Source organism: Oncorhynchus kisutch, linkage group LG22, assembly GCF_002021735.2.
Source record: "Oncorhynchus kisutch isolate 150728-3 linkage group LG22, Okis_V2, whole genome shotgun sequence".
Classification (NCBI taxonomy): Eukaryota; Metazoa; Chordata; class Actinopteri; order Salmoniformes; family Salmonidae; genus Oncorhynchus; species Oncorhynchus kisutch.
In genome coordinates this window covers 26,025,926-26,146,730 of record NC_034195.2, presented here as the reverse complement: position 1 = coordinate 26,146,730, position 120,805 = coordinate 26,025,926, and the positions used below count along the sequence as shown (strand labels likewise).

Genomic DNA, 120,805 nt, shown 5'->3' with positions numbered 1-120,805 from the left:
GGTAATAACAAATTGCTCAATATAGTGTGATAGCCAGTCAGTGCTTGCCAAATAGTGAGCCACTATTTACCTCCAGCAATTAAATGAGCATAATATTGAACCGTTATGTATCATCATGCAACCTTATTTTCAATCGCTGCACAGTTAAACAATAGTTATTTTCTCACTTTGGGTGTGATGCATTGTTGCTCTGTCCCAGAAATGGTTCGTTTTCAGACCAATGGTCAACTCCCATGATGTGTGTTGCCCCCCGTTTGAAAGCCTGATGATACATTTGTACACTGATTTATTCCAGAATTAAGGACTCGTCTGAAGAACTCAATCCATATTATTAGTGTGGTTCGCTGGGTTCTGAGAAATTTCCACGATTTTGTGAAATCTGCCCATCTGTGAAACAAGCTTGAAATACAGACGACCTGGAACATGTCCAGAATGTTCATGTGACACTGTGTCGTGAAGAATCAGGATGGACATTGCTATGAAAAGTGTGCAAGCGCCAGACAGAAGAGACTGAGCGAAATAAACGTTGTTCACAAGGTACACATGTTGACAGAGTCGAGAGGGTAAATTCTCGATACAATTTGTTTCACTTTTGGATACAGAAATTCTGCTGGAGGATTTAGCACTCAGCTCGTATAGCTAAGTTGCTAGCTAGCTAACGTTTTCTAGGCCCCCTTCCTACCCAGCTAATAGGAAAGGTTAGCTAGCTAGCATTAGGTAAAACCTCAAATGTATTTTTGAATATAGAAATTATGCTAGACGATTTGGCACTAGTTAATATTTAGCATGATATAGTTAGCTAGTTTGATGGCTAGTTAGCTTTGCTAGCTAGGTAGCAAACGTTAGGTGCCAGCTAGATAGCCAACATCAACATGACAGAATTTCCATGCAATTTGTTTAGCTAGCGTTTTTGGATTAGTACGCTAGCTAGCTAGTTATCTAACCTTTAAACTCAAGTAGGTTTGTCTAGGTAGGTAGCTGATAAGTTAGGTAGTTAGCATCCTTTGTCAGCAAACTAGTGGTTCCATTTTTAAGAATAAAGTACTATCTAGCTAGATAGTGTATAAGCAAAATTGTGATAACTAGCAAACCCCTTTAATCTGTGATAGCTAACGTTAGCTATTAGTGTTCGCAAGTAACGTTGAACACTAGTAACGAAAGCTAGCAATTATTGTTATTATTAGCTAGCAGTGGATAACATAAGTAGCTAAGCCTAAATTGTATAAATCATGATAATGATGATACTAGAGTTGTGTTGCTGGAGTGTCTATGCTAAATTGTCATAAATTCCTTTTCTCTCCCACAGATCCCTCAGACTCCAGGATGGGAAATGCTTAACAAGAAATAAAAAGATGGAGACACAGAAGGAGACCATGAGACCCTCTGTTTTATTTTAAATAGTTAATCTGTTGACATTTTATATTCTGACTTGTAACGTTAATGTTAAAAATAGGTAGAAAAAGACACCCCCTGTTTATTTAAATTAGCTAGGCTACTCACTATACCAATGATAGGCTACAGATTTGAGTCACTGCGGTTAAAATTGTTTTCCCAATGTATCTTTCTATTACATTATATTTTGTTCTTACTATTTATTACATGTTTGAGGAGAGAGTGTGCTATAAATGTTTGCAACTCGTTAATAAATAGGCAGAATGTTTCCACTTTTTAAGGTATATTTTTCAGCAGTTATAAATGTTGGTAACTCATTTGTTAATGGTCAGATGATTGTCACTTTAAAATAGGGTATCATTTTAGCAGTTATAAATGTTGATGACTCAGTTATAAATGTTCATAGGTCTGCCACTTTAAAACAAGGTATACGTGTAACAGTTTACATGATGGTAAATCATTTATAGATGATTTGAGAGTTCACTCAGAGCTTAGACATACTTATAGGCGGTAGTGGGTACTTATCACTACATTCATGAGAGTGTCTGCCAAATTAATAAAATGTCAAATGTAAAAAATAAATAAAAAATACAAATGGTGGGTATGAAGAACAAAACATTCAACGCTGTGAGAGAATACCTCCACTGTTTTACCAACCAAAGGTATTACAGTTACCATTTCACATCAGAGACTTCACCATACTTGGACTGTCACAGAGAAGTGGTAAGTGTGTTGAAAATATCTGGTAAGGGTATGTTAGGAATGATGATTGAATAATGTTCCGTATGTACATTTGGCCAGGGTCTCAAAGGTGGATCAAGACACATGAAAAACAACATTTCCTGTTCCTGGGACAGAGCACCAATTTATCACACCTACAAGTGTTAAAATAATTGGTTCAGTGTGCAGCTATTGAAATTAAGGTCGCATGATGATACATATGGGTTAATCTTATAAGCATTTGTACGTGCATTTATAAATTGTTAATAACTAGGTAAATATTGGCTCCGTTTTTGGCAAACACTGACCCGTTTTTGCACTATTTTGACGCGATATAACCCGTTTATTTACATATGATTAAATCATCGTTAATAGCGTAATTAAACCCCTTACTAATGGAACCTTATTGTAATGTGTTGGGTATTAGCCTGCATAGAGATCAAATGAACTAAAATGTATTTTTTACTTAGGCGGCATTAGGCTTGGGTCGGGCCCTACCTTGACCTTTGTTTCAATGTGGACAGACCTACCTTGGTTGTTATTTGAAAATGCTAGTGAGACAGGAGTGGTGTAACTGGTGTTGCTTGTTTTAACAAGCGGGCGCGGCGTCTGCCACTGGATCCCATAAATCCATGCATCGAATGATGATCACCCAAGGATATTTATTTAGACTAAACTATGTTATAAAAAAGCTCAATCTGCTCCCTTCCTCTCAACCTAACTTTCCCTCACAGTCCCCTTAGTTCCCCCCAGTCCTGTTATGGTGATATCGCACTCACTCAGCTGTCCATCACAGCGCTTTGGTTTCAGCCAATCAGTGTTCCCAAAAAGCAACCTTTATTATTAAACCTTTATTTAAAAACAAATTCTTATTTACAATGGCAGCCTAGGAACAGTGGGTTAACTGCCTTGTTCAGGGGCAGAACGACAGATTTTTACATTGTCAGCTCGGGGATTTGATCTTTCAACCTTCCGGTTACAAGTTCTAACCACTAGGCTACCTGCCGCCCTTAACTAGTGTTTATTGCCGTGTTCAAAACCATTGGGAACTCGGAACTCTCTGACATCCGACTTCAGTGCGTTCAAAACAACTGGGATATCTGGGAAAAAAACGAGCTTCGATTGCGAAAAATCGATTTGGATTCCACCTCGCGAACTCAGCTTTCCATCCTGAAAAACACTGACGTCATGATTTGACCTCGTATTTTTCCAAGTTCCTAGTTGTTTTAAATGTGACAGTAGTCATCGGAAGAAGACAAGTATTGGATGGTAACCAAGTGTTTACTAGGAAGATTGTGCGTGCACGTAGAAAGTGAGTTATGGGGCCAACTGTTGGGTTTTTTATGCTGCTAAACGATGCTTAGTTACTAATAGTACTTGTTTATTATTTATGTAACTAGGCAAGTCAGTTAAGAACACATTATTATTTACAATGATGGCCTACCAGGGACAGGGGCAGAACGACAGATTTTTACCTTGTCAGCTTGGTTACTGGCCCAACGCTCTAACCACTAGGCTACCTGCCGCCCAAGCATAGTACAATAGTACAATAACAATAACACCAACTGTGCAAATACTCATGCAATTAAGGCAATGCTGGCACTTAGACAATGTAAACAACATGCACAATCTAAAATACACTAACCTTAGCTGCAAGATAACAGTACTGTTACAATACAGTTACACATAAGTCATTTAGAGCTGGTTATTTGTATAGCCTGTATGCGCACGCTACCGCTGCACTTTCATAGTTATTCCTACTGTTATTCCATGGTGAATTCTAGAACCTGCTGGAAGTCTCAGAGATGGTACTTTGGTCTCATAGACTAGATGTAACATAGTAAACGTCAAACCCGGACACTCATATCAGTATGATATGTTAAGTTTGGTATGGTTACATAAGACAGAAGGTTACTTAAGGCAAAAACGAAAGGAGGGTTGTATGTCTAGCAACCCAAAGGTTGCGTGTTCAAATCTCATCATGGACAACTTTAGCAACTTTGCAACTACTTACTACTTGTTACAGTAGGTACTTTGCAACTACTTAGTTAGCTAACCTGCGCGGCAGCGTAGCTTAGTGGTTAGAGCATTGGGCTAGTAACCGGAAGGTTGTGAGTTCAAACCCCCGAGCTGACAAGGTACAAATCTGTCGTTCTGCCCCTGAACAGGCAGTTAACCCACTGTTCCCAGGCCGTCATTGAAAATAAGAATGTGTTCTTAACTGACTTTCCTGGTTAAATAAAGGTAAAATAAAAAAATAAAAAAACTTAACCCTTCCCCTAACCTTAACCCCTAGCCTAGCTAACGTTAGCATTAGCCACAACTTAGTGGAATTTGTACCATATCATGCGTTTTGCAAACTCGTAATCTAAATCTTTCCAATTGTAATTAGTAACATATCATACAAAATGAATGATGGACATCCACATATTAATATATAACAATGAAATGTAACATACCATACTAAATGAAAACGTGAATAAAACTGTAAATACATAATGCTCCATGCATACATGCTGTATGCTACAGTAGAAACGACAACATGATATACCGAAAATAAGGCACGTACTTTGATAGGAACGCACACATTATTATTGTTATTATTTGTTAGGATAACAACAATGAAGGCAATGCGAGCGCCAGCCAGAAAATGTATTAGGGGAAAAATGTTTGTGCAAGACTACAGAAATGTCTGCTTACTTGATCTACGGAAACACTGGGAAAGTGCTTGGGCTCTCCTTGAAGAGGCAAGTTTGTCCGACTCAGTAATGCCTCAAACATAAATTGCCTGCAACAGCGAATTGGGATACTTCTATGTGAATTAATGAGGAGGCCGGAACACACCTCAATTCAAACTGTTGTTAGAAAATAAAACGTGTTAGAAAATAATTAAAAATGTACAGGTTGAAATATAACCTGCCCTGCCTGCTAATTATCTGTAGGCTAACTGTCCTGTTGTGTAACAATCACATTTTGTAACAGTGAGTGCATTCTGACATCACTTGCATAAAAAAACTCAGGCTGGGGCAACCTTTAGAGATATTTGGAGCGTGAAATACCAACAAACGGGTGTGATTGTTCTATAGTGGTTCCTGTTGTGTACGATCAAACTGGTGTGATTAGAACGCTTGATTAGAATGCTTATATAGAACGTCCATTTTTTGATTGACACAACATTCAGCATTTGAGCTGGCCACACTTTTTTTTTCATAGAAACATTTTGCACAAATCCACTGGCTACAGGTTATCTACAAGTCTCTGCTAGGTAAAGCCCCGCCTTATCTCAGCTCACTGGTCACCATAGCTGCACCCACTTGTAGCACGCGCTCCAGCAGGTATATCTCACTGGTCACCCCCAAAGCCAATTCCTCCTTTGGTCGTCTTTACTTCCAGTTCTCTGCTGCCAATGACTGGAACGAACTGCAAAAAGCTGGACTCATATCTCCCTCACTAAGCTTTAAGCACCAGCTGTCAGATCACTGCACCTGTACATAGCCCATCTGTAAACAGCCCATCAATCTACCTACCACATCCCCATATTTTATTTATTTATTTATCTTGCTCCTTTGCCCCCCAGTATCTACTTGCACATTCATCTTCTGCACATCTACCATTCCAGTGTTTAATTGCTATATTGTAATTACTTTGCCACCATGGCCTTTTTATTGCCTTAACTCCCTTATCTTACCTCATTTGCACTCACTGTATATAGATTTGTTTTATTTTTTCTACAGTATTATTGACTATGTTTTGTTTATTCCATGTGTAACTCCGTGTTGTTGTATGTGTCGAATTGCTATGCTTTATCTTGGCCAGGTCGCAGTTGCAAATGAGAACTTGTTCTCAACTAGCTTACCTGGTTAAATAAAGGTGAAATAAAAATAATAAAAAATAAATAAAAAACACAGTCCTTACAAAGTTATGTCCAGACTGTGACCAGTTTATTTTTGGATGCAATGTAAAGACATTCACAGAAGTAGCTGCAGCATAACACAATCATCCAAACCCGGAAAATGTAGGCTACGTTTGTCCGAGCGCTAAGAGATTGACTTAACACAAGCGGTCATATTTTTATAACTCTCAGCTGACAGAAACTACAATATGAATTAGCTAATAGCAACTACTATATATAATTAATCACATCACGGGTGAGCTCACCATTGATTGAAATAATTGAGTAAAACACTTTCTAGAAAGAAATCCGAGGATGGGTAGCTTGTATGCATGTTGAAGGGGGTGTGTAGTCTACGATTATCCACTTCCTGTCACGACTCCTACCGAAGGTGGCTCCCTCCCCGTTTGGGTGGTGCTCGGCGGTTGTCGTCACCGGCTTACTAGCTGGCACTGATCCCCCCCCCCCCCCCCCCCCCCCCCGCCCTTGTCTGTTTATTGGTTACACCTGTTGTGTATTTGCTGATTAGTTGGGCTTTAGTAGCCAGCCGGCCCGCCTGCTCTTTGTGCGGGATTGTCTGTGGATTACGTGTTTCCCATTTCATGGGTTTTGCTGGACAGTTTAAATCCCCGTGTTTGGGGCGTTTGCTTTGTTGTACGCCCTGTGTTTTCGTGGGGTTAGTTTATGTTCGCCGTTTTGTGCATTCAATTAGCACTACCCTGAACTCTCTGCTTCCTGCGCCTGACTTCTCACCCACTACAACCAGAACGTTACACTTCCCTTCATTCACTTCCAGAAGTTTACCCGAAAGATGACTGAACCATTCCTTCACCTTATTAAAACATCTTTGGTCTGACAGATTACGTGACACCCAGAATGCATTGTATAATGTCATCAAACATGTGCCACACATAACTAGCCACACATAACTTGCCACACATAACTAGCAAATATCATTATTCAGTACAACCTTCAAAGTATTTTACCCACATCATAGGTGTACATTACAATAGATGCAATAATCGGAATGCATTATTTGGCACAACTACTTGAAAACTGTAAATACATTATGCTACATACATACATGCATACATACTGTATGCGCCTACACTAGAAATGACAACACAATATACAGAAAATAAGGAGCTTACTTTGATAGGAACACACACATGTCCAAAGTTATTATGTGTAAGGAAAACAACAAGGAAGGCAAAGCGAGCGCCAGCAACAAAATGTTCCAATTCTTGCAAGACTGCGCAAATATATGCATACTTGATCTGCACAAACATGAGTGAAGTGCAGTGGGTTTGCGATTACCAGCACATAACCTGTTGATAGATATGCCCCCGGTTATTATGCGATTACCAGCACATATTCCTGTTGATAGACATGCCCCCGGTTTTCACACAATGAGACGCAAAGAAAAGTTACGTTGTATCAACAACCTGCGGCCTACTCAAGTTCTTCACTACTGCAGATTGTTTGTAGACTGAGAGTGATTTGGAAAGCATACGCTGGTCACCTTAGATATTATCCAGCAGGTGCGTGCTGTGTTATATGCTGAGGGTTGTTTTCCTAATATCTTTATCCATTGAATATTTGTGATTTTAGGCTATGACCGGTTAGTGTGAAATGTATAATGTATTTGTTATTGGTATATTGGCTTTTGAGAAGTAATGATTATCGATTAAATTCCTGTTCAGTTAGGCGCTATGCCTAGTTTGGAGTCAGTGGTATGTATTCATGGATGCCAAGGGAAGCCAGGCTTCTCCAAATATTTGACCAATAAAAAATGTCAATGATAAAATAATGTATCTTTCGTCTCTCTGTGTTTTCATAATTTCCCTTCAATTTGCAAGTGGCTGAATCTCACCTGAGAAATCATCCGAATGAGGGAAACAGTGCCCCTCTGTCTCAGTATGTGTAGCCCATGTTTCTGACACTGTCTGAACCAAAAGAGTATGACATGTTGCCACTGTAGCATTTGATTGATTGATGCCAGAAAGCATTTGGCCTACCTTGATAAAAAAACGTCTGAAAAAATTAGTCAATCAGTATTGAGCTGAGCTCAACTGTGGGTTGTCCTGGCACAGCAAAACACCCCCTCAAAGGGGAGGCCAGTTTGGATTTGGCTTCCAGCCAATCAAATCACATCCATCGCAAAATGTAATTCTCAGAAAAACGTGCCGTTCTCTGGTCTACTTATGTTGTTATCCTGCAGAAGCTATCTTTCTAAATCGTCCTTTTCCTAATCCATGGATGGAGATGGGGATTTGGAGTTGTTGTTTTGACTTAGATGTAGACTATGCTCACGTTAACTATACTGAACAAAAATATAAACGCAACATATAAAGTGTTGGTCCCATGTTTCATGAGCTGAAGTAAAATATCCCAGAAATGTTTCATACAAACAAAAAGCTTATTTCTGTCAAATTTTGTGCACGAGGTTGTTTACATCCCTGTTAGTACGTATCCTTTGCCAAAATAATACATCCACCTGACAGGTGTGGCATATTAAGAAGCTGATTAAACAGCATGATCATTACACAGGTGCACCTTGTGATAGGGACAGTAAAAGGCCACTCTAAAATGTGCAGTTTTGTCACACAACACAATGCCACAGATGTCTCAAGTTTTGAGGGAGCGTGCATTTGGCATGCTGACTGCAGGAATGACCACCAGAGCTGTGACCAGATAATTTAATGTTAATTTCTCTACGTAGTTTTAGAGAATTTGGCAGTACGTCCAACCGCAGACCACGTTTATCCATGCCAGCCCAGGACTTCCACATCCAGCTTCTTCACCTGCGGGATCGTCTGAGGCCAGCCACCTGGACAGCTGATGAAACTGTGGGTTTGCACAACAGAAGAATTTCTGCACAAACTGTCAGAAACCGCCTCAGGGAAGCTGTGTGCTCGTCGTCCTTACCAAGTTATTGTCCTGACTGTTGTTTGGCGTTGTAACCCAACTTCAGTGGGCAAATGCTCATCTTCGATGGCCACTGGCACGCTGGAGAAGTGTGCTCTTTACGGATTAATCCCGGTTTCAACTGTAGCGGGCAAATGGCGTCGTGTGGGCGAGCGGTTTGCTGATGTCAACGTTGTGAACAGAGAGCCCCTTGGTGGGATTATGGTATGGACAGGCATAAACTGCAGACAACAACCACAATTGCATTTTATCGATGGGAATTTGAATGCACAGAGATAACGTGACGAGATCCTGAGGACCAGAAATGTCCCCCATTGAGCATGTTTGGGATGTTCTGGACGTGTACAACAGCGTGTTATAATTCCTGGCAATATCCAGCAACTTCGCATAGCCATTGAAGAGGAGTGGGACAACATTCCACAATCAACAGCCTGATCAACTCTATGTGAAGGAGATGTGTCGCGCTGCATGAGACAAATGGTGGTCACACCAGATACTGACTGGTTTTCTTAACCACGCCCCTACCTTTTTTTAAAGTATCTGTGACCAACAGATGCATATCTGTATTCCCAGTCATGTGAAATCCATATAATAGGGCCCAATTAATTTATTTCAATTGACTGATTTCCTTGAACTGTAACTCAATAAAATCTTTGAAATTGTTGCATGCTGCGTTTTATATTTTTGTTCAATGTAGCTAGCTAACTTAACTGGTTCATTGTTGCTCATGTGAGGAAGTTAGGGTAGCAAGCATTTCAGCCTATGACAACAAAAACTAAAAGCATACTGTATGACAGAGCCAAAGCCAACACTTCCTTTGGCTGCTTTTCCTTCCAGTTCTCTGCTGCCAAAAAATTGCAAAAATCACTGAAGCTGGAGTCTTATATCTCCCTCTCTAACTTTAAGCATCAGCTGTCAGAGCAGCTTACCGATCACTGTACCTGTACACAGCCAATCTGTAAATAGCACACCCAACTACATCATCCCCATATTATTACTTAACCTCTTGCTCTTTTGCACCGCAGTATCTCTACTTGCACATCATCATCTGCACATCTATCACTCCAGTGTTAATGCTAAATTGTAATTATTTCGCCTTCATGGCCTTTTTATTGCCTACCTCCCTACTCTTCTACATTTGCACACACTGTACATAGATCTTTCTGTTGTGTTATTGACCATACGTTTGTTTATATTTAACTCTGTGTTGTTGTTTTTGCCGCACTGCTTTGCTTTGTTCTCAACTGTCCTACCTGGCTAAATAAAGGTGAAATAAAATAAATACAATTTTAAAAAGAGCCATATACTGTTTTGCCAACATGAAAGAGAGGAGGATGGCATTGGGCGTTCAACTAACTAGTCTACACGTAGGTTGAGTCCCAAAAATCGTTTTTACTACACACACACACACAGAGAATTCAATACCGTGGACAGCCGCATGATATTTAGCAACATTGATTTAGCAACATTGATTTGACTAAATTGTTTCAGGTATCAGGAATGCCATACAACACTCCTTCCGTGGCCTCCAACTGCTCTTAAACGCTAGTAAAACCAAATGCATGCTTTTCAACCGGTCGCTGCCTGCACCCGCATGCCCGACTAGCATCACCACCCTGGATGGTTCCGACCTAGAATATGTGGACGTCTATAAGTACCTAGGTGTCTGGCTAGACTGCAAACTCTCCTTCCAGACTCATATCAAACATCTCCAATCGAAAATCAAATCAAGAGTCGGCTTTCTATTCCGCAACAAAGCCTCCTTCACTCACGCCGCCAAGCTTACCCTAGTAAAACTGACTATCCTACCGATCCTCGACTTCGGCGATGTCATCTACAAAATGGCTTCCAACACTCTACTCAGCAAACTGGATGCAGTCTATCACAGTGCCATCCGTTTCGTCACTAAAGCACCTTATACCACCCACCACTGCGACTTGTATGCTCTAGTCGGCTGGCCCTCGCTACATATTCGTCGCCAGACCCACTGGCTCCAGGTCATCTACAAGTCCATGCTAGGTAAAGCTCCGCCTTATCTCAGCTCACTGGTCACGATGGCAACACCCATCCGTAGCACGCGCTCCAGCAGGTGTATCTCACTGATCATCCCTAAAGCCAACACCTCATTTGGCCGCCTTTCGTTCCAGTACTCTGCTGCCTGTGACTGGAACGAATTGCAAAAATCGCTGAAGTTGGAGACTTTTATCTCCCTCACCAACTTCAAACATCAGCTATCTGAGCGGCTAACCGATCGCTGCAGCTGTACATAGTCTATTGGTAAATAGCCCACCCTTTCTCACCTACCTCATCCCCATACTGTTTTTATTTATTTACTTTTCTGCTCTTTTGCACACCAATATCTCTACCTGTACATGACCATCTGATCATTCATCACTCCAGTGTTAATCTGCAAAATTGTAATTATTTGCCTACCTCCTCATGCCTTTTGCACACATTGTATATAGACTCCCCCTTTGGTTTCTACTGTGTTATTGACTTGTTAATTGTTTACTCCATGTGTAACTCTTTGTTGTCTGCTCACACTGCTATGCTTTATCTTGGCCAGGTCGCAGTTGCAAATGAGAACTTGTTCTCAACTAGCCTACCTGGTTAAATAAAGGTGAAAAAAAAACAAATATATATATATATATATATCTTCAAGTTTGTTTTCACTGTATTAAACAAAGCATATAGCCTTGTTGATATGATGATTTAAATGTTTAACTTGAAATGGTGCTGGAATAGCTGAGGCAGTGCTGCTGTTATCTTTCTGCTGATTGCGGTAACTCCGTGGTTCTAAATCAGTAGTTGACCATGCTGCAGGTCATAACTGTTTGTTACATGCAATATTTACGTTGTGGACTTTGTGATGAAACCAACGTATGTGTAGTTGAATTTATTCCGCCACTGTGTGACTGTAGTGTTTTTGTTGTCTCTGCCTTATTGTATATCACGGTGGCGTATGAAGAAATGGGTTATAAAGCAAACAACACAATTATGACAACAGGTTGTAATTCTGGCTTTTTCACTGACTTGGCTTGGCTTCCCAACTGATATTTACCCATGCACCGCCACTGTTTGGAGGCGATCTGCAGAAGCCAGTCATAGCTTCAGTTATTGGCTATTTAGTTTAGGCCTATTGTCTGTTATTTTAGTCTTCATTCTAGGACAGAGTTCGTAAACATTTTGTAAATAGGCCTACTCATGGATCCAGCTCACCTTCTAGCCCAAAACCTGTAAATAAACAGCATTTTGCACCTGATTCCATCTGACTCCTTATGATTCACACACCCCTGACAGTAGGGTCCACTATTTACTGGTTGTAATAATGTTAGCATATTCATGGTGGTAAATAAATTGAATGAATATGGTCAGGCTATGCAGGAGTTCCAGTGTTAGATATGGATGTGAATAGATTGGTTTTACACCACCTGCTGGTCAGTATTGGTGCTGCACTCTTCCACACTAGTTCAACATTCTTGCCTGTCTACATCATAGTTTTCCCAAAATATCAGTGAAAGTTATACTAAATCAGTAATAGCAATGTGAACTATTCAGTTTCAAAATGCACTTACTGCACTTATGTATTATGAGAGCCAACTTGGGCTGATCTATATAAAATGATGCATGTGAATAATTATGACACTCCTCTCCATCACTCCCTTATGAAGGCACATGGCGTTAGTGTTTGAGCACACATTGAGGTGTTTAATAATGCTGACAGTCTCTATTGTTTGGGACATCACAGGTGGACAAAATCTAGGTAAGAAAGTTGTTCACTTAATTTACAGAATAAGTGAGAGAACCTAAAATAGACAGTAGAAGCCAATAGTTTTACTTTAGTGAATGTAGAATACACATTTTTACAACAATCTCTAGCATGGTATCTTAGTCATTCAATAAAAAGTTCACTAGAATATTTATTGTATAATGAAGATAAAACAACACATTCAAGGGAAATAAAATGCAGATCAACTTAAAATTCTCTCTTGATTTTGTTTCATTCATGGCAACAAAGTCCAGCTTGTGCCGCCAAACGGTTTGAGCATCCAAACCGCAAACAGCTTCTTGAAGTGAACTATTAACTACAAACAATTACCAAATACATAGTTCTGTTTATAAAAGCCATACAGCAAAGCAGTGTACTCTTGCACAGCAAAGTGAAGAACGCTCTTTCAACAAAGTTCCGTTGTCTGATATAATCCTGTTCTTTCACATTCAATAGTTGTGCAGGTTTTTACACAGCACATAGACCAAAAGAGCAAGTGTATCACTTTACGTTCTCTATACATTCCTTGTGTGAATCTTACTTCACGGGAGGGCAGAGTGGGAAAGACGAACCAGTCTCTATGTTCTGTAATGTATGTCAGCTGCATTAGCGGCGTTAGTTTGGAGCTATGTGAGGCTTTTCTTGATTTATAACATGAGTCATTCTTTGGGATAAGGCTATTTTCTAACCGTGCATATAAAGAGTGAAGCTAGAAAAATTCCCTGATGTCCTATCAAGTGCTAAAGTGTGCATGTCATTTGTAATGAAGCTATGAAAAAAAGACTGCTAAAGTCTTGTTGGAATAGTGTAATGGTATTATTGCTGTTCTGTAACCTGACATGTGTTCAAATGGATATTAAATCAGTTATGCTGTGTTTCTTATGCATGTCTAAAATAATTCAGAATTGATCAAGACTGAGGAAAATAATTTGTTCAAAAAGGTAGACATTGATAAAAATGTTATGTGCAACTGGCTATCCAGCTCCCTGACTCTATGGGACATGCAATAACATTTAATAGTAGATTGGACCCTTTAAGTGACGTTTTTTAAGGGTCCGCATCTGGGCAGAGTATGAGTTGGAAACTGCATAGATCACTCTTGGCTTATTGCCAACTGCTTTGGATCAAATGAAGGGGTGGAGACAGGCGTGGAGGAGAAACACACAAGGGAAAATATAGCAAATGTAAAGAGATACTCCTTTTGTACAGCAAACTTCTCATACAAATGTGTGCAATCCACCAGTGTCGTATCAAGTCTATTCTGTTGCATTGTCTCTAGTATGTATTAGCTGCTGAGTTGTCTGACACTTTACCACTGAGGGGATGGGGTATAATGCAAGCCAAGGCCACATGTAACAGACAATGACGTACATGCTTGCATGGTCTGAAATGCCCACACAGGCAAATATACAACAGTGAAACAGAAAATGGCTGCTGCCACTCACCAGTACTACACACTTAGGGGATCATGATTTCAGGGTTGTTCATTTCCTACTAGTGATGGGCCTCAAACAGGGTATTTTGCTGTGCCAATTTATAAAACGGATTAAATGATACATAATCATGACTGAGGATTATATTTAGGCTATGCTATTTACAATGTTTGCAACTTAATTTACTCATAAGTGTGAAATTTTCACCAGAGAGTGATCCATCAATGGATCATTTAATTAACCATAAATGGGTCGTTCCACCATTTCAGTGCCTTTTGAGAAGTATTAACTTGGTAAAAAAAAAATGATTCCACCTACTTTTTACATTCTGTCATAAAGAGCATATGTTCAACTTCATAAACTAGTTTTCCCATCTCAAGATGTTAAATTTAAAAAATGAAGTGTGGGAAATACGGGTGCTGAGGGTGCTGCAGCTACCCTGAACAATCTGAATAAAACTAAAAACGAATCAGCCATAAATCCCCTCGTGACAGGGGGAATGGAAGCTTGTTGTGTGCAACAGAGAGTGGCAATTGAATGCAAGCTTCACACATTTAAAAAATAAAATAATAATTCTAGCCCGTCTATCTATGAGTAACAAGGTTGACGTATAATGCTCAACCCACTCAGTTTTCCACCACAAAACACCAGATAATTGCCAAAAAGAGTAGAACCCTGCTCACCTGCTTTTACTGTATGATTTGACCATTAGATGTTCAAGATTTATTTTGAAAAAATATATATTTAAAAAAAGAATAGTTTCACCATATTAAAACAAGAGTTCAGTTCCGTAACTGGGTTGACCTTAAATTAATGTAAATGAATCATTATCACATGAAATAAATCATCTCCAGGAATGACTTTGTCAAAGCAATGAAATAACTAGGGCTTTACAATGATGGTGAAACTTGGAGAGATTTTGCGATGAAGTGGGTTAAAATCTTCCTTGAAGTGACACGGGACATGCAGATTTTGGGATTAAGTGGGTTAAAATCTTCCTTGAAGTGACACGGGACATGCAGATTTTGGGATTAAGTGGGTTAAAATCTTCCTTGAAGTGACACGGGACATGCAGATTTTGGGATTAAGTGGGTTAAAATCTTCCTTGAAGTGACACGGGACATGCAGATTTTGGGATTAAGTGGGTTAAAATCTTCCTTGAAGTGACACGGGACATGCAGATTTTGGGATTAAGTGGGTTAAAATCTTCCTTGAAGTGACACGGGACATGCAGATTTTGGGATTAAGTGGGTTAAAATCTTCCTTGAAGTGACACGGGACATGCAGATTTTGGGATTAAGTGGGTTAAAATCTTCCTTGAAGTGACACGGGACATGCAGATTTTGGGATTAAGTGGGTTAAAATCTTCCTTGAAGTGACACGGGACATGCAGATTTTGGGCACATTAGAAAGCCTTTATTCATATTAAAAAGTTTATTAGTGTACAAAACGCTTTCCATGACAGACTGACCAGTTTAATACAGGTGAAAGATATGATCCCTTATTGATTTCACTTGTTAAATCCACTTCAATCAGTGTAGATGAAGGGGAGGAGACATGTTATTAACTAATGATTTTTAAGCCTTGAGACAATTGAGACATGGATTGTGTATTATTGCCATTCAGCGGGTGAATGGGTAAGACAAAAGATTTAAGTGCCTTTAAACGGGGTATGGTAGTATGTGCCAGGCGCACCGGTTTGTGTCAAGAACTGCAACTCTGCTGGGTTTTTCACGCTCAACAGTTTTCTGTGTGTATCAAGAATGGTCCACCACTCAAAGGACATCCAGCCAACTTGACACAAATGTGGGAAGCATTGGAGTCAACATGGGCCAGCATCCCTCTGGAGTCCATGCCCTGACAAATTGAGGCAGTTCTGAGGGCAAAAGGGGAGAGGGGGTGTGACTCAATATTATGAAGGTGTTCTTAATGTTTTGTACACTCAGTGTATATTAAAGTGCACTTAATTTAACATAGCAGGCTTTTAAAATGCAATATTGGTGCACAATTTCTACTTCAAATATCAAAGTGACGCAAAAGGTACTCTTTTCGTGGAGCGACCCAAATAGGTTTATTGGCATGGTTCATGAAATGGCATGTCTTTCAATCGAGCAAAGCACAATCACAATGGATGGTTTTTCAATGCTGAGATGGGACCTTGGGTTTGAAAGTTGGCAGTGTATTCAGCAGCTACAGGTAAATAGCCTAACCCTAAACCATATTTTCCTCAGCGTTGAGATTATCCTTCACAACATAAGATATAGTGGAACTTTAACCTTACATCACTGTTATTACAATTTCTTAAGGACAGACATTCACCACTATTAAAGGGAAAACAACCCAAAAAACTACTCTCTGGAAAGAAAATCACTGACTATATTGGTAGTAATTCAATTTTGAAGAAAGTACAGTATAATTAACAAAATAGTAAATATTAACCAGTGAATAATCTACTTAATAAGGATCTCGCCCTGTAAACATGGCAGTAATCCACAAAAATATACCTTTTTCTTGAATCTGGTGATGGTACAATACATACGTACTTACACCAAGGTGATATATATATATATATATTAAAGTTGCTATTTACATAACAAAAGAAAGTGTTTGGCTCAAATGTTTAATTTAACAAACAGAACAGCAAGTGTTCATGGCTTGAGATATTGATTCAAGATCTGGCTTGCATGTCTTTATAATGTTTGTAACAAAGCACAGTAAAAACTAAACTAAAATGAACAATTGTTTTTTGAGAGAATTGCTAGGAAACCATAGCTACAAATAACAGAAAGAAACGTACAGTACAGCTTTGGCTTACATTACCAATGAATTGTTGGAGCAATGAGAAGATGCCTTGCTATTACCATGTTACCAGTTCAACTGGACAATTTCCCATAATGTTAATGTCCCATATATCAGATTATAAAATGAATGTTATTATTGCAATATACTTTTTCCTATTTATTTTAGAACTAAACACATGACTCTGAGCCATGTCCTTCCCATACAGGATAGCTTTTCCTGTCTAAAACCACACAAGGGAAACCTCTTTCAAATGAAAAACAACTCTTTTTAGTCTCTGAGGTCGAAAATGTTTTAAAATTTGATTCCACATCTATTGATTTAATACATTCAAATTGAGACAAAGTTGTATGAGATTAAAGTCGTATGAGGTTACACCATGTAGTGAAACATGAGCTCTAACAGTGGACGCCACAAGCAGGGGCCCTCAGCCAGCAGGCAACACTCTTGACTTTTTGGATTGTTTGTAACTTGCAACCACAACAGCAAAAACAGCAACTACAAGTGCCAGACTAGACCAGTGACTACAATCATCTAGATTAGTTTTTTTCTTCTTTTTTTTCTTTGAACATCAGACTCCTGCAAACATCTAATTCGCACCCAGTACCTGATAACATCTGTTTGTGTACATAATTCAGTCCAACTACTTGATTGTTTTTCTTATTAATGTGAGACGTATTTAATTTATTTGCCATTCTCCTTCTTACAAAATGAAATGGAGTTAAATAATAATATTATAATGATAACTATAAGGACCTTTCCTACCCCATCCATCTCTCCCCCAAGTCTACCCCCTCCCTCCCTCCGTCTGACTAGCTGGTGACTGGAGGCCTGACTGAGTGACTCTATGTCACCCAGGTGTCCATGCGCATGCGCTTGACAGAGGGGCTCTCCCTGTTGTCCTCGGTTCCGGCTGGGGGTCTGCCCAGCCCCATGGACGAGGAGTGGAAGTCCGGCCGGTGGTCTTCGCGGTCGCTGCCATCGTACGAGCTGCAGGAGGAGCTGAGGCTGTCCACAGGCGAGCGGCCCAGGTCCTGCCGGCTGGACGCCTGCTGCTGCTGCTGCTGCTGCTGTTGCTGCTGTTGCTGCTGGGGGAAGCCAGAGGAGGTGACGCGCTCCCGCGGTGGGGAGATGGGCTCTGACTTGATGTTGATGTTCTGGCTGGTGTTGATAGAGAGGTTGGAGCCCTGAGGTAGGTGACCACCACCCCTGTAGAGAGGAACAGCACGAGGTCAGTGGCCATTTGGATAGTAACATAGATCAGGTGCTTGGAGTGGTGGTTGGAAAATGGACATTTGAAAGAGTCCAAGCTATGTACTTTGAACGTGTATATAATGTATGCACTGAATATTCTATTAATGTGTGGGTGTCTATGTGTTTGTGTGTGTGTTTGCTAGTGTGTTACTCACACCAAAGAGCTGAGAGCTGCCTGGCCCAGTTGATGTTGTTGCCATGCCGACATGGAGCCCAAAGAGAGCCCTGGAGAGCCGAAGCCCTGTAGGGAGGAGATCTCTGCACTGCTCAGGGAGTACTCTGCAACAACAACAGCACCAGAGAACAGTGAGTTACACACACTCCCCCTCCCACTGCTACTGCAGCGGCACCTCTCACCACAGGAGACCAGACCAATCAGTAACAGCCAGACAGGCAGCGCCGTGGCAGGGGACAGAGGGGTAGACTCACCGGTGTTGTAACCGGTGGGCATGCCTGAGTAGACCAGGCCTTGGGGGGGCAGACTGGGGGTGGTGACAGACACTACTGGGGTGGCGAGTAGCTGGGACTGGGAGCTGCTTATCCTGTGGGTGTTCTGTAAACAGTACAAAGAAAACAGGTTTAATGAACAAAACAACCCTGTAGGGTGCTGTAAAGGCATACTGTAGTGAACCCAAAGTGCAAGATGGTAAATTGATATAGCTAAAAACATGTTACAGATGTGTTGTGTATAAATTAGCTGTACCTCATTTTTTAAAAGTCATAATATGATAAGACTATAATAACTTAGCAATGAAAAATGCAATACTACTTCCCACCAAGAGGAAGCACTGTAGCTTCATGTCACATGTAGCTACAATCCAGATAACATATTGAGCCATGTTTGTATTATATGATGACTGTTTGACAATATGTGTAATAAGAAAAAAACGATATCCCATAAAGACTTAAAGACTGTTTTTGTCCAATATCGATCAATTGAATGTTGTTTGTGGGTAAATCTGTAAACAGATTATCAAGAAACAGGAATAATGTTTTGAAATAGAAAACTGTTTTACACAATAGTGGGGTTTTGTGCTGACATGCACTCGTTGTTGTATTCAGATTTCCTTACAAGCTAAGGCAAATGCTCTTCAGCACTCAAATTGTTTATAGACTGTGAATAAAGAAAACGGTCAATTCAATGACTACCAAAGATGTCTAAAAAAAACCAGATCTCTTACAACTACTACCAGAAAGAGAGACAGGTCCTTAATTTTTCATAACATATAGTAGCTACTACATATCTCCTATAAAAAAAAACGCAATCCTGGGTGCAGTGGCTGCATGCTGTCCCAAGCACACAGTCACAAAACACAGTGCCTTCATGCAGCAGCAACAGGATCACACACGCTCTGAGAAGGCCAATCATGGTAGTCACTCATTAGGACCACAAACTTACTGGTCAAATGTTGGGTCATTTATAGATCTATGGATTCTTTAGTCAAATCTTCTGAGAATATAGTATTCTGTTCATTATGTACCCTCTAATATAAATAAATAAATACAAAATAAATAAATAAATAATAATAAGTAAATAAAAAAATATAAACGTTTAATGCTACACTTGTTTGTTCTGATGTGAAAGTGAGACTATTTTGCTAGCACCTAACAGAGGCAAAATGGCAGAGTTAGCATGAGCTGCAGGGCTGTTTGTGATCTGGGGGGTATTAACATCAAGAGACCTTTTACTGCATCAATCTAGGAAACACATACAGCATGTCATATCATATGATTGCTCTGTGATCTGAGCAGCTCTGGTATGGCAATTTGTAATATAGTGCAGTTGAGGGTTTCATTTGAGGCAATATTGCATCATGACAGTTTGATAACTTCCTTGGAAATATCCGCTGCTCCTACTCTCTCCAAACAGATGACATCATCCAAAAACAAGCTTCTCTAAGAATTACATAATCCACAATGAAGTAATCTGCCCCTCTCCATGAAGAACAATCCAAGATTTGAAATCTGTTCTTTGGAAATGACTTTGTAATTTTATACATATTACAAAACCTTTTGTTTAAAATAATTCTACTGTTGAAGTCAGAAGTTTACATACACTTTAGTCCAATACATTTAAACTCCGTTTTTCACAATTCCTGACATTTAATCCTCGGTTGGGATGGTGTTCTTCAGCTTGCAAGCCTACCCCTTTTTCTTCCAAACATAATGATGGTCATTATGGCCAAACAGTTCTATTTTTTCATCATACCAGAGGACATTTCTCCAAAAAGTATGATCTTTGTCCCAATGTGCAGTTGCAAACCGTAGTCTGACTTTTTTATGGTGGTTTTGGAGCAGTGGCTTCTTCCTTGCCGAGCAGCCTTTCAGGTTCTGTCGATATAGGACTCGTTTTACTGTGGATATAGATACTTTTGTACCTGTTTCCTCCAGCATTTTCACAAGGTCCTTTGCTGTTGTTCTGGGATTGATTTGCACTTTTCACACCAAAGTACATTCATCTCTAGGAGACAGAACGTGTCTCCTTCCTGAGCGGTATGACGGCTGCGTGGTCCCATGGTGTTTATACTTGCGTGCAATTGTTTGTACAGATGAACGTGGTACCTTCAGGCGTTTGGAAATTGCTCCCAAGGATGAAGCAGACTTGTGGAGGTCTACAATCTTTTTCTGAGGTCTTGGCTGATTTCTTTTGATTTTTCCATGATGTCAAGCAAAGAGGCACTGAGTTTGAAGGTAGGCCTTGAAATACACATTCACAGGTACACCTCCAATTGACTCAAATTATGTCAATTAGCCTATCAGAAGCTTCTAAAGCTATGAAATAATTTTCTGGAATTTTTCAAGCTGTTTAAAAGGCACAGTCGACTTAGTGTTACGTCCGTCGTTAGAAGGAGACCAAGGTGCAGCGTGGTAGGCGTACATTTTACTTTATTTTCAAATGACACCAAAAAACAACAAAATACAAACGAACGTAAAGTACTGCAGGCTCCACAGCAACTATGCCAAAACAAGATCCCACAAACTAAGGTGGAAAACAGGCTGCCTAAGTATGATTCCCAATTAGAGACAACGATAGACAGCTGCCTCTGATTGGGAACCATACCTGGCCAACAAAGAAATAGAAAACTAGAATGCCCACCCAAATCACACCCTGACCTAACCAAATAGAGACATAAAAAGGCTCTCTAAGGTCAGGGCGTGACACTTAGTGTATGTAAACTTCTGACCCACTGGAATTGTGATACAGTGAATTATAAGTAAAATAGATCTGTCTGTAAACAATTGTTGGATAAATTACTTGTGTCATGCACAAAGTAGATGTCCTAACCGACTTGCGAAAAAAACTATAGTTTGACATTTGTGGAGTGGTTGAAAAACGAGTTTTAATGACTCCAACCTAAGTGTATGTAAACTTCCGACTTCACCTGTATGTAACGATGTGTGTCCAAACTACTTTCTTGAAGTAACAAGACGCAGGAGTGATAATGATCTGGCTAATAGTTCTAGTGAATGTGTGCATCGTGTGCTCACTCACAAACAAACAGAAACATTAAAGCATTCCCTGAACAACACATGGGAGTGGCGGTGCACAGGGAGTGGCGGTGTTGTGGGGCACAGGACATTAGACAGGTTGAGGCATCTTGCCAGGTTCATAACATGCAGTGAAACACTGACGCTGCTCTTCAATTCTCAATTTAGTCTTTATAAAAAGAAAATCCATTCAATCAAATAAATTCAATAAACTCAAGGTATTCAAATCTACAGTTCAAGAACAGCCTTCACTCCTGAACATGTTATTACTGATCTATTTGCCTCTTGTTGTTGTTACGATGAAATTGAAAGTGTGTTCATTCAGCCATTTTTCTCAAAACTCACCAAATCTATTTCCTCCTCCTCCGACTGCTCTCAACAGAAGAGAAGAAGAGAGGCAGGGTTACAAGAGAAGGTCAGGATGGCTTCTACAGTCACCCTTTTGATGTTGAAAACCAACGTCTTAATTGCCTGATTGTATTCCACGAGTAAAAGTCATCTAGACGTGCCTGCCCTCTAGACTTAAATATTCACTCTGTCCTCTAGACTTAAATATTCACTCTGTCCTCTAGACTGAAATATTCACTCTGCCCTCTACTATTCATGTTACCTTGCAAAACCTTCTTTGTCAAAGGCAATACTGTACACTGCTTTGGATAAAAGTGAATACTAAATGACCATGTTATAACACTTTAGCTTGGGTTTGTGACCATTTCAGAGTAAGACCTATCGTTTTTGAACCCATAACTATTTGCTACTCAGAAGGTTAATGGTGTAAAACCAAAATGGGTCAACTTTAGAGTCAATTATTAAAGACACTCCAGCAAGAATGGTTTAAGTCAGCAAACACACTTAATGACTTGGACTCACATTGAATAAGTGCTTAACCTCTCATGCATCCATCTAATTACATCATCAATCCTGAGGCTATAGCTTGACTCATTTGGAAGGCTCTCCACTTACTTTAAATAAAACTGAGTTCAAGAAACTAAAACTGACTAGTTAGGTCAACTCAATGCAAACTGTAATGTCATCAAATATTTGTAGCTATCTATAAAGTAGAGTAGTCAATGAGGTACAATGAATAAAGTAGAGTAGTCAATGAGGTACCTGCATATTGTGCATTTTTGTTTCACCTAGTAGATTATAGTAGTCTCTGTTTTTATTTTATTTTATTTCACCTTTATTTAACCAGGTAGGCTAGTTGAGAACAAGTTCTCATTTGCAACTGCGACCTGGCCAAGATAAAGCATAGCAGTGTGAGCATACAACAAAGAGTTACACATGGAGTAAACAATTAACAAGTCAATAACACAGTAGAAAACGAAGGGGGGGTCTATATACAATGTGTGCAAAAGGCATGAGGAGGTAGGCAAATGTGAGGCCTCTACTGTTCTGCTAGACAAGAGGCTAACTGGAAGCCCATCTTCCTTCTTCCCTGTGCTGAGGGACTGACTGTGCCCTGGCCAGGACTGTCTTAATAATACCCACACTCAATCAATAGCGACAGGAAGACACGACAAGGGCGACAAGATATTATCTGGCTCACACTCTGGGCCCCTGATTAAGCCTTCATCCCCACTCTGTCACACTGAGATGTGATTAATTTAATACCATTATGGCCTAATGACAGGCTGTCTGAAGACCTGCCAGCCCACAACGCTGCCTTAACCCATCTGGAACGCTGCGTTTACACTGACAGAGCAGAGCCGAGCAGGCCCTCCCTTTTGTCTCAATACTACTGACACATTCAGGACTTCTAGAATCTCTCTGTCTGAAACATTGTAATCCTGCTCAATAGTTCTAATAACGAACACTAAGGCTGCGTTTAGACAGGCAGCCCAATTATGATCCTTTTTTCACTAATTGGTCTTTTGACCAATCAGATCAGCTCTGAAAAAGATCTGATGTGAAAAGATCTGATGTGATTGGTCAAAAGACCAATTAGTGGAAAAAATATCAGAATTGGGCCGCCTGCCTAAACGCAGCCTTAATTGCTTTGTCCTTGTGATGTGTGAATCTCTGTGTTGTGGAAGCTACTCTGAGAAGATAGTTTACCAAGCTACCAATTACTTCACACTGAAAGAAGTTAAGCTACACTAATGCCACCCCTATGGAAAAAAAGTTGAACTAAAGTTACTTTAAAAAAGTATTGTGTAGTTCCAGTAGTTAGCTACACCGCTACATGGTAAAACAGTAATTAACTACTGAAAACACTACCTAGATTTGAATTTAGTTCAACTACCACCAAGCTACTGCAAATGTAGTTAAATTACTATATGTAGTTCACTACTCTCCAACACTGGAAGCTCTGTGGTTTGGTTTGGGAGCTCTACCACTTCCAGATGTTGGCATGGTAACACACACATGTTGATCCCTTGCTCCAGGCTGGTAGATGTATCAGGGGTACCCACGCTATGGTAACCCCAGGTATATTTACCATACAAGTGTCTTGGAGGAACTCCCATTGCTGAGAGCTCCAGCTCTCAGCAATGGGAGTTAGGTTGGAAAGAGTCAATGACTGGTTAATGTCTGAAACCTTTTCTCCCCATTTAGATTTATGGCCATGGCAGTGTAGTGCAGCCTCAGATGCTCAATGTGGTCAGAGCTCTCTGCACATTCATTATCAGAATTAGAGAGGGCCTCTAATTTCAATATTTATAATTGAGTAACTGTTAACGCACCTGGGGCCTCATTTATAAACCTTGTGTACGCACAGAATATGCTCCAAAACATGCAAAAGTTGGCATTTATAAAAAAGTAACTTGACTTGAGAATGTGCTTGTCGTCCCGCAATCTTTAGGCCATGCGTAGGACTACACAGTTTCTAGTGGTTGAAGTATTGCATTGCAATGCAAGAAGGAAAAACGACCCTATAGTAGCCTTGTGCAAATGGGGAATATACTGTATGATGACCCTCTTATTCATAACAAAAATCCGAAGTGTCCGAACCGACCTTTTCCATTGACGTTTGATGCCTGAATACAGTAATGTGAAATTTCTTGGGTAGACAGTATTTCATTTATTTACATCATAACCATTGCAGCACAAATTCCTCACTTTCTCTGGCCACGATGCGTTCATAATCCCAAAGTGGCCGTACAACAAATGACCATCTCTCATATAATTGGGCCTATTAGATAGGCTATTATAATTTCAATCGTTTTTTACTCTATCATCCAAAAGGGAGCGCGGTTTATAACTTACAGTAGAATTGAACAGGTGAACAGACAGTTGATCTTCTGCATTGAAATGTGTAGACTACCACTGTAAGTAGGCCTATTGTAGTTTACATTTTTTCCCGAACAGACAATGTTTCAGAATTCACGGGCAGCGCATATTTAGGTTCGGGAAAAAGTACATGCAAAACAGTATTGAATTCAAACGATCTGTTTTCAGGTCCACAACAATTTTCCATTGTTTCAGAAACGGACAGATACAGCAAATGTCACTGCAAAAGGAAACATTCTGCCAACACCTCCAAAAACATTTGATCACGTTGCCATTGCTATTTCCTTTAGATACTCTCTTGGCCTAATTCCAACACCTCCAAAAACATTTGATAACGTTGCCATTGCTATTTCCTTTAGATACTCTCTTGGCCTAATTCCAACACCTCCAAAAACATTTGATAACGTTGCCATTGCTATTTCCTTTAGATACTCTCTTGGCCTAATTCCAACACCTCCAAAAACATTTGATAACGTTGCCATTGCTATTTCCTTTAGATACTCTCTTGGCCTAATTCCAACACCTCCAAAAACATTTCATCACGTTGCCATTGCTATTTCCTTTAGATACTCTCTTGGCCTAATTCCAACACCTCCAAAAACATTTGATCACGTTGGCCATTGCTATTTCCTTTAGATACTCTCTTGGCCTAATTCCAATACTTCCAAAGTATGCAGCAAATAAGGGGGTTATTGTTAACATAAAAGGTTAATAATGGTCATTGTTTAGGCGGCGTTAAAATGCTCGTTCACACCTGCACAGTTTTACGATAGGTCTGATTTACCGTATAGAGGGAAGAGTGTATGTTTGGCATGCGCCAAGTTTAGAAATCACAATATATTTGTAAAATGTACGCAACGGTTATAAATGTATCTCTGGGCCTCAGAGATACAGTATAGCCTAGCTAGCTGCTGTGCTGTTTGTGTTCTTGTCACTGTCCAGAGTCTAGCTCCTGTAGGTGATCAAATACAAATGCATCATGAGAACGAATGCCGCTCGCCGATTTCTGTTGATGTAATAAATGAATGTAGGCTGCAAGTAAACCAGGAATGAAGCACGAGGTCCTCAGACAGCACTGATATCCTCAAGCAAGGAGGACCATTTCTCCTGCTCCAAAACATTTCCAACATTGCACACTATACCACAATAACACCATCACAATCCTGTGAGGGGGAAAATAAAACTCCCTCTGTTACACACATGTGAGGTACAAAGAAGCCAAAATCGGTGCAGCCCCGAGGTAGATACACGCAGTGTTCTACCAGTCAGCTCGTGTGCAGTGAGGAGTGGGGACTGTAGGCTACTCACCAGTGGGGGCATCATGCCTTTGCTGGACGGGGGGATCAGCACTCTCAGGTCTGGCTTGCGGTTGCCCATCCCCATGTTCCCTCCAGGGGGCGGTGGAGACTTGGTGGGCATGACTTTCCCCAGGCCGTTCCCGCTGGTTGCGCCCAGGAGTCCCGGAGAGCCCCTAGGGTTGACAAAGCCGTTCCCTGCAGAGAGAGACGGAGACAGAAGCAGTCATGGGACTGTGAGACACTACAACAACAGTCATCTGCCAAATCTCCAACGCACCATTTCAAAGCTGCATAGCTTGCCACGGCACGCAACGTTAAGTGTTCCCAACCCTCTGGGAAGTTTTAATAGTCTCAGATAATTATCCTGCACATTTACCAAAATAAAACGTCCATTTCAGAATTTATGAGCCTTTCATTCTTGCTGTGAGTGACGATATCAAAGTCAACTCCTTGTATCCTGGGATGAGGAGCAATTCCCTTAACAAATGTACTGTGACTGCTGTTTAAGATGGGAATAGCAATCCATTACAGTTGGGTAAAACTGTTTGCTAAGGTACTTTTTTGGTGTGACAATATGAGAATACTATGTCTTGCTACAGTGTGCAGGACTATCTATGTACTCATTGTACTGTATTCGTAGTACTATATACGTATGTGTGGACTGTCATTTCTTCTTTACCCTAATGGTAGATTTACAGAACAATGAGTCATAAGGCTGGTTTTACCCCCCACCCAGAGTCACTTCCTGTGGCAACTGTTCTAAAACAAAGTGAAAGCAGGCACAGGGCATTGACACCATCTCAGAGCTGATCAGGAGAAGGACCAGTACAGTACATGTTGCACAATGCCTGGACTGGGGCTGAAGTGAGCTATATATGCTATGAAATCAATTACATGCTATGCTATGAAATCAATGTGAGAGTATTTGCAAATGCACTTGCAGTTTATATCTCTTTTTGATGCATTATTCATCTATAACCATTCTGATGCATCAGAACATTGAAAAAAATGGATATCAGAATCTGGAGAATAATGAGAAACAGAGGGATGAAAGAATCAATGCTATCTAGTATTTCATCAACAGATCAGTGTCACACTTCAACAAGTAACTGAGCACTCCATTGTGTTGTATAGAGCCCAGTGAAACACAAGCAGGCTGCAGGATAAGCAGGACCTAGTGACATAATGGAACAATCACCTCTCTAGCTACAGATAAGAACCCCCACAATACACGGCCAAATAAACAGTTATGAGACATACAATGGTATGTCACAGCTGAATCAACAGCATACGCAACACAAGCTACTATCGCTCCCAGCACTCGCTTTCATCTTATACTGCAGTAAAAACTAAGGTGCACGCATATAATTAGCTATGTAAATTACCCAAACCCTACAAATAGGAGACACTGTTATTGCTTATATTTTTAAAAATCCAATATTTTAACATAAATATAGGTTCATTGGAGGACGAGTACCACATGGGTCATCAACAGTTGCAAAGAAGGTATCTTCACTATCAAAAATGTGATAAATCTGTCTAAATTATAATTCTTTGTTTCTGAGAAAGATGTATTATTTTCTGATCAGACAAAACCCTGGTTGTGTATTTCCACACAGAGGTTTCTTCTCGGCTCTACTCAGAAAAAGTTGTGGGGGTGGGTGGGCAAATCAAGCGAGGCAATATCTGGGCTGGTGTTTGGAGGGGGAGGGTCCTGACTGTAAAAGGTGCAGCAACACAGCTCTGATAATGATCCGAGGCCTACGGTATCATCACAGGGAATCAGTTCAAAATGAAAATCTGTTGTTTCACAAACGTGAATGTGTAGGCATTTCAGGCAGCAACTATGGCGTAATGGAGAAAAAACATGCTCCTTGAAGCTAGTTGTACATAGCCTACAGCCAGTTGTGCACAAAAGCAACATGCAGAATTGTAAAGTACATTTGTGCAGAGCATAATGCCTGAAATTGCTGATTAGCAAAAGACTTAGACGTAATTGAAACCAGTATCCCATTTAAAACAGTCACTAAAATGGGGCACCATTACAAGACAGAACAACTGTTTCTACCTTAAAGGACATTTTAAAACAAGAAAATGATCACATGCAGAGATCACATGATCACACAAGCCTTTTGGCAGAAACATCTTTGAACATTTGTTTTCTGTGTGTTATCTGAACCAGTGGTTCTTCTGCCATCAAATCATCAGTGAATGAACCTAGAACATGTAGAATGTTTAGTTTCTGTGTTTGGGTAAATAAATATACTCTTTGTTGTAAATAATTAACACCGCCCACCGTGGGAGCAGGATTACATAAGAGGCTGTATGTACCACTCAAACATTTAGTTTTCATCTGAACGTAAGACAAAATAAACACTGTTGACCAAATTGTGCTTTCACTAGAATGCATTGAAGAGCAAGTGATGCAGAACTGACCAGACCTGACTGTCATTAGGCAAACACCAGAGGAACTTGAGTCTCAGTGAGGGAAGAGAATATGCATACATGAATGAGAAAAGATTAATGGATGTGAATCAAGAGCCTCTAATAGATTAAGTGGAAAAGAGAGCAAATTCTAATAATAGCGTCCATTAATGAGCCTGGATAGAAACTCTTTAGCGGGTGCTCTGGTATTGTTTTGGCTCAGGAAACCGAGAGCAGGGCCACAGTTTGTGAGACTGCAGTGCAGTCACTCACTCACTAGTTATTTGTTCCAAGAAATCCATATTCCACTTGGAGGGCCCCTTAGTATAAAAACAAATAGAGTTTAGAATGCTTTCTTAATGGACAAAACACACACTGGAAGTGGTACTCCACTGGGAACGACGGCTTCCACGGTTCTCAAGAAATAGAGGAATAATATGTTCAGATAGACTCTTTTTGACACACAAACAGCCCTTGCAATCACTCTTTAAGAGCCTGTAACTCTCCAGTATTAATGAAGGAATCTGCACCGCTTGCAGGCATATTGCATAAGAGAGAGAAGAGTCACATCCCCTAACATTCTGACAAGCTCTCATTCTTAATGCTCAACAGAGTGAGAGAGAGAGCATGGAAAGAGTGAAACTGTGTGCAAAGCATCTCTCATGCATTGAGGAGTGTGACTGTATCACATAAAGAATTCCACATTGGATTGCTAATTAGGTGTAAAAAAATGATATCACAGAGTTGCTTTAATTACATCCATATCATTTATGTTTGAGCAAAGCACAAGAAGTTCATAGCCTTCTCGTGAGCCAAGGTTTAGGTATTTGAACGAGAGCCAAAACAGATGGCTCATTTTAGACAGAACAATTGAAAAATAATTGCTATCAAAAACTGCTCTCTGAAAATACAGAATTAAAATACAGCTACAACAATTTGCCTGCAAAACCAGAATACTGCATGTGAATATTCTGACCCTCACTAGGCTTAAGTCATGATCACTTAGATCCAGACTACCATGTGGAGCCTACTGCTCTCCACTCTCCTTATTGATCCTGATTCATGTCTGCAGAGCACTGGGACTGAGCCACTGTGAGAACTCTCCACACTTAGAAAAAAGGCTTCCAAAGGGTTATTTGGCTATCCCCATAGGAGAACCCTTATAACCCTCTGTAGAAAGGGCTCTACATGGAACCAAAAGGGGTTCTGACTGGAACCAAAAAGGGTGCTACTTGGAAGCAAATGGGCCTTTCTACCTGGAACCAACAAGGTTCTTCAAAGGGTTCTCCAATAGGGACATGCAAATAACTCTTTTAGGCACCTTTTTTCCCTAAGACTGCAGGAAGAATAGTGGAGCCCTACCCCCTTATTTAATCTTAAACATGGGCTTTTATGCAACTCATGTGCTAAATTAACATCACCCCTCTGCAGAGCCTCATTTACCCGAGGTGCCTGTAATGTTCTAGGAGTGAAATGACTGTATGAAAATCTAATTTCTGCTCCACGTAAGATGTGGTGTATTAACAGAAACACACTTTCATGTTTTAGTTGGTCAGCTGCCAAATCCTGTTATGATCTCAGATTGAAACCAGACTCATGTTCATTCTTAATGAACACATATAGTCAACTCATATCACATGTGGTAAAGACCTCCTGCACACTGCTGCAGAAAGGAAACTACGAAAACGGCTCAGAAAAGCTTTCAAGCTACAGTTCATATGCTTCCACAGTGTGGAGGAGAGAAAAGCTAAGGTGCAATGACATGCCATGTCATGTCCATGGACAAAATGATTCATTTGCACTTTGCCGCTGTACGTCAATATGAAGAAAGAGTTTTCTTTCTGAGGACAAGTGCTGGCATATCAGATGAGATTAGGGTTTGGATCAGTGCCACCATTCCCTAGGCTTAATCAGCGATCCGGAGCATTTCCCAGGACACTCTCCGTGCTTGTAAGCCCCTCTTAGTGGCGATATCAAGCCACACCACCGGAGGAGAAAAGAGAGCGAGCAACAAGACAGAACTGGTGCAAAAGGCCTCTCCTCTCCCAATAGCTGCTGCTTGTGAAAAATCAGAGCTATGTAAGGAATGGCCATCTGACAGCAGCACTGGAGAGAGAGAGGTTTCTCTTCCAAGCAGTCTGTGTCTGCTGTTCTACCCAGTTTGGTACAAACAACAGCTGCAGTCTCCTGCCAGTGTGCCAACGGCTGACACCCCTCCCTTGGCATGGGGGCGGCACAGCACCCCACAACCTTACCGCTTACCCAGCACAGGGACAGGGCTCCGAGCACTGCCAAAGACCAAATACAGACAGACCAAATATTTCACTCAGCCCTGACTGAGAGCATCGAATCACCTCACCAACCACAGACTCAAACTTATACCCAGCATATCTATGCTCACGAAGCAGGACATAATTAAATGCATAATCTTTAGCTTTAAATATAGCATCTGTTGATTGCATAATGTATTTTCACTACTATCATAATACTGTATCATATGAGACACAGTGGCCTGTCTGGTAGGTAGAGGGTTAACGTCCACCTGCCTCTGCCTCTCACACAGCACATAGCAGCCATGACAGGCTGTCCGGTCATTGTGCACAGAGGACTTAGAGGGGTGTCATGGCCGGAATACCTCCAGGGTTCTGCTGGCCTAGGCATCTTGCAGGCTCTCTCCAGCCTTATAAGGGCTGCCATGGTACTGGGAAAAACAGATGCACCTGTCAATAGAGGCAAGGAAACTAGAGGGAGGGTCGGATGGAGGTGTCAGTCTTAAAGGAAACACTGTGTTTATTTACCTTCCAAAGAGAATCTGCCGCCTGAACCCTACCTTTTAATATGTTAACCCTTTCAGGCACAAACAAGTTCACAATGAAAGGATAGTCCTAAGAAAATATATAGTGACTGTTGTCATCCCTAAACCCCAAACAAAACTTGTACCACAAACATGTTTGGAGCGACACAAAGTGAGCAGCCGATTGAGAACAAGAGGCATTCTTGATCTGTTACTATCCAGGAGGAACAGATGGACGTGTGACCTTCCTGGTGTCCTTGGTGGTTTGATTGTGTGTCACCATAGCGGTTGGCCAGACATTAGCAGCTGCTGCCATTTTCCTCTGTTACTGTACTCAACCATCTACGCCTCTTCTTTGGAACACATTGGCAAAAAAGATCTGTCCCTTTGGACTGACTCTTGGAGCTTTGGATGCAATCACTTCACCAACCTGTCTAGCTGCAGTCTGAATAATATACTGAACATACAGCATCTCTGTCAGGGTTCTGAGGACAGAACATGCTGACACTCAGCTTGGCTGTTTTGCTATACAGTAAGGACAGTGTATCATCACTCTAACATGTACAGTGGGGCAAAAAAGTATTTAGTCAGCTACCAATTGTGCAAGTTCTCCCACTTAAAAATATTAGAGAGGCCTGTAATTTTCATCATAGGTACACTTCAACTATGACAGACAAAATTAGAAAAAAAATCCAGAAAATCACATTGTAGGATTTTTTATGAATTTATTTGCAAATTATGGTGGAAAATAAGTATTTGGTCAATAACAAAAGTTTCTCAATACTTTGTTATATACCCTTTGTTGGCAATGACAGAGGTCAAACGTTTTCTGTAAGTCTTCACAAGGTTTTCACACACTGTTGCTGGTATTTTGGCCCATTCCAGATCAGATCTCCTCTAGAGCAGTGATGTTTTGGGGCTGTTGCTGGGCAACATGGACTTTCAACTCCCTCCAAAGATTTTCTATGGGGTTGAGATCTGGAGACTGGCTAGGCCACTCCAGGACCTTGAAATGCTTCTTACGAAGCCACTCCTTTGTTGCCCGGGCGGTGTGTTTGGGATCATTGTCATGCTGAAAGACCCAGCCACGTTTCATCTTCAATGCCCTTGCTGATGGAAGGAGGTTTTCACTCAAAATCTCACGATACACGGCCCCATTCATTCTTTCCTTTACATGGATCAGTCGTCCAGGTCCTTTTGCAGAAAAACAGCCCCAAAGCATGATGTTTCCACCCCCATGCTTCACAGTAGGTATGGTGTTCTTTGGATGCAACTCAGCATTCTTTGTCCTCCAAACACGACGAGTTGAGTTTTTACCAAAAAGTTATATTTTGGTTTCATCTGACCGTATGAGATTCTCCCAATCTTCTTCTGGATCATCCAAATGCTCTCTAGCAAACTTCAGACGGGCCTAGACATGTACTGGCTTAAGCAGGGGGACACGTCTGGCACTGCAGGATTTGAGTCCCTGGCGGCGTAGTGTGTTACTGATGGTAGGCTTTGTTACTTTGGTCCCAGCTCTCTGCAGGTCATTCACTAGGTCCCCCTGTGTGGTTCTGGGATTTTTGCTCTCCGTTCTTGTGATCATTTTGACCCCACGGGGTGAGATCTTGCGTGGAGCCCCAGATCGAGGGAGATTATCAGTGGTCTTGTATGTCTTCCATTTCCTAATAATTGCTCCCACAGTTGATTTTTTCAAACCAAGCTGCTTACCTATTGCAGATTCAGTCTTCCCAGCCTGGTGCAGGTCTACAATTTTGTTTCTGGTGTCCTTTGACAGCTCTTTGGTCTTGGCCATAGTGGAGTTTGGAGTGTGACTGTTTGAGGTTGTGGACAGGTGTATTTTATACTGATAACAAGTTCAAACAGGTGCCATTAATACAGGTAACGAGTGGAGGACAGAGGAGCCTCTTAAAGAAGAAGTTACAGGTCTGTGAGAGCCAGAAATCTTGCTTGTTTGTAGGTGACCAAATACTTATTCTCCACCATAATTTGCAAATAAATTCATAAAAAATCCTACAATGTGATTTTCTGGAATTGTTTTCTCATTTTGTCTGTCATAGTTGAAGTGTACCTATGATGAAAATTACAGGCCTCTCTCATCTTTTTAAGTGGGAGAACTTGCACAATTGGTGGCTGACTAAATACTTTTTTGCCCCACTGTATATGAAGACCATGTTAACTTACTGCCTTCAATGTTCCCAATACTCACAGACAGACAACAAATACAGTCCTCTCGCATGCAATAAATGACCAAGAACCTGACAAAAGCCGTCGATGTCGCAGGCCATGTCGCAGGCACATGTACATGTATACAGACAATGAGGTGAGGGCCTATTGGGCAGAGCCACAGACAGTGAGGTGAGGGCCTATTGGGCAGAGACACAGACAGTGAGGTGAGGGCCTATTGGGCAGAGACACAGACAGTGAGGTGAGGGCCTATTGGGCAGAGACACAGACAGTGAGGTGAGGGCCTATTGAGCAGAGACACAGACAGTGAGGTGAGGGCCTATTGAGCAGAGACACAGACAGTGAGGTGAGGGCCTATTGGGCAGAGCCACAGACAGTGAGGTGAGGGCCTATTGGGCAGATCCACAGACAGTGAGGTGAGGGCCTATTGGGCGGAGCCACAGACAGTGAGGTGAGGGCCTATTGGGCGGAGCCACAGACAGTGAGGTGAGGGCCTATTGGGCAGAGCCACAGACAGTGAGGTGAGGGCCTATTGAGCAGAGACACAGACAATGAGGTGAGGGCCTATTGGGCAGAGCCACAGACAGTGAGGTGAGGGCCTATTGGGCAGAGCCACAGACAGTGAGGTGAGGGCCTGTTGGGCAGAGCCACAGACAGTGAGGTGAGGGCCTATTGGGCAGATCCACAGACTGTGAGGTGAGGGCCTATTGGGCGGAGCCACAGACAGTGAGGTGAGGGCCTATTGGGCAGAGCCACAGACAGTGAGGTGAGGGCCTATTGGGCGGAGCCACAGACAGTGAGGTGAGGGCCGATTGGGCAGAGCCACAGACAGTGAGGTGAGGGCCTATTGGGCAGAGCCACATACAGTGAGGTGAGGGCCTATTGGGCAGAGCCACAGACAGTGAGGTGAGGGCCTATTGGGCGGAGCCACAGAGACCTAATGAGTTCCTCCTGGAGGACCTACTGTACCCGCTGGGCTGGGGCTCACGCCACGCTGGCACTGCCAGGTCTGTCCTACTCAGCATGCCACCTAATGAGATGCACGAAATGATATTATTAACCATCTGTATCCTTCAGCTGGGAGCCACAGGGATCAGGGAAGAGCTGCACTCAATCCCTCCAAAGAGGCTGGGGTCATTCTCTCAGTTATCCACTGCCATAGAGCATAATATGAGGTGTCTGGAAATGTTTAGGATTTAATAGTGGAATGCATGGAAACAACATGCAACACCATAAAACTTCCATCACTTCTACCACTACTGGGAGCTATCAGTGAGAGGGAATGCATTCTCTCTGGTTCTATGGTGAGTGGGCTATTGGCCCTGTCCTTACTTTGTGCAGTCATCCAAGTCAAAGTTGTCAAGGAATGGCCCTAAGTTTTCTTTAAGGCAACTATGCCAGTATTCCATAGTTTGTAACAGGGACATGTTCAGGTCCACACTTTAGTATTCTGACCACAACACCACCAGCCAGTAGCCTTGCTTTTGTTTACATATTATGGTAATAACCTAGTACAAGGAACTGAACAACAAAGTATTATTTACCTGTGAATCTACCCACTGAATAGGTATACTGCAGTACTGTATGTGTTTGGGTACAGTAGGTACTTTACAGGCACAGTGCACATGAATTCAGCTGTAAACTGGGTGAATGAGATGGCAGTAAGGCTAAAGACTGCCCTGCTGTTTCAGTGGCTCCCCAGAGAATAGAGAAATTGTATTTTACCCAGCTAGGTGGTCATGCTGCAGTTGTGGTTACCACTTTTCATGTGACTGAAATGAATACAAAAGCCACACATGACTTATTTCCAATGCAGATGGACTTCAAGCATAGTGCTATTTTTACCATACAGAACTCTGCATCCTGATGAGGCATGGACTGGCTGAATGCACAGGCCCCTCCGCACAACACAGAGGATGTAGCTATTGTGTCAAAACATTACCAGTTCATCCCACTTCCTGTGAGCAATACAAGTCTTAAAAAGGTGTCAAACATGAGTCATAATGCAGCCATTACTATAAACAAGAGCGGTAAACAAGTGGTAAGCTCACTGACACCACTGGACATGTGCTTGAGTCATGAAAGATCCCTTCAAATAAGTGGGACTTTTTTTCATAAACTAGATGCAAATAGGCCCATTGCAAACATATCACATATCAGGCAAATATGGAGAAAGTTATATCTGGAAGAGCAAGAGTGAAACTGGTGGATAAAGATCTGAATCTTTACCACCATGGATGTAGAGTCAGTTGTAGTGAGAGAGAGAAAAACTGTGAAATGTAACAGTACTGACCTGCATTGCCTTGACTAGGGGGCCTCTGCTGGCCCCCACTGGAGCCCACATTCCTGTGTAAGGAGGCCTGAGCGGGAGAGAGCATCCCACTGTCGCTCAGAGAGGCTGCGGCCTGGGCCTGGCTGCTCATGGAGCCTCCTGGGTTGTAGGACATGGTGTTCTGGTTGGAGACTGGCACTGCCACATGCATGGAGAAGTTCTGCTGGGGCAGCGCTGTGGGCTACAGGAGGGAAACACACAGACATGGGGAGAATCAAAGACCTGGCACTGGGCTGAGGGTCACAGGGGGAAGGAGACGGCGGAGATGGCATCTGTGATGGTGCCACATCAATCATATCGGTATGGTTAACAGAGCAGTCCTATTAAACTGATGGCAAATCAACTGCTGCTGGCAAGTTGTTCATGTTCCTAATCCAGGTTGCTTATTATACAAGTGTATCTTACACTCTTACACATTCACTTCCATTAACATCGCATTTAGTCTGAATGGCCAAGAAATTACCACAAATAAATATACCCTTGGTTTGTAATGGGATTAAATAATAACTGTCTTGAATAATATGCTTTAAAGTGGAATCTGAAAAATTGCTGTACTACATATGATGCTGTCATAAACGTGTATAATATATTTATAAATAATATTGCAAAAAATGTATAAATTAACACTATGTTATTCTAAATGCACAAAACAATAATTTTGCTATATAAAATCATTACACATCACTGAAAACATGACATATTCCAAAACATGCCCATTAGCAGTGTACCATGTGTTCAGTCTTGCACTGTAATAGTCAGCACTGCAAAACAACATGTTCTCTTTTAACCAGGATGGTGTAATTGTGTCATTTCCAACTATGTGAAAGCATTTTGGATAAAAACGTATAGTAAGAATGATGAGTTATAATCACGTGACGTTAATATTACTCTCCTCCATGTCTGTGCAGTGCTAACTATCCACAGTGTGTGAGAGTGACTGTTGACAGTGAGACCACTCCATTCAGCATAGTCCAGTGAGGCAGTCAGTTAGTGCTATTATTAGTGTGTTAATTGCAAACAGTGGTGCCCTCCATGTCAGAATTAGAGAAAACAACAGTTGAAGCACTATACTTTATGCAGGATTCTATGATTGCCACCCGCAATAAGATCACTCTTGTCTCAAGGTAAAGCTCTGTGTAATGGTAGTAGCTTGATGAAGGACTGGAAAATACACAGTGATAGTCCACTGATGTTGTACTTTAGGAGGACTGTACACTTTAAAAAAATATCTCCCCTTTGCTCATTGTACGGTCTCTCCTAGTTCCCCATCTCCTAGTGGGGCGTCCTCCATTCACTTTGGAAAATCATACACTTAGAAAAAAAGATGCCATCTAGAAACTAAAATGGTTATTCAGCTGTCCCCATAGGAGAACCCTTTGAAGAAGCCTTTTTGGTTCCAGGTAGAACCCTTTTGGGTTCCATGAAGAACCCTTTCCACAGAGTGTTCTACGTGGAGCCCAAAAGGGTTCTTCAAAGCATTCTCCTATGGGGACAGCCAAAGAAGATTTTAGGTTCTAGATAGCACCTTTTTTTTGTATGATTTGCCCAGGTGAATGGAGGATGCCCCACCAGGAGATGGGGAACCAGGAAAGACCATACAATAAGGGTAGATAAACATTATTTTATTTCCCCAGTCACATGATCTGGCCACTGTGGGACTAAAAGAGATTCAATTTTCACATTTGCTTGGGGGTGAAAATTGAGTTTTGGAGAAAAAAAAACACATCAATCACTAAAGCTAGAGAACCAGTCAATATTTAAGCCAGAATGGGAATATTATTTTTTTCCAGGGGGAAATGTACATTGATAATAAAGAAGCTTCTCCTCTGGAATAAAAAAAATACACTATCCTTTTCATATAGTTTTCAAATGTTTCAAATAATGTGAAGAAACGTGATAATTCCAAAAGATCTTTGAAAAGGTTCAACCTATCAACAACAATGTGATCTTATCAGGCTGTGCCAAAAAATAAGTTGCAGTACAAATAAACAAAATTAACAATTACACTTCCAATGAACGGAAAAAAGGTTATGCTTGAATAGTCCATGTTTGCTTATAGTAGTTGACAGAGGTTGCAGGGTGGGATAATGAACAAATAAGAACAAATAAAAACCAAAAGGTCAAAATCCTTTGTGCCACAAAGCCAAGCAGCAAGAACATTGCATTTACTTACGATTTTATGATTTCTCATCATATTATCAAACTCCTCATTAATTTTTTTATACTTTTCTTCTGTGTGAGGGGTGAGGACATATGAGGCATCAGGGTCCGGGCTATCACAGCCTCTGTGTTCTTTCTTGTTTAGCGCCTGTAGTGAACATCAACATAAAAACAGGAATCAACACAAAATGGCAGGAGAGGGAGGAAGTACTTACACCACAGCGCTTGTACATTAAATCACTCTCTTCGCTTAGTTTGCCGAAACGGTCGTCCATGAGGGGGCTGTGCCCAAAACAGTCATCTGGATCAGGACTGGCACACAGGTCATTATGGCCTTTGTTTCTTAATTTCTGAAATAAAATTGCACAATTCACACACAATGTATACTGTAGGAAACTCAGTCTACTACCACATGACTCTCTGTCTAGCTAGGCTAAAATACATCCCCTACAAACCTGTTCCCAGAACAAAACATGAACATTGTCAAAAATATAAACATATAAGGCATCATTCAAGTCAAGATGCAAATTAATTTAATAATTTCATAATTCATAATGCAACCAATATAATAAACCTGCCCTAGCATGTACATTTATAAATAATAAAACATATCTTGAATTCATTTCTTATTTTCTGCCTGCCAGTGTGCCTGCCAGTGTGCCTGCCAGTGTGCCAGCCAGTGTGCCAGCCAGTGTGCCAGCCAGTGTGCCTGCCAGTGTGCCTGCCAGTGTGCCAGCCAGTGTGCCAGCCAGTGTGCCTGCCAGTGTGCCTGCCAGTGTGCCAGCCAGTGTGCCTGCCAGTGTGCCTGCCAGTGTGCCTGCCAGTGTGCCTGCCAGTGTGCCTGCCAGTGTGCTGGTGTGAGCTGGGAACGATACAGGTACTGTACTCCTATGCAATGGTTGACAATGACAGACAAATTGAAATATCACTCCTTATCCTTTCATCATTTAGAGATCTTCAGCATGGGAGAAACTAAATATTTATCTGTCTCTTGTCTCTGACCCTTTCTCTGCCCTCTCTCATTGTCTCTCTCAACCCCCCCCCCCCCCCCCTTTTCTCTCTCCTCTATCTCCCTCCCTCTCTCTCGCTGCATGTGTGTGTTTCAATACATATTTTATTATCTTTCAGTTATCATAAGCCACCCAGCTGGAAGACACCACGGCATAAGAGGATCCCACAGAGCAGCAGTTCAAACCGTTGTGGACTTTAATTCTGCACGGTTGCCACTCGCAGGATCTTATCAATGTTAAGTAATGTAGCAAATAAAATAGTTTATTATATGTGGTCAAAGACGCTTATTAGAGCATGAAATGGAGCGATTATTGTAAGAGGAACGAGCACACAGTATGGTGTGTTGTGATATAGAAGTCCAATGAGATTTGTTTTACATCTTAAAAGAATCCCACACTATAAAACGAAGGTTTGTGGTAACTTTCTATCAGAGGAGTGGTTCTCTTGTCTTCGTTAAGAGTGTGAATGACGGTGCTTACATGAGCCGATGACAGCTCGTGACAGCATGTGATATCAAGCCAGTCAGAGCAAATCAAGCTTCATTTATATGTGTGTTGTTCAGGTTCCCCTAGCACGCTGGTGCAGGTCCAGAGCTGTGACCTCCCCTGTCTCTGGGCTGCGTCTGAGCCAGGTATCTACAGCAAGGCCACTGACTCCTCTGGATGGAGAGGTCACAGTGTGAGGGAGTGTAGTTGGGCCCAAAGACACTAATGAGCCCTTAGTCTCTGCCTCCGTCTCCATCACCCTGGAGGTGCTGGAGGTAACGCACTGGCTGCTGTGTGTGTGTGTGTGTTTGTGTGTGTGTTCATGGTTGTTGCAGCAGCAGCTGGCGTCTGCTGACAGCTCTCTGACAGTACAGTGGTGTCTCGACTGATCTCTATCTAACAACGTGTCTTACCCAACCCTGCTTACAGTCGCTACCAACACGCTGACGAGCTCTGTATGACACATTACTGTTGGATTTCCTAGGCTTGAAATGCTGTGAAACATAACTTGGTTACAATGTACCTGTCTACCAAGGCTCAGTTGATCCCAGCAAATTGACCAGTACTGAATCAAACGACCCTCTACTCTAGTTTAGGCACATGATGAAATGGTGTAGAATATAAAAGCTTAAGCAGGAGAACTGAAAAGTACCTAAATCTCATCAGTCATATCTGTCTGACAGTGTTGCTGAGGAGAGAGAGAAAGTCTCATGAGTAATGAATGATCAAAGCCGGCCCTAGCCTTTTGGGGGCCCTAGGCAATTTTTTTAGTGGCCCCCGTTTTGAATGTCAAATAGGAAAAAAATGTGTTTCAGAGTTAATTTCCTGCAATTCTACACATTTAGCCATGACTTATGCCACGATATCTGAGTGAGATTGACTAATAAACTCATTGGGGGCTCCCTGTAGGTCAGGGCCCCTGGGCAAGTGCCCTTCGTGCCCGGTCGATAATTTGACCATGATTACTACAAGTTTAGATAGCTGGCTAGAGTAACTTAAAAATCTTTTTAAAAGAATCTGACATGCATTAATTTAGTGACTGTCAGTGGCTGACATAACATGAGAAAAACTGCTGATGCACAATCAAATGTCGAAATTGCACCTTGTGTATTCTACTATTCTAACTCTCAACAGTTGAGACCCCAACTGAGTTACCCTATAGGCCGGGGGCCCTAAGCAACCGCTTATGTCGCTTATGCCTAGAGCCGGCTCTGAGAATGATACACAACATGTGTAAATGTGCAGTTAGATGCACTTGTGTTTGGTGTGGTACAGAGCAGGGGCATTCTTCTCAACAAGAAAAAAAACACCTTCCTGTTTACTAAGGCTGTTCTTTAGTTAGGCTCCCGTAAAGGCTGTGTTTGCTACGGAAACTATGCACTTTCTCCACCAGACTGCCACAGATCTGATCGGGACCTGCAAATTAAAGTCCCGACCTGCTCATTATGTGAATAGCTGGTTTGGGCTGGTCGGCCATGGCTGTGTGAGATGGGCAGGGCAACAGGCAGCACTTCCACAACAAGCCTCCAACCAGCCGCACCCCTCTGGCCCTTGGCCGTGATCACTCAGAGAGGGGCCAGTGGAAACATCCAGTGCCAGGGACACTCAGCATTCAGAACAAACCATGGAACATGTTGCACTGAGACTAAACAACACAGAGCCTAACAACGAGTGCTCATATCTAGGTCATTGTCCATAAGAGATGGATTCGTAAGTGAAAATTGATCACTCTGATTAGAGATGTCCTGAAATGCAACATCACTTAAAATGAGGACATAATCATGCACGCCTAAGAAAGAGTGAATATTTCCTCCGAGGTGCTCCTAGCTGAGCATGCTCAAGAGTGAAGGTCTGGGACAGCATGGCCGTTATTCCTCCTTAAATGACTTGGCATGTTTCTGGTGTCCCACAGACGCTGCCCGCAGCTCCCAGTAAATGGATCACTAAATCAGCACATGGCCAAACAGGTGTCTCTCTACCAAACACCTGTCAGGCCCTGGTTCCCCGGCCCAGCCAATCACAAACAGTCTCACACCGACATGGCCTTAGAAGGGGCCACATGGAACCCTGAAGGCCATCAAACCTTCCCCCAGCCAAGGATTTTACTCCATAATACAAATACATCAAAGTATTGGTAAAGCAATTCAAATCTTACACAAAACCTAGAAAACAAAACCAACCAACTCTGAACGCATTGGGTACAGATGTCCTTTCAATGTATAGTTTTGATTTACATTTGGTTGAGTTGTCAACTAACGTGAAATCAACAAAACATTTCACCATGTCACTGCATTTAGGTTAAGAGTTGGGTGGAAAAAAACATGAAATTATCTTATGTTGATTCAATGGCATCACAATTCTTTTTTGTTGTTGAAATGACATGGAAACAGCGTTGATTCAAACAGTTTTTGCCCCGTGGGAAGTATGGTAAACAAAATCCAAAATAAAACAAGCGTCCCTTCTATTGCTTTTCAAATTCTAGCTCTGAAACTAAATTTCAAAAGTCATGTCAAGCTGTGTAGTTTTATGCTTATTAAGAAAGAAAAGTTGGAGGGGTATGAATACAGTCAACAACAACATTTATAATGGAGGTTGGGTGGGGGTGGTGGGTCTGTCTGTGTACAGGGCTGCAGTCAGAGAGTAGTGACGAGTGAACTTGTGTAATCTGTTCACAAGGCCCGTGGAGGCTCATAAAGTTCAGTGGGAACCAGGCCAGCAGCTATTTTCTCACAGCTATCCAGACCTGGATTGATAGAAATGTGTCTCTATACACCAAACATGTTAGTCGGGGATTCTGACATCAAACCAGCTGGACATAATAGTGAGTGTGTGAATTTAGCAGTAAGAGAACAGGCTTTCTGCTTTTCAGGCCTTGAAATGTGTCTCTCCATTCTCAGTATTGTATGCCAAACCGACATACTGACAATAACATCTAGTGTACCTGTATCACTCATCTCCTCCATTGTGCCAATAATTGTTCATTTAGCTGAAACTCACAAACATACACAGGAGTATTTGGAGTTTTTGGAGCAGTGTGTCAAATGTACTGTCAATTGTACTCTTTAAAAATGGTTATATTTTTTATATTACATTTCACCCACCATAGAGTATAGTGTTCTATAAAGATCAGCGTTTATGTCACATTAAATAAACATGAATGTAACACTCAAAAGACTGACAGGGTATTTATTTATTATTATTATTTTTTTTTTTTACAATTGGCTGAGTTGAACGCCAACCGCAGAGTTTATATCATAGCCCCACACACATTCAAAACTGAGGCCACCATCATTTCAGGAGTTCAAAATAAAGTGGAGCTGAGGCTGTTTGTGAAGCTGTTGCGTAAGCCACCTACATTCCCTGTTTCTTGTGAAGCTCTTTCACTGAAACAGTCTGCCTTGGATAGAACACCATTACACTCCAATGCCCCCCACTTGTGTCAAGAGCTTTTTAGATTTCACTTATTCATGTACTGTACCTGAATAAAAGGGAGGTTGGAAGTAGACAGTGAATAAAAGCCAAACTTCTCAAATGTGGAGAGAAGGCAGGTAGAGGCTGTCTTCCAGTGTGCAAAGGTAGCTACACAGAACATACACCAAGATCATACTTTAAGAGCCATTATTATTGTATTATAGTCTATACAATGTATGTATAGTTGAACTATTTCTCCTTCTGTAGCGTTCATCCCCACCCTGCTCATTCTGCACTGTTGTGAATGAGCTTGTTGTGCCTGTTGCCGCACTAAGCAAGGTAGCATGCTAATCCTCATGACATCACCATTGTGTCCAGTCCGTTCCATCTAATGTGCTTATCAAAAGGGCCTCTTTGAGTGTGAAGGCAGTTGAGAATCAGCATGGGGAGGCGGCTGATAGCAAGGCTTTTCATCTGCTCACAAATATATTTCTCTTATATAACATCTTAAGAGACAAGTCTTTCAGTGTGAGTATGCTCCCATTTTTCCTTTGGTGCTGTAGATTTCACTTGAGGGGGGGAAAGGAACTGTTGGTTGTTCTCGTTTGCACTCTATCTAGTGGCTGTATGTATTGTATGCCATTACCAAGGGCCCTAAAAGCTTTTCCTGTCTACTCCCTGGTACTGGTCATGTTACTGGTATGGGAGTAGGGAAGTAGGGAGGGCTAGATAAGGAGAGTGGTTTTGATTCCCAGACATATCTGGTTCAATCTCATGACCATTCCACATCATCAGTGATCTAAGTGATATCAGGATATGACCTCTCTGTCAGACCATTGTCTGACTCCTCAAATCAGAGGAAATACAGCAGCAGGGCCTCCTTCTCAGTTGGATGGGACGGACTGCATTTTGTTTGGTTATTATTATCGGTCTGCAGCTGTTTGGGAAACAATATACAGTCTGTAATCCAATCCCCTCCAAAAACAGGACAATGGCGAGACAACAGTTAGTTCCAAGCTGACACACCAAAAAGACTAACGCATGCAGATGTATAAAAGAAGAGTGAGCCTAACTAAGCAGTGGTCTGCGTGTGTCTAAAGGAGGCAGACAGGGAAGAGAAAGCCTCCGTCTCAGCTCAATATACAATAAAGCAGATAATTACTGTGGTTGACCGGCTAGATTATCACTTTGATAAATATAGCCGCTATATTATTGAATAAGAATCCATTGCACTGCAGCGAGCAATACTTTTCCCTCAGAGAGACAGCTGCTCAGAGACTGTTTGATTGATGGACGCGACAAAGATATTAGTTGCCACAGTCAAAGAGAACATACTTTCAATCAGCGGCTTGGATATTTTCAGAAAATTTTGCCAACTGGGAATTGAAGTCCAAATTGAGGATAAAGGCATCTCAAAGTCATCATTATCTACATCTTTAAAAGATTGGGAACAAATGAGACGAACATGCTCCATTACATCCAACTAGCTCTAGACATCTATAGAGCACCATGTGGGTATATTTTAGATGAAAATAGATTACATTCAACATAAAAAGGTGTAAAAAGGTATACAATTTAAGTAAATAACCATTCACTAAGTTCACATCTTCCCCTCCCGACCTCCCTCACTGTCTCCCTCTCTCTCTCTCTCCCTGTCTTTCTCCCTGTCTCTCTCCCTGTCTTTCTTCCTGTCTTTCTCCCTGTCTCCCTCCCTGTCTCTCTCTCTGTCTCTCTCTCTGTCTTTCTCTCCCTGTCTCTCTCTCTCTCTCTTTGTCTCTCTCTCTGTCTCTCTCCCTGTCTCTCTCTCCGCCTCTCCCTCCCTGTCTCTTTCCCTGTCTGTCTCTCTGTCTCTCTCTCTCTCCATCTCTTCCTCCCTGTACCCCCAGAGTGGATCATTAGCTGTCAGAGCCCTTGAAACCGTACCCCCGCCCTCAACTCCCATTCCTGCTCGCTTCTAAAATATTCATAAGGACAATTAGGAGTTCCGATAAGGCGGGTGTGGAGGGCTGGTGTGGGCACGGAGGGCTGGGGGCGCACAGCGGAGGGAAAGGGCAGGATGTGCCAGCAGGACGTCCGTTCTGCAACACTCTATACCCAGACCACAGACCTGGCCTCATCAATCAGCAGCCCTTCCTCCCTCCCTGACACCCCCTCCTCACTCAGGCAGGCTAGTCGGGGAGGGTGGTATGATGCCAGCTAACCCCCTCCCCCTCCTCCTTCCAAGTAACTCTGCTCTGCCCTCGCCCCTGGGCAGAGGGGAGGGGTGGGGCGTCTCACACTACCCATTGGGGTGGGCTCGTGGTTGTTCCTCTGTCCATTCTGGTCACTGTGGTCTCTCATGTCAGCTCTGCACTACACAGCGGGCACCAAGGCGCTCTAATGGTGGCATGTCTGTCATTAAAGTAGTTCAAACCAAATTAGGGCAGCTCATGTGTGACCTATTTTACATATTCTGACGTTTATGACGTGTCTGTTAGGGTTGTCAATCTGGCTGTTCCTATATGAACCTGAAAGAATAATGAAGTGGTTATTCTCTGAACATGGTGTTGCATGTTGCCACTGAGCTGCATGTAATGAATTCTTTTCATTACAAGTTAGGCCTTGCTTTACAAAGAGTTTTACCATACACCATGGTAGGCCTGTGCCAGTTAATCAGTGCCATATGCCTCTAGAAACTAAACAATACATCACTTAAGACATTTTAATAAAGTAAAACACAAAGGAATCATATATCATGGCAATGTTGAAATCATTCAAGTGTTTATGGGATGATGTCAGCTAAATGTAATCCACAAACATTTGCCAGAACAATGAGGTAGAGAGCAAAGAATTGTATTAGTAAAGGTCTTCATTCCTGGTGTTACAGTTATTACATTCAATCATGTATTTGAATGTTGGAGATGCTTTCTCCCTCACGATCTCAAGTTGAATCAATAGGATCATAGAAATATTCCATTAGCCACGGTTTGATGCCTAGGGATGAGCTCTGGTGTTAGCATTAGCAAAGGGCTAGGGATGAGCTCTGGTGTTAGCATTAGCAAAGGGCTGGGGGTGAGCTCTGGTGTTAGCATTAGCAAAGGGCTGGGGGTGAGCTCTGGCATTAGCATTAGCAAAGGGCTAGGGATGAGCTCTGGTGTTAGCATTAGCAAAGGGCTAGGGATGAGCTCTGGTGTTAGCATTAGCAAAGGGCTGGGGGTGAGCTCTGGTGTTAGCATTAGCAAAGGGCTGGGGATGAGCTCTGGTGTTAGCATTAGCAAAGGGCTGGGGGTGAGCTCTGGTGTTAGCATTAGCAAAGGGCTGGGGGTGAGCTCTGGTGTTAGCATTAGCAAAGGGCTGGGGGTGAGACTTGTTAGAATGCAATGCAACGTATTATGCATTGTTTTATACTGAACAAAAATGTAAAACGCAACATGTAAATTGTTGATCCCATGTTTCATGAGCTGAGAAGAAAATCCCCAAAATGTTCTATACGCACAAAAAGTTGATTTCTCTCACAGATTTGTTTACATCCCTGTTAGTGAGCATTTCCTTTGCCAAGATAATCCATCCACCTGACTGGTGTGGCATATCAAGAAGCTGACTAAACAGCATGATCATTACACATGTGCACCTTGTACTCGGGACAATAAAACGACACTCTATAATGTGCAGTTTTGTCACACAACACAATGCCACAGATGTGTCAAGTTTTGAGGGAGCACGCATTTGGCATGATGACTGCAGGAATGTCCACCAGAGTTGTTGTCAGAGAATTGAATGTTAATTTCTCTACCATAAGCTGACTCCAATGTTGTTTTAGAGAATTTGGCCGTACGTCCAACCGGCCTCACAACCACAGACCACGTGTAACCACGCCACCCCAGGACCTCAACATCTGACTTCGTCACCTGCGGGATCTGAGGAGTATTTCTGTCTGTAATGAAGACCTTTTGTTGGGAAAAGCTCATTTGGCTGGGCTCGGCTCCCAAGTGGATAGGCCTATTTCCTCCCAGGCCCACCCGTGGCTACGCCGTTGCCCAGTCATGTGAAATCCATAGAATAGGACCTCATTTATTTATTTAAATGGACTATTATCTTTATATGAACTGTAAAATCTTTGAAATGGTTGTGTGTTGTATTTATAGTTTTGTTCAGTATATGTGTAATAATTAGGTTGAACACTCATGTTGTCATTTTCTATGCCTTGTTCCTTTTCCTGACAGAAAGTTTTCAATCTTTCTCACTTTGTGGATTCATAAATGAAGTGTTGGTCGACATGTAATAAGGTGCAAATGATTGCTTTATTTTTCAAATCAAATCAAAGTTTATTGGTCACGTACACAGTTTAGCAGATGTTATATCGGATCGCTATAAGCGGAATGCTTATGCTACTAGCTCCTAACAATGCAGTAAAATGACAAATAAGTACACAAATAATTCAAACGTTTTAAAAAGGAAAAAGGAAAGTCAGTATGAATCCAATTAACAACCCCAATAGCACTGTAACAGCAATCAAAATGCAATCTATACTATATTATACTATATCATTAGACTATATTCAGGTCTGTGTAGTGTTGCTTGTGTAAGATGCTGCTGCTCATGCTGTTGCTCAGACTCAGGCCATGATGAGCCAGGTAATCCAGCCCAGCGGGCTCTGTCCCCCTGCCAGGTGCCAGGTAACCTAGGGACAGGTTAGGATCTGTCTCACTTGCCCCAAGACTGGGTTCAAGAAGTGAACTGCACCCACACTAACCAGTTCTAACACAAGAGAGTTTAACAGCAACAAAACCATCAGTGGTTATATCACAAACATGTCTGAGGACATAAACCACTGAAACACTAGTAACATCTTTCAATCACACAGCGCCTTTCCCTAAGCTACGGACACAGTACATGACAAAGAAGCAACATAATACAAATCCTACTCAGATGAGCAGCAGAAGGAAAATGTTATATATATAACAAAAAGAGCCCGAATGCTGTGTAATTTGTCATTCAGTCTAAAAAACATGTACTCGTGTGTCATCTCTCTTTTTTTCCCTTTGTGAATGAGCGTGAGTGTTATTTGTACAAAGCTGCGAGTGCAGAGCTTCAGCACTTGAGATTAGAGCATGGCTCATTAGTGTCATTGGAGAGTAATGTTTACCGGGGACCGCCATGGCTGTTGTTCTCTCTCCTTTTATTCCACCCTCTCCAAGAAGACCTAGTTTTGAAATGAAAAATACGTATCACACTTGAGAGGGAAGGATGGAAAAAAACTCTGACGTCAATGAAGCACGACATGTGCCCGAAAACAAAAAACTATTGGCTGTAACCTGGTAACAAGCATCAAAGTGAAGAGTGCAGAGGCTTTGTTGACGAACAGGGGCAAATGGCTAACAAACACACATGCACACACTCTCACACTTCATTGGAGACTCTGCTGGTTGTGATAAACTGAGGAAGATTTCACTGTTCATGTCCTCTGTTTTTCTCAAACACTAACATGGGTTTCCACAGCAACCAAGTCACAGTGAACGTGAGGGAGAAGAGACAATCATAGTCCATTCACAGTTTGTTACATAAATGTGGACTGAAATAGGATGTTCTATGAAAGACTTACATAAAAATTATCACTATTGTTTTTTTCATGGAAGAAAAAAACTCCTAAGACAGTGGTGACCCTGTTTCTAGTGAAAGCCCAGAGGAAAAGGAGTCCTTGTCCTATAAAGAGGTGCACTTTGAAACCCAGCAGGAGACTGGCTACAAAACCATTAGCACTCCTTCACTCAGCCATGCAAAGGAAGGCTTTTCAACCAACATGTGTACTGCACCTCAGTACATGCGAAAGGGTAACGGTTCTGTTATCTAGAACTACAAAGAAGAAATCGGAATAATGTATCAAACGATGTAAAAATATATGACAAGAGGAGCTTGGCTTCTTTCAGAGTATGACAGAAAACATTTGTACAACAAAGCCTGACCAACAACTTGACACTGGAAGTAAAAATGGAGTAGTGTTTGTGTGCCATTCTTTCATTGTGTAGTGATAAAGTACAGTGTGTGTTACTGCAAATCAGAGTGAACGTATTAGTATCGCTCCCTAGTCACATGTGGAGGCAGATGAAATGACTCAGGTGAAAGAGGATTGCAGTGCCAAGCATATTTCCTAAAACCACAATCACCAAAAATATATCACAGTGTTTTATCTGGTCTTTTATGCAAAGATAGTGCTGCTATTTCTGCTTTCAAGTTATACATTCGTGATTCCTTGTTTATTTATAGGTGCTTATATATATATGCCTGTGCTCATTGGCCTGCTCAGAATACTGTGTTTGTTTTGATGGTGCAGACTGATTGTACAGGTTAAAGTGATGCTTCAACGGTTTTGTATCATTTCAGACAGCAGTTTTGAAAGTAGTGCTCGCTCACGAGCCAAAACTGGTGACTAAGTCACAGGGGTGTAAATAGCATACCCCCCAAGACATGCTAACCTCCCCTGTTATTGTAATAGGGAGAGGTTAGCATGTATTGGTATTTGGTATTTTGGTATTTTATTAGGATGTCTTCGGGATATGATATTTGTGCATCTGTAACTCTCACTCATCATTATTAAAAATTCATTCAGGATTATCCGTAATCCTAGTAGCATCCACATTACTGTAGACGTATTTAGAAACATTATATTCTTATTTACAATAAAAGTGGCTCCAAAATGACACAATACATTATTTACCCTTTGTTTCTATTGGACACAAAATCATCTGAAACACAACCAAAACAAACAGAAAATGGCTCCAACAAGTTGGTAGAGTCACAAGCTTGATGTAGTCATTGTGTGCTTGGAATATGGGACCAAATACTACACTTTTGACTACTTTAATAAACATATGAGTGAATTTGACCCAATACTTTTGCTCCCCTAAAATGGGGGGACTGTGTACAAAGAGTACTGCACGTTAACCTCCTAGTCATTGTATCAAATTCAAAGTGCTGGAGTACAGAGCCAAAACATTTGTCACTGTCCCAATACTTTTAGAGCTCACTGTATTTTTGCATTTTGTATAATACAGTATATTACGAATTTGTAAGTGCTTAAGATCCTGGATTGCACCTTTAAAGGACTTTCCTGGAATACACAGCAACAGCAACACTCAAGCACCTGTACTGAACTGGATACAGACAGCAGAGATGTAGGTAAATAGCCCTTTGCTTCGTTTTTTCAAATCAAATCCATTACCTAAATATGAATATTAGAACAAAATAAAAAAAATGATTAAAGATAAGCCTAAATACATGTTCAGGGCTGACCCTTGCATTTCCATTTCAAGTCACATTTGCAGAGCATGTTCCCAGACACTGGCGGCCTCAGTCTTTATAGTATGAATGTATGGGGAGAAATTGACACTTCTATTCATATCCTACTCACTACAGACCAATCCCATAAAGAATCCTGTTGCGACAAATATATCAATACAGAGATGGCTTCTGAGATAAAGTCACCAATACAGCTTATCAGATACTAAATATTACAGTTCTAATATCTCACCATGCATAGTACTCTACCAAACCCCCTCTATGGATATAATTATACAAACCAGGCATAGGTAGAAATGTTTTAATGTATCATAGGTTATAAAAGTGAAGGGGAAAGCAAATGAATGTCATTTTAATAAAGCATGAGAGCCCAAAAGTACATATTTGTTTTTCTTCTGGAATATTAAAGTTGGGATCGGCTGGTGTATCAGAATGCCCTGAATCTACTTTAATACATCTATGTCAATAGAACTAACATTTGACTGAGCTTAAGGTGTATTTCTAATATCATGGATGCTCAGAGAGAGAGAGAGCTGTAGCTGCATAGCAGTAAGGATGAGAAGGTGCTGCTGAAGAAAACAGATGAGGAATTTAGACCATGAGGTAAACTAGTCACAACATATGATGAAGTACAACTTATGGGAACATATCAAATTAAATGATGGCACTATAAAGATAAAAAGGCCTAAATTACTTTGTTAGATATACTGTATGCTTAAACTGAGGAAGAGAGTACTGCCCAATGCGTTCTGAAATCTTGCCAGATTATATCACTTTGCAGGCAGTAACCCTGATGTATAGTGTGGACATTGTATGTAGAATAAGTTTAGTAAAAACATGTGTTAATTAGGGGAAGTGGGCTTTTAGATTCTCCCTCCAAGCGACCTTACGCAGACGAGCCAGTGCAGCTAACTATGCGTACCCTTCAGCCATCTCAAATGTCAAACAAGGCTTTAGTGGACCACAGAGGGATTCTGGGCACTGGCCAACCCAAAGTCAAGTCGCTACGTTAAGCACTTGCCAATTAAAATGTAATATTGTCTTTTGTGTTGTCATCTGTGCATATCAAACATAAATTAGGCCCCTGACCCCTTTTAGATTAATCTTTCAAACTTGGTTAATCATCCAGGATTGGGCGAGTCAGTGACATCACTGGAGCGTGAGGTACATATGTGGGATCTTAATTTGAGCCAGTTTGCTACAGCAGGAAAAAATCCTGCAGCAACAGGAAATTATCATTATTATGTGGATTATAATAGACATTTTTGTAGGGGGTGATACACTTTTCGTCAGGGCAAATCAAGTCTGACAGTTCAAACTTTACTTTTCAAATACACTACAAGTTTGAATTTCCTGCTGGGTGGGAAAATTCTCTGCGGCAAAAGAGTGATCAAATGATCAAATGAAGATCCTACATCTGTAAGTGCCATGATCCGTGTGATGCCAGTAACTTTAAGGCAGGGGAATCTCCTCAGTACACGGCAGCTCTATGTTCTCCTGGGATGCAACACTGTGTCATAATATGATACAGTATGGTGATTACTGACCGTTCATGACTCACACAAAATGTCTGAAATTGAAACCAAGTATTCAATTTAGACTGAAGCTTGGATTTTTTTTACACCTTTGTCTTGTTTTATTGAGACAAATACTGTTAGGTGCATGTTTACAGCAGACTTCATTGTATGCACTACTTTCTACTGAACATCGACTACAAAATCCTGTTTCACACCTACCAAGCTATCCACAACTCTGGACCCAAGTGCCTGTCTGACCTCATTCTACCCTCCTGCCCCACACGCACCCTTCACTCCTCCATGTCTGTCCCCCTTGTCAGCCCCGCAGCAGACTAAACACTATGGGTAACAAGGCTTTCAGTTGCACGTCTCCACGGCTGTGGAACGCACTTCCAGACACTATTAGGGTTGAGTCTCTTCCAGACACTATTAGGGCTGCAGAGTCTCTGGCCTCCTTTAAGACACAGCTGAAGGCAGTGCTGTTCAGGAAAGCCTTCAAGGACGTCTGCTATTTCTGTTCTCGTGTCCTCCGGATCTGGCCACACCTGTATATAGCTTTGATTGTTGTTATTATTATTATTTGTATTACTGTTATTATATGTTCAAGAGAGCCAGCCCTCTGGAGGAGTGATTTGTATGAGAGAATTCAGGAGTGGTGACAGCTTCTCTCTGTGCCAGCCAGAGCCTCATGTGACTGTCCCCATTATCTTGGAATGTCACAACTATAGATACACAAGCCTGATTCTGTCTCTGATGCTCCACAGAGGGAGCCACTAGGCGTTTGATGTTTATTACAATGTGCTTACTCACTAAGCCTAAGTCAACAAGAGTATGGTCATAATATTCAACAAAGACTTGCACCATCTCACAGTAGAACGCTTTTTCAACTATTAATTTCTATGATTGATTCCTGCATTTCAGGAACAGTTGTGTGTATACACGTATTACCTGGGAAGCCTTGGTGTGGTTACTTGGATTGGAGAGATAAACTAAAATGAAAGGACAAATGTTTCCCATCATATCATCACTGCATTATGTGGGCCATTGAAGTGCAGTTGTCGGGCATAAATACATAGCATGTCATGCCGTTGCAAGGTGTCTGGTGTCCACTGCCTGAGAAGCATGATTCATCCCCATAAATGAAAGGAATACATCTTGTCAAGTGCCAAGAGTCAAAGTGAGCAACATATTTGTCTATTTGAGGACTACATCGTTAAATTGATAGCTCCACTATAATAAAATGAAAGAATTTCCATCATGATTTTTGCCTAATCAAATAAAGCATCTGTATTTTGATGGGTAGAGTGAAGGGTTTGAAACAGAGGCTTTCCTTTCCCTCTCTTCCTCTCGCTCTTTCTGTGCAGACAATTTTCTTCACATTCACGTTCTCCGCAGAAGCACCGGGAGGAAGATAATTGATCAATCAGGCAAATTGAACAGTCTGGACGGCTAGCCCACCATAGCAGATGTGCCAATTTGCATTCATTAAGACAGAGATGAGTCTTAATCACTGTACTGGATTTGATTGACAACATAAACAGCCCCTGTCTCAAATCCTGGGACCACTGCCTTTTTATAGCTCTTTTCTATATTTTAAATAGTCATTTCTATATGCAATGGCATTTGTTTTATGATCCACTGCCAATGGCCAATGTGGTTACTATAAGCAGGCTTAGTGGTGAAAGAGCAGAGTGATGTAAATGAAAGGTAGTGGAGGAAAGAGAAAAGCAGGCCCAATAGACCTGACATTATGAAATGGTCATCTTTGGATTATCATTCTGAATGGTGAGTGCCATTCATCATAATAGATGATCATTGAAAGTAACAATATTAATAAATCTAGAGTCATTTATACGCTCATTCTTTCACTGAATGAGTTGTTTACCTTTAAGAACACTCAACAATGACAAATGATTCATTTCCAAAAGCACATTTAACAAAGATGGCCTCCCTAATGTCGCTGGGAGATAAAGGTGAATTTGCATATGACTGCTCTTACTTACTGTCACACCCTGACCATAGTTTGCTTTGTATGTTTCTATGTTTTGTTTGGTCAGGGTGTGATCTGAGTGGGCATTCTATGTTGTGTGTCTAGTTTGTCTGTTTCTGTGTTTGGCCTGATATGGTTCTCAATCAGAGGCAGGTGTTAGTCATTGTCTCTGATTGGGAACCATATTTAGGTAGCCTGTTTGGTGTTGGGTTTTGTGGGTGATTGTCTCCTGTGTCAGCGTTTGTGCCACACGGGACTGTGTCGAGGTTATGTGTTTCTAGTTTATGTGTTTGTAGTTTATTCATGTATAGTTTTCTTATTAAAAACAAACATGAATTTCATCCATGCTGCATTTTGGTCCTCCTCTCCTTCGACGGAAGAATCGCGTTACACTTACTCCACAAGTCGGGCATGTAAAAAGACAAACAAAAAAAGTGTAGTCCGGCTCTTTACAAGCCCAGGCAGCTATTTGAGTAAAACTGCAGTTCCAAATTTGATTAAGGACATTATTACTAGCCTGGACTAAAGTGTAGCCTAGCAGTTGTGTTTAAACTAGTACAGCTGTATAATCCCATGCAATTATGTCCACATCCCCTATTTTATGAGATTACTTTAAATGTGTTCAGTCAATGTCAATTTCGTTTAAATGCAAACTTGATTAATCCAAGCATTGCTGCAAACCGTAATTGTGTTGAAATGCTCTAAAGAAAAGCACAGATGGACATTCCTGTGAAGTTGATTTCAGGGAATTGCAGCTAGACAGTGAGGAGTCTGTATTCAGAGTTGCAGTAGAAGGTTATAGAATAGCTAAAGGAAGATTTCATTAGTTGGGGAGGAAGAGGAGAAGGGATGATTTGATTATTTTTAATTACCTACAGCAGCATTTTCATTTGAGGTACAAATAGTATTCAATAATAAACACAACAACACTGTAGGACAGCACCCAAATCCAGACATGAACAGCAGTGATCTACTATACAGGGTAGTATGACATATGCAAGCTGGTCTGTCTGTTTCTTTATCACAGTGATATTGATCCAGTTGAAATGCATTTGATCTATCCTCTGTACATCAGCCTTAATACAGATTCTCAGATAAAAGGTTCACAGGTTTCTCACTACAAACTGCTAGTAAAGAAAGGGTACCAGAAACTAAAATGATCCTGTAAAAGCAAGCTTTTCTTCTCTACTTGCCCCTGTGTTCACTCAGCACAGGAAAACGGCATGGCAAGGAATGACGTTTTCTCTGGCAATATATGTTCTATAAAGTCCTTAGAGACCCAGACAGGCTTGCCCTAACCTCTGAGGAAAGGAAACAGTACATCAATCCATCCAGCATAGCTACTCAGTAAATAAAAGGTTGCTCTGAGAGCCGGGTCTTTGAAAGGTGAGACGCAGATGAGATCAGATGGGAACAGGGAGACTTCTAATCAGACGGAGAAGTGGACGTGATCCACAAAGGCAGATTTCATGCAACAGTTCACCTGTCGCCCGGAGTGTTGCTGCAGTTCAGACCACCACACACACCGCACACACATTTATGCTCAGGCACAGCGATCTCAGCCTGCTGCTCTGGTCTCCACAGCGAGCCAAGTTTCAGACAAAATCCATAGCCCTCCACTGGGTTATCAAACTGTGCCCCAGGCAGGTCTCCATCTGAGGAAAACACGGCAATTGCTCTCCCACACTGCAAGGCCCAGCCTTTATCTACAGATGGTACTACTGAGCAGGAATGTGACCTTTGATTTGGCTTCGCACATGGAATTGGAACGTATGCTTCCCAATGAAAACTCCGAAAGGATTTGCTTGGCCTCATTTGCTCACCTGCGAGGCAGGTGAGCAAATGACTGTGTGGCAATTATCAGTTTAATGCAATTTCTACATGTAGAGGAGTGTCAGGGTGAGTGTCTCCATGTGAGACACATCACTACAGAGACCAGTGGAGGCTGCTGAGGGGAGCACGGCTCATAATAATGTCTGGAACAGAGTAAATGGAATGGCATCAAACACATGGAAACCATGTGTTTGATGTTTTTGATACCATTCCACTTATTCCACTCCAGCCATTACCACGAGTCCGTCCTCCCCAATTAAGGTGCCACCAACCTCCTGTGACAGAGAGAGGGAGAGAGAGAGAGAAAGTGAAAGACACAGAGAGGGAGGGAGTGAGATAGAGCTATCCATTATAGACCCATTCTGTGCTTCTCTCACCCATTTACGCTAAGAAGGGAACTAATTGCTTCATTCGGCGTGCAGTCATCCTATATCCCAATGACACTGACTACACCCAGATAGGGAAGCAGCAGACAGATAGACATTCAGATCATGGCATAAAATACAATTTGTGCTTTTGTTATTTCAAAAGGGTAGTCCGTGTTTTAATGATAAATCTATTGGCAATCTCTGTGTTCTGTAAGAACGCAAGGACATTCTGAACATTTAATTTGTCTTTTATTGAAGACGCCACCTGGCTTTCTCTATATAAACACTTCACAACAGGATGCAGCCAACAGCCTGGGCTAGATCAGATAAGCCCACAGCAGACACTGAGCTCTATCTGACGGCTCTGACATTTGCTCTTGTGCCGCAGCACTTTTTGGAACAGTGAATGGTGGGTAGTGTGGAAATGTTCAGAATTGGAGCCTGGACAGGCCTGGTTACTTCTGCTCTGCTTCTTCACTTCTGAACCTTGGCCACATAGCCAGCAGGGTTAGAGGGATTTGCACATATCTGCACAGATGCTGGCCGAGTGAGCAGGGACAACGCTGCATTGTTCTCCCCTTTCGATCTCGCTGCAAGAGCAGGGCAGAATCCTTGCGAGTGGCTAGAGGGGCTATGAGGGACATGAACAGATCGCCACCAGCTTGTACTACACACTACACTTCAGTTAGTGGCAGTGCCCCCTAGAGATGACACTGTGTGCCCTGCAGAGTACAGTACATGACATTTACAAGATACAGCTAACATATACATCAATAAACTACAATGGCAAAAGGCATACACTACTGTACTGTAGAATCTGTACGGGAATCTCTACAAAAAGGAAACGCCTGTTTATTAAGAGCAAATGATGGATCCTCTTCCATCTGTGAGAAACAGTTTTAGTTGCTGTGCTTTGGTCCTGATGAATCCAAGAAGGACTCCCGAGTCACGGCAGAAAACAATCATAGGGTCACTTTTACATAATTGTGGAGTGTGTCCATGTATTTTTAATGCAGGTGAGACCCTGCTTAGCTCAGAGGGAGAGAGATCAGGGCCCCTGGTGGGGGACTGAGGCTGCTGGATGCCAGAGCACTGTTTTGCAGCTCTGCCAAGCAGGTAATTTACTAGCAGCAGTACCATGAATAAAATATACCAGGCACAGCTGACTCCTTTCATGCTATTGGATGCTAAGTGAAAGACTTTTAAAAACATGGGATTCTTGGAATTTATGTATCATACTCTGTATCCCTTTCCTGCAGTCAAATGACTAGTGGCCTCGTAGGTGGAATGTTATTCATATTTTTCATAATTTCATAATACACGCAGATAATTAGGTGTTTCTATGTCAAACAGTTTTGTTATATTTCTTCTGTGATGTATATAAAGAATAATATTGGGATACAAACTCAAAATGGAATACATTTCAACTCTATTTCTGACATGGTACAGGTGTCCTCTTTTTTTAAGCCCATAACCATGTCTGTGAGGTGTATACTTTTGTTTCAAAGTAGATTTGTTTATGACTATCAAGAAACCCTGATTTAGCCCACCACAGTAAAAGGTTAAACTCCTGATGTTTCTTTGTCTTATTATTACTTTGTCTTTGAGTAATAATAAGGTACAGTGCCTTCAGAAAGTGCCTTCCATTTTTTCACATTTTATGTATTATAAAGTGGGATGAAAATGTATTTAATTGTAATTTTTGTCGACGATCTATAAAAATGACTCTGTAATGTCAAAATGGAAGAAAAATTATATATTGTTTCTATTAATTAATGGAAAATTAAACACTATTATAAACTGGGTGGTTCGAGCCCTGAATGCTGATTGGCTGACAGCTGTGGTATCTCAGATCGTATACCACGGGTATGACAAAACATGTATTTTACTGCTCTAATTACATTAGTAACCAGTTTATAATAGCAATAAGGCACCTCGGGGTTTGTGCTTAAGAACAGCCCTTGGCCGTGGTATATTGGCCATATACCACACCCCTTTGGGCCTTATTGCTTAAATATATCTTGATTAGATAAGTATTCAACCCCCAAAGTCAATACCTGATAGAATCACTGTTGGCAGCAATTACAGCTGTGAGTCTTTCTGGGTAAGTCTCTAAGAGCTTTGCACACCTGGCACAAAATCGTGGCATAAAACGTCTAAAATCTTACAGTCTGCAAAGGCCTTTAGTGAAGAATTAAGACACCATCTTCAGAAAACAGGTTCTGAATAGGTTGAAAAACCACGAGTACGTCAGTAAGAGGTATTTGTATCCAGAAGGATCACATAATCACCCCCATTTTCTTTTCAGTGATGCTCTTGGCCGACAGATTAGGTAGGCTGGCATAACAAGTGGGTTCTTCTTCTTCTGTGAGTGTTTGGGCATGTAGACGGATACTAGCTGCCAGAAAGACCAAGTGCTGCCGGAATTCTCTCCAACACTCTTAGAGCCAATATGAATCTCTAAAGTATGTTCACTACACAATGCTGTGTAATGAAACCTAACATTTAAAGACTTTTTGTCTTAAATGGTGGTATAATGATTCTGCCATTTATCCATGCATGTATCTACAGTACAGTATCTGGGGGAAACAGGGTTTCCATACTGTTTGGACAGCTACTGAGTGTAAGCCTGTGCTGAACTCATCTCTCATAGCTTATCAGAGGCTGCAGACGTCCTCTGCCTGACTGGTAACTAAAAGGAAACTGTTACCGGCCCTTCAGTTTCCATTGACCAAACAGTGTATTTTTCCAACATAAGCATATACATGGTTTTCCTGCCATGGCACAGTGAAAATGTGAAGCCACTCACCTCGACAATGTCAGAGTTAGTTCTGCTCTCGTGGGGCTCGTTGTACTCAGTGTATTTGAGCAGGACCTTGTCCATGTCTGTGCTCGCATACTGAAACAGTTTGTTTGAGCTGTTGAATATGATCAGGGCTATCTCACAGTCACATAGAACGCTGAGCTCATAGGCCTTCTTCATTAGCCCAAACTTCCTCTTCGTGAAGGTAACCTGAGGAGACACAGACCAACATCATCAGTTACACACAGAACAAAATCAGATTCAAAAATTACTATTCAAATCCAGAAAATATGCATAAATAAATCCACACAGAATTTAGTATGCATGTATAAAAGACGGTGCTTAAACAGAATTGGAAATGATGTTGAACGGCAGCCTGAGGGTGTTTTTACTGCTTCGATAAGGGGTCAGGCTGCAGCTGCAACGTTTCAGAACTAAAAATAAGACACTTTCCTATCTCCATCTCTCATAATACACAAGTCATAAGTGTATCCCTTTAGGAAAACTACAGTGAGGATATGAGGCTGGTGTGACTGGTTAGCAGGCCAGAGGTCAGGCAGTGTAAAGTCATGTAGCGGTTCAGTAAGCTGAATCAGGGCGTTGGGAACAGGGATCCGTACATTGCATTAGCTCCTGACTCCATGTACGGTAAGGACAGCGGTCCCTCCCTGCCCCTGCATCACTCTGCCTGTAACACGAGCCCACAGACGGGACTGTAGGTCATGCATCACTCTGCCTGTAACATGAGCCCACAGACGGGACTGTAGGCCATGCATCACTCTGTCTGTAACACGAGCCCACAGACGGGACTGCAGGTCATGCATCACTCCAGTGGTACTGACACCTAACCCTCTCTGCAGACTTTCTGTCCTGCATCTCTCAGCTCTGTCTCTGTGGTTTCCTGTACCTGATACACATGTCATTATGTAACACTGCGTTATTGCCTTTGCAGTACTGTATGCTATGACCCCCTTCATTGTAAAACCTGATCCAGGCAAACAGGGAAACAAGGAGAACGTACAAGCTGTTCTGTAATGTTGTTTATGTGAAACACCTCCTCAATAGCATTTATGCAAGCTTATCATCCTCACAGTGTGCATCATGTAAAGTGCATTCAGTTACAGTACACTGAGAGCTATGCTATGGATATGCCAGTGAAAGCTGTGCTTCAGGCCAAAGGAGAGTGAATGTGTCTGTATTCACTTCTGCCAATTTCACTGACCTACTAAGAGGAGCTGAGCAGATGAGCTGGCTTTGTTCAACTTTAATTGGTCACAGCTTGCGGCTACCCTCATTTAAAATGGCATAATGCAATATAGTCCTATGAGTTGCATAGCTTATCTGTCTCCACTCAGACAGTGGGGTCACTCCAACTGTGAAAAATGAATTTCAAATGTTCCACACTACAGGTAATTACACAGGTCCATTATAAATCTGGGAGACACACAGACCCATTCCACATGTAATTTGACAGTCACTGCTCCCATGTCAGGTGTGGTCATGATGACAAAACCAAATACCAGAATGACGTTCCCTAAAATGACATATTTTAATAGTATGAGTTGGAAGTCTTAGAACATGTTAAAGGCCCAGTGCCGTTGAAATTCTGTTTTTCCTGTGTTTTGTATCATATTGTACAACAGCTGATGAAACTAACACTGTAAAAGTGTGAAAAAGTCTGATAAGTGTTATTTCCTGACAGTTGCTGGTTGAAAATACAATCTACACAGGACCTTCTAATGAGCAGCTTTTTATTATTATAATTGTAATATTTGTTTATTATTTTACCCCCTTTTCTCCCCAATTATTAGTTACAGGCTTGTCCCATCCCTGCAACTCGTGTACAGACTCGGGAGAGGCGAAGGTCGAGACACTCTGCTCACTTAACCCAGAAGCCAGCCGCACCAATGTGTCAGATGAAACACTGTACACCTGGAGACTGTGTCAGTGTGCTCTGTTCCAGGCCCGCCACAGGAGTCGCTAGAGCACGAAGAGACAAGGACAACCCAGCCGGCCAAACCCTCCCCTAACCCGGACGACGCTGGGCCAATTGTGAGTCGCCTCATGGGTCTCCCGGTCGCGGCCAGCTGAGGAACAGCCCGGTATCAAACCAGAAAATGCAGTAACGCAGCTAGCAATGCGATGCAGTGCCTTAGAACGCCACGCCACTCGGGAGGCCCTAATGAGCAGTTTTGCATGCGTGGTGGAGTTTCGGCTTGCCTGGTGACATCACAGACGTCGCAGTAAATTAGTTAATTAGTTAATAGACCGATGAAAGAGAGTTCCACCACTTTTCAACCTCATATACATTATCTACAGCACCATACCAGTGTCTACATATGTGAAAACGGTATGTTTCTATGGTCTGTGGTTAAATAGATAAGAACGGTCCTAAACAATGCTTGAACGTGACAGGGTAGGACTAAAAGTACGAAAATGATTTTCAAAACCTGCAACAAGTTTCCAGCCAAACGGAATGTATTGTCTTGCTCCCCACGTCACTGTGAATCTCATAGTGTTTCAAAATCACCGCTTTTAGCTTTTGATGATGTCATCAGGTTGAACTTTCTTCCTTTAGATTTTTTTCTACAAAACATATGTAAACACTGGTAATGTACTGGAGATAATGAAAATTATGTAGAAAATGTTTGTAATTAATTGTTACCCAGAAATGATTTGATATTGATGTAAAAACATCTGCATTCACAGTAAGTTTGACATATGGATGTATACGAGTCCTGCTGGAGAGCAACTCCTCTATATATTGGTTGTGTGCATGTCATAGTGCTTATTTGTGCTGTGGTGGTAATACGCTCCATGAGGGCAGACAAGGGTATGTGCAGTCTTTGTATCCTTGGTCCACAGAGGACCATTCCCTACTCCATTCTCATCAGACCTGACTATAACACAGGCTACAGTAGCTCCTGGTGCAGGTTAATGGACCTGTGTGTGACAGGTCAAACCACCTGACAATGACCTCCCTTGACTCACACTCCTTCTCAGAGCTGCTTGCTTGCTTACTTGTTTGTTTAATCGGCTGGAAAGCACCTACTGTCATGTGGGGAAATGATTAACAAATGGACTGCATTTTAGCAGATGAGTATGTCTGCTAAGCTAAGCCATGGAGGGAGGGAGCATTACCTTTCAGCAGGAAGCAGGAAGCTAACCCTGGGTGAATGAACTGAACTGGTGAGCTGGGACTTTGTTCCACCTGGCTGGGCTGGCTCTCGGTGTGCTGAGTGGAAGAGCAGGGCCACAGCGCTGTGCTGACCTAGGCTCCTGCTTCATTTCACCCAGAGGAGCACAGAGACCCTGCTTCGTTCCGCATCGCCCCTGCAGAGACAGCTGCTTACCCTTAAAGAGGTGTGTTCCCTATTCTATTGTACTGTCTGTATCCTTGCACTGACTGGACACACTGTAGGACGCATGTCTGACATGGTTTCTGTTCTGTATGCCCTGATCAAAGAAGAGAATACAGACATGGCAAACAATATGTCCACATACTGTGCTTCATACTAATGTACAACAAGGTATAGCTTCATCATAAAAAAGCTCTTAGATGCAGCGAGACCAAGCCCTTTGTGTCATGACTATCAGTAGCCTACACCGCAGAGTTGAGTCCTTGCTGAGACGTGGGCCTTTGGGTTGACACCCCCCAGCCACTGTCCTCTATGGGGTGACTGCCTGGTGAGACAGTGGAAAACCACAGACATGCTTGAGGTCACGTGGGCTAGTCTGTAGGCAGGGTTTTCTATTGCTCACCGCGTCAAAGACACCCACACACATAGGCACCATTCTATGGGTTCCTCAAGAATTTGGATGGTGCTTCAAGTGTAATTATTATGTTTAGTTAATGTACCGTCTAATTCGTGCAATGACAGTGACAGCGAAAGGAGAATCCACTGTAAATCATGTGGAACAAACTACTTTAGGGTACCACAAGTTACTAGTGTGCTACTGTTATCCTCTGCCAAGCAATCAACTGCAAAAATAGAAAAAACAAATGACTCAACTATTTTAAACTCTAAATATAAAATGGATCCATTTCTCCAACTTTCTGCAGCCTTTGATAAGGTCATTATAATAACCCACACAATGCCTAGCAGACAGACAGTAATTATATTAGCATTTCTCACCTGATTGTGCGCCTGGCTGAAAACCTTGACCTTTTCAGATTCTCTCTCACTGCTAGTGACGAGCTGGGGGTGCTAATTCTGCTCTCATAGAAAACTTTCTCCAACTACTTTTCCTTCAGGTCTCCACCCCTCATCCTATCTATGAACTGCATGCCTCAGGCATTGTGCTTCCGAAATTCTCCATTGACAACTGTAGTCAGTAATTAAATGTGGGAAGATGAACGAAGAGGATGTTCAATAGAATGTTTAGCTTGGTCAAGTGGTTTTATGTGTTGAACTACTACACTGTATAGCATTTGTTGCCAGAGATCAAGCTGAGTGCATGGTCATCTTGCTCTGCCATGATATGAACTGAATACCTACATGATCCTGTCTCCAGAGAATGACAATGATGGAGGGACCTGTCACTCGTCAGGTCTATCAATTTCCAGGAGTCAACATGACAAACAGGCCATCAGGGCTGGCTTTGGGGTGATAGAGGTGATGCCGAGCCATTGAGGGAAAAGGGAGATGAACTCCATGTCCACTCTAATGGTCTCCATGGCAGACAGGGGTGTGGAAGGATAGGTAGGCTTGGTTGGCTGCAGTGCATGTGTGCCCTGACACCAGCTGGGAGAGTGACCCAGGCCCCCTGGCTCCTTGGCTGTACAGTACTAGGCACAAGGCCTTCCCTCCTGTCCTGTCTGGCTGGATCAGCTCTCACAGGGAGGATTGACAGCTCCAGGACCCCTGTGCCAATGGACCACCGCAGGATCAAGAGGCCTGACCCACCAGCTGGGCTTGACCTTGGAACCTAAGTGGACAATCCTTCCCATTAGATCACAAGAAATGAGCCCACCACTCCGACCTCCTCTGATAGGTCTATATTGATACTGGATGTATAGAGTTTACTCGGCTGAGCCGGTGAGAGGACTGGTGCTAGAAAATAATGTAATTATCATTCCTTATTGGTCGTAATTTGAATCATTAAAATCATAATGGTCAGTCTGTTCTGATGGGTAGAAAAGGTTGAATAATCTCATTGGCTCTGCTTTTCAATCTGACAACAGGAGCAGACCATTATACTTCCCTCACTAACCTCTTGCTAATACTTCACCATTGGAAAACAAAACATAATTTTCCCTGTTTCACATATAGCTGCTACCCTCTCATTTGTAAGGCAGTTAAACATTATATTTTTTCAAACATGCGTCATAGATGCACTCCACCTAGCCTCCCCTGTTTTCCACCACTTCACCTTCCTTTATTCCCTCTCCATTCTCTACCAACAAGGTTTTTACCTGTTAAATAAATAATGGAGTTGGCCCTGGAGCTTTCAGAGTTTCAGAGTGGGGAGAGAAAGAGATGAAAAATAGAGATGTGCTCTGCTGCTCCCTGGTGAGAGAGGGAGAGGGGGAGAGAGAGAGAGAGAGAGAGAGAGAGAGAGAGAGAGGGAAAGAGAGAGCAGCACTGTGCCCACAGCAAGGGCAGGCAACCCTCCACCCAGCAGAAAAATCATCAAACTTTTAATGACTTGGGCAATTACCCCCAGTGAGCCTGCTTAATGGCATCCAGAGGACGTCATTAGACACGAGGAGCTAACTACGTAGCGTTCCCTGGGCCAGACACAGCCAGTCACACTTTTTTCTTACAGTAGTGAGTGCAAACATTTTCATACTTTATCATAACTGGTCCCCCGTGGGAATCGAACCCACAACACTGCCTTTGCAAGCACTGTGCTCTACCAACTGAGCCACCACAAAACAAGGTCACTCTGTACCTTCCAATGTCCTTTCACTGGGAGGGAGTCCCCAGCACACGCTGCTACTAAAAAGCCCCACCGTCTCCTCCATGGCCTCTCACATAGTCTTTGTCTCCTAGTACAACATAACAATCACAACACAATCAGGCCACAACAGAGAATTTCTCTGTTTGAAAGGCACTTCTCATCAGGTCATGTGAGGCAAATTATATTATTAAATCAGATTCCCCCTCAGGGAATCATCTCAGAACATTCCCCTACTCTTGAATTATTCAGCCAGATTCTCTAAATGAGACAGGTGTGTGTTATCATTTGGAGTATTAATTGTAGGGTGGTGCACTTGGGTAAATCAGGCCTTTCACTGGCTGGGCTGAGCCGAGGATTGATCCATTCATAGTGATTCTGTTGTCGAGCTCCATTATAGAATTCATCGTTTACACAGGTTTGCAATTAGTATGTCAGGCAGGCTGTTCTGCTCAGTCAGACTGACTGAGCTGAGGTTTCTACATGACAGGACCTTAGCCGCCATCTTTCATACACCTAGAGTATGAAGAGAAGGAACGCAGTAGAACCAAAGGGGGGGGGGGGACCTAGTTCATGAAATCTATTCATGAAAAAGTGATTTGGTTATTAATACATTTTAGAGAATTGACAGATGAGTCAATCCAAAGGAAAGCAAAGAAACTTCCTAGAAATTACATAGTTTACATGCTCTGCCTGAGCTATACATGGGCTCTGCCTGGGCTCTGCCTGAGCTATGCCTGGGCTCTGCCTGGGCTCTGCCTGAGCTATACATGGGCTCTGCCTGGGCTCTGCCTGGGCTCTGCCTGAGCTATGCCTGGGCTCTGCCTGGGCTCTGCCTGAGCTATACATGGGCTCTGCCTGGGCTCTGCCTGGGCTCTGCCTGAGCTATGCCTGGGCTCTGCATGGGCTCTGCATGGGCTCTGCCTGAGCTCTGCATGGGCTCTGCATGGGCTCTGCCTGAGCTCTGCCTGAGCTCTGCATGGGCTCTGCCTGAGCTCTGCCTGAGCTCTACATGGGCTCAGCCTGGGCTCTGCCTGAGCTCTGCCTGAGCTCTGCATGGGCTCTGCCTGAGCTCTGCATGGGCACTGCCTGAGCTCTGCATGGGCTCTGCATGGGCTCTGCCTGAGCTCTGCCTGGGCTCTGCCTGAGCTCTGCCTGAGCTCTGCATGGGCTCTGCCTGGGCTTTGCCTGGGCTCTGCATGGGCTCTGCATGGGCTCTGCCTGGGCTCTGCCTGGGCTCTGCATGGGCTCTGCCTGGGCTCTGCATGGGCTCTGCCTGGGCTCTGCCTGAGCTCTGCATGGGCTCTGCCTGAGCTCTGCATGGGCTCTGCATGGGCTCTGCCTGAGCTCTGCATGGGCTCTGCCTGAGCTCTGCATGGGCTCTGCCTGAGCTCTGCATGGGCTCGGCCTGAGCTCTGCCTGAGCTCTGCCTGGGCTCTGCCTGAGCTCTGCCTGAGCTCTGCATGGGCTCTGCCTGAGCTCTGCATGGGCACTGCCTGAGCTCTGCATAGGCTCTGCATGGGCTCTGCCTGAGCTCTGCCTGAGCTCTGCCTGGGCTCTGCCTGAGCTCTGCCTGAGCTCTGCATGGGCTCTGCCTGGGCTCTGCCTGGGCTCTGCATGGGCTCTGCATGGGCTCTGCCTGGGCTCTGCCTGAGCTCTGCCTGAGCTCTGCATGGGCTCTGCCTGGGCTCTGCCTGGGCTCTGCATGGGCTCTGCATGGGCTCTGCCTGGGCTCTGCCTGAGCTCTGCATGGGCTCTGCCTGAGCTCTGCATGGGCTCTGCATGGGCTCTGCCTGAGCTCTGCATGGGCTCTGCCTGAGCTCTGCATGGGCTCTGCCTGAGCTCTGCATGGGCTCTGCCTGAGCTCTGCATGGGCTCTGCCTGAGCTCTGCCTGAGCTCTGCATGGGCTCTGCCTGGGCTCTGCCTGAGCTCTGCATGGGCTCTGCCTGAGCTCTGCCTGAGCTCTGCATGGGCTCTGCCTGAGCTCTGCATGGGCTCTGCCTGAGCTCTGCATGGGCTCTGCCTGAGCTCTGCATGGGCTCTGCCTGAGCTCTGCCTGAGCTCTGCATGGGCTCTGCATGAGCTCTGCATGAGCTCTGCCTGAGCTCTGCATGGGCTCTGCCTGAGCTCTGCCTGGGCTCTGCCTGAGCTCTGCCTGAGCTCTGCATGGGCTCTGCCTGGGCTCTGCCTGGGCTCTGCATGGGCTCTGCATGGGCTCTGCCTGGGCTCTGCCTGGGCTCTGCCTGAGCTCTGCCTGAGCTCTGCATGGGCTCTGCCTGGGCTCTGCATGGGCTCTGCCTGGGCTCTGCCTGAGCTCTGCATGGGCTCTGCCTGAGCTCTGCATGGGCTCTGCATGGGCTCTGCCTGAGCTCTGCATGGGCTCTGCCTGAGCTCTGCATGGGCTCTGCCTGAGCTCTGCATGGGCTCTGCCTGAGCTCTGCCTGAGCTCTGCCTGAGCTCTGCATGGGCTCTGCCTGAGCTCTGCCTGAGCTCTGCATGGGCTCTGCCTGAGCTCTGCCTGAGCTCTGCATGGGCTCTGCCTGAGCTCTGCATGGGCTCTGCCTGAGCTCTGCATGGGCTCTGCCTGAGCTCTGCATGGGCTCTGCCTGAGCTCTGCATGGGCTCTGCCTGAGCTCTGCATGGGCTCTGCCTGAGCTCTGCCTGAGCTCTGCATGGGCTCTGCCTGAGCTCTGCCTGAGCTCTGCATGGGCTCTGCCTGAGCTCTGCATGGGCTCTGCCTGAGCTCTGCCTGAGCTCTGCATGGGCTCTGCCTGAGCTCTGCATGGGCTCTGCCTGAGCTCTGCCTGAGCTCTGCATGGGCTCTTGAGGCTAATCTTTCTGCCATAAAGCGTGAAAGGTCAACAACCCTTCCAGAGCACTTCCAGTGTTGATGTTAGGAAAACACCCCTGCTGCTGTCCCTGTGCAGCGTCCTGTATTACCACACTATTTAATTAGGAATTACGGCAAATTTAAAAAATGTTTCTATGCTCCTTAACCCCTCTGACGCATTATTGGACTGTCTGTCAAAGTGGGAGAGCGAGGTAGAGCTAGAGCAAGGTAGAGCGAGGTAGAGCTAGAGCGAAAGCTACGTCACCAGGTTATGCAGCCCCCCCATTCTCACTGCTGCGCTAGATAGGACTTTGTGGAATAATGCAAATCTACGAAAAATATAAATATCCTGTCACAGAAATTACTAAATTCTGGAAGTCCAATCGATTGTGAGATATGGCATATACATTTTATGTGATAAAGTTAACAATTTGACCTTTTCTGAGACCTCTGCCAAGCAAGGAGGGAGAGGCGGGAAAGGCGAATGTCGAGAGCCGTAAGTCCTCCAAAACACAACCCAACCAAGCAGCACTGCTTTGTGACACAATGCCCACTTAACCCAGAAGCCAGCCACACCAATGTATTGGAGGAAACACCGTACACCTGGCGACTGTGTCAGCGTGCACTGCACCCGGCCCACCGCTGGAGCTGCTAGTGCACAAGGACATCCCTGCCGGCAAACCCTCCCTAACCGGGATGACGCTGGGCTAATTGTGCACCGCCCCATGGGTCCCCCAGTCACAGCCCGCTGCGACAGAGCCTGGACTCGAACCCAGACTCTATAGTGGTACTGCGATGCAGTATCTTAGACCACTGCGCCACTCGGGAGGCTGACAATGACCTTATAATGTATTTGTGTGGCTACGATGCCATCTTTAGAGGCCAACATTTTCTGCTTGGTTTCCGGTGCATTGAAAAACGAATGAAATAGACTACTACCAAGGTCTGATGATGCTTCTGACAATATAGTAAAAGGCGTGTTGTGCTTATGAGGAGTCCCCTCCTGTGTGTGTTGTTGCATGAGCTGACTCCTGTTTCCTCTTTGCTTGGCAGAGATCTCAGAAAATTTAAAAATGTGAACCCGAGACCCAAATGTATCATATAAAATGTATATGCCATATCTCACAATCGACTGGACTTCCCGAATGTAGTATTTTTTCGCTGTGACAAAACTTGTATATTTTCTGCATATTTGCGCGGGTGGGGGGTGAGTGGGGGGCTGTGTAACCCTGTGACCGAGCTCCAAGTGAGAAAGGTGCACACTTTGACAGACAGTCCTACAACAAGTCAGAGGGGTTTAGAAACATAGTGACATTTTAGAAATATGCCCGTTATTCCCCATTAATGCTATGAATACGGATTGCTGGCCATGCGGAAAAAGATTCTAATTGTCTTCTGATAATGAGCCAGAATGCTAATGGCCATTCCCCCTTGGTTAGGAGCACACCCCAGGGAAAGGGGACTGTGTGTTTCATGGTCCATAGAGAAAAGATACACACACATCACATTATCATGGTGAAGCTTTATTGTAGCAGCACTCCCAGTGTTTTCACAGTGTGCCCTATTCTCATAGAAGAGTAATGGCAGCGCCTGGGCTCTTCTGATAACCATTCTGGGAAGTGTGACATTTCAAAATCGTATTGTGAAAAAATCAAGGCAACGGTAAACATGTCGTCCCCCACGAATGATGCAGCGCACCCTTAGGCCAATCAGTGTGATTTTGTAAATGATGGATCTCTATGGTAAGACGCATCATGTGAGAATGCTATTAATTGACTACAGCTCAGCGTTCAACACCATAGTACCCTCAAAGCTCATCACTAAGCTAAGGATCCTGGGACTAAACACATCCCTCTGCAACTGGATCCTGGACTTCCTGATGGGTCGCCCCCAGGTGGTGAGGATAGCCACGCTGATCCTCAACACTGGAGCCCCCCAGGGGTGCATGCTCAGTCCCCTCCTGTACTCCCTGTTCACCCACAACTGCATGGCCAGGCACAACTCCAACACCATCATTAAGTTTGCAGACGACACAACAGTGGTAGGCCTGATCACCGACAACGACGAGACAGCCTATAGGGAGGAAGTCAGAGACCTGGCCGGGTGGTGCCAGAATGACAACTTATCCCTCAACGTAACCAAGACTAAGGAGATGATTGTGGACTACAGGAAAAGGAGGACTGAGCACGCCCCCATTCTCATAGATGGGGCTGTAATGGAGCAGGTTGAGAGCTTCAAGTGCCTTGGTGTCCACATCACCAACAAACTAGAATGGTACAAACATCCAAGACAGTCGTGAAGAGGGCACGGCAAAACTTATTCCCCCTCAGGAAACTAAAAAGATTTTGCATGGGTCCTCAGATCCTCAAAAGGTTCTACAGCTGCAACATCGAGAGCATCCTGACTGGTTGCATCACTGCCTGGTACGGCAATTGCTTGGAGGGGAGTGCGTACGGCCCAGTACATCACTGGGGCTAGGGTGCCTGCCATCCAGAACCTCTACACCAGGCGGTGTCAGAGGAAGCACCTAAAAATGGTCAAAGACCCCAACCAACCCATCATAGACTGTTCTCTCTTCTACTGCATGGCAAGTGGTAACGGAGTGCCAAGTCTAGGACAAAAAGGCTTCTCAACAGTTTTTGCCCCCAAGCCATAAGACTCCTGAACAGGTAATCAAATGGCTACCCAGACTATTTGCATTGTGTGCCCCCCAAAGCCCTCTTTTACGCTGCTGCTACTCTCTGTTTATCATATATGCATAGTCACTTTAACTATACAGTCATGTACAGTGGGGAGAACAAGTATTTGATACACTGCCGATTTTGCAGTTTTGCAATCAAATGCAAATTAATTACTTAAAAATCATACAATGGGATTTTCTGGATTTTTGTTTTAGATTCCGTCTCTCACAGTTGAAGTGTACCTATGATAAAAATTACAGACCTCTACATGCTTTGTAAGTAGGAAAACCTGCAAAATCGGGAGTGTATCAAATACTTGTTCTCCCCACTGTACATACTACCTCAATTGGCCGAACCAACCAGTGCCCCCGCACATTGGCTAGCCGGCTATCTGCATTGTGTCCTGCCACCCACCACCCGCCAACCCCTCTTTTACGCTACTGCTACTCTCTGTTCATCATATCATATGCATAATCGCTTTAACCATATCCACATGTACATACTACCTCAATCAGCCTGACTAACCGATGCCTGTATATAGCCTCGCTACTGTTATTTTTCACTGTCTTTTTACTGTTGGTTTATTTATTTACTTACCTATTGTTCACCTTATAATTTTTTGCCCTGTTGGTTAGAGCCTGTAAGTAAGCATTTCACTGTAAGGTTGTATTCGGAGCACGTGACAAATTAACTTTGATTTGATCATTCACACAAGTTTCATCAAAATCGAGCCAATGGTATCTGAGATATCGCATTGGTTAGCTAGACTGATAATCCTGAGGGTTCACAGCCAATTTAGCAATCAGAAACAACCTGAACTGATGTTGTCGCTTACTTCCTTTTCCTTTTTTGCTGATGTCACAGGTCAGTGCAGATGGTGCAGATAATAAAGCTCTGGCAGGAGCCTGCTCTCACCTGGACTGCTATTTGGATCCCACCCAGAAGCAGGTGTTATGCTGATAATTGGCCCATCATGTAGATTTTGGTTTCTCACTTGGCTGAGCCGCATCCCACACAGTAACAGTCAGAGACATGGGGGGAGCGGGAGCAGCATTGAGGAGAAGGGGCATGAGGTCTCATGTTATCACCCTCAGGAGGGTGAGCAAAACCTCAATTTGCTTTCTGTGTGCATGGCATAAAAGTTGTTTCACCCACTAGAGAGTGCAAATTATATTTTGAGAGGGTGCGAATAGGATAAATCCTATTGGATCGGCCTCAAAGACCACGTCTCCATACTTTATCATGGGTAATGCAAAATATCAAACACATTGCTGTTCACAGGAATACCTACTACCTGACATATATCTACATATTCTGCATATGTAATGCAGAGATAAGAAAACTAGGGATTTCGGTTCTCCACAGATACAGTCGGCCTCAGACAGTGGTTGAGCAGACAGGACGGTACTGTACTGTTTAAGCGGGTTATATTTAGCGTGAGCAGGCAAACAGAGTGAATTCCAGGGCAGGCCTCTCCTCTCTGTGGCTGGCCAGTACCAGATCCATGGCAGTTAGAGTTGAGGGAGAGAAGGGTGCTCTGTGTCCGGCTAACTGACCCACCCTACTAATGAGAGGGTGGTGTGGTGCAGTGGCTGCTCCTAATTACTACCAAGCAGCTGCAACCGCATGGAGCCGCGCGGAGCCCAGCGAGGGGCCCTTTCAGGCCAAGGGACAAGCCCTCCAGTGTGGAGAGGCCGCAGTCGCCCCACTTCGCCCCGCTCACTGCTCAGTGTTCTGGGTTCACTCCCACGCCAAGCAGCCCCCGCTGCAGCCTGCTATACTACTGCTGCTGCCTCATCAACTTCTCCTGCTGAAATTGCAGGGTAGCGGGGGAATCATGTCTGTAAATAAGGCTGCACTGACAAAAAAATGTCATGGTTCTTGTTTTTCCGGCTGGGGACTTTCTGTTCAGATTCATATTGTCACTGACAGCAGCTTCAGTTCCATAGAACAGGTATCCTATCCAAAATATTACCCAATATAGAAATGGCATTTTACTCCAACCCTTAAACTGGAGAGATATACTTTCTCTTAAAGGACTGGATAATGTTAATTTATTACAAACAATAAATGGTGTTTATTGGATTGAAAATACTTGAGTCACCAATTCACTCCAGAGAAAAGTGCTACCTCAAATAGAAATGGTTGCTATATGAAAACATACAATCCTGTGAAGTCAGTGGGCACTTTGAGTCCCTGTCAAGAATTCACCACAGGTGGTAAGCGGTGAGAAGACAACTCCTGTTTTCAACTCCAAGCGGAACAACACTGTAGGCCTCAGGTAGACAAGTGGGAGTAGCCTGCTGCCATTGGTTTGTGTGTGTGTGTGGAGAGAGAGGCATCTTTATGCTGAGTGGAGGGCAGGGGAGAGGGGTGACACTGACCTGCCTGTTCCTCTCATCCATGATCCTGGTGATCTGTATCTTCTTCCGTCCCATCTCTGCGTTCTGTTCGGTCTCTCTGACACCTCAAGAATATCAGAAAAACTACCGAGCTCGTCTTCTTCCTTATCTCCTAGCACATTGTACAACACTCTCTCTTCTCTCTCTCTGGCTCTGTCGTTTTCGTGACCACACCACAATCTGCAGGGAGAGAGAGAGAGAGAGAGAGAGAGAGAGAGAGAGAACAGAGTTAACATAACACCCAGTGATCTCTTCTCAGGCACAACAAAGCAGCCAATGGCTCTGTGTTCCATTCCCTGACACATACAGAGAGGTTATGAGACAGACAGGAGAACATGATGGCACCTTATCTCCTCACCTGCACTTCCACAGCAGCTGGAGCCACTGTCAGAACACTTCAGACTTAAAGGAGAAACCGTTCGGAAAATGCTAAACGCAATTTATAAGTTCATCTGCTCTTTAGTGTTGAATAGGCCTGATTCAGAACCAATGATAAAAGTGCCTTTCAAGAGCTTTTCATACATAAGTGTGAAATTATACTTTCCATTTTATGTGAGAAATGACTGCATTAAGCTCTTACTGAAGTACAAGTTGCCATGTGGAGCTGGTGTTGACTCCCAACCAAGTCAATGTCTACTGGGTATATCTGGCTTTGATCTTTAAGCCTAACAACCAGTAGCAGGATGACAGAATTACAGAGCTTTAACAACAAAAAATGTATGCTATTCTCTCTCGCTCTCTGTGTCTGTCTTACTCTCATATGTACACCAGTAGTCAGTCAAAAGTATTCCTAAGATGCCTGTGAAGACCGAGCACAGAGCTCCACTCTTCCTTGGCCAAAGCTTTTGACACGGTAGACCATTCCATTCTTGTGGGCCGGCTAAGGAGTATTGGTGTCTCTGAGGGGTCTTTGGCTTGATTTGCTAACTACCTCTCTCAAAGAGTGCAGTGTTTAAAGTCAGAACATCTGCTGTCTCAGACACTGCCTTTCCCCAAAGGTGTACCCCAAGGCTCGATCCTAGACCCCACGCTCTTCTCAATTTACATCAAGAACATAGCTCAGGCAGCAGAAAGCTCTCTCATTCATTTATATGCAGATGATACAGTCTTATATTCATCTGGCCCCTCTCTGGATTTTGTGTTAAACGCTCTACATCAAAGCTTTCTTAGTGTCCAACAAGCTTTCTCTGCCCTTGTTCTGAACACATCCAAAACAAAGGTCATGGAGTTTGGTAAGAAGAATGCCCCTCTTCCCACAGGTGTGATTACTACATCTGAGAGTTTAGAGCTTGAGGTAGTCACCTCATACAAGCACTTGGGAGTATGGCTAGACGGTACACTGTTCTTCTCTCAGCACATATCAAAGCTGCAGGCTAAAGTTAAATCTAGACTTGGTTTCCTCTATCGTAATCACTCCACTTTCACCCCAGCTGCCAAACTACCCCTGATTCAGCTACCCATGTTAGATAACGGAGACGTAATTTATAGATCGGCAGGTAAGGGTGCTCATGAGCGGCTAGATGGTCTTTAGCATTCGGCCATCAGATTTGCCACTAATGCTCCTTATAGGCCACCTTACTGCACTCTATACTCCTCTCTAAACTGGTCATCTCTCTATACCCGTCGCAAGACCTATTGGTTGATGCTTATTTAGAAAACCCTCTTAGGCCTCACTCCCCCCTATCTGAGATATCTACTGCAGCCCTCATCCTCCACATACAACACCCGTTCTGCCAGTCACATTCTGTTAAAGGTCCCTAAAGCACACACATCCCTAAGTCGCTCGTATTGTCAATTCGCTACAGGTAGCGACTGGAACGAGCTGCAACAAACACCCAAACTGACAGTTTTATCTCAATCTCTTCATTCCAAAACTCAATCATGGAAACTCTTACTGACAGTTGTGGCTGCTTTGCGTGATGTGTTATTGTTTCTACCTTCTTGCCCTTTGTGCTGTTGTCTGTGCCCAATAATGTTTGTACCATGTGTTGTCATGTGTTGCTGCCATGCTATGTTATTGTCTTATAGGTCTCTCTTTATGTAGTGTTGTGTTGTCTCTCTTTGTCATGATGTGTTTTATCTTTTATTTTGATTGTATTTATTTTTAATCCCAGCCCCTGTCCCCGCAGGAGGCCTTTTGCCTTTTGGTAGGAAGTCATTGTAAATAAGAATTTGTTCTTAACTGACTTGCCTAGTTAAATAAAGGTTAAATAAATAAAACAAGTTTTTTTTTAAATTCCTCATCCGATCCAGACCGCTGCCAGCTATGCTCTTCAGATGATTAAGAGTACACCCAGTCAGGTTTAAATCCTCTGAGGTAGATGAGGTAGTTCCCACGTGAGGTACTCTGTAACCTGGTTCAGACTCCAGCAGGCCCGGTGAACTTTGATCTCTGTTCTATGAGAGATAGATATCTCCCTGAAAGAGCATTCATCACTGACGCATGGACATAATTTACAAGCAAATGGAAAAATGCTTATATTTCCTTTAGAAAAGAACCTCTGGGCAAGGTTAACATTGTAGTATTCAGCCTCGGTCCAGCAGAGATACAGTTAGCACCATAGACCAAAAAGCAGTGAGAGCTGACTAACATCATGGGACCAGAAATGGCCAGTTCCAGTGGCACACAGTAATTTTAGGCTTTGAGACACTGGCATTATAGTGTCTGGCTGTCTGAATCTAACCACTGTTAGGCAAACTCAACATGAGATCACCTAGCCAACAACCCCCAACCCACGCACGGCTGTCCACAGTAAGGAAACTAACTACACAAACCCCCTTGAAGAATTTCCCTAAACCACATCACAACAAGTCGGTGAGAACGACAGTGCTCTTTTTCATTCACTGTTTCCAAATACTCCTACTGACACTTTTTCTACTGGTGTGTCTGTATGAGTGTGTATTTCTGTCCGTCTCTCTCGCTTTGAAGAGAAGTTGACTTGCTTCTCTTGACACTACTGTACAATTGTAGGCCTACATCTGAAGACAGTGAACCACACACATTCCACCTCGTCTCTAAACTGTGAGAGGATCTGTCATAGCAGTCTAGTACAGTGCAGGTTCTTGTGGCATAATGCCTTGTGTCATGACATTTCTGTTACGTAAATATGAGGTGACAAGCTGAGGTCCCTCAGACACCAGGTTTGCTACTGCATTCTGGTTGGTACAGCTACAATCTGAAGAAAACACAGAAATAGATTTCCTTATTCTATCTGTAAATCAAATCAAAAATCACATTTTATTTGCCACATGCACTGAATACAACGGGTAGACCTTACCGTGAAATGCTTACTTATAAGCCCTTATCCAAAAATGCAGTTTTAAGAAAAATAAGAGTTGAGAAAATATTTACTAAATCAATTATTATTATTACTATATATTTTTTTAACACAATAAAATAACAATAATAATGCTATATACAGGCTACATACAGGCTATATACAGGATGTAGTTGGATAATTTCTGCTGGGTAGGAATAACATTTAACACAGTAAAAGTTTGATTTCCATTACAAAAATTCAGATCAGTTTTAGCATAATAAAAGGTGTTATAAATCTATGCATAACAACTGGTGAATGTTAAAGCATGGTTCTCAAAAGAGACAGCAGATGGGAGACAGACAATCAACACCTGTACTGTTTTTATTTTCTTCTTCACTGATACATTATGTATCAGTACATCTGTAGCATGTGTCGATTACTAAACCTTTTCACATAGCTGCCTAAACATAAAAAAGGTCTAATTAAAAAGTACGTCAAAGTTAATCCATAACTGAACTAAAATAAATGCTTGTGGGTTAACTGCTTGATGGATGTGAAGTCAACTTGTTTACAGGTGTAAGAGTTACAGTTGAAATCGGTTACATACACTTAGGTTGGAGTCATTAAAACTCGTTTTTCAACCACTCCACAAATTTCTTGTTAACAAACTACTTTTGGCAAGTCGGTTAGGACATCTACTTTGTGCACGGCACAAGTCATTTTTCCAACAATTGTTTACAGACAGATTATTTCACTTATAATTCACTGTATCACAATTCCAGTGGTCAGAAGTTGACATACACTAAGTTGACTGTGCCTTTAAACAGCTTGGAAAATTCCAGAAAATGATGTCATGGCTTTAGAAGCTTCTGATAGGCTAATTGACATAATTTGAGTCAATTGGAAGTTTACCTGTGGATGTATTTCAAGGCCTACCTTCCAACTCAGTGCGTCTTTGCTTGACATAATTGGAAAATCAAAAGAAATCAGCCAAGACCTCAGACAAAAAATTGTAGACCTCCACAAGTCTGCTTCATCCTTGGGAGCAATTTCCAAACGCCTGAAGGTACCACGTTCATCTGTACAAACAATAGTACGCAAGTATAAACACCATGGGACCAAGCAGCCGTCATACCGCACAGGAAGGAGACGCGTTCTGGCTCCTAGAGATTAAAGTATTTTGGTGCGAAAAGTGCAAATCAATCCCACAACAACAGCAAAGGACCTTGTGAAGATGCTGGAGGAAACAGGTACCTATCAGGTATCTATATCCACAGGTCATTGACATAACCTGAAAGGCCGCTAAGCAAGGAAGAAGCCACTGCTCCAAAACCGCCATAAAAAAGCCAGACTAGGGTTTGCAACTTACGGTTTGAAACTGGGGACAAAGATCGTTCTTTTTGGAGAAATGTTCTCTGGTCTGTTGAAACAAAAATATAACTGTTTGACCATAGTGACCATTGTTATGTTTGGAGGAGAAAGGGGAGGCTTGCAAGCCGAAGAACACCATCCCAACTGTGAAGCAGTGGCAGCATCATGTTGTGGGGGTGCTTTGCTGCAAGAGGGACTGGTGCACTTCACAAAATAGATGGCATCATGAGGCAGAAAAATGATGTGGATATATTGAAGCAACAAAGTCAAGGTATTGGAGTGGCCATCACAAAGCTCTGACCTCAATCCTATAGAAAATGTGTGGGCAGAACTGAAAAAGCGTGTGCGAGCAAGGAGGCCTACAAACCTGACTCAGTTACACCAACTCTGTCAGGAGGAGTGGGACAAAATTCACCCAACTTATTGTGGGAAGCATATGGAAGGCTACTCGATAACGTTTGACCCAAGTTCAACAATTTAAAGGCAATGCTACCAAGTACTAATTGAGTGTATGTAAACTTCTGACCCACTGGGAATGTGATGAAAGAAATAAAAGCTGAAATAAATAATTCTCTCTACTATTATTCTGACATTTCACATTTTTTAAATAAAGTGGTGATCTTAACTGAGCTAAAACAGGGAATTTTTACTAGGATTAAATGTCAGGAATTGTGAAAAACTGAGTTTAAATGTATTTGGCTTAGCTGAATGTAAACTTACGACTTCCACTGTATGTACTGTAGGTAGAGAGCAGAGTTGTAATCCTGGCTGTGAGTTGTGTCCTAATCTCGTTGGGTGACAGAGGAGAGCAGGGCAGTGCCGGGGCAGCAGAGGGGATGCAGAGTTACACTAAATCCTGGTGGATTACTGCAGCACGTGGAGACGGGCCAGCACTGCAGCGTGTCACCAGTCACAGCCTTGGCACGGCACGCCTCTATACAGGTGGATGTACGTAACCCTCCACAAGGCTCGCTAACTAGAGCATGCTACCATGAGTCATACCACTTCCATTGTTTAGCGCTCAATGATGCCAATGGTAAACTGCAGCTAAGTAACACAACTGATGTCAATGGGTGGCAGGTAGCCTAGTGGTTCAGAGGGTTGGGCCATAACTGAAATGTCACTGGTTCGAATCCCCAAGTCGACTAGATGAAAAATCTGTCAAATGTGCCCTTGCCCTTGAGTAAGGCACTTAACCCTAATTGCTCTGGATAAGCGTTTCTACTAAATGATGATTCAACTGTCACTGACTCTCCAGGTCCATACAACCATGGTGTTTTAAAGGTGATGTTAACTGAGCTATGCTTTTAAAGCTTTACTCTATGTTAATCACGCTTGATAGGATTATTCTGTCCATTTCACCTTGCTTGTAAGAATGTATACATCTCAACATGTACTCTTTAGAAGACCTTGATAATGTACACCTGCACCACTTAGCCTTTCATTTAAACCAGTCCAGCACTTCGTAAAGGTGCTTACCAAACATTTGCACCACAGAGATCAATGCACAGTGAATATGTCTCTATAGGAGAGACCACATCTGGCTGACATCAAAATCAATACCAGCTACATGACACACAGAATGTGTAGACGAAACCAAGCCTCATTTACAACCATACGAACCAAGAGTGTAAATACAGTGGGATGTTTTGAGCATTGTTGTTTAGGTTAAAAAGTCCTCTTAGATTCTTGGAATTAATATAATTAAGAGTGATTTCTGGCCACGGAGACAGGCCCAGTAGCAGCCGCTCTCTGTCTCTCTGTCCCTTCCTCCCTCCCGTGAGACAGGCCTCTGGGAGATGGGGAGGGTTGGTGACGGGGTCGGCCCTTTCACACTCAATAAAACATGCTCCACTCCCATGTAATTACTGAACACAGCACATCCGCCTCACTCCCTCACTCCCTCTCAGTCAGTAAGCCTGAATAAGCTCTGCACGTAGTCACAGAGCTGTAGGCCTAGTATTACTTAACCTCATATTACATCTTACACTGCTGTCCAACACAAAAGACGACATCCTATATGGTTCATTTCATTTAAAGGATGAGACCAGATCATCTATTGTTGACCCTGTTATTGGCCATACTACATTCAGAGCATGATGTGGTTAGAATGATATATCTTAAAGCCAAGAAGAACATCTAATGCGTTGAATGTTTAGCTCTTACTTTCTTCAAAGACTCTATACATTCAAATGTGTGTACTGTCTAAGTGAGTGTTTAATGTGAGGAAAGCCTAGCCCATTTCCCTTATTACTCTGACTGTCATGGACAGGAGCCAAAGTCCCGAGCATAGCCATGACAGTTGTGCTTCCTGTGTGTGAAGAGCTCAGTTTGACTATCCTACCACAGGGCCAGGTCACGGAGTGGGCAGACAAGACTCAACTTCCTGCCTCTCCACTTCCTGTTTTTAGGACCTCTTCTAAATGCCCACTGCAGGGAAGGGATAGAAAAAAGGGAGGGAGTGTGCCTTGGGGACACCCTTACTCTCTGATCTCCTCCACGTGTTGCCTTCCTGACTAACTCTGAGACTAAACAACAACAGGACTCCATCTCCTGTTCATTCTTTCTGTGTGTTTATTATGTTTACAGTACAGGGCCATTAGACAGGCTGGACAGGCACATGCTGCCACACCAAGCACTGCACCACTTTCTATTCAGTTAGATGTCAGGGCTTTCCTTGTTTTGGCCAGGACTGATAATGACTTGAAACATTTCCGGAGCTACATAATGATGAATAACTACTCCATCACACACTAAACTAATGAGCAGTAAAATACTGATTAAACAGAGTTCACACTTAACAAGAAAACAGCAGCGCAAAATGGTAGCAATATAATCCCAAAACTTGAAAGTGGAAGGAAATGGCTCAGTTCCAGTTTGTTAGGCTTTAAGCGGTGTGGGGACATGGAGCAAAGTAAACCCTCATGATTCTGCTGCTTCGTTTCAATGAGACCCTGACATAAGTGCATTAAGAAATGAACACCCCAACTCTTTGTTCTTCCTATCATCATGCTCTGCTGTACCTGGAAATGGGGCTGTTGGCCTGGGGGGGGAGTGGAGGAGAGCCAGCCTCTCTCTCTCCTGCTCCTACACTTCCCTTTGTGAGAGCACCCTTATCTCCCACTCCAGCAGGGAGAGGTAGGATTGTGGCCCCAGAAGCAGCATCACTAGTGTTAATGTCTCCTGATGCTAATCTGACACATGGCTGATCCTGCAACAACCACTTTCTCCATTCCTCTCTCCCACTTTCCAGCTCTCTCTTTCTCCATTCCTCTCTTTCTCCCTCTCTCCCTCCACCTCTCCCTCCTATCCCTCAGTCTCTCTCTTTCTCTCTCTCACTCTAACTCTGTACATTCCCTCACCTCTGTTTCCAAGGCAACTAATGAGATATAATTAATAAGATCTACCAAAGGGGTGTGTGAACAGAAATGAGTGAGAAAGAAGCCTTGAGAAAGAGAGAGAGCTGCTTGCCTAGTGAACTAAAGAAACTCTTTTAAATGTGTGTGCATATTGAACTTTCTACAGCTTGTTAACTTTCTTTGTAGATCATTGCTTGGGGTGACATTATCTTCCTAGACAATGACTTCAAAAACATTTATGAGAAGTTAAGACGATTACTATATTAGCACCATGATAAACCACACCCTTAGAAATAGCTGGGGTACTTTGAACCGCTACAAGCCAAGTGAAAAATCTCATAATGAACATTTTACATTGAGTAAGTGCCTTATGTTACTGACAGAAGGGATGTTAAAAATTAGTTTTTTTTAATGATATTGAGATTACAACAAAGTGTCTTCCTCCTTTATTTCACAAAATACAGTAGTTATACTCAAGTACGCTGTAACGATGTGCGCTGAGAATCGGGAAGCAAGTTCAGGGAGTGTTTTAATAAAATAAACATAATACAAAACAAGAACCTCGAACAACGCACAGACATGAAACAGAAACAATGACGCCTGGGGAAGGAACCGAAGGGAATGACAAATATAGGGCAGGTAATAAAGGAAGTGATGGAGTCCAGGTGAGTCTGACGATGCACAGGTGCGCGTAATGACATCTTAACGAGCAGCCTGGTGACCTAGAGGCCGGAGAGGGAGCACACGTAATAGTATCCACTCCCTGGCGACCAAAATGGCGATCCTGGGGAACAGGAGCGGACCGGTCACCTCTGCAGAGGCGCAGGAAACCTGTCAATCCAGCTGAGATGCAGGAGCATGGCGACCTAGAGCGCCGGAGAGAGAGCATAACTAATGGTACACCATCCCCGGCACGTTCGGCTCCAGCCGCAGGTCGCCAACCCAAGGGACGATCCCGGGGATCAGAAGCAGACCGGTCACCCCCGCTGATGCACGGGAACCTGTCGCCAGCTGGGACGAGGGAACCTGACAGACCGGCTGAGGCAGGGAAGTCTGGCGATCTGGTTGAGGCATGAGAGCCTGACGAGCCAGTGGAAGCAGGGGAGCCTGGTGATCCAGTGAAGGCATGAAAGCCCGACGAGCCGGCTGAGGCAGGGGAGCCTGACGAGCCAGTGGAAGCAGGGGAGCCTGGCGATCCAGTGAAGGCATGAAAGCCAGACGAGCCGGCTGAGGCAGGGGAGCCTGTCGATCTGGCTGAGGCATGAGAGCCTGCCGAGCCAGCTGAGGCAGAGGAGCCTGGCAATCCGGCTAAGGCAGGGGAGCCTGGTGATCCGGCTGAGAAATGAGAGCCTGTAGTAGCTCCCAGACCCAACGTCATTCCCACCGAAACAAAAAAAACACTCCCTGATGCTTCCCTGAGGTGATGCGTCATTCTGTAACGATGTGCGCTGGGAGTCAGGAAGCAAGTTCAGGAAGTGTTTTCATAAAATAAACCAACATAATACAAAACAAGAACCTCGAACAACGCACAGACGTGAAACAGAAACAATGACGCCTGGGGAAGGAACCGAAGGGAATGACAAATATAGGGCAGGTAATAAAGGAAGTGATGGAGTCCAGGTGAGTCTGACGACGTGCAGGTGCGCGTAACGATGGTGACAGGTGTGCGCCATAACGAGCAGCCTGGTGACCTAGAAGCCGGAGAGGGAGCACACGTGACATACACCTTGATATGATTTGAGTGGATCCGGCCCTGACGTACATTGATATAAATCTGAGTGGATCCGGCCCTGACGTACATTGATATAAATCTGAGTGGATCCGGTCCTGACGTACATTGATATGATTTGAGTGGATCCGGCCCTGATGTACATTGATATAAATCTGAGTGGATCCGGCCCTGATGTACATTGATATAAATCTGAGTGGATCCGGCACTGACGTACATTGATATAAATCTGAGTGGATCCGGCCCTGACGTACATCGATATGATTTGAGTGGATCCGGCCCTGACGTACATTGATATGATTTGAGTGGATCCGGCCCTGACGTACATTGATATGATTTGAGTGGATCCGGCCCTGACGTACATTGATATGATTTGAGTGGATCCGGCCCTGACGTACATTGATATGATTTGAGTGGATCCGGCCCTGACGTACATTGATATGATTTCAGTGGATCCGGCCCTGACGTACATTGATATGATTTGAGTAGATCCGGCCCTGACGTACATTGGCAATTTAAGTTAGAGTACAACAAGGGTTAGACAGTGACTCACACAAACATTCCAAAGCATGTTCTGCATAGCTTGCATAGTAAATAATAATGGATAATTGAGTTTATGGCTACTGGGACATGACAAAGCTTCTTCACTTGTATAACTATTTTAGCGCGCATCTTAATCAGACCAAAAGTTGAAGACTGAAGTTTATTTTATTTTTTTCTCCCATTGACATGTATGAGAGTATGAAGTGTAGGGGACAATGATGCAGTATTCACAGACCACAGAGTGGTTGTGTTGAGGAGGCATACCAGAGCAGGCCAGGCTGCGAGTGGTTAATCTCTCCCAATGATGACTGCTACCTCACTTCAACTCTCCACTGACCCAGCTGTAATCCCACGTTGGATCAATGCAAGTTCAAACAATCATCCATCCTGCTAGCACCTAACTCTGTCTGGGAAGATGGAGTTGCAGACAGGGACTAAGCTACTTATCACCTCCACAATGACATCATCAGGAAAACCCCAGCGGATTAAGTGGCTCTTCTCTTGGTGAAAATAGTTTTAGACCACCATCATATAACATCCATCAATAACCTGGGAGAAATAGTCGACTGCAAAAACAAATCTCTTTAGGAGAGAGGTCAATAACAGAACATACAGCTTTACAGCCTTGCCAATCAAGATGGATATACAGTATTATTGTTACTTTTGAATGTATTCCTATTGCATGCTGAAATCAGCAAGTTTCAAGGTATGGTAATGTCTGGATAATAGGCTACATATCCAGAAGGACAGAAAAACACAACATGAGATGCTGACAGTGAAACTGAGCGCTAGCAGACAGACACCCTCACTCTCAAGTCACACAGTAATGTCAGGGGATGAGAGGACTATGCAAGGTGACTTTGACTAAATGCCTGGGGTCCATGACAGAAAGCCATTGACTTGACTGTGGCATATTTTTCTCACTTATCACCATCCTAAATCCTAAAAGCTTGTATGATGAAACTAAGAGGGTATTAACACATATTCCCTTTGGCTTGAAGGCACAGTAAGAAGAATCTGAGGCCAGTAAGTCACCTGGAACAAGCAGGAGACACAGTGTACTGTGATCACTGCCAACATGTACAACCTAACTGACTTAGCAGACAGACAGTTACCCTGACTGCTCATGTATCTTCTACAGGCATGGAACAGTGCATTGAAGTTCAGACAACAGAGCTCGATAAACGTCATAGTCCAAACAGATGTCGTTGTGCTGGAGCTGGTGTATGAGTGTGAGTATGTGGGCGCACGTGTGTTTGTGTGTGAACTTAAAGGGAATAGAGAGGAAACAGGAATAAAACCTTGAGATGGAAGAGTCCCCCCCCCCAGCCCCAGCCCCAGCCCCAGCTTTCTAGCCGTGTGTGGTAGCAGCAGCGTTGTAACATAATTACTGCTGGGGCGCCTCTATTCCCAATGATCCATTTGCGTCAGTCAGGTTTTCGAGCCGAGCCGATGAATGGATTTTCAGTTTCTCAAGGATAAAGCGATGACCCTATCCTAACTGTTGTATCCATTTCATGTGCAGAGGCCACTCTCCTTCTCAAGGTTTGTCTCCTGATGCTAATTGTAGTACAGCGCTTCAGCATGAAGAAAAGGACGCAAGCTTAGAGTAATGATTTTTTCTTCATTAAAAAGCTCTGGTTGAGAAATGCATGATATACATTGAGAGGAATTATACTGCCGGTTATTCAGATTTGAAAAAAAAGAAACCCGCTCAGATTTGCAATGGTGAACAACCCACAAGCTAAATGCAAATGATATGCAACTATTTTAATTTGAGCATCTTGCTGTTTTTGGATGAATCCCAAAACGTATTACCGTGTTATGTGACAGTCACAAATCACTTCTAATCAACCAAAATGTCATATTCTACTGCCAAAATGAAACTGACTAAGTGTCTAAGCACTCACATCAAATTAGGAGTAACGGCCAAACACAGTCACTCAACATCACTGTCTCTGAGCCAAAACCTCTCTCCAAAAACATTTAATCACCAACATCCCTTATGACAGTATGTCAATTTTACCAGTGAATTTCCTGACACGAATCAGCATCAGAATCTGACATTCTCTAGGGATGAGCACTTCAAGTGTCACAGCCCACAAGTTCTCCTTTTCTAAATCAATCTGATAGAGTCACAGATGACACAGGTCTAAAAGAAATGCACAAGCCGAACATTCCAGAAAGTTTTCTGTACATTTCTGTACACTTTCTTCATCCTTCATAATCTCAACTTTTCAGGGATATCAGAAAAAGCCCATTTTCAGAGTGTCCTATAAACATACATGCAACCACACCCAAATTCCTGCATCCTAAAGGTTAGCATGGCAGCCTTGTTGGACTGTGGACCTGTTGTCTGTGTGATGTGATGCTATGTGTCCATTTGCATGGTTGTCCATCATCACAGGGACTTCTCCCCAGGGAGGATAATCACACCAACACAGAGGGGTGTGACACCCCCCTACCCTCAGCCCCCAAGGCACCCTGCAAACTGTGTTAAGCGGCATGGCAGCCTTTTGATGTTCCACAGACCGCAAATCCAAAATGGTAAACAGCACAGATGAATCAAGATCTTCTTCCTGGGGGAATACGCTGTGTAAGGATATTAGGGACGCATTGCATTAATGTGTCTCGGCACCACTACATTTACCAGCTCTCATCCCCACTAAACGAACTGCACATCCAGATGAAACAATCTGATACAGTTTAGATATGTAATTCTTCAAATATGTTGTTTGATCAACAGCAGGCAGATTTAACTATATAAACAAATTAAACTACTCTGAGTTAGCCATGTTGTGTTACACATCATGTGCAACACTGTTTCTGTTGGTTGATAGTGTGTTAAGTCCTGTCTTGACCAACAGAGTACTGGTGCTTCTTTTAATGGGGTTTTTTGTTCTTCAAAAAATGGCTTAGAATAAATATTAGATTTTCTCTTTCCATGTTTCTCTTGCTCTCCATCCCTCTGTTTCTCAGTGTTCCATTACATAAAAGGTTTATGCAACCCAAGCAGCATGGACCATTATGACTCATGAAAACTGTGAAAGGTTCAACATTGATTTGATTTTTTTAACAAAGAAAATGGATGACTCAACACATACCTACATGGATGATCGCGGAAATCACAAAATATAACACTAATCCCGTAAGGAAAGGGTACAGAGGTTGGAAGATTATATAATGCTAAATAACAGAATTGTAACTTGAATAGACTGATCTCAATATACAGCCAATAAATCCATGTCACTTTGGCAAGGTGAAACCACTTATTTCCATTGCAACGAAAGCCCTGATTTTCATTTTTCTGTTCACTGGTTTCAATTTGTTGTTTCGTGTTTTTTTGGCATGATAAAACTCTTCCGTTTATTGTAAAGGAGTGCTTGTCAAGAACGACAGGGAAAAGCGGAAAGATGTACAGTAGCGATAACATTAAACAACCACATCATATAGGCACCAGAGAGAATGCTCAGTTGTTTTGCTTCAATACCAAGCCAAAGCTGAGTAACAACTTTCACTTTGAAATATAGATGTGCTCTTATATAAACGCTGTCTGCCTGGTGCATGACTGGCGCTTATGCAACCAGCGTTTGAATGGGGGCATATCCTTGGAAACTTTATGCTTGTACAGGACAAAAATAACAGAAAATGTGTCATTCTAAAGTATCTACTCTATCAATACTTGTTGTTTGTTGCTCAGAACACCAAATCTGAACCAAACATCAGAACTTTCCTCCAGCAAATATGTCCCAAGATCAAAAATAATGTACTGTAAATGATCCAGGAATGTATTTCTTATGCCACGGGCTCAACATCAAATAAACGATATTATGAATATTTCCAGGCATTCCAGAGAGAATTGGCTTAGTTTGCATAATGATTCAGTACCTCCATAAAGAAGCTAGAGAACAACCAGGAATTATGTATGGATGAGAATTTAAAGCTGATACAATCTATCTTTACCACAATTTGCATGTTTTGTTTTGTACTTTGGGAATTACAAGCACAGCTCTGCCTTTTGGAATTTCCTAAATGTCCTCTGAGTCGATATTATACTAAATGAAACCCATTCTTTTCAAAGTCAATAGGACAGATGGATCAAACACAAAATAAAGCTGTTTGACAGATCATCATACAAACATATCCTCCCATCCATACATACATAGTGTGCTACACACACACACACACACACACACACACACACACACACACACACACACACACACACACACACACACACACACACACACACACACACACACACACACACACACACACAGACACATACACACACACGCACACAGAAACCCACTGGCCCTGCTGCCTGCCTCTCCAGGAATCTTTCCAACCCGACTGTTTTGTGATAGCCTGTGGCCCTGACTGAGGCCCAGTTGCTGGTGACGGATGCCTCTCCCCCCATGCATGGTCTGAACACTGTTGGCAGCTTGGTCAGTGACAGGGGGGCCGAGGGGAGAGAGGGAGGGGACTAGGAACAAGCTGGGGAGCAGAGAGTGTGACACTGGCCGAGTACATCCAGAAAACAGCTGATACACCAGTGGGATCAGTCAGTCTACTATTTCACCTGGATCAGCAGCGCACATGCGCCACACACACTGCACACAGTCTGGTCCCAGGCAGAGACAGACTGGACTGGGAGAGAGAAGGAGAGAGGGAGGGCAGAGACAGCTGGCAGACTCAACAAACTCTCACACAGAGGCTTAAGAGAGCCAGGCTCTGGAGACTGAAAGGGTACAACTACTGCAGCCAGGACAGGAATTAAATATATATTTTTGCGATGAAGAAAGAAAATGAGTGCCTTAATATAAAACTTTGGTTTTACATTCCAGGCGATAACCTGTACTGTATTACTGCTCCCAGCGAGATTGTGCGACTACATGTTTTCATACAGGAGTGGTGTAATGTTTTCCCTGGTTGGATGCTGCCAGGGCTGTAAAGGCAGAGGGATGATGTCATGCCCAGCCCAGTAAAAGTGATACGTCCCCGTCCCGGCTTCCACTTCTCCTAATAAGGCAGGGGTCAAGTCTCTTTCATTACCCTAGCGTAGGAACATCGTAGGGGAAATTGATGGGGAGAAATATTGGCTGTACCTACTGCTTAGATTAGGCTTGGGCCGGTATCCAGTTTTTCGTACCTTCATACGGTTCTTCCCAGGATTCACAGTATTACCGGCATAGCACACAAGGGGGCATTACAAACTTTTTTTAAAGCGTATTGGGCATTTTTACCAGAATGCTTAAAAAATTTGCACAAGTAATAGAAAATTCTCAAGGAAACTTTTAGCTGAATGCTAAGAAGCACAAACCAACAAAGTAATTATAAAGACAAATCCAGCTTCGGTGATGTACTGGGCCGTATGCAGTACTCCCTGTAGTGCCTTGGGGTCGGAGGCCGAGCAGTTACCATATCAGGCAGTGATGCAACCCAGCAGGATGCTCTCGATGGTGCAACTGTAAAACCTTTTGAGGATCTGAGGACCCATGCCAAATCTTTTTAATCTCCTGAGGGGGAATAGGTTTAGTCGTGCCCTCTTCACAACTGTCTTGGTGTAATCGGATAGCATACACATGTAACTTCATCACTTCATGTCAGCCGTACAACAGAGAGAGACTCACCAATAGAATGCTATGGACATATCAGGTCCCGCTTTCTCCTGTTGTGCTGTTTACAACAAACATGTGACTGGCTGATGTTCAGGGGAACTACGGTAATAATAAAAAAAATAATGTGACAGGCGAAACGAAGAATGCAATCCGCTTTAATCTCCTTGCACACGTTGAGTGCTGGTATTGATACTGAACAATATAAACACAACATGTAAAGTGTTGGTCCCATGTTTCATGAGCTGAAATAAAAGATCCAAGACATTTTCCATATGCACAAAAAGCTTATTTCTCTCAAATGTTGTGCACATGTGTTTACATCCCTGTTAGTAAGTATTTCTCCTTTACCAAGAAAATTCATCCACCTGACAGATGTGAAATATCAAAAAGCTGATTAAATAGCATGATCTTTACACAGGTGCACCTTGTGCTAGGGACAATAAAAGGCCACTCTAAAATGTGCAGTTTTGTTACACAACATAATGCCACAGATGTCTCAAGATATGAACGTCGTTTGAGAGAATTTGGCAGTACGTCCGGCCCTCACAACCGCAGACCACATGCAACCATGCCAGCCCAGGACCTCCACATCTGGCTTCTTCACCTGCGGGATCATCTGAGACCAGCCACCCGGACAGCTGATGAAACTGGGTTTGTACAACCTAAGAATTTTGGCGCACACTGTCAGAAACGGTCTCAGGGAAGCTCATCTGCGTGCTTGTTGTCCTTACCAGGGTCTTGACCTGACTGCTATTTGGCATCATAACTGACTTCAGTGGGCAAATGCTCATCTTCGATGGCCACTGGCATACTGGATAAGTGTGCTTTTCAGAGATTAATCCCAGTTTCAAATGTACCAGGCAGATGGCAGACAGCATGTATGGCATTGTGTGGATGAGCAGTTTGCTGATGTCAATGTTGTGAACAGAGTGCCCCATGGTGGCGGTGGGTTTAAGGTAAAGGCCTGAGCTACGGAATGCACAGAGATACTGTGATGAGATCCTGAGACCCATTGTGGAGCCATTCGTCCACTGCCATCACCTCGCGTTTCAGCATGATAATGCACAGTCCCATGTCGCAAGGATCTGTACACAATTCCTGGAAGCTGAAAATGTCCCAGTTCTTCCATGGCCTGCATACTCACCAGATATCACCCATTGAGCAGGTTTGGGAAGCTCTGGATCGACGTGTGCGACAGCGTGTTCCAATTCTCGCCAATATCCAGCAACTTCGCACAGCCATCTAAAAGGAGTGGGACAACATTCCACAGGTCACAATCTTATGCCTGATCAACTCCATGCGAAGGAGAGTGTCGCACTGCATCAGGCAAATGGTGGTCACACCAGCTACTGACTGGTTTTCTGATCCACGCCCCTACCTATTTTTTTAAGGCATCTGTAATATTTTTTAAGGCATTTACTTATATGAACTGAAACTCAGTAAAATCGTAAAAATTGTTGCATGTTGCGTTTATATTTTTGTTCAGAGTACTTAACAAGTAGCTACAAGTACTACAAAGAAATTGTTTCAACGATATTGACGGTATATGAAAACCATCCCGTCAGTATTTCCAAATACCCCGGTATACGGTACACCGTCCAACACTAGCTTAGATCATTTTACAGTGTCAAAGCAAAGGTGAGTAAAGACATCCTGCCCTCACAGCAGAGAGATGGTGGAACTTGAACTCTAGGCTGAGTCCTTTGGTGGACCCGACCCCCTTTCAGACCAGAAGAGTGTGTTAAGTCACTTCCCTTCACTGGTAATAGACATGTTGTGTGCTGCAGGATAATGGGAATTACGACATCCCTCCAGCTGTCCAGGTTCAGAGGGCTTCACAGACAGGCAGAAAAACAAGGATACAGTCAGGCCCCAGGCTCTTCCTCCAGCCCACATTGCCTGACTCGCTCCAGCTGCAGGAGGCCTGATTGTTCCCACCACCAGCTACTGTACTTAATGACTGCACGGGATCACACTAGGGACTATGACTTCCAGATCCCCAAACAAACACCTGCAAATCTGTTTATTATTCAGAAGACCCCTGGTGGGATTCAATTCTATATTATTGTATATTTCTTTTGTCTGAGCAAATACCATAGTTTTCTACCAAATGCTTTGGGATATCTTACACAACCCTGTGACCATGGCTAGTGCCTATAAGAATAGCTCACAGATTCCACCGTATGATCCTGCTGATCCTCTAACATCACATTTCTATTTGTCACATACTTTCGTGAACCACAGGTGTAGACTAACAGGGAAATGCTTACTTACTGGCCCTTCCCAACAATGCGGAGAGAAAGACAATATAGAAATAATATAAATGTAATAACAAATAATAATACAAGTAATAATAAATACACAACGAGTAATGATAACATGGCTACATAGACGGGGTAGCAGTACTGAGTCGATGTGCAGGGGTACAAGGTAATTGAGATAGATATGTACATATAACTAGGAATAAAGTGACTAGGCAACAGGATAGCTAATAAACTGTAGCAGCATATGTGATGAGTCAAAAAAGTTTGTGCAAAAAGGATCAACGCAGTCCGGAGAGCTATTTGGTTAACTATTTAACTAACTATTTAGTAGTCTTATGGCTTTGGGGTAGAAGCTGTTCAGGTTTCCTGTTGGTTGCATATGTACTGCTTACCGTGCAGTAGCAGAGAGAACAGTCTATGGCTGGAGTCTTTGACAATTTGTAGGGCCTTCCTCTAACAACACCTGGTATAGAGGTCCTAAATGGCAGGGAGCTTGGCCCCAGTGATGCACTGGGCCTTACGCACAACCCTCTGTAGCGCCTTGCGGTCGGATGCCAAGCAGTTGCCATAACAAGCGGTGATGCAGCCAGTCAAGATGCTCTCAGTGGTGCAGCTGTGGAACTCATTATCAGATTGCCTTCTCAACAGGAGCAGCATACACTATGTTTATCAGTGACATTGATTAGAAACAAAATGTTCACACACAGAGCAACCTTGCCTTTGTATTGCCTGTATAACATGCATGGAGCTTAAAGTGCAAGACATTATACTATATGTTTTAGGCTTTACACGCTGCTTGTCTATGCATACTGTCAATATATAGTACTCTCAAAATACATAAACTCAGCAAGAAAAATCTGGTCTTCATGGGGACTCCAGACTTTTTATGTTAAGATTAAGTGGTTGCGTCTTAAATGTGATACAGGGGAGCATATTAGCGATCACAAGAAATCTTTTGATCTGGCAAATTAGATTATAATGTATTCCTTTGATACTGTATATGCTTTCTCAAAGTCTCATTGAAATTCAGTCAAAGTGCAACTCAGCAAATTGATGTACTTCAAGGGAAAATGAATACAACAATTTTGATCTATGATACTGTAGGTATTCAAGTCAAATTCTATTTGTCACATGCTTTGTAAACAACAAGTGTAGACTAACAGTGAAATGCTTTCTTACGGGTCCATTTCCAACAATGCAGAGTTAAAGATAAAGATTTTTAAAAGTGTGTGTGTGTGTGTGGCATAAGTATGCATGTGTGCGCATAATATGTGTGTGTGGGCAAGTGATTTGATTCACAGTTTGCACGCACAGTTTGACAGGGAGGGCGGGTTAAGGGTAATGAAATATTGTGTGGATGAATGGCGGGTGGGTGGCCGGCAGGTTGAATAAATCGAAAACAATACCTTAAAAAATCCATAAATGTAGTAGTAGTAACCTTCTTGTGCAATTTATATCGATAGGCAACATTTAAGTTTTTCTTTCATTATTTTTGGCTATCTGGCAAGCTTTAGGGCCTAACTGTACGCACACCAAATAGCCTACAAGCCAATCGCAAAATGCTTTTGGGAAGGGACAGAAAAAGTTCATGTCTATCCATGGAGGCAATTCAAAAAGTATAATTCAAAAAGAGAAAAGCTGCTAAATGGAGTTTAAAATAAAAAGAATGCATAGTGAGAAAAGTCATGTTTGGGAAAGATTTGGTGAAGTGATGAAAGAGGATGATAGCAATGCCGGCTATGCTATGTGTGATGATTGTGAGGCGCTATTGTAAGGTTCTGCTTTTCTTTTCTTAGTCAAACTTGTGTTCTTTTTCTTTGTGTTCTGGAACATAAGCACTGTTTCTTTGTGTTCTGGAACGTAGCACTGTTTCTTTGTGTTCTGGAACGTAGCACTGTTTCTTTGTGTTCTTGAACGTAGCACTGTTTCTTTGTGTTATGGAACGTAGCACTGTTTCTTTGTGTTCTGGAACGTAGCACTGTTTCTTTGTGTTCTTGAACGTAGCACTGTTTCTTTGTGTTCTGGAACGTAGCACTGTTTCTTTGTGTTCTTGAACGTAGCACTGTTTCTTTGTGTTCTGGAACGTAGCCCTATCTTTAATTTTTGTTCATTTATTTCACCTGTGTTCGTTTCTCACCTGGTCTCATCAGCTCCCTATTTAGTTAAGTTCTTTCTGCTTGTATGGTTGTGAGGTATTGTTTTGGTTTTGACTGCCTACCTGTGTTTGACCATTGCCTGCAACCACGACTCCTGCCTTCTGAGTTTATAGTGAATTTAGAGTGAATTTAACAGCTACGTCTATCAACAGTTGTCACAGTGATATTCTATTGAAATTGTTACTTGCATAGTGGAGTATTTTGTTGACATGTAGCTAGCTAGGTAAACAATGAACCATAATCCCAACTCATGACATTACTACCCTGCATGAATCTGTAGGTAGCTAACCAACCAGATTCAATGTTAGCTACCTCCAACTAGCAAAGCAAATGGCTTTGAGATACAAATAATATTACTAAACAGATCAAACACGTAATATTAGCTAGCGATCCAGCCAGTTAACTTTAGCAAGCTAGCGAACAGTACACTTTAACTTGAAATTACAACAACTTTCTGTCAAAATTAGAGACGTGTGATATCAGAATATGTAGCTAGCTAGATCATGGATGGACGCTTCTCCCTTTCACGGATGCCATGTTTGCCCTCAATTTGATTGAAGACGTAATCTGGACACAGGTGTTTTCTCCACCTCCTTAGCTATGCTACTCTAATTCCACTGATTTCAAAACTCGGTCCTCCAGAAAGTAGAGAGCAACACTTATGTAGTTCTACTATGTGATATATATTTTACAAAAGCTGCGTTAAGACAGGATTACCTACACATACTGACCAGCTCAAATAGACAGAAGCGTTCTACATGGCAGACCAATCCGAACTCATCTCTCGGCATGTCCAGCCCACTCATTATGTCAGCCAATCATGACCAGCGGGAAGATTGGTGTCTTTTTCTGTGGCTAAATCAAGTAGGCGCTTAATTTAACAATTTTATTTGTATTTACAGATGCCATACACGTTTGTTGTTAAGGCACATGAAAGTTCACATGTTCCAGAAGGCATTTCTTCCAAAAAAACGCATTTTGATTTATTTATTGAAAAAGTTTACGTTCAAATCGCTCTCCTGTGAAGTAGTGACCCGCGACATATGCCAGGTTTCCGGTCCCTAAACGTCTTTGCTCTGAAAACCTTACCTATCTCAACCACTGAACAAAGATACAAACACAACATGCACAAATGTCAAAGATTTTACTGACTTACAGTTCATATAAGGAAATCAGTCAATTCCAATAAATGTATGAGGCCCTAATCTATGGATTTCACATGAGACACCCCCCAAAAAAGGTACGGGCGTGGATCAGAAAATCAGTTAGTATCTGATGTGACCACCATTTGCCTCATGCAGCCAACACATCTCCTTTGCATAGAGTTGGTCAGGCTGTTGATTGTGGCCTGTGGCATGTTATCCCACTCCTCTTCAATAGCTGTGAGAAGTTGCTGGATATTGGTGAGAACTGGAACACGCTGTCGTTCACGTCAATCCAGAGCATCCCAAACATGCTCAATGGGGGACATGTCTGGTAAGTATGCAGGCCATAGAAGAACTGGGATATTTTCTGCTTCCAGGAATTGCGTACAGATCCTTGCGACATGGAGCCATGGATTATCATGCTGTAAAATGAGGGGAGGGTGGCAGATGAATGGCACAACAATGGGCCTCAGGATCTTGTCACGGTATATCTGTGCATTCCGTAGCTTACACCTGCCCATACCATAACCCCACCGCCACCATGGGGCGCTCTGTTCACAACGTTGGCATCAGCAAACCGCTCGTCATACACTCTGTCTGCCATCTGCCTGGTACATTTGAAATCGGGATTCATCGGTGAATAGCACACTTCTCCAGCATGCCAGTGGCAATCGAAGGTAAGCATTTGCCAATTCAGTTAGAAAGCCAAACTGCAGTCAGGTTAAAACCCTGGTGAGAACAATGAGCACGTAGATGAGCTTCCCTGAGACGGTTTCTGACCATTTGTGCAGAAATTCTTAGGTTATGCAAACCCACAGTTTCATCAGCTGTCTGGGTGGCTGGTCTCAGACGATCCTGCAGGTGAAGAAGCCGAATGTGGAGGTCCTGGGATGCTGTGGTTACACGTGGTCTGCGGTTGTGAGGCTGGTTGGACGTACTGCCAAATTCTCTAAAACGAAGTTGGAGGCAGCTTATGGTCGAGAAAATAACATGTAAATAGTCCGGTGGCAGCAGTCTTATGGCTTGGGGGTAGAAGCTGTTGAGGAGACTTTTGGCCCTAGACTTGGCGCTCTGGTACCACTTTCCGTGCCCCTGAACTCTCGTGTATTTTCTGCAATATGAAATGATATGGGCAGCGACCATGTAACGCTTTTAAAACATACAGAAGTGCGCTGGTATCAAGGGGCATAAGTATTGACACGTTTTTTTTTATTGAAAAACTTGCTTAAAGTTTTCTTTACTGACAATAATTTTCACTTGTCTGACCGCTTGCATGATGACGAGTTTCTCACACGACTGGCCTATCTAGGTGACGTTTTCTGAATCTTGGATTACAGGGACTCTCCGCAACTATATTCAATGTGCGGGATAAAATTGAGGCTATGATTAAGAAGTTGGAGCTCTTCTCTGTCTGCATTAACAAGGACAACACACAGGTCTTTCCATCATTGTATGATTTTTTGTGTGCAAAAGAACTCAAGCTTAAGGACAATGTCAAATGTGAAGCACCTGTGTGAGTTGGGTGCGCAATTACGCAGGTACTTTCCCGAAACAGATGACACAAACAACTGGATTCGTTATCCCTTTCATGCCCTGCCTCCAGTCCACTTACCGATACAGGAACAAGAGAGCCTCATCGAAATTGCAACAAGCGGTTCTGTGAAAATTGAATTGAATCAGAAGCCACTGACAGATTTCTGGATTGGACTGTGCTCAGAGTACCCTGTCTTTGCAAATCGCACTGTTAAGACACTGATGCGCTTTGCAACCACACACCTACAGTTGAAGTCGGAAGTTTACATACACCTTAGCCAAATACATTTAAACTCAGTTTTTCACAATTCCTGACATTTAATCCTAGTAAAAATCCCCTGTTTTAGGTCAGTTAGGATCACCACTTTATTTTAAGAATGTGAAATGTCAGAATAAATAGAATGATTTATTCAAACTTTTATTTATTTCATCACATTCCCAGTGGGTCAAAAGTTGACATACACTCAATTAGTATTTGGTAGTATTGCCTTTAAATTGTTTAACTTGGGTCAAAAGTTTCAGGTAGCCTTCTACAAGCTTCCCAAAATAAGTTGGGTGAATTTTGGCCCATTCCTGCTGACAGAGCTGGTGTAACTGAGTCAGGTTTGTAGGCCTCCTTGCTTGCACATGCTTTTTCAGTTCTGCCCACAAATGTTCAATAGGATTGAAGTCGGGGCTTTGTGATGGCCACTCCAATACCTTGACTTTGTTGTCCTTAAGCCATTTTGCCACAACTTTGGAAGTATGCTTGGGGTCATTGTCCATTTGGAAGACACATTTGCGACCAAGCTTTAACTTCCTGACTGATGTCATCAGATGTTGCTTCAATATATCCACATAATTGTCCATCCTTATGAAGCCATCTATTTTGTGAAGTGCACCAGTCCCTCCTGCAGCAAAGCACCCCTGACAACATGATGCTGTAATCCCCGTTCTTCATGATTGGGATGGTGTTCCCTCGACTTGCAAGCCTCCCCCTATCTCCTCCAAACATAACGATGGTCATTATGGCCAAACAGTTCTATTTTTGTTTCATCAGACCAGATTCCAAGAACACAGGATGAGATGTTACTATCCTTTGTGCAAGCACTTCCAAGAGTTCATGAACAGTGAGCCTGGTGAAATTTGGGGAGCGCATCGTCAGTAGTGTACCTTTGGTTCCTAGGGTGTTTCGGCCTTTCACACTATACACCCTCCCCAAAGGCGGCCAGCGACAGGGTGATCAATCCTACGCTTGCGTCCCATTCCCAATTAGTCATAGGAGTTAGTCAGAGGACATTTCTCCAAAAAGTATGATCTTTGTCCCCACGTGCAGTTGTAAACTATCGTCTGTCTTTTTTATGGCGGTTTTGGAGCAGTGGCTTCTTCCTTGCTGAGTGGCAGTTCAGGTTATGTCAATATAGGACTTGTTTTACTGTGGATATAGATACTTTTGTACCTGTTTCCTCCAGCATCTTCACAAGGTCCTTTGCTGTTGTTCTGGGATTGATTTGCACTTCTCGCACCAAAGTATGTTAATCTCTAGGAGACAGAATGCGTCTCCTTCCTGAGCGGTACGATGGCTACGTAATCCCATGGTTTTTTAAACTTGCATACTATTGTTTGTACAGATGAATGTGGTACCTTCAGGCGTTTGGAAATTGCTCCCAATGATGAACCAGACTTGTGAAATAAAATGGGTTTTAATGACTCCAACCTAAGTGTATGTAAGCTTCTGACTTCAACTGTATGTGAGAGTGGATTCTCAGCCCTCACTAGCATGAAAACTAAATACTGGCACAGACTGTGTGTGGAAAATGATTTAAGACTGAGACTCTCTCCAATACAACCCAACATTGTGTGCATCCTTTCAAGCACACCCTTTTCATTAACCTGTGGTGAGTTATTCACAATGTTCGATTAACAAATAAAGTTTAATATGTAAGATGGCTAACTAAAGAGCAAAATTATTGATTTTTATATTATTGTTTGTATCCTGGTCCTATAAGAGCTCTTTGTCACTTCCCACGAGCCGGGTTGTGACAAAAACTCACACTCATTCTTATGTTTAACAAATGTATTTATTGTATTGTGTGTGTGGCCGGCTCACAATGATGGCAAAAAACATAATTTGAGAGTGTGCAGCTGGAGGTTGAAAGTTTGAAGGGGTACAGAACTATAAAAAGTTTGGAAACCACTGTTCTAATATAACTTGGGTTACGCAAGTAACCCTAATTTTTGATAACATATCAATAGTGACACAAATATTATAGAATGAGAGACCAGACATCTCACAGCTTCAGTGTGACTCTGGTCAAAGCCATCATCTCTACTCCACCTAGCAGAAGCTTTCACAGATTAACCCCAGAAGCCACACTGCAGCTAGAGAAGCATGCATCTACAACTTCTGTCTTTTCACTTTATATCTGCTGTCAGTCCTCAGTATTTTTCTAAATTGTACCTCTATTTAACTAGGCAAGTCAGTTAAGAACATATTCTTATTTTCAATGACGGCCTTGGAACAGTGAACAGGTTAACCACCTGTTCAGGGGCAGAAGGACATATATGTACCTTGTCAGCTCAGGGGTTTGAACTTGCAGCCTTCCGATTGCTAGTCCACCGCTCTAACCACTAGGCTACCCTGCAGCCCCATTATAACTCAAGTCAAGTCACTTGACTTGGGACTGGTGAATAGATTAAACTTAATTTTGTGGTTCTTGTCCTACTCCAATTAAGTACCATAATAGTACACCTGAAAGTTAAGTGTGTCACATATGGCCAGTAATTTCTTTCTATGACACAATGTCAGTTTAGCCCTCTGGTTTGTGTATCATGTGTACCATAGTGGCACTGCATTGGCTTGACTTTCATCTGTAGATAGCCTGTCAAAAAACACTCATAAATAAATACGTCTAAAGATAGGAGTGCACTGTTGATCCAACATGACTCAACACGAAAACAGCTCTAGTCTATTTCACATTGGCCATTTCACATAAGCCATTCCAACACAATGCTTTGTAGAAGCGAAGCTCGTAGATTTACTGTACATGGGGAATCAAAATATGGCCTGTGTCAATTTGGCTTTGGAGAAGAAGTTATTTATGCTACTGCTGAGACTTTAAAAGGGCAAACTGATGGAAAATTATGAAATTAAGCTAATATGAGCGCTCTTATCAGAGGTGGGATTTTCTGTCATCAGAATAGAATGCTTTGAAAAACCAGCCTACAGGAGACCTCAAATGGCAACAGTCCAAATCAATACAGTATAGAGAGACACATGGATCAGAATGTACTTAAAACTCTCAAATATATCATTGTGATGATTAATAGCTTTAAAAGGGTAAGGTTATTATAAAACCTTAACTCAACTTACACTATGCAAACTTTCTCTAGTGTTTACTTAAAAAATACAAATATACATTCAAAGTTGACTTGCACTCTTAACCCTGTGTGGGCCACTTATACAGGGGAGGGGGAGAAAGAGACAGGGATGATAGTTGTGAAAGAGGATTAACTGCAGATTGAGGCTGCCACTTTGGTTTAGGATCTTACTGCTGATTCTCCAGTATGGCCAGAGAAAGCTGAGGGGTAAGGACACCTCCGTCTGACTGAGGGCTAGCAGGGGAAGGGCAAAGAAGACAGGAAGAGGCTGTCGATCCTTAAGCCGCTCTTCCCTGCTCAGCAGCACATGTGCTGAGTGGGCCGTATGGGGCTGCTTACTACCAGAGGTCACAGCCAAGGGCAGGACAGTTGAAAGGTCACTGTTAGCTGCTCCCTTAGACAAACAGTACGTTAGTGAGTGGTTCATTAGTGTGTCTGCGTTAGAAACAGAGTTTCTGGCCATCAGAGGTTTATAAGCCACTGTAGTTCAGGATATTGATATCTAGGTCAGAATGATAGGGGGCTAATTGTCAACAGAGTTGCCTTGCTGATATACTACAGTGACATAATAGGCAGATGTGATAAGAAAATATAGGCCTATAGGAAATAATGGTGTTTTTTCATTTGCTTTTCCAAGTACACATTAATCCTGGGTCGCACCACTGTACATTATTAGTATATACAGTTGAAGTCAGAAGTTTACATACACCTTAGTCAATTACATTTAAAGTCAGTCTTTCACAATTCCTGACATTTAATTCTAGTAGAAATTCCGTCTTAGGTCAGGTAGGATCACCACTTTATTTTAAGAATGTGAAATGTCCGAATAATAGTTGAGAGAATTATCTATTTCAGCTTTTATTTCTTTCATCACATTCCCAGTGGGTCAGAAGTTTACATACACTCAATTAGTATTTGGTAGCATTGCCTTTCATTTGTTTAACTTGGGTCAAATGTTTGCGACCAAGCTTTAACTTCCTAACTGATGTCGTCAGATGTTGCTTCATTATATCCACATAATTGTCCATCCTCATGATGCCATCTATTTTGTGAAGTGCACCAGTCCCTCCTGCAGCAAAGCACCCCCGACAACATGATTCTGTAACCCCTGTTCTTCATGGTTGGGATGGTGTTTTTTTACTTACAAGCCTCCCCATTTCTCCTCCAAACATAACGATGGTCATTATGGCCAAACAGTTCTATTTTTGTTTCATCAGACCAGAGGACATTTCTCCAAAAAGTATGATCTTTGTCCCGACATGCAGTTGCAAACCATAGTCTGTCTTTTTTATGGCGGTTTTGGAGCAGTGGCTTCTTCCTTGCTGAGTGGCCTTTCAGGTTATGTCAATATAGGACTCGTTTTACTGTGGATATAGATACTTTTGTACCTGTTTCCTCCAGCATCTTCACAAGGTCCTTTGCTGTTGTACTGGGATTGATTTGCACTTCTCGCACCAAAGTACGTTCATCTCTAGGAGACAGAACACGTCATCTTCCTGAGCGGTACAACGGCTGCGTAATCCCATGGTTGTTTAAACTTGCATACCATTGTTTGTACAGATGAATGTGGTACCTTCAGGCGTTTGGAAATTGCTCCAAAGGATGAACCAGACTTGTGGAGGTCTACAATTTTTTTGTCTGATGTCTCATCATTTTATGGACATTTCCAGGCTGTTTAAAGGCACAGTCAACTTAGTGTATGTGCAGTGAATTATAAGTGAAATAATCTGTCTGTAAACAATTGTTGAAAAAATGTATTGTGTCATGCACAATGTAGATGTCCTAACCGACTTGCCAAAACTATAGTTTGTTAACAAGAAATGTGTGGAGTGGTTGAAAAACAAGTTTTAATGACTCCAACCTAAGTGTATGTAAACTTCCGACTTCAACTGTAAATGTATATATTTATATATGAGTATATATACAGTACCAGACAAAAAAACATGTCAATTGGGTTGAGGTCGGGTGATTGTGGAGGCCAGGTGAAGAAGAAGAGTGATGGAGTGCTGCATCAGATGACCTGGCCTCCACAATCACCCGACCTCAACCCAATTGAGATGGTTTGGGATGAGTTGGACTGCAGAGTGAAGGAAAAGCAGCCAACAAGTACTCAGCATATGTGGGACCTCATTCAAGACTGTTGGAAAAACATTTCAGGTGAAGTTGGTTGAGAGAATTTCAAGAGTGTGTAAAGCTGTCATCAAGGCAAAGGGTGGCTACTTTGAAGAATCTCAAATATATTTTTATTTTTTATTTTTTTTAATGGTTACTACATGATTCCATATGTGTTATTTCATCGTTTTGATGTCTTCACTATTATTCTACAATGTAGGAAAAAATATATAGAAAAACCCTTGAATGAGTAGGTGTGTCCAACATTTTGACCGTTACTGTGTGTTTATGTGTGTGTATACACATATGAGCCTTTTCTTTAAAAATATATGAATTCTGCATAATAAGTGTTTGAATATGATTTGATAAATATTATAATTACATTAACTTGAAAACCACACTGCCATGTAGGAAAGTAAGCCATATTTATGAAGTGTATATGTGGTATACTAGCCTGTGCCAGGGCTGGTCCCTGATCCCCAGGCTAAAGGTTTGGAATTCATCATCACAGCACGTTAAGGGCCTGCCTAATAAAGTTATAACTGTGCTGCATTAAAACATGATAGACAGTTTGATTTGGCACACTCCACAGAAACGTATTTGCACAATAACACAGACTCAGTTTTGTGAGATTGAAGGAGAGAAAAAAACTAACCAAGGAGCAAATATTTTGATACACATTTTCAATTATGATTTTGTATGTTTGTCAAACATGTCACTGGCTGGCATCCTGGGGTAACTAACGCATTTAGCATCAAAGGTGAGGCTCTGTGGCCTGGTGGTGAGACAGGAGGCAGCCAGGGGTTTCTGGGTTTGGAGCTCAGCTCTCTGTTGGGTCGGATTGTGGGGTTGGGTAACCCTGCTAGGACACTGCGCATTCCTCTGGGTTACACAGCTATTCATGGTTTGGTCATTCTGGGATAGAAGAACTTCATTTATACCCTTTTATTTATTAAAGGTACTTAGAAGACTTTCCTTTAGAACTGAGAGTCTAGTGAATACACAAGCAAAATATGGCCTAAAACATTATCTGCAGGGCTCAAGATTCTGCATCCTGCCTCCAGGTCTCACGGGAGAATGCTGGAATCTCCAGTTCGATGATGGAGCACCAAAAAACAATGAATCATGTTGCAGAGAGCATGCGCAAAGAGCTTTATAACAAAAAAAATGAAGCAAAGTGGACATAGAGAACAAGAGTAGTTTCTCCCCGTTGTTGAACTGAGAAATATCTTTAACGTAATAGCCAAAGTGCCCTCACACCTAACATTGAGAAGAAGAGAGGACTTGCTACATAAGGTCACAGTCACAATAGGGAATAATGAGAGAGAAACAGTGAAACAACTACTAATATACACACATACTTTGATGAAAAAAAGTTCATATCATGACCTTTGCAGATACTTTTTTTTGTCTCGAGGTTGTGAAATACACAACCTTTCTTCTTTGCTTGTCTTCTTTGTTATTTTATCAATCTATCTAAAGAAGATGAAAATAGCTCATCATGTTAGCTACTGGTTCTTTTTAACAAACATTTAGCTAGTCTTGTAGAACTCTCAAACAAAGGCTATGTAATTTGCTATAAATCTGTGCCTGTGAGCCAGCTGCAGTTGACACAGTTCAACTCTCCAGTGTACTGTAGGGGAAGTGCTGTGCCTACAGTACACTGATGTAACATGGTGAACACTACAAAATCCATGTATAGCTAAAACTCTCATGTAACCAGATGGTCTTAATGATTTCCCCCCAACGTATATAAAGAGATTAACCAAAAGGACCAAATAAAACATCAAATCAAATCAAATTTTCAAATCATCATGAAACATGAATGGAGATACATGTCAATTACAATCAAAAGTAAGTATATCAAACATAAATAAACAGCAGAGTAAATAAACAGGTAAACAAGAAAGAGGGGGAAAAGAACATGTGGCTCACCCAACTATGAAAGCAGTGATAACCTCTTTATCGGACCAAGAATATCCAGCTCCTGTCTGTCTGTCTGTCTGTCTCTTCTTTTAGCCTTCAATGCTTCCCTCACTCGCGTTAAGCTTCCTGCAGATTTCTCCTCCTTGGGAAAAATGTCCTGGGAGGGGGAGAGGAGAGAAAGTGTTTTGCTCAGTGATTCAGAGGCATGGTGTCAACGGCAGCATTCTTTTTCTGACAACCAGCATTAATTGCAGATCAGACTCGCCCACACACTCCACATTTCTCCTGTGTCTCCTGGAAGGAGCTGAGATCAGACTGTGATATTCTGGTGCTATGAAGAGGAGTGTTGTGGGAGACCCTCCAGGCCCACACTTATCGCACCAATCACCACCTCAGAACTTATCCCTTTTACCTGGGTCAACTTTCTCCACTCAAACCAAAGGCTGTATTTACGCATCTATCACTTTATAAAGAGACATTTAGGCCTATACACACCCATGATGTAATGTGGTAAAAGTCAAATTAATTTGACCTGGTAAAGGTCAAATTCATTTGATAACTTGCTCTACTGCACCCTGACATAACACTAGAGCGTAAAAATGCAGCTCATGTTGCAGTAGACTATTACAGACAAGTAATGGGTGGTTATGGGTGATATGGGTGATTGCAGTAGCATATTGCTTGTTCTTAAATAAGTTTACTCTACTTCAACACAACACTTTTCTGTAAGATGGGTGGAAGCTGTCTGACTTGCTATATGTAACTCATCCACACCCTAGACATAAGAGGTCACATGAAGTGCATCAGGAGCAACAGGGCCTCATTATTGGTTAAGCCTTGGGCGTCTCAGAACCTAACAACGGCGGATTGGAGGGTGCTTTGCTCTGCTGCATTAATAGTCACTATCGGTCTGCTGGGGAAGTAATGTAAATGCAATGGGGGGGGGGGGGGGGGCTCCTCCAGAGGGGACCAAAATAGATACTCAATAAAAATACACACAGATATGCCTTTATATTGCTGCCAAGACGGCTGTCCCTGAAAAACTTTGCTATTTTCATTTAGTGCCAAGCCAGGAATACCTCATGGTTGGGGAGACCATAGGGAACGTTAGACATTTATCAGTCAGTCTCGGCCAAACACACTCTTTACCTTCATCTGGATTTATAAACAATGGGGTTAAGTGAAGACGCCATAAATGTTTGTCCTTAAGCTGACTGAGACAGTTAATTATCTACTACACTAAGGTTTATTATTTTACTTTCTCAGTTTGTGAGTTTACAAAACAATATGTTTCATTAACAAGTTCAAAATGCACAATTGGTACAAACAAAAAAATCTCAATTTACACTGACAGGTGCAATATGGCATGTGGACTTAACAAATATGTTAAATGAGCAGAGTGTAATTTATTATAATGTTGAACGTTCACTTACTGGTAACTATTTATGGTCATTTTCAATGGCAGATAAATTATCAAAACAAATCAATGCCTCCTTCCTACCTGTTAAAAATCTGTCAGGAGAGCAGACACACATGTTGAGGTCATTCTCCTAACTATTCCCCATGACCTGACTGCCTCCCATCAAGCTTGTAATTAGATATTAAAACCTACAAACAGGTGCAGGGACTAATTCCATTGTGGAGTGTTGCTGTATAATTTAGTTTATTCTTCACTTAGAGGAAGCTTAATTCAGCCAGGAGTGAGTGACAAAACCTACATTCAGATTACGTGTATCGGCATGTCCTACACAAAATAGATTTTCACCTTAATCGTGCAATCAATATCAGGAGAGTAGAGAAACAATGGTGGAAAACATACATTTCTCCACGGCAGAGGTGGAAATGCAAAGTGCCTGACCAGAACCATATACATTTCAGGACTTCAATACAAAGCATATTACTAATAAACTGACACTTTCAACATGGATACTCTTTGGTTATAACAATGTCATTGCATGCTTAGGCTACTATTTGGTATTGTGTCACCTATTAAAATAAGAAAATCTACAGGTCCACAACCAAGAAAATGCATTCGAGTTTACAGTGACAGCAAGAAGCCTATGGAATGGATATAGGCAATATCCTTACTTTTAATCGCACAATCTTTAGTGGTTCAGACATCTAAATCAGCTGGCCATTATAGTGTACGTCATGAAATTATAGTATGCACAGAAAATTATAATGGATTTCAAAGCAATCCATGTATTCAAAAGTCGTTTAATAGCATGTAGACTATAGTGATGATGTGATGGCATTTATGTGAATGTAAAATACATGTATAATGTCGGTAATACAAAACAAAGTTAAATTGAATTAGCAATGGTATGCCTCCCGTTGTATGAGAAGTCCCCGACACTGACTGTCAAATGATATTGCGCGCTCTATGATAGCTTATTGTAGGCACTGTAACTTAGTTTCAGTAAAGTCATAGCCATTAGTAATTCAAGACGATTGATAAAAAGCTATTATTCTAAAAAATATCCTTAAAATGACAGACTCCGAAAAAGTTTATCAAATTAACCGTGAACTATCAAATTAAAAAAGATAAAGATAGCGGAACTCTTCACTTAGTCGATTGGGTCAATAAGTACAAAGACGCACGTTCATACGATCGATATGAATATTAAATAACTGTAGCCTTTTCATAGGCATACAAATAAAAATGTTTTTATCCAGCATAGACACAGAAACTGACATAATATAATAGCGCTACAGTATGGGATGGCTTTTCACTCTACGTCTCCCTCTTGCGCTTTCTCTCTCACACGAGTGCAATATTGTTGCTATTTTTATTACTCACCTTGTCTCTCAAGTCCCTCGCTGTATATAGATACTCTATATCAGAGCCTCCAATGGATACCGTGTGCGTGGAACATTAACGTAATTTCAGTCACATTTACACACAACTGCTATTTTAGGGAGCAGCCAAACTCAGTAGAGCCAGTTTCTTGTCAGTGAGACTCCTCCCCTTATCTGACGAACACCAGACGAGTTAGAAATCAACCTCCTCCCGCTCATGTCTATCGTTACAAAAACTATACCCAAACTTGTTTAACTTTCATCGTAGGCTACCTATATACCTCGATAAATGTGACTTTTACAGTGAAATAGAGTGTGCGCGAAGGCATGATATAGGCTATCTGATGACATGATTAGTAAGATGTGCTCTATGTTACTCAAGTAGGCCGAGCCTATGTGTGCTATTTACAGTTTGGTAAACTTTATATGGTTTGTATCAAATTTACAATGATAATAACATAGTAATTGCATTCTTGCTACATGATAATTGGAAGTGTTGGTGTCAACATTGCACCCCTGCCCTTTTGTATTCCAGTGTCAAGTTTTAAATCTGCTACATCTGTGTCTTGAGGAAAGTAAGTTAGTGAGACATAGGAAGTGTAATACAGCCTACAACAATGTAGGCTATCTTACATTGTAAGTGATTGACAGTGTAAATGTGGCAGCAACTATACTCAAATTCATTCAAATGACGATATAAATTGAAATCTCAGCAATAAAATAAAATGTAAAAAATTATTCTAATTATGATTGTTGGCTTCTTTCACTTCACTCCCTACGATTGACGTCATATGTCTCAAAGACAACAGCAACTCGGGAACATTGATTTTGAAAGGACATGTTTCTGATCCAATTGAAATACTCAGCGGCTGGTCAGTAAACCAATTACAGAAGGGAGGTGGGATCTGAATAGCTGGCATGTGGCAAAGTCACGTGTAAGTGCAGGATCTGAGGAAGAGGAGTGGTGCGGGGCTCACATTGTTTTTACCAGGATTTAAAGGAACAGGTGCATGTGGAAATAAAGTAACGCTATTGTAACTTGACAATTTGTGATGAGATTTAGCATTTGCACCTTACCAGAATGGGTTTAGGAAACACCTATAAAATAAATAAATGATCTGGCACTATTTTCATCAATGTGCACAGTCTGCACACACTGTTATGAGCTGGTTAATACTATCATCAGTTTCATAAGCCATTATGAATTATTCAATGTTTATAAAACCTTTATACATGATTACAAGTTACAAATAATTACGTTCTTATATATTAGAAAGTTAGGATATTCATAGTTTATATATTTAGTATAGTTTATTGAAGACTATTCATGAATGTTATAAAGTGTTACCCATGAGGTTAAAAAATAACATTTGGATGTTTGGATGTCCATTGCTATAACTCATTAGATGAACAACCCTCAATGTATTTGGGGTATCAAATTCTTGCTCTTCTTTAAAATGACTGTATACAGGAATCAGGAAAATACAGGCCTTATGTCAGACTAGTGTGTGTGTTAGGAGCACAAGTGAGCAGCACCAAGTGACTGCATGGAAACAGGGTGTGTACACTACACAGTAGACCTGCCTCTACAGACACAGAGTTACATCCCAGGCATGTTCGATCTCCAAAATCCAGCAACTGTGTCACAGTAATGAATCCTTCAAATTAAGCTCTCCTTAATCCCACATTAGATTGTTCCTATGGCTGTACTATCATTGATTTTAGTGGGTTTATTAATCCGTTTCTGTAGCTCCACTTTGGTCCTGACAAAGCAGAAGCCACCTGCAAAAATAGTCCTGCCATGGCGAGGCATATTCTGTAGATCTGTTTCACAAACACTTGTGAGCCCCGGTCCACTGAAAACCTCCCCTTGTACCCTTGACAACCTCCCCATATAACCCTGAAAACCTCCCCATATACCCCTGATAACCATCCCATATAACCATGAAAATCTCCCCATACCTGAAAACCTCCCCATATACAGTACCCATGAAAACCTACCTATATACCCCTGTCAACCTCCCCATGTACCACTGAAAACCTTCCCATGTACCCCTGTCAACCTCCCCATGTACCCCTGTCAACCTCCCCATGTACCCCTGAAAACCTTCCCATGTACCCCTGTCAACCTCCCCATGTACCCCTGTCAACCTCCCCATGTACCCCTGTCAACCTCCCCATGTACCCCTGTCAACCTCCCCATGTACCCCTGTCAACCTCCCCATGTACCCCTGAAAACCTTCCCATGTACCCCTGTCAACCTCCCCATGTACCCCTGTCAACCTCCCCATGTACCCCTGAAAACCTTCCCATGTACCCCTGAAAACCTCACCATATACACAGTTACTGGTGATATTAATGAAGAAAACGTGTATTGCTCCACGGCCCCAGCTTGATAAGAAAGCATATAGAACTGTTGGCAGATCATTTTTGTTAATTTCTTTACCATAAGCCGCCTCCAACGTAATTTTAGAGAATTTGGCAGTACTTTCAACCAGCCTCACAACCGCAGACCAGGACCAGCCCAGGACCTCCACATCCATCTTCTTCATCTGCGGAATTGTCTGAGACCAGCCACCCAGACAGCTGATGAAACTGAGGAGTATTTCTGTCTGTAATAAAGCCTTTTAGTGGAGAAATTCTGATTGGCTGGGCCTGGCTTCCAGTGGGTGGGTATGGCTTCCAAGTGGGTGGGCCTATGACCTCCCAGGCCCACCCATGGCTGTGCCCCTGCCCAGTCATGTGAAATCCATAGATTAGGACCTGATGAATTTATTTGAATTGACTGATTTCATTATTTGAACTGTAACTCTGTACAATCGTTAACATTTATGCATGTTGTGTTCATATTTTTGTTCAGCATAATTTACTAAGTTTGTGGAAGTGGATTTGTATATTTTTGTATGTACTCTATAAGAGTGTGTTTATGCTATAACATGCTATAGACTTTCACAGTGTGTTCATGCAATAACATGTCACAACAATTGATTTAACTATGCATATCACCAATTTCAAATCGTTTTTTCTTTCATTCTATAAATATCATCAACCAGGTTATAAATCCTTAACACATCAACTAAGATTTTCATCATTGTGTGATGTCACAGTTCAGCAGTTCAACACATGATTAAGGCATAACAATAAATATAACTATCTTATGATCACCATGTTTGTTTGTGAATTAAAGAGATTCAGGGGAATGACCTCTCAGTAGAAAGAGCTGTTGCTCACCCATCATTGCTTTCATCACCTACTAAATAGTACTGTTGAGTCCACATCAATGCTCCTTGCCTGGGTAACACTTCTCATATCCAACCTTCCTCTTCCATAAGTCAAGACAAAGATGCCACTCATGACACCCCCCAACCTTTGTGTAACACAAAGGCCTATGTCACTGCGTGTCTCACCTGTTTGAGTTGTTGCACAAATGCCTTCACAGAACCTGCTGTAAAGGGTCTTCAGGTTTTTTCCTGCAAGGATTCACTTTCTATATCTCATGTTTCCTCTCTTTATCTTTCGGTCTCTCTTCTTTGTATCACTCGTTCTCTCTTTTGTACTTCAAAGCCAGACCAGCTGGCTTTGGATGCTTTCCTTCTTGCCCCTGAGAGGCCTGACTTCACACCCTCTGCTCCTCCTGTCCCTTGGTCTTTCTGCCGGGAGGGAGTGGGGCGACAGCAATTTGAAGGGTAGGACCCCAGATGGACGCAGACATGCCAGGCATGCGTTGTTTGACAGGGATTGGCTCAGGGGCTCTCTGGACCAGCCGCAGCTGTCAGTCATGGGCACAGAAGGTGTTAGGAGGTTTTCCTCATTGTGTTATTGTGATTCATATACACTGAGTGTACAACATATTGCTCTTTCAATGGCATAGACTGACCAGGTGAATTCAGGTGAAAGCTATGATCCCTTATTGATGTCACCTGTTAAATCCACTTCAATCAGTGTCGATGAAGGGGAGGAGACATGTTAAAGGATTCTTAAGCCTTGAGATAATTGAGACATGGATCGTGTACGTGCCATTCAGAGGGTGAATGGGCAAGACAAATTATTTAATTGCCTTTGAACTGGGTATGGTACAGTAGTACGTGCAGGCACACAGTTTGTGTGTGTAAAGACCTGCAACCCTGCTGGATTTTTCACCCTCAACGATTTCCTGTGTGTATCAATAATGGACCACCAGCCACAGGACATCCAGCCATCTTGACACAACTGTGGGAAGCATTTGAGTCAATATGGGCCAGCAAACCCGTGGAACGCCTTCGACACCTTCTAGTCCATGCCTCCAACAAATTGAGTCTGTTCTGTTCTCAAAAGGGAGTGCAACTCAATATTAGGAAAGTGTTCTTAATGTTTTTTACACTCAAACGGGCAAACATCATGACTTATCAAGTAAAAATGACTTTTCCTGATAAAAAGTGGCTCTAGTGTATTCATGAGCTGATGATTAAACGCTATTTGGTCAATAAAATGACCCATAAACATGATTTACAGTACTTTTAATGTAAGGTTCAGGAAAGAGATCCTTCATCTCTACCTCACGGCAGTAGACGCAACACCTTTCAACTCAGTCGGTTCTTCCACAGGAAGCATATTATCATGAAGTATGAAAAAAGTCTGTTAACAAAGTAAATTTTCTATTAAAAAAAATGGATATGCATGAATTATGTATTAATATCAAATCATATATTTGGCATGAATATTAAGTCGCAATAACACAAAAGATAACAACTGGTTCCATCAGAGCTCTGATGGGAGACAGCTGGCATTTCCAACTTTGCACCAGACCCCACAAATAGCTCCAGAGACTTTCCTTCCAATTAAAAAATGGATTGAAGAAAATACCCCTCAGACAGTACATTCGAGTCCAGTTTGATCTGGTATATGATATTGAAGAAAGAAATAGATGTTTACTTTGTAAATTAGGACACCACAAAGTTCCCTGTGTCACACATTTTTCAGAGACCTTGGTCTGGCCATGCAGCTCTGAAATAACACTTATCTGAGGCTCATTAAAACAGCCCCTCTAAAAAGCCCTCAGCGCCCCTCTCCAATCCCATCTCTGCTTTTTCAATGGGGGCACTCTCCAAATCCAGTCATGGGGCAGAGACAGTCAACAAACCACATACAATACACTGTCTTGAAACTTGATTTGAAATCATTTTGACAGAATTTGTTTTGAAAGCAACTGTAAGAACTTGTATACAGTAATGTCTGAATGTAACAATACACTAATATAGAACTCCCCCCAAAATGTATTAAAGCTTGTTAAAGATATGACTTGAATTCATAGTAAGAATAATCATTAACACATTTACATTCCTACTGCATGTAATTGGCTGCAAAAATATTATTTCACAAAACATAGAAAGGAAGTCTACAGTTTATTTCTAAAGGAATAAAGCAGTAAGTAAGTTGAATGTTAGATAACCCTGTCGAACATCTAAAAATACCCAATGTCTCACAGTCTGGATGAGTTCTCTCATTACCAACTGTAATTAACACTAACCAAGCCCAGCGTAGAGCAGCACACAACTGTTAATGTAGAGGTATGACATGTGTAATGAGAACGACTCATTACGATATGTAATCTTAGGGAGAGGAACGAGATGTAGCACATAGCTAGGGGAATACACAACCACAACACACGGGTCAGGCTGAACAAGATCTATAACCATGTGGGTTGGCCAAGAGACATGTCACTCATGAATTAAAAAGTCTCACCTTCCATGGGCGAAAATACAAGTCCCACCTTCATACCGAGTCCAAAATACATCCCTATCCGAAACCCCTAGGTTCCACCTGGTCCTCTGGTAGCCTAGACAGAGGTTCCACCATATTGCTTACACCCATCCAATTCTGTCAGATCCATGAAAACAGTTTAGGGGTGAGGGTTAGGGTCATGTATCGTAGTTGAAGAGTCACAAGCTACTCTGTAAAATTGGTGAATATCCTCAGGGCAGAGGAGAACACAAAAGGGAGCACAGTAAATGAGTACGATCCATCTTTGAAGACAAAGCACAGGTATTTCTACATGTTATACAGTTGAAGTCGGAAGTTTACATACACTTAGGTTGGAGTCATTAAAACAAATTTTTTCAACCACTCCACAAATTTATTTTAAACAAACTATAGTTTTGGCAAGTCGGTTAGGACATCTACTTTGTGTATGACACAAGTAATTTTTCCAACAATGGTTTACAGACAGATTATTTAACTTATAATTCACTGTATCACAATTCCAGTGGGTCAGAAGTTTATATACACTAAGTTGACTGGGCCTTTAAACAGCTTGGAAATGTCCATAAAATGATGTCATGGCTTTAGAAGCTTCTGATAGGCTAATTGACATCTTTGAGTCAATCGGAGGTGTACCTGTGGATGTATTTCAAGGCCTAACTTCAAACGCGGTGCCTCTTTGCTTGACATCATGAGAAAATCAAAAGAAATCAGCCAAGACCTCAGACAAAACATTGTAGACCTCCACAAGTCTGGTTCATCCTTGGGAGCAATTTCCAAACACCTGAAGGTACCACGTTCATCTGTACAAACAATAGTACGCAAGTATAAACACCATGGGACCACGCAGCCGTCATACCGCTCAGGAAGGAGACACGTTCTGTCTCCTAGAGATTAACGTACTTTGGTGCGAAAAGTGCAAATCAATCCCAGTAGAACAGCAAAGGACCTTGTGAAGATGCTGGAGGAAACAGGTACAAAAGTATCTATATCCACAGTAAAACAAGTCCAATATCGACATAACCTGAAAGGCCGCTCAGCAAGGAAGAAGCCACTGCTCCAAAACCGCCATAAAAAAAAGACAGACTAAGGTTTGCAACTGCACATGGGGACAAAGATCGTACTTTTTGGAGAAATGTCCTCTGGTCTGATTAAATAAAAATAGAACTGTTTGGCCATAATGACCATCGTCATGTTTGGAGGAAAAAGGGGGAGGCTTGTAAGCCGAAGAACACCATCCCAACCGTGATGCACGGGGGGGCAGCATCATGTTGTGGGGATGCTTTGCTGCAGGAGGAACTGGTGCACTTCACAAAATAGATGGCATCATGACGAAGGAAAATTATGTGGATATATTGAAGCAACATCTCAAGATAACAGACAGGAAGTTAAGGCTTGGACGCAAATGGGTCTTCCAAATGGACAACTTTGGAAGTATGCTTGATACTTCCAAAGTTGTGGCAAAATGGCTTAAGGACAACAAAGTCAAGGTATTGGAGTGGCCATCACAAAGACCTGACTTCAATCCTATAGAAAATATGTGGGCAGAACTGAAAAAGCACGTGCGAGCAAGGAGGCCTATAAACCTGACTCAATTACACCAGCTCTGTCAGGAGGAATGGGCCAAAATTCACCCAACATATTGTGGGAAGCTTGTGGAAGGCTACCCAAAACTTTTGGCCCAAGTTAAACAATTTAAAGGCAATGCTACCAAATACTAATTGAGTGTATGTGAATTTCTGACCCACTGGGAAGGAGATGAAAGAAATCAAATCTGAAATAAATCATTCTCTCTACTATTATTCTGACATTTCACACTCTTAAAATAAAGTGGTGATCCTAACTGACCTAAGACAGGGAATTTTTACTCTGATTAAATGTCAGGAATTGTGAAAAACTGAGTATAAATGTATTTGGCTAAGGTATATGTAAACTTCCGACTTCAACTGTATATACTGTATATCATGCATGTTTTTTCTAGTGGAGTAACTTTGACAATATACATAGAGGTAGGTTATTGTAATTAGTACCTGCATCTGTGCTCTTCTTAGGAGTGACTGAGGTGGCATGTAAAGCACGTTGTTTTAATGAGTAGATGATCTCCCCTGGGGATTTCTAAACCCTTGGGCTTTGGTTTTCTAGCCCATACTGCTTTGTTCTTCACACTGCTCAGTGCTTCTGAACTCCGCAGGGTGGAGGAGCACAAAACAGCTTATTGTCTGTTTGTTTTGGCTAGACCCTTTCTCGGGGAGAAGTACAGAATTCCCAGCAACAATATGAGCTCCTTAATTATCTTAAATATTCAGACTAAGGCTTCATTTATAAAATGTGCCAGCCCTCGTACTGAGCTCATAAAAAATTTAACAAGGTCAGAAATGAAACTCCTCTTCCCATTTTTCATTTTGTCCATAATTTCAAGTATCATTTCATTTATCACTTAAGATGACTACCAAATAAATCACTCTGGCATTTTGTTGTCAGGTAACATTAGCAGTATCTCTACAATAAACACAGATCAAAATTCGGAATAATGTGATGTTGTACTCTGACCAAACAAGAGGTCCTACCCATTATATGAAACCATTAGAGACATATTTTTGTAATATCTTATGTATGTGCAGTATGATTCACTAGTTAATTGTTGGCTATAATTTATGAATGACAATTGAAAGAAACCATCTGTAATTGTTTGAAAAATACTTGAGATCAATCAAAATACATTGTTATGCAATGGTTTTGTGAATACTAGTCGTACCTAAAATGAAAGTGTTGGGTTTTGACTGATATTTTGAAAGCAGTGGTATTATTTGTCAGGTAAGCCACCATAGGATAAACAGTAAGCTGTATTATTGAGTGACAGTTCAGTGCTGTTAGAATGGCCTTCACTTAATCATACGTTACACCTAACATTGAACTGTGTAAAAATGCCGTGAGAGTCGATATTATCTCGCACCTCACCTTTGTCTAGTTTAAAAACCCCAATGCAGATAGCCCATTTGGACAACCTAATCAATGCTGCAAAAACTGAACATAAATCACAGATATAAAAAGCTTGTCTGGAACAAGATTCTTGTTGTCAGTTATCTATTCCCAATATGCATCTCCAGAGAAAGGGAAGATAGATGATTAAATAAAAAGTCAATTTATACTACCCGTTAACTCATTAAAGATGGCACTGAAAGAACATTCTTTTTGAGTCTCATCTTGTTATTGTATACTCAATTTCACAATTATTTTAATATACAAGGAATCAGTTGCAAGTCAAATATATTGAAAGCCGAGAAGGAACCATTTCTGCATGAATTTAGTCATTCAAAGGAAGGTGCCATGACATTATTGAAAGTGAGATGCACCTCACAGTTAATATCATCCCAGACACAACCCTTTTTACTCTTGCATTGTGCCAACTGAGCCTAAAGCAGCTAAATCTTCTCCAGATGTTGGGGCCCCTAAAGCGTACTGCTGTACTAAGACTGCCACACAGACCAGGACAATGCAACTGATATGTGATACTGTATAAAATATCTGAGAAAGTATTATCAGAAAGTATGGATTTGATAAAGAGTATCAAAGCTTAATGTCTAAACTTATAATTATGCACATATGATAAAAACGTAATGAATGTTATCTAATCATGCCATGTTCATAAAAAGACTGACATTACTGTCTACCCAATCATTAGTGTTGCTTTTGTTGTGAGTCATTTCAAACAATTAATCTGTTCCAGTCCTTTCACATCTAACATCTAAGACCAGTTTTCACTTGAATTATCTCGCACAATCTGTTCACCTGCCACTGATTGTGTGGCACCCAGAATAAACAGCCTGCTTTGTCCTACATTTTCTGGGATAGATTCATAGTAGAATAGAGCATTGTCCACAAAACAGGTGCATATGTTTTTTTAAATTAGGGTATTGTGATGTTATTTTACAGGAAAATAGCTGTAACATTCTAACTGCAGTACACTGCGTACTGCATTTCTATGTAATACCTTGCATTTGTTCAATTTGAATAATGACTAGAATATCAAGTTTACATTTCTTCACTGTATACACTAAACGTTTGTTCCATTAACCCACTCTAACATAAAATGGTTGCCATAAAATGTAAGGTACACAATTTCAACTAAGCATTATGACTTCTAGCAGGCACAGACTATCCAATTCTAATCCATGAAAGATAATTTGGTATTCATGTCTTACAAATGTGCAAAAGATCCTTAGCTAAATAACTTTGGCAAGAGCATTCGAACAAATTGCAAGCACATCCTCCACCATAAAATGCCAGTGAAATGATCCAGCAATGCCAGGCTTTGTCTCTGGAATTCTATAGAAAACCTATAATCTAAGCTTTCCTGTGTTTTTCTTCATGGATTTGGTTTTTCCCCTTATTTGACAATTTTCTCAAAGGTAAACAGGAGACAGACACAGGGGACTCGTGCAGTTTTCCTACAACAGGTAATAAACGTGCATGTCAGGCCTGAGCGTCACAAATGAAACATGCTTTGTTTAGCAATGATTTATAGCTCTGATGCCTGGGCGCACTTGGCTGTGACTAGCTGAGGGTTTGATAGTGGTGAAAGAGCAGTTGGAAGAGGTTGGAGGGGGGGGGGCAGTGTCAGATTTGTCTTACAGGAAGACTGATCTGTACCTGCTCTGAGGATGCTCACTACAACACACAGCACTGTCATTAATCACATGGAGCCTCAGAGTGCTGTGAGCGTTGTCTTCCCCTGCTTTCCTCTGTGTTGCATGATGCCAGGAGGCTGGGGAAACCAAGTCTCACCAAGCCCTTCACAGCAGCTCCAGGCCATTAACAGACTTCGACTGAGCTTCCTTAGACACAGAGACCACTGGGACATACACAGTGCATAGTACTGTACTACCCGTGTAAAAGCAGGCAGATGTAGGGAGAGTCCCTAACTCTATTCCAGCTCTCAGGCCGTCTCTCTATAACTACAGCATGAAAATCAGTCAACATTTGTCAAGCTCTTGGATACCTGGAAAAAGTATAATTAAGCAATAAGGCCCGATGAGGTGTGGTAAATGGCCAATATACCATGGCATAGGACTGTTCTTATGCACAACACAACACGGAGTGCCTGGATACAGCCCTTAGTCGTGGTATATTGGTCATATATCACAACCCCCTTATTGCTATTATAAACTGTTTACCAACGTAATTATAACAGTACAAATACATGTTTTGTCATACCCGTGGTACACCACAGCTTTCAGCCAATCAGCATTCAGGGCTCGAAGCAAACAGTTTATAAGAATAAATCATCTGTGATTCAATCCAATCAAAACTGGGCCTTCTAAACATGTTTCATTTTGCTGTCTGGTACAGAGGGGCTTCCTCACTGTATTGTTGTGACAAAGCACTGAGTCTCTCTGTTTCATATCCATCCTACATCCGAAAAGGTTTCCTGGATACACCAGATTTAGATTGTTCACTAGCATTGCAAAGGAAGAGCTAAGTCTACAGGCGCCTCAAATTACAAACCAAATATGATTGGCTGCCGATACTCTACTTTTATCAGTTCGCAAGTCCCGGAATCCAGAACTGAATTTACAGTGCAGTATCCTGGCAGAACTCAGCGGGTTAAACTGCTCCCAGATTTATTCCGTTGTATCTGCTGTTGCAAGGGTGTCCTTGAAGCTGACATTGTACATACAGGAGGCAGCCAGTGTTTGACTTTGTTTAGGGATACTTCAGGATTTGGGCAATGAAGCCTTCTACTTCCCCATGAATCAGATGAACTCGTGGATACCATTTGTATGCCTCTGCGTGCTGTTTGAAGAAAGGTACTAACTAGCGTTAGTGTAATTGTTAATTAACATTAACTCAATGACTGAAGGTCTATGGTAACAGCTAGCATGCTAGTAGATACCATAGACCTCCAGTAATTGCGTTAACGCTAGTTAGCATTGGTTAGCGAAACTACCTCTAACTCCCTTCATAATGGAAGTAGATAAAAGCCTTGATTGCCAAAACCCCTAAATATCCCTTTCATTCCCTTTCCAGCCAAGTTCAGGGACCATTGTAATCTGGATAAGCCTACCTTCAGTATTGATAGGCATGTACTGTATTTGAACAATCAGGTGACCAAACAATCAAATAGTGGCACTCAAGAGTGTTGGTTTAAAAGAAAGTTGATATGTATATCAGATAAAAATGGTCTGGGCTTGTTACAGCGTCCTCCCTTATATAATCTGAGATCTCTATGTAGTGATGCCACTTATAGTTATATGTAACAATGTCATTGTATGGTCTTAAAAAGAAAGAATGGTTGCAATACTGACAAAAATAGGCTCTGAGATTGCGATGGTTACCCAAGGCCTAGATCTATTGTATCCAGCAGCCTTCGTTCATCACAACCCGATGTTCCAGTTGGGAGAAGGCGATTGTTCCTGTTCCCAGCTCCAGAACAGTGATGGCAGACATAGACGTGAGGCAGCATAGAAAGGTTTTAAAAAGGGAAGAGGACTGTGGAAAGCAAGACCAATGAAAGGGAATAAACTAATGTGTGTGCAGGAAGGAAGGCTAAGACAATGACAGGAAGCTCATAGAGCTAGCAGGTAACAGCTAGCCCAGACTGTAATAGCATTAGCCTAAAATCCAATATCAAACAGATCCAGTCTTTTACTGTGTATTCAGAATGCAGCCATCAAGTCTAAACACTACTTGATCAGTCGCCATAGAATTCTATGATATCGTCAACATTTTAATATCAAAATATGTTTTCCTGGCGAAGATTTCGATTTCAATTGATCATGCACCATGAGTGTTTAATCACAGCTAATAAACAGTTCATCTTTGGATGTAATAGTAGTAGCTCAGGAAGAGGAATAACGATCTGTCAGAATAGAACGTCAGCATACAAAGGCATTCTTTCAGTGTGGAGGGCCAGATATGTGAAGTCTACAATTCCATACACCGTTTAACATTTATTTCATTCAGTACACCATCGTGGTTTGTTTATCTAAACATCCAGAGCAAACCGTTTTAATGTGTGCCTAAGCAAATATTTGCAGCACTATATCAAATTCCCGCCACAAAATTAAGGATATCAGGGAGGCCAAATGTTAGAGCCGTGTACTGCTCCACACAGAGATGGACCTATCGCAGGAGCAGCTAAAGTGTTTGCCCACGGAGAGCTGTGCCGTCTCCGGGCTAATAGATCACACTGTGCCTTCCTTATTAAGAGCTTTTAAAAATCTGGCTTTCACTAACACCCATCCCCCCCCCTTTATTCACAGGCAGGTAGGCAGGAAGTAAATTTTTACACTACTCTGCCTTAATTCCCACTAGTATCCCCAAATAGATTGGAAGAGTACATTTTCTGCGATAGATAAAAAGACAAATATTTGAGGGGAAGTATGGAGAAGTCATGGTTCAGCTCAATGAGCTCAGGACAGAAGTGGTCCAAACTGATAACCCTCTCTCTCTGTATGCGTCTTTGGCCCTGTGCTTTCCATCCCCTCTCCCTGAGTATCTGTAATAAGAAGAGAGGGATCAGACACGTACTGTAGGGAAGAAACACGATTGGTGCAGACTGCTTGGAGAGAGACAGGGCTGAGGTCTCCGCATCCACAAACACAATAACCCCTCATCTTTAGGGAATGTCATGCTTTTACGTGATTAAATTTTACATCATAAAAGCATTTATATTGAGCCGAATATATTCGTATTTACTACAAATGCTACTTAGAATTCAGAGAGCGCAAACCAACGGACAATCATTTTTTCTCCCTGAAACCTCAAATTTTCCTTAATTCAGTAGCCATGCAATCAATGACAAGCTCTATTTTGACCGCCATGGAGGGAACGTAGAGGATATTTCATTCATTCTGCTCACACGACAGTGACTTATTTTACTCAGTGGCATAGCACAGTTTCACAGTCTGAGCAAGGCCCCCCATAATATTGCCATGTGGTATAGAGAAAATGTTCTGTAAAATGTTCTCATTTTCTGTAATTCTAACTATTTTGTCATGGCTTATGACATGTTCATATGCTATCTGGGGAGGAGGGCGACCTCTAGGGGTTGGGGTCCCCCACACTCCATGCCCCCCCACCCCGCTTTAGCAGTTAGAGATTACAGATCAAACATGAAATGTTTCAGTCAATGATTAGCATTTGAACCACTATGACCATAGAGAGCCCTTATTTTCTATGGTAGAGTAGGTCAGGACATGACTGGGGGTTAGTCTAGTTTATTATTTCTATGTGGGGTTCTAGTTTTGTTTTTCTATGTTGGTGATTTTGTATGATTCCCAATTAGAGGCAGCTGGTAATCGTTGTCTCTAATTGGGGATCGTATTTAAGTAGCATTTTTTCCACCTGTGTTTTATGTGATATTGTTTTGAGTTAGTGCACGAGGCACCTCAGTAGTCATGATTCATTGTTAGTTTATTGTTTATTTGTTTTTGTCTTTGCTAAGTTTCACTTTATCATTCAATTATGTGGAACTCAACATCCGCTGCGCCTTGGTCCGATATTTATTCAAGCGAACGTGACACACTAACTCACGAATGAATTGATTATCAATGGCTACAGACTAACCCATAGAAAATGGTTGCATTTTGCACATTTCCTGCAGTGATGTATATATTGGGTGTAGCCCAATGACATTACTTCAATCACTAAAATAGAAGTCCCAGTTTTATGACAGCCTGCTGGGAATTCCCCACCATTTCCCATGCTCTTGACCTCCCACCTCCCATTGTATGAACGAGTAAGGGGTTTGAGGCCAGAGGAGCCAGAGGAGCCAGGAGCCAGCCCAATGCCCCAGCCAGGCTGACAGATTGTCCTTCCATGGCCTCTGCTTCTCCTCCTGCACTGCGGACCCATTGTTCTGCCCGCTCAAGCCCCACCACAGGACACACCTCACCATTGTGTCTGACAGACCTGCAACCTGATACCATGGCAGCAGGCGCCTGCCTCCCTCCAGTGGACGAGTGATGCGGAGTGTGTGTGCGTGTGTGCGTGTGTGTGGTGATGTGCATGCGCTGTAGAGCTGAGGGAGCTGGGTGATTGAATAAGGATATATGAGTTTATGCATCGGTTGGGGGTAGAGCTCACTATCAACAATACTAATGTGGAAAGAGATGACGAGGGGGGTGTTAAATAAGATGCATGGAGACATTGGTATCATCTGAGGGATGTTAATTTATTGTGTGATTGGATCCTCGCTAGATTCGGATAGGGGAGATATACTGGGGTTTACATTAACTCCCTACCAGCACACTTTGGGGGATGGATCTGTAGACAAA

The 120,805-nt window shown here is 42.4% G+C and overlaps 1 protein-coding gene across 4 annotated transcripts; it reads right to left on the bottom strand.

Annotated features, from left to right (window-relative positions):
• Positions 1-12,617: 12,617 nt before the first annotated feature.
• On the bottom strand, positions 12,618-109,443 carry LOC109866907 (myocyte-specific enhancer factor 2A). Of its 4 annotated transcripts, none has more exons than XM_020455807.2 (10): positions 109,199-109,443; positions 103,002-103,149; positions 72,596-72,793; positions 58,805-59,008; positions 38,119-38,253; positions 35,907-36,126; positions 26,216-26,400; positions 18,617-18,740; positions 18,343-18,466; positions 12,618-18,142 (listed from the first exon to the last, which is right to left on the bottom strand). In XM_020455807.2, exons 3-10 carry the CDS (start codon positions 72,647-72,649, stop codon positions 17,779-17,781), a joined length of 1,410 nt encoding a protein of 469 aa, XP_020311396.2. In that variant the 5' UTR covers positions 72,650-72,793; positions 103,002-103,149; positions 109,199-109,443; the 3' UTR covers positions 12,618-17,778. The 4 variants fall into 4 exon arrangements, with proteins under 4 accessions (XP_020311396.2, XP_031657925.1, XP_020311397.2 ...); XM_031802065.1 differs by lacking the exon at positions 38,119-38,253 and adding an exon at positions 38,321-38,455 and having other exon boundaries at positions 109,199-109,317; XM_020455808.2 differs by lacking the exons at positions 38,119-38,253; positions 109,199-109,443 and adding exons at positions 38,321-38,455; positions 105,793-106,041.
• Positions 109,444-120,805: the final 11,362 nt, after the last annotated feature.

Bases quoted from the DNA above. Each gene is read 5' to 3' on its own strand.
- LOC109866907 (XM_020455807.2), bottom strand. From the start codon at position 72,649: ATGGGACGGAAGAAGATACAGATCACCAGGATCATGGATGAGAGGAAC. The intron at 59,009-72,595 runs GTCAGTGTCACC...GTGTCTCCTCAG, and splicing joins TGGATGAGAGGAACAGGCAG to GTTACCTTCACGAAGAGGAA. The intron at 36,127-38,118 runs GTAAGTAAATGC...TCCCTCCTGTAG, and splicing joins TGATGAGAAATCATAAAATC to CCCACAGCGCTGCCCCAGCA.